The following is a 122,478-nucleotide window of genomic DNA, read 5'->3' as shown; positions in this document are numbered from 1 at the left end:
GGCTTCAGGAGATCCTGTCTTGACAAAACCAAACCAAACCAGACTACTACCACTAGTGAGAAATGACTCCCATTGGCTCATATATTTAGGTATATAAGATAGTCATCAACCTGATTACAGGGGAAGGCCAGTTCAGGTACCCTCTCCACTATTGCTTAGATTCTTAGCTGGGGTCATCCTTGTGGATTCCTGGGAATTTCCCCAGTGCCAGGCTTCTCACTGACCCCATAATGGCTCCCTCTATCAAGATATCTCTTTCCTTGTTCTCCCTCTCTATCCTTCCTCCAACTCAACCACCCCATTCTCTCATGTTCCCCCCCTTTCCTTATCCCCTCCCCCCTCCCCTTTCACCCTCCTCTCTTTCCCTCATGCTTCCAATTTACTGAGGAGATCTTGTCTTTTTCCCCTTCCCGGTGGGATCCATGTATGTCTCTCTTAGGGTCTTCCTTGTTACCTGGCTTCTCTGGGGTTATAGATTGTAGGTTTGTTCTCCTTTGCTTTATGTCTAATAGCCACTTGTCTCATATATTTTAATACTTGGTTTCCAGTTGATGGAGCTGCTTGGGAAGGTTTAGGAGGTGTGACTTTGGAGGATGTATACCACTGAGATGATCTTTGAAGTTACAAAGCAAACCTCATGGGATTCCACTGTTTCTCTCCTGGCTCCCTCTTTCCCTCTCTGCTTGGTGGTCTGGTGGTTGCAGATCAAGATGCTATCTCTCAACTGTTTCTTCCTTCCTACAGCATGGACTCTGGCCCTCTAAAACCATAAGCCAAATTAAACACCCCCCCCTTTTTTTTTTGTTCTTTGAGACAGGATTTGTCTGTAGTTTTAGAGCCTGTCCTGGAACTCTTGTAGACCAGGCTGGCCTTGAACTCACAGAGATCCACTTGCCTCTGCCTCCCCAGTGCTGGGATCAAAGGCGTGCGCCACCACCGCCTGGCAACACTTTCTCTTTCTATATTGCCTGAGTCGTGTGTTTCATTGCAGCAATAGAAAGGTAACTAAGACAAAAGTGGGTACCAGGAGCTTTGTCTGTGATAGGTCTGACCATGCATGATGTTTTTTGGAGGAAGGAGGAAGACTCTGAACTTTGGACTAGGAAAATAGTTAAATGCTATAAACAAGACTTAATGGGCGATCCTAGTTGGAGTTTGGAGGACAGCAATACTAAAAGCAACGTGGCTATGAAGGCCTAGCACGAGAGGCTTCAGAAAAGAGTGACATTAGAAACTGGGGAGACACTCTCTATGGGGGTGCCATACTCAGACTTAATGCAGAGAGGAGGGGCTTGGTCCTGCTCCAAATTAATGTACCAAACTATCGACTCCCCATGGGAGCCTTTACCTGTTGGGAGGAATGGATGGGGGTGAGCTAGGGAGGAGATGATGTGGAGGGGGAAAGGGGGAGAACCTTGGTTGGAATGTAAAATGAATATAAAAAAATGAATGTTTAAAAAAGAAACTGGCAGAGAACACAATGCAATATTTTGGCAAAGGATATGACATTTCCTCTTGTCCAAAGAATTTACCTGAGGCTGCCTGGCTTGTTGGAGATTTCAAGATGGCCTACTATTGACTCTGCTGTTTAGTTATAGTAATCAATCACTCTTATGCAGGTCTAGAATGAAAAAGAGCAAGTGGGACAAAATAAAATAAAATCCACCATCATGGACTCTGCCACTCTGAAATCACAAGTCAGATTAAACGCTTTAACAGTTGCCTGGGTCATGTTTCATCACAACAATAGAAAATAGGATAACCATCTTTGGAAAAACGCTTAGGGCCAATCAAATCCTTGCTTTCAAAGTGTAACCTCGCCTGCAGCAACAACACTGATTAGAGCTTGCAGGAATACCGAACCAGGGCTCAGCGAGGTCCCGGGTGGCCTTATGCTTGGCCACATTTGTGTAGCACTGGCTAACAGAAGGCACTGGGAGTGGCTCAGACCCCCATGAGGACTCAGACCTGGTGGCTCGTTTTAGTATCCCAATTTATTCAAGTATTAGAAAATTCCTTTAGGGAGCAGAACAAAAATAGAAAGTCTGTAAACATGGTGACTTCCTTCCTCCCCATCGTCTTATGAGGAGCTTCCTGTGACAGGATGCAGAATTCTAGTTGGCAGTCCAGCAATGAGGCTACATAAAAGGCGGTACACCGTGGCTGAGCCGGGGGTAAGTCTCTCTATTCTCCCCCTGCACGTGGCCCAGGAGAGTTGGCCACTCTTATGATTAGGCTACAGAATTTCATTTGCTAGTTGCCTCCTGGGAGTCTTTGGCAGTGGTGAGACCTCTGTGGGAGACAGGTCTCTGGGCAGCAGACACAGGCAGGCGGGGAAGCAGGTGCAGGCTCTCCAGAGCTCCGTATTGCTGGCGTGGCATGGGCCACAGCGTGGGGACATGGCCAGGCAAGGAGTGGAGCGTGCAGCATCCATGCCAGTGGCCTCACATCCTTCCCCATAAAACTGAGGAGCAGGGACGGCGTTATCTGGGGCATGCCATTGGCAGCCCAGGTCTCTGTCAGTCCTTGAAGGGGTTGCAGGTGTCTTCTATCTGTTCCTTCTCTGCAGCCGGCAGCTCCCCATTCATCTCCTGCAGCGGGTGGTACACATAGTCCCCGTGGAGGTGTCGGTTCCGCTCTGCCTTGGAGCCCAGGATCAAGTTCACATTGACCACAGTGCTGATCAGCAGCAGGACAACAAGGATGAGGGTAAGTACCAGCCACGTGGTCCTAGGACAGAAGGGACTTTTGAGAGAGTGGCTGAGGAGCATTCTCGGGGCAGTCAGAAACCACTCGGGGAATGTTGGCCCAGGGGCTTGGGTGGGAACCGGGGCATACTGCAGACACATGCAGGGAATAAGAGAGACATTCTCTGATGTTTTAAGATGTTAAAAACATTTCAGAAGTTGGGGAAATAGCTCGTGATTATCTTATAGACATAAAGAGCCAAGTTTGATCACTAGAAGGTATACTTTTAAAAGCCAGGATCAGGGGCTGGAGAGATGGCTCAGAGGTTAAGAGCATTGCCTGCTCTTCCAAAGGTTCTGAGTTCAATTCCCAGCAACCACATGGTGGCTCACAACTATCTGTAATGGGGTCTGGTGCCCTCTTCTGGCCTGCAGGCATACACACAGACAGAATATTGTATACATAATAAATAAATAAATAAATAAATAAATAAATAAATGTATTTTTAACAAAAAAAATTAAATAAATAAAATAAAAGCCAGGATCAATGGTACACACTGCCACTGCACTGCTTGGGAGGTGGAGCTCCTGGGCCAGCTAGTCTAACCTAACCTTTGAGTTTCAGGCCAATGAAAAACAAGGCAGACAGCTACAAAGAATGTGTGCACATGTGTGCGTGTGTGCACACACACACATTCACACACTTCTAATGTGATCTTTGCTGTGTTCAGATGTCACTAATGTATTTTTTGAAGTACTGTACTGGAAGTTGAACCTAGAGCCTTGTGTATGCTAGGCAAATGCTCTATCATTGAGCTACTACCTTAGCCCCCATTTTTATGTCTCATTAAGTCGCCAGGGTTGGTCTTGAACTTGATTTGCAGTTCAAGCTGGCCTTGAATTTACTGTCTTCCCACTGCAGCCTCCTGGAGTAGCTGGGATGACAGGCTTATGTCTGAAGGCCCAGCTCATGAATCTGTTTATTTATTTATGGTCTTATGCATCCCAGATTGGCCTTAGACTCCTGATGACCTTAAATTTCTGATTCTCCTGCTTCCACCTCCCAAGTGCTGGAATTAAAGGCATGTGCCAGCACACCTGGCCTATAAGGGTTGGGGATTAGACCCAGAGCTTCCAGCATGCTAGTCAAACAATCTGCCAATTGAGCCTCACAATCCTTCCCATGAGCCCTCTGGGGATGGAGCTGGAGATCCAGGAAGCAGCAAAAGGAAGCAACAGCTACACAAAGCCTGAACACATGGACTAATTCAAAAGTGAGGTGAATCCTATCTCTACAGCCTGGCTTCAGACTGAGTTGAGTCTGTATGTCCAGGGAGATCAAGCCCATAGTCTGGTCTGGGTCCTTCTCCCTTGCACTCACGGATGCCAGTTTCATCCATGTCTACCCTCGATCTCACAAAGTAGATGATGATCTACAACCTCCAGGCTTAGCTGGTGCCTGGACAGATGCCAAGCTTCATGGATGGGGTGTGGGGGCTCGCCTCTGCTGAAACACCTACCTGGTGAAAAAGGCCAGCTCTCCTGCCCTTGGTGTGGCCTCCGTTGATTGGAGACACTGCTTTGCTGTAAGACACCAGACAGAAGATGCAGGGTTTGGGGAAGGTTTGCCTACCCCAGACCTGCCCCAAGGACTCCAGGAGGCCCTGTACCTTGCGAGACGCTGCAGTTGCCAGTCTGGGGGTCGCAGGGACACTGGTGATCACACTGGCAGGGACTCTGGCAACCTGGCCCATACCAGCCCAGAGGACACTCTGTGGAGAGGAAATAGTGGCAGACAGGTTTCACCTTAGAGAGCAGAGTCTACTGTTATTGGACAGCCTGGCTCCTGGATGTGTGCAGGGCCATGCTGAAAGAGATGTCCCCTCACCCCTGAGGTCAGCTCTCAAAGGTCAAGGTTGTGGTTCAGTTTCTAGAGTGCTTGCCTGATATGCATGGGACCCTGGGTTTGATTCCCAGTACCCTATAAGCTGGGTATGGTGGGAGGTGGAAGCAGGAAGCATCTGTTCAGGGCCATCCTTGGCTACATAGAGAGTCAGAGGACAGCCTGGGCTGCATTAGGACCCCATTTCAAATAAAAAACAAGCATATCACCTGACTTTAAGGGGGGCTCTAGAGCTGATGACCATAAAAGAAGGAAGAGACAGGGAATGGAAGTGTGCTGAGGCTGACCCTGGAGTGACACCATCCAGGCCTAGGAATACCAGGGGCTGACTTCAAGGTGTGAGGGACTTTGGTGGAACTTCTTCAGGGCTGTGGCCTGCCCACACCTTGTTTTTTGCTTGTTGGTCCTTGGAATTGAGTGGACAGTGCTGAAATACAGCCTCCTACTTGGTGGGAATTTTTCAGCAAATTCAGGGAGGACGTAAAGAGATTTGCATGTGAAGTGAGAAGGGGGTCTGAAGGCGACTTCCAAGCCAGAAGGGAAGGCATTGTGACAGCTGCGTGTCGCAAGGCCACCCTCTCCAGGAGCTTTTGCAAGCCACTGGTAGCACTCACCCTCACTGCAGTTGGATCCCATCCATCCGGCATCACAGCGGCAGCCAGCTGCAAAAGACCATGGAGGCCAGGTGAGGGCAGAGGCAGGCCTGGCGTGAGAGAACTAGGGTCCCACCAGAGCGCCACCCTCCTCGTGGGCTCCCCACTCACTCTCTGTGCACAGCCCATGCTGGCTGCAGTTGGAGGGGCCACAGTCTAGCTCGTTGCAGGCGGCACCCCGCCAGAAGCGGCTGGTGCATTCACAGCGGCCATCCACACAGGTCCCGTGGCCACTGCAGTTGGGTGGCTGGCAGTGGGGTTCATGCACACATACCACGGTGGACACACGGCGGGGACAGCGCCACATGTTGTCCTGACTGTGGGGGAGTCATTGTGAGGAGAGGTCTTGGCCTTGGTGCTGGCCTCTTAAGTCTCTGCTGCAGCCTGTGAAGGCTGCTCCAGCTTGCATCCATCTCCATCCTGACACTTGTGCTCCTGCATGTGTACGTACGTTCACACACACACTAGGGGATGCACATGTGCGTGTGCAAACAGAGTCAGGACAACCTTAGGTACCCAGCACTTATTTTATTCATTTTGTTGGTATCTCTCTGGCCTGGACCTTGCTAAGCAGGCTAGGATGGCCGGCCTGAGTACCAGGGTCACCTGTCTCCTCCTCCAAACACCGGGACTGCAAGCATGTGCCGCTCACATCTGGCTTTTAAATGTGGGTTCTGGAGCTTGAACTCAGGTCCTCTGCTTGCAAGGCAAATCTTTTTCCTGCTGAGCAGCAGCTCCAGCCTCTTGTCGGGCCATTTACAGGCTCTCCACCTTGCATACACTGTGCCTTCTGGGGGAGGGCTCACTCAGTGCTGGCCAGCCATGGCCTCGGCTCCTACTTCACTATCCTGACCACTGTCCCAGGTTTCGGCAGCACACTGAGGAAAGAGATCTTGGCTCACAGCCAGGCGGTGGTGGCACACTCCTTTAATTCCAGTACTCGGGAGACAGAGGCAGGTGGATCTCTGTGAGTTCGAGGTCAGCCTGCTTTACGGAGTGAGCGCCAGGGCAGCCAGGACTGTTACACAGAGAAACCCTATCGCCTGGCATAGAGCAGGGTCTCAATATTGACTGACTGAGACAGGTGAAGGTGGGCCGGGGCTTCCACTCTCACCAAGGTGGCGGAGGTGCTCTTACCAGTGATCTGAGGGGTAACTGGCCAGGCTCCCGTTGAGCACAAAGGTGGCAGAACCACCTCCATCCAGGTTGATGGCATTGACCACATCTTGTTTCAGTAGGAACTCCGCCATCTCCCATAGGTTGATGCTGTGCAGAGGGGGTGTGTAGCTGAGGTCAGCAGGTAAATACTATCACTCCTATTGGGGCAGGTGAAACTTCTAGAATGGCTCAAGCTGCCTTGTCCCACCCACTGCCCAGAAACTATAGGAAGGTGGGATCAACTGAGCACAGACATCCCTGAGGATTCCTGGGACTCACCCACGCTGCTCCGTCTGTCCATCTGCATGGAAGAGTACGAGCTGCCCGTTACGGTCATGACCCACAGCTGTCCTGGCCGATATCACATTCACAAATTTGCTAAAAGAACCTGAAGGAGAAGGGGCCTGGCTGGTTACCCAGACCTCCTGGGGACCCTCTGTGCTCTTCAACTTTCTCTCTTTTGACGGAACCTAACACCTTATGTATGCAAGGCAAGTACTGGATCACTGAGGCACACCCCAGCTCCACCTTCCGTGAGCCTCCATGACATAGACAGAAGACTCTTGGAGTGACCTCATTCTCCAGTAGAAACCTCCGTGTTGGTAGAACAAAACCAACAGGACTTGCATGAAGCCCTGGCCCTGTTTCTGTGGTTCCCCCTCACCGAGCAGCTACTGTCTGCCTTAGGGCCTTGCACTCTGCACTCTGACTGGGAACTGTATGCCTCTGCCCTGAGTTCTTCTGACAGCTTGTTCTTTTGATCCGAGACAGCCTCCTCAGTCATCCCCCCCACCCTGAAACAGCCAGAGACTCTCAGGACCAAAGCATCCTCTCTCACCCCAGCACTCTGCACTCTGGATGTGTGCACGCATGTGCACACGCCTATGGGGGTCAGAGGACAACCTCGGGTGTTGCTCCTCGGATGCCTTCCACTTTCTGTTTGAGACAGGGTCTCACCATGTAGGTTAGGTTATCTGGTATTCAGAGACCCATCCATCTCCACCTCCTAGCTCACTGTCCTGGGGACTGCAAGCGTGCACCCCGACACTTGACTTTTTATGTGTTTTCTGGGACCTGAACTCAGGCTCTCATGCTTTCAAGGCAAACACTTTACTGCCCAAGCCAACTCACCAGCCCACACCCAAGTGGCTCTTAAACTTGAGCATCTATCGGAGTCACCAAGGAAGACCCTGCACACTTGGGCTGTCGGGACTTAACCAGTGGTTCCTGAGTGGGAGCTCTAAGGCTGTGGTCTCATGGTTCTGCCTTTATAACAAGCTGCACGGCTGTGCGGAGGCCACTATCCCACAGATCTGCAGCACTTTTCTCGCACCTGTGCATCTGTTCCCCACCCATCCCCTTCCTCCTTCTGTCTTTTTCGGCACTTACCAACTCTTTCCAGCTTATTGCCAAATATTTCCCTCCGAAGGAAGACTGAAGTCCCACGACTCCCGCCATAGCGCTAAACACTGCACAGCTGCTCAGTAAATGTTTGGGAACACTGAAGAGTAACCAACTCACACTGTTCCCGGGTCTCAAGACAGCTGCTGCGGGGACCAGGAAGGTGGCTCAGAGGGTAAAGGTGCCCCTCGTCACTCTTGACAGCCTAAGTTCAACACTCAGGACTCACAGATGGAAGGCGAGAACGAGTTGTCCTCTGACCTTCCCCCCCCCACTATGGCATGTGCCCCCCTCCTCTGCACACACAAAGCAAATAAATCAAAACATAACAACAATAAGAAAGAAAGCACTACAGCTGTCTCCCTTCCTGACCTGTCTCCTGCGTCTCATCACACTCGATGGCTTGGCTCTCGTTGATGTAGATGCTTCCGTTGCGGACGAGCCACACAACTCCACTCAGCAGCTGCACGAATGGATTCACGGTGTCCAGGACCTCCTCCTCAGATAGGTACCTGGAAGCAGGAAGGCAGGAGGCTCACTCACGGTCAGGAGCAACTCCAGGTTTTTCTGTAATTTTCTTAACTCATTCACTAATTAGCAGCTGTTAGACTCTGCTGTCCTGGCTGCTTAAGCAAAAGTCAAACAGCCAATCAGTCAGACAAGCCTTATATCAGCACCAATGGTCTAGAACACTCCATAGAGATTTCAAGGCAGTCACGCAAAGACCGCACCAATTGCTCGGGTTTCTGAAGGCCTCAGTCAGGGCTGTTTGAAACAGTTTGTGCCAAACTTTTCGCTGGGTGATCCTGTAACCATTCAAAGGGAGAGAGTACCCCTTGGTAGCCTAATGGGTGCCAAAGAGGCAAGGCTGTGATTGGTGCAAATGCAAGCCTTTATTTGCATGCTAGGTGTGCTGTGACTGGTGCAGATACTCTTCTCTGAATGCACAACAGGTGTTCAGTTGAGTTGGGGAGTGAGCTGAAGATGCTCTCTTGTGCTGCCTCCCTGTGTGTCTACATTAGACACAAAGAAAGAATCTTCTTCTCTTGTCATCTTTAGTAACATGTACTGACCTGATAATACAAAGAGGTAGCACTACCGGACGGTGGTGGTGGGAGCCTTTAATCCCAGTACTTGGGAGGCAGAGGCAGGCAGATCTCTGAGTTTGAGGCCAGCCTGGTCTACAAGAGCTAGTTCCAAAACAGGATTGTTACACAGAGAAACCCTGTCTTGAAAAACCAAACAAAAAAGGAAGAAGTAGCACTGTGCTACAAATGGACAGAAGAGGCAACTGCTTGGCAGCTAACAAGTAGGAGGATGGACTGGAAAGATAGCTCAATGGGTAAAAACCTTTTCACCCAAGCACGAGGACTCGAGTTTAAAGTGGGGTGAGGCAGGAGCATCTGTAATCCTAGGGCTGGGGATGGACTGGGGAAACAGGAGGCCAGCTGGGGTTTGCTGGCCAGCCAGGTTAACTGAATCAGTGAGCTCCAGATTCAGACAAATAAGACAAGAGAACAAGAGAAGCCACTTGAAATCAAACGCTGGCCTCCACACATTGGCCCACACAGATGCACACATTCAAAAAAAAAAAGGAGGTGAGTGGACCATTATAGAAAGAGCAGTAGGGGTAAGAGACCGTGGCCATGGCAATAATCTAGCTGAACAGTCTGAAAGGCGAGTCCAAGAGGTGAACAAGAGAGACAGTGGACGTGTGGAGAGGATCAAACACTGAGGTTGAAGGACTGAGTCAGGGAAGAGAAACTATAGGCGCTGGTCACTGGAAGAACTTTTAGGGTCTGTGACAACTGAAGACCAACAGTTGTGGCCCTGGCTGCTATTGAAGGATGAAGATCGAGAGGCCTGAGCAGGCCCAGAAACTGCAACCAGGGGCTGCTAAGAACCGGGGAAAGCCCACTTTCCAGCCTTGGCAAAAATTGTTCATCTCATAAGAGAGCTTGGACACTAAATGGTGCAATCTTCTACTCCTGCCTGCCTGCTGCCACTTCTGGTTGCTGTCAAATTTCAGTGGTACACAAACTGGCAAAGAGGTCACTCGACAAAGAGGTCACTCGACAAGCACCTTACCTACCCAGGATTTCTATCCGCGATAGCAAAAGGTCTCCAGCTAGTTAGCTGTCTGGGACTTCTCCATAAACTATATATTATTTCCAATTGGTTCCATGGCTTCGCTGAACATGAAATGTTTGTTTTCTCTATTCCTAGGGAAAGTTCACTAAGGCACAAACTGTAAGTTCAGGCTCATGGTCGCCTACCCAGAGTCCAATACACGGCCTGATCAGAAGAGCAAGCATTCAGTGACACACGAGTAAAACTTCAAAGAAGCTGTCGGCGTCCCCACTCTTAAGGTGAATAATGGAAGCTTGGTTAGGTAATCTGGGCACGGAGGGATGGCTCTAATGCACATCGGAGACCCTCTGCCCGCGACATCCCCGGGGCTCCCCACCTCCTCACCCGGTGACCAAAGTCCCGTCGCGGCGGATCCCGAACTGCGCGTTCTGCAGCCCCCCGGAACTGCTCACCAGCTGCCCGTCGCTCACCACGTTCCCCAAGCACTCGCCGGTGCCCATGCGGAAGAAGCCACCGTTCTGGGCGACGAGGCAACCGGCCGGGACGGCTGTGTCCTCCACGGTGGAGCGGCGCTTCTGGGCGCAGCCTCCGGGTCCCCCGGGCTCCAGCACCGAGAAAGTGCTCAGAGGCGCGGCGACCCGTGTCAGGTGGCCGGCCACCGCGCGGCCCCCGAAGTGCGACACAAAAGTGCGCACGGCCGCGCGGTGGCTCGCGCCAGGGGTCGCGGGCGGCGGAGGCCAGCTCTCGTGCTCGCGGCTGCCGGCGCGCACCCGGGCGCAGTCCCGCGAGGGACGTGTGCGCTTGAGTGGGTATGGCAGCAGCAGGTCATCGTCGCGGGAAACCCTGCGGGGGACGGGGCGATCGTGAGCTCGGGGGGGGGGCTGTGCCCGAGAGCACGCAGAATAGGGGGACCCCAGCAGGGCGGCCCCGGCAGCTGCACTCACCCCGAGCCCAGGCTGCACCACGCCACTCCGAGCAAGCAGAGCAGCGAGAACAGGAAGAGCAGCCCGCGCCTCCTGGGCGCCGCCATATTGGATCGGGGCTCCGGTCACGTGGGACCGCCCCACGTGACTCCAGGCTAGCTGGTGGGTGCTTCCAGATTCCAAAGGCCTACGTACCTTCCTGTTTTACTCCTCCAGATTTCATGAGGGAGGGTAAGGCTGGAAGGGGCGATAGGTAACTTTTAATATTTATTTGTTTATGGTTTCTTTCAAGAGAGGGGACAGCTCTGGCTGTCCTGAAACTCGCTCTCTAGACCAGGTTGGTCTCGAACTCACAGAGATCCTCCTGCCTCTGCCTCTGGAGTCACCACCACCCGGCAACTTTTTATTTTTATATGCTGTCAAACTCAGAAAAGAATCAAAAACTCAAGAATGGGGCCTGGGAATGTGTAAGTTGGTATAGTGCTTGCTTACTGTGCTCAAAGCTCTAGGTTCCAAAGCGGAAATGGTGGTTTATGCCGTAATCCCAGCATTCTGGAGAGGGAGGCAGGACAATCAGAAGTTCAGAGTCATCCTTGGCTACCTGGCCAGTTTGAGACCAGTCAGGACTACGTGAGAGTTTATCTTAGGAACAAGAAAACAACAACAACATTGTAAGAAAGAATCTTGGTTCGTGGAGCTAGAGAGATGGCTCAGTGGTTAAGAGTACTGACTGCTCTTCCAGAGGACTGGGATTCGACTCTCAGCAACCACATGGTTACTCACAACAGGCTGTAACTCCAGTTCCAGAGGATCTAACACCCACTTCAAGCCTCCACAGGCACCAGGCATGCATGTGGTGCTCAGATAGACATGTCAGCAAAACACCTATACATATGGAATTTTAAAAATTAAAAAAAAAGGTGAGATTTCTTTTAGATGTTGTAAGTTCCAAGTCCCAGTCTCTGGCCTCCATCTTTGGAGGCCCCGACCCTGCGCCTGCCAAGCCTTGACTCCTCCCCAGAAGAGTGTCAAAACAGCCTACCAAAATCTTGACCACTCCGCAGTCTATTTAAACTGCTTCCATTAAACCTGGATATTTTTTTAATTAGGCTTGTTGTGGTTTGGCTTGATTGGGATTTTTGCATCAGCAGAGAGCTCGTGTTAGGAAAATTCCTAACAGATGTGGTTTTTAAAAAGTACATTGTCGCCGGGCGGTGGTGGCGCACGCCTTTAATCCCAGCACTCGGGAGGCAGAGGCAGGTGGATCTCTGTGAGTTCGAGGCCAGCCTGGTCTACAAAGGGAGTTCCAGGACAGGCTCCAAAGCCACAGAGAAACCCTGTCTCGAAAAAACAAAACAAAAAACAACAACAAAAAAAAACAAAAAAACAACAACAACAAAAAAAGTACATTGTCTCATCAAAGAGGTAACATTGTGTCTCTTTAGTGCTGCATAGGTGAACAGGCCTTTCTAAGGTGGTCCTGCCTCCCAGAGGGGTAGCCGTTGCCAGGTGAGTGACCCATCTAACTGGATTATTATCTCTTTTGTGTTTTGAGTAGCTTGGCTTATTTTGGGTTTTGGTTTTGAGACAGGGTCTCTTTATTGTAGGCAGGCTGGCTTGAAATTCTATATAGACTGGTCTGTGTTCTGGTGAAAGCTCCAACCCCTGGCATCCATAATCCCAAAGAGTCTAGAATATTCTGGTGGGAGCTCCACCTCAATTCCCCCTTCCCCATCTCTCCTCAAACCCTGCCTCACCTCAGACAGCCTGCTGAACAAGGCTCCTCTCCAGAGATATTCAAGACCACTCCCATAGGGTATTTACCCCCCCTCCCTATTCGGTCTCTCTTCCCCGTCTTCTCTTTGGGGCCTGGAAAATCATCTGGGATTTTTTTTTACTCATTAAACCTGGGCTTTTTCTAATTCGGTTTGATTTGGTCTGATTTGGATTGCTGTGTCATCGGAGAGGCTTATTGGGGTGCAGAAACTTACTGGTCTAGATTCTCTTGCTTCTGCCTAATCCCCAAGTGATGAGATTAAAGGCACAGGTCACCAGGCCTGGCTCTGGACCTATCTCGACACGATAGGTCTCCACCCATACCAGAGATTTCTTCTTCTTGAAACCAGTTTTCCTTTAGCTGGCCTTTAGGATGTCGGAATGACTGGTGAGATGGCTCAGCAGGTAGAAAGAATTACTTGCTGTGTGACCTGAGTTAATGCCTGAACCCATGTAAGACAGGAAGGAAAGAATCTACTCCAGAAAGTTGACCTCCACATATGCACCATGGCTTACATACCCACCCACATCACACACACATAGTAATAACTAAGGATCTCTTGGTGTCAAGTGTAGTATGTTAAATCAAGTCCTGTGCCTGGGACCCTCCTGGCCAAGGCCATGATGTCACTTGGAAGCACGGTTTATTTTGTATTGCTGCCTTCACACTTTGTTTCAGAGGTTGCTTTTCTTGGGACTTCTTCTCCAGGGCAGTGACCAAGGCAAGGTCTGGTGCCTGACCTCAGGAGCATTGCAAGTCTAAGAGGTGCCACTGGGATTTGAGTAGTTCTAGCCCTTTCTGTCCATAGTGAGCAATGTGTGTGCTTGAACCCTAGCTTCCCTGAGCCATGCTTCTCAGGGCCGGTGTGGGATCATGCTCCCTCCCAAAATTCATGCTCTTTGCAGGACCTCAGAATGGGTTATTATTTGTGTGTCTGATGTTTTGTAGGCATACTTAGTCCACGTGAGGGCCTCCGAGAGCTGAGCTGGTGCATGGCACTCCTAGTCTGACTGCTGTGCCGAAAAGAGACAGGTAGTACACACGGAGGAAGCAAAGCTGGAGTGGGGCAGCCCCAAGCCAAGAGATGACTAAGATGCTCAACATCCCAAGGCACTCAGAGGCTTGCAGTAGTCCCTGGGCTGTGGTCTGTGCTCAGATGCTTCTCCCGAGATTTCAGAGAGAGCCTAGGTGGCTGACATGCTGATTCTTCAAAGCTCATACAGTCAGGGCGTGCGAATGGCTCTTCACAAGTGACTCTGAGGCCTGAAGTAGCCACTCCAGTGAGCACTGTTTGGAGAGACTGCTCTTCTGGGGGATGCGGTTTTAAATGGTCTGCTTGGAGGTGGAGGGACCATGTCTCTCTGTTCTTTAACTTTGGGCTGCCAAAGGTAGTTCGGCCACCAAGCCAGGCCTGCCAGCATTTCCCCTTCCTCCAAAAGTATTTGCTCCGACCGCCAGGAGTGGGCCACTGCCATGGCAGGTTCCGACTTTGGTATTATCTGTTTCAATGCCTGCTTCTCCCTTGAAGGTGCTGTTTAAGCTGGGCAGACAGCTGAGCCAGGGACGCGATAGCTCTGTCCATGTCCTTGTCTGAGTTCTGCCGTTGCTTGTGTATTCAGTAGTGTGCACAACTTTTCCTGGGGGAACGAGAATAAATATGTTTATCTCAGGCCACCAACAACCCACTGCAGGAACAGTTCCTTCCAGATCCAGCCTGGTGGAGCCAGCGAGTTTACTGGGGTTCCTTACAGAAGCGTGGGCGAGGGTTTGTGCAGAGGAGCATGGGTGTCTCAAAGATAGCTGTAGCAACTGAAAAGGCTTCCCCACCATGGGCGCTGACTCACAGAAGCTCACACAGAGAAACCCTGCACCCCCCCCCCAAAAAAAACCCGAAAAACCAAAATCAAAACAAAAAAGACCACGCTATACATTAGCAACAAGCACCATCTCAGCATTTTTGGAATGTCTTCCTTTGCTCATGACTTCAGCTGCTGCAGACTTATGGCGTGTTGGAGGCGGGGTGAGACCGACACTAAGTAAGGAAAGCATCAGGTTTTTTTGTTTTGGCTTTAGCTTTCTGGGGTTGAGTGAAGTCTGGCGCCTGCCTGCCGCTGTCAGGCACAGTTTCCACCTTGTACACACATTCTGCCTCAGCTTGGCAGGCCAGCGGGCCATGGGTGAGCCCAGGAACTACAGAGCTCCTCCTCTTGTGGAACAGCCTGGCCTTGTGGTTTAGTCTGGGCCCTCTGATAAAGCCGGGGGACGGTCAGCGTGTGAGCTGGTGAGAAAGCACAGGAAGGGGATAATAATATTTAATCTAGATTCCACCCATGGAAGAAGCAGGCAGTGTTTGTCTTTCTCAGTCTGGCTTATTTCTCTTAAGCGGTGATCTATTGTACTGTCCATTTTTCTACAAATGGCATAATTCTTCCTTCATGGCCGAAGAGAACTGTATATAGGCACCACGTTTCCTTCATTACTTGCTGGCGGGCATCTAGACCGATTCCTGTCTTGGCCGCTGAGAACAGTGCGGTGGTAACATGGGTAGTCAGATATCTCTGTGCTGTGCTGACTTAGTTCTTTGAGTAAGTACCCAGGAATGGTGAGTTATATGGTAGATCTACTTTTTGTTTTTTCTTTTAAATTTAATTTTACTTTATTGTATTTTGTTTTCAGAGACAGGGTGAAGGGCTCTAGCAGGCCAGAGGATGGCAAACACGACTGTGGCAGGCCTTGTCCTTTCCAGATTTCCTCTGCCTTGCTAAAAACCATTAGATTACATTCCTAAAGCCAGCCACCAAGGGTCTATTCTCTTGTTGGTCACCTCTTCTTCCTGAGGCTGACTACCAAGGTCTAGCTCTCAAAGTACTGAAGTCCCGCAATTAAAAGCCCCTGCTGGCTCACCTAATTCATGTGCCCAGTCAAAATCAACCAGCACATCCTAACACGAGGTTTCCCTCTTTTCCTTTATAAACTTCAGTTTGCCTACAGGCCAAATCTGTCTCCACTCTATCCAGAGGCAGTCCCTTGTCCCTCTGGGGCAAATACCTCTTCCCCTTCTCCCTTGTCCTTTTCCTTTCTGCCTCCTCCTCTATCTCCTATCTTTGTCTCCTATTCCCTGCCCGTTGTCCTTCTGGAGCAAATAAATCTCCTTTGTGCTGAGAAATTGGTCTTGGGGTGTCTTGTGATACTGGTTCTTTTACAGGAACTAGCTATGTAGCCCTGGCTAGCCTGTAAATCACTATGTAACCCAGGCTAGCCTTAAACCCATAGAGATCCTCCTGCTTCTGCCTTCCAAGTGGCTGGATTAAAGACATGCCTATTTTTAGTTTTTTAAAAATTATATTTGTTTTTTATGTGTGTGCATTTATGTGCATGTGTGCTCACATGTGTACCACACAGTATACATGTGAAGGTCAGAGGACATCTTTCAGGTGTCAGTTGTCTCCTTGCCCTATATGGGTCCTGGGAATAGAACTCTGGTCATCAGGCTTGGCAGAAAGCACCTTTGCCCACTGAGATGTGGGAATTTAGTTTCTGGAGGTTCTGTATGCTGATTTCCACCATGGCTGTGCTAGCTCACATCTCAGCCAGCAGAGAATATGGGTTCCTTTGTCTCACCTTCTTGCCAACATTTGTTGGAATTCCTGGATGACAGTCACTCTGACTCAGGTGAGACAGACTCTAGGTGTTTCTTGTCTCCTGTAACCTAGTCTACCCTTGAATTCCTGATCCTTTTCCAAAGTGCTGGGATCACAGGTATGTGTCACCATGCCTGCTCTTAACATGATGCTGGAGAGCGAACTCTGTTGAAGGAGCTGCGGGCTGTGTTCCTGCCACCCAGCTCCCAGCCGCCTGGCTAGCTTATGCCCCAAAATAACAACACACAAACTGTATTCTTTTAAACACTGCTTGGCCCATTAGTTCTAGCCTCTTAATGGCTAATTCTCACATCTTGCCTAGCCCATCTTTAGTAATCTGTGCAGCATCAGTCTTACCCGGAAAGATTCAGCATGTCTGACCTGGCAGCTTGCTTCATTGCATCTGCCTCAGAGAGCAGAGCTATGGCGTCTGTCTGAGGCGTCTTACCTCACTTCCTCTTCCTCCCAGCATTCTGTTCTGTTTACTCCACCCACCTATGCTCTAACCTATCAGGGCCAAGCAGTTTCTTTATTAATTAACCAATGACCTTCCTCCATCAGAACTCGGGGCCTCAGGCCCTATCAGCTGCTACATTCCCAGCCCTCAGTGCGGTACCAGTTGTGGCTTCCAAGAGGCACCCTAACCTGTCAGCACAGGCTCTCCTACCTTCTTCCAGCCCTGGTTTAGTAACTTAAGCTTTGGGACCACATTGTTGTCCAGCTCAGTCACTGACCTAGCTCAGATTCAGGAAGGATGAGGTGGGTGTAATTCTCCTCTAATCTATTTATGTGCAACCGACTTCTCCCAAACCTGAGAGCCTGTCTTGGTAACTTTGTGTTGATGAAGTGATGCAGAGGAAATCCCTCAAGGCCAATAGGGATTAAATTCTGGCTCCTGATTCCCTAAGAAGACAGTAGCCTCAGAAGCATGTCAAACTTGCCAGAAATTTCAGGCACCATTCCCGGGCCTGACAACTTAAGAGGGATTATGGTAAAATGTCCTGGAGACAGTGGGGAAAGATTAGGTGAAAAGAGATTTAAAAGATCCGTCCCACAACCCCACCACCGATTTACAGCTGAGCACAGGAACAAGGCGATTTGGTTATTTATTTAACTAAAAATGTTAATGACTTACCTCTTCTTTAAACTTTTTATTTAGCGTGTGCCTGTGTGTGCACTCTCGGACATGTGGAGGCTAAAGGGCACCTTTCAGGAGTTCCTTCTAGCTTCTTTCTTGTTGATGCACGGCCTTTTTCATTTCTGCTCCTGCCCTGTCTATAGTTGATGCGTGGCCTTTCTCATTTCTGCTCCTTGTGCTGTCGAGTCTAGTTGGCCAGTGGGCTTTTAGGAGAGTCTCCATCTCTGCCTCCTGTCTCCAGGAGTGCTGGAATTGCAGATATGCACCACCCCAGCTGTGTGTAGGGGTGTGTGGGTTCGTGTGCACGCCAAGGCACAGGTGTGAAGGTCAGATGACAGTTTGAGGGAATGGGCTCTCTCCTTCTACCGTAGGATGGTCCTCGGGACCAAATTCAGGCAAGTGTCTTTACCTGGTACGTCATCTTGTAGATCCCACATCTGTTTATTTTTGAGACAAGATCTAGCTAATAGGCTAGCCTGGAACTCGGCAATCAGCCTGCCTCTCTGCCTCCCAAGTGCTGGGACTAAAGACAGGCCCCATCAGGCCCCATCCGTATCTGTTGTTTGTTTGTTTGTTTTTAATGGAAGGATTGAAATTGGGTTGTCAGGCTTGCATAACTAGTTCCCTTTTGGCTTTTTGAGACATGGTCTCTAGTAGTACAGGCTAGTCTTGAACTCAGGGTGTAACCAAGGATGACCTAAGGCTCCTGATCCTCTTTCCTCCACCTCCCAAGAGCTGGGATTTCAGGTGTGTGCCACCATGCTTGGCTGACTAGACAAGGGACATGCTAATTCCCAGGCTCTGGTGTGGCTCAGCTGTCACCTAAGGATATTAGCAGCTTTTCCACTCATGGCAGAGCAGGGAAGTGGGGTCAAAGCACCTCTGGATTAAGACTGAGTTGGGAGCTTGTCTTCTGCTCTTGAACCTGGTGCAAGCAGTGCTTACAGTGTGCCGCCATCCCTACAGATGGTACTGAATCCTAAGAATGTCCTGGAAGATCTTCTCTGAAATGCTAAAACATTTAGATACCTTCCTGAGCCAGAAGAGAGGAAGAACTGAGACAGGAAGCTGCTCCTGAAAGCCAGCTGTCCAGCCGGGCGGTGGTGGCACACGCCTTTAATCCCAGCACTCGGGAGGCAGAGGCAGGCGGATCTCTGGGAGTTCGAGGCCAGCCTGGTCTACAAGAGCTAGTTCCGGGACAGGCACCAAAGCTACAGAGAAATCCTGTCTCGAAAAACCAAAAAAAAAAAAAAAAAAAAAGAAAAAAGAAAGCCTGCTGCCCCTGCCGATGCGTTGGGACCCTCCCCTCAGTCTGTGACGTTCTAACCTCATAACCCCAGACGACATGACACTTGTTTGACCCTTGTGCGACAGGCAGTTTTTGGCATCATCTTCATGCTGTGAACGTCATACTGAGATAGGTGATGTCATCATCCTGATGTTACAGGAGGGGAAACTGAGTCACAGAGAAGTCAGGGACTTTGTCCAATGACACAGAACACGGGAGCCTGTGCACAAAGCCACAGTGCTGACCACTGGGCAGTGTGCATTGCGTGTGTGCAGTGCTGTGGCTGCATCCACCATGCCCCCAGGCCGCCATGCCCTCAGGACGCCATGCCCCCAGGACATCATGCCCTCAGGCCGCCATGCCTTCAGGATACTTCAGAGTTCGTTGCACAGGATGTAGAAATCGCAATGAGCCACCTCTCCTGGTCACAGACTGTTCTCAGCCTCTCCTCCTCTTCTGGGAAAGATGCAGTGTTCACATCAGAACAGACAGGCATTCATAGTGGTGAAGGTGCCACAGTTTGAAGGTTTTCTATAGAACTCACCTTGCAGTTTATCTTTTATTAATTTTAACTATTTTATTTTTAATTTAAAAATTCTTTTTTTTCAAGATTTATTTATTTATTTATTTATTTATTTATTTATTTATTTATTTATTTGTGTGTGTATCTCTGGCTGTCCTGGAACCAGCTCTTGTAGACCAGGCTGGCCTCGAACTCACAGACATCCGCCTGCCTCTGCCTCCTGAGTGCTGGGATTAAAGGCGTGCGCCACCACCGCCTGGCCATGGTGTCTTTTCACAGCAATAAAAACGTACACTAAGACGGGGACTGTTAGAAGGAGATTCGGTTCTGGGTGCTTCTGATAGGATTCATGCCATGCTTGTCAGGAGTGTTTGTCATCATGGCATGGGTCCGGCTTACTGCAGTCTCTCTCCCCATCTCTGTCTCATGCATGCTATGAAGCAGCGCACGGGCCCTTGCATCTCACAGACTCCAGAACGGTAGGCCAAACAAGTCTCCATTGCCTGTAAGTCTCCCAGACTCAGGTTCTCTCACAGCTGCAGAGAACAGAGTAGGACCCTGGCACCATTCAGGATCTGAGCTGACTCCGAGTGGGGACTTGAAACAGAGACCCTGCAGTCATCTGAGACTGTCCTTAGGACTGAGAACCCAGACTCAACTCCCAACAGGGTGTGGCGGCACACTCCTGTGATCCTAGCACTCTGGAAGTGGAAGCAGGAGGATCGTGTGCCCAGTCTGAAGTACATGTCAAGATCTGATACACAGCTGGATGGGCACCTTTGATTTCAGCTCCTGGGAGGTAGAAGCAGACAGGGCTCTGAATTGCAGTCCAGCCAGGGATGCACAGGGAGATCCCATCTCAACAAACGAGCAAATGAACGATCCGATATGTATACAAAAAGACAGAAGACTGAGCTGTAGTTGTGCTGTGTGTATTCTGCTGACCTTGGGTCCACCCCGTTCTCCAGCCCTGTCTTTCCTGACCCCGCTCTCAAAAGACTTTTAAATACCCAGATGTGGCGATGGGATTATAGCTGCTCACTTTCCCCAGGTGCCCCCTCGGCATGTGACCGCTGACCCCAGGATCTAAGAAGACATGCCAGTCCTCTGGACCTAAGGTATGGGAGTGCCATCTTGATAGCTGCTCTCTGGTGACTGTGCGGGTGGATGGGGCTCTCCATTGTCTGGGTGGAATTCTGCCAGGATGTAGAGAAAGCCACCCAGGGCTGCGACTGCGGTGGCTGTGTTGTGGCAAGAGCAGCCGTCTGTGGAGGGGAGAGAAGTGCTCGGAGCAAACTTGGCTCTTTGTTCAACACACTATACCAGGAATACTTTATGGGTCTCCCCCAGACGATCTGCCCCTGCAGGTTAGGCTCAGGCCCTTTTCCACTGAGGGCGAACTGTCAGAAGGGGGCAAACAGAGGTGGGAAAGCTCAGTAGTAAAGCACTCAGTGTGATGCTCTAGACCCTTGGTCTTATCCTCTTGTACTGGGGAAAACGACAGCCACCAATCAGGTAAGAGCTTTGACTGCCTGGGTGATGGGTAAGTGAACCCCTGGGTGTTTGTTACCTGTGAACAATTTTTCCCGTCTCCGTACTCTTCTCAGAACGCCCTGCTGATGTGGCGTGTCTTCCGGAAGCTCCCCCTTTGCATCTGGAGAAGAGCCAAAGGCAAAGCTCTCAGGATAACTTCCACTCAATAAGCCTCTTCTCTTCCTGACCCAACCCTTAGGTCGCAAACCCTTTGGTAATTGTGTATCAGCCTACATAATGAATATTTACATTACGGTTTGTAACAGTAGCAAAATTACACTTAGGAAGTAGCAACGAAATGGTTTTATGGTTGGGGTCACCACAACATGAGGAACTGTAATAAAGGGTTGCAGCATTAGAAAGATTGAGAACCACTGTTCTAGAGGTTTCTTCCTGTGCCTGTCTGCAGGGTCCAACACAGAGCCATGCTTATCCTCTAAGCTCCACCCCCTAAATCAGAACCTCTAGATGGGCTCCTATCTGACACTCACTCTTAAAGTGTCCTAGGACTTTTCATTTTATGAACCATGGTAATTTTTTTTTTTTTTTTGGTTTGTTGAGACGCGTGTCTCACTATGTAGCTGACTCTTCTGGTACTCTATCTGTAGACCAGACTGGTCTTGAACTCACAGAGATCTACCTGCCTCTGCCTCCCTAGTGCTGGGATTAAAGGCGTGTGCCACCAGGCCAAGTTGTTGTTTTGAGATAGGTTCTCACTCTGTAGTATAAGCAGGCCTAGAATTTATAGCAATCCTCCTGCCTCAGCCTCCCAAGCATTGGTATTATAGATGTGAGAAAGCTGTTTTTGAAACTTCTTTTACTTAATTGTTTTGGTATTTATTTTTGTGGTTCTTGGGTTGAATCTGGAGTCTTGCACACGCTGGGCCTGCACTCTGCCACCTAGCCCTTTTTAAAATTATTATCGGGGCTGGAAAAACGGCTCAGCAGTCAAGAGCGCTTCCTACTCTCCCAGAGGACCCAGGTTTGATTCCCAGCACCAACATGGCAACTCACAACCCTCTGTAACCGCAGTCCTAGAGGACCTGAGTTCTCTTCAGGCCTCTATGCATACTGCATATGTATGGTATACAGACGTATACACAGGGAAAACACTCATACATACAAATAAATTAAAAATAGAATTACCATTACATTTAATTATTTAAGGGTGACATATGGCATGTGTTTAGAGGTCTGGAGACAACTTGTGGGAGTCAATTTTCTTCTACCATGTGGGACTAGCTCATCATACTTGGTGGCAAAGGTCTTTATATCCTAAGCCTACTTGAAGTCCTCCCCTCACTGTTACTTTGAGGCAGGGTCTCACTGAATTGCTCAGGCCAGGTAGGTCTTGGACTTCAGTTCCTCCAACCTCAGTCTCTTCAGTGGCTAGGATGGCAGAGCTGCACCACCATTGTTTTGGCATGTCACCACGCCTTAGCATGTCACCTCGCCTTACCACATCACCGTGTCTTAGCGCACCACCGTGCCTTAGCGCATCACCGTGTCTAACACCTTAGTGCATCACCACATCTTAGCTTTCTTCTTATCTCAAAGGCAGTTGCTGCTTTAAGGACCCCAAGCTTCTCATGGAGATACTGGCACTTCCCAGGAACCTGTCCTGTGGCGGGCACAATCTGGGGGTTCCTGGAGGTGGTGATGCTTATGCTTATGTATTTTCAGATGGGAAAATTGAAGATAACCTACTGTCACATGTCGCACAGTTGGAAGAGGCTCATCTCGGGCCTCTCAACTGTCACCCCGTCTGGGTGGTCTTCCCTGCTAACTCTATCTAAAGAGCCTTCCCCAGTGTTCTTTCCCAGCTCTTGGCAGAACTTGGCATGACCACATCTGTATGTGGAAGGGGTTTCTGTCTCATGTCTGGAGCATTCACAGATGCTCAGGAAACACTGAAGGAATGAATTTATCAACACACGTGCAGCGGGCCAAGCTTCCTCACAGGGCTGGCTGCCAAGCCCATCACCCATGTGTGTGCTTGCCTGTGCACACACACATATGTGTTCTACATCACAGTTAGTGCTCAGTGCCCATGCATTCGTTTTTTGAGTGATCCAAAACTGGAACCCCAACAACCCTGCTCCCAGGTGGGGCAGACAAGCAACTCACCAGGCTTCCCGAAGCATCCCAGCTGGGGCTTCTGCCAGCTGAGAATAGCCTCCAGCCAGCGTAGCTTGTAGAAGTCGGAGAAGCCGGCCATACCGCAGAACATGACTGCAAACACACACCAAGGTTCCTCTGTAGGCTTGTCTCCACCACCCACCCTGTGTCCCTGGGGCCACCACAGAAGGGGGTGCTTAAGGGACCTGCCCGCCTCTCTCTCTGCTCTAGGATTACAGGGCCTCGAAGGGTGTTTTGTCTTGGCCCCCAGGGGCTCCCAGGCCCTAGTCCTGTCCTTCCAGTCCTATCACAGGGCTGCTGGAGTCAGGCTTGGTGTTTAGAAAGAAGCAGTCACTCAGGGCTCCTTTTCTCTTTATCTCCAAGACCCTGGTGTGTGTGTGGGTGGGTGTCTGTTTGTCAGTTGGTCAGTCTGTCCAGAACTCCCTCAGTTGATTAGAGGTGGTAGACAAAGAGTAGTCACTGTGACAAACGGACAATGACTGGTTACATTTAAGCCCGTAACAAGCAATATGTGCACAAGCATATGTGGAGGTCAGAGGTTAACTACAGCATCACTTCTAAAAAGCTGTCCACCTTATTGTTTATTTTCTTATTGTGTGTGCCGTGGCATGTGTGTAGAGGTCAGAGGACAACCTGTGGGAGCTGATTCTCTTCTTCCACCATGTAGCTCTCGGGGACTGAATTTATGTCCTCCGGCTTAAGGTGGGCGCCTTTTTATCCCCTGAACCATCTAGCCAGCCCCATCTTGCTTTTCAAGACAGGATCTCTTGGTTTCTTGGACTTGCCCATTCACTAAAGCTGGGTGGTACCAAGTCTGGGGGATCCATCTGTCTCCTCAGTACCAGAGATTTGCCTGTCCCTGCCACCTCTGCCCTAGGCTTATCAGCATGTGTCACCTGTCACCATCTCTGACTTTTCCACAGGAGTCCTGGGGATCAAACGCAGGTCCTCATGCCTGCAAACCGTGCCTTTTATTAACTAAGCCGCATCCCCAGGCTTGTACCTTCTGTGCTTACTTGATTGACTCAGCAGTCTGGAGTGTGTGCATGCAGCCCCCTTGTCAGCAGCCCCCTCCTCTACCACGAGGCTAGGCTCACTGTTTTCCATGAAGAGGTCTCGGGTGCGGTAGGTATATCCGATGGCCTCAGCTCTCCGGTTCAGTTCCATCATGTTGGCACAGAAGATGTCTATGTAGTTCTGGCTCTGGTGGAACAGCCCCTCGGTGCATCCTTGCTGGGGGACAGACAGACAGCAGGAGACGAGGAAGTGGGTATGTGGGAGATACATGCTCAGTCAGGGAGAGCCTGCAGCTCTGAGCTGGTCTTGCTGGGGCTGTGTTTGGAAGAAGGTCTCTCCTCCTTCCCCAGCCACACTCCTGTCTTTGCAGATTAGTGGAGTCAGCTTGCGTTCTGGCTTGGTCAGTTAAAAACTGACCTTTCTGAGCCTCAAAGTCTTTTTCCAGAAATGGGATGGCCATGCAGGCATGTCCAACCTTTTGACCTTCTGATCTGATTTGCACAGTAGAGTTGTAAAGGAATCTCAGAAGACTTCGCAGTGTTTGAAGTGAGCTTACAGTTTTGTGCTGCCCCACATGTATAGGTTGGACACTATCCATAGAGGGGACTTTGGTTGGGTGGGCCACTGTAGGTAGTTAATGGTAGTGCCTGACAAGAGATCAGACACTAGGTGGCACTCTAAGGCAGCACCAAGTGCTGCTAGACGGCGTGGTCCAGGGAGCCTCTCAGGACCTCGCCAGGCTGTGGGAGGGGAAAACGAGTTGAGAACTGGCTTTCTCTGCACAGCACTTACCATTCTGGCCCAGAGAAAAAAGAGCAGCTGGTGGGACAGGCTGTAGTCTGAGCAGCCGGCCTTAGTCATAAGGGTTCTGCAGAAATTGGAGAGCCTGCAAGGCTGGCTGCTGTCTGTCCTGCAGAAAGACAAGCCAGGCTGATGAGGACAGTGCTCCCTCTTCTACCCTGAGTCTGCACACTCCGTGATTGTTAGGGTGAGGGTTCTGGGCTGGGCACTGGGTTGCCAATTAAAATACAAGTGTCCCAAGTCTTACTTTGTTTTGAGACAAAGTCTCATTCTGTAATTCAGTTCTGCTGTCTCAGCCATCTTGCATGCTGGGACTACCATGACTGGCTGTGTCTTGGTCTGGGTCTAGCTCAGAGGAGGCACTGTGAAACTGTCCTGGGCTTGGACAGCCACTAGTGTATGAGACTTCCTATCACTCTGTGGAGTCCCCAACTATCTTTCCCATCAGTCTCCTAAATAAAGGACTATTCAAACCCAGCAAACTAGGGAGTGTGATCTGGGCTCAGCGTACTTACTCATACCCTAACTGACAATAGAGGTCACCACCTAGAGTGCAGCCCCTCTGTGGGTCAGCTGTGGCTTGGCATTTCTCTGGAGGAGGCTAAGAAGACAATGCCCCCTCCATCCTGAACTAAAATGCCCTAGACCTTCCCGCAAGCAGCGGGGCGGAAGTGGGGAGTACGACTGTGCTCAGTACTGCCCCTAGAGGCCGAACGGGAGGTGCTGGGGCCCTGCAGGGCATGGCGGGGATTGAAGCCCTGTGTGGCGAGGGAGCGGAGGACGGAGGGGAGGACGAGGTGCGGCGGCGACACGGTGAGGGGGGTGACGACGACACGGGGGCGGGGGCATTTGGGGAGGAGTTCAAAAGCCAGGGAAAGTAAGGTCTGGATTGCATGGTGTAGGGCAGGAGAGGCCTGCTGATACCTGTGCACAGGCACCTGCGTTTACTCAAAGCTCTGGTTGTGGCTGAGAGGACACGATGGAGCTTTTAGGTACTGGGGAGACAGGGGACCCACCCTGTTCCTAGCAGTTGCACCAGGCACGCATCGCTGCTTTCCTCTGAGAACGAATCCACGGCCTCCAGCCAGGGGTAGACCAGGGAGGCATTGGTGCGCGTCCAGGCATGGGGCAGCTTCCAAAACCCAGGTTGAAGGCTTGGTTGGAACTCTGCAGAGGAGAGGAAGGAAGTGTGCCGAGTGGTCAGAAACCAATGTTGATGACTATTCCAAGCCCAGAAAGAGGATGCCGCTCTGTGGAGCATCCACTGCCGTGATAAAGCACTGTGACCGAAAGCAACTTGGGGAGGAAAAGGTTTATTTCACCTTACACCTCTCAGGCCCCACCCTGCCACTAAGGGGAGTCAGGACAGGGAACTTTAAACAGAGGCCAGCGAGGAGTGCTTGCTCAGCCTGCTTTCTTAGAACACCCAGGACCGGAGTGGTACCACTCACAGTGAGATGGGCCCTCCCACACCCATCAATCACCAACCACAGACTCTCCTCCAGGCAAATCTTTTTAATTTGTTATTTATTTTGGCTTTTCAAGACAGGGTTTCTCTGTGTAACGGCCCTGGATGTCCTGGAACTCACTCTGTAGATCAGGTTGTCCCCGAACTCACAGAGATCCGCCGGCCTCTGCTTCTCGAGTGCTGAGATTAAAGGCGTGTGCTGCCGTATTATGGATACATTTCTTAGTGTTGAGTTCTTCCTCCCAAATAAACGGCTCCAGCTTTTGTCAGATGGACACAAAACTGGCAGGACGCCCTCCTGGGACCTAAGCCCACAAGAGGTGGCAGAGCCTGAGCCTTGCCTGGTTGAGCATTTGAATCACACCAGTTTGCCTTTCTTCCGTCAGCTCGCACGTAGCTCAGGCTGACTCAGACTTACTGCACAGCTGAGGGTAGCTCAGGCTGGCTCAGACTTACACACAGCTGAGGGTAGCTCAGGTTGGCTCAGACTTACACACAGCTGAGGGTAGCTCAGACTGGCTCAGACTTACTGCACAGCTGAGGGTAGCCTAGGCTGGCTCAGAGTTACTGCACAGCTGAGGGTAGCTCAGGCTGGCTTCAGACTTATGCACAGCTGAGGGTAGCTCAGGCTGGCTCAGACTTACTGCACAGCTGAGGGTAGCCCAGGCTGGCTCAGACTTATGCATAGCTGAGGGTAGCTCAGGCTGGCTCAGACTTACTGCAAGCTGAGGGTAGTCCAGACTGGCTCAGACTTACTGCACAGCTGAGGGTAGCTCAGGCTGGCTCAGACTTACTGCACAGCTGAGGAGAACCTTGAGTCCCCAGTCTTCTTACCTCCACCTCAACAGGACCTGGGATGATGGGCTTGTATCTCCACAGCTGACTTATACAGTGCTGGGAGGGAACTCGGGACTTTGTCCGTGTTAGGCAAGCACACTACTAACTGAGCTATGTCCCCAGCCCTTGGTCCCCTTTCCTAAAACAGCAAAACTGGAACATTTCCCCTAATCACTAGAGGAAAGGATTTGCCTAAATACGCAGCCCGCGAACACCAGGCATGCACGTGGTACTCAGACACATATGCAGGTAAGACTAAACAACTTTAGAAACATCTAAAGGGAGGCTGCTGCAGCGCTTAAATTTACCAGATGCAGAAAGCCTCTCACTTATCAGGGAATGCATGGTTCCCCTAATCAATAGCAAGGATTTATGGACGGGCTTTGCCTAAATCCACCGCATCCCGTGGAAATGTGAAGTGGTGGTAGGAAGTCCTGGACCTCTTAGGTGGGGTGTCCAGTGGACATCATCGCCCAGCCAGGAAACCATTGCCCAGCCAGGGGTATCCAGCATGGCTGGGTGCAGTGTTAAAGGCCTGGTCTCTCTGCTACACAGTTTCATCTGTGTGGTAGGACTGTGGGGAGGGCTAAAACCATCCAAGTTGCCTGCAAGAGACTGTGGCCTGTCAAGCCGACTACAAGTCATGTGGAGAGCTGGTTGGTTCTGAGGAACCAGGAATTAGTCAGCTCTGACAGGCACAGGGAAAGGGCCACAGATGGATATATGAGGTGACAGCTTCTTCCTCATTCCTCTGACCTGAAACAAAGGCCTGGTGTTTTTTCTCCTGCCAGAAGAGCCTCCCTCCTGGTGCCTGGTGAAGTCTGGTCAGATGTGCTCAAGGCTGGACCAGGTTGTACGTGAAGCTAGGGGCCTCTCAGCTTCCCTTTCTTTATCTAAATTGACCAATCTTAAATTAAGGGAAGGGGACTCATTCCAGGTCACCAAGGACTCTTAAGACCCCCTAGTCCTCCAGGAGAGCACCCCCTGCCTTGCAAGGGAGCCCCCTGTGCCTTGCTGTGTGCATTCCTGTTCACTCTGTAGATTGTGCTGTCCAGGATTTTCCCAGCTGCTACCTGCTGTGTTCCAGAGTTTTCCTGCCTTTTAACTCTTTAGCTAGCAGAGAAAATGAACCTGACCTAGGTCTCTAGATGGTAATGGTTCCAGGCTTGTGTAAGTCAGCATCCATGCTGGGATGGGCTTTCAATGATGAAGCTGTCTGTGAGTCCTCTATACTCCTGTGAGTTCCCCCTTGCCCACACTCCTGCTTGTAATCCCAATAAACTCACTGGTTCACTAACACCGTTTTGGTCTGTCATCATTTCCTGTCTTGGGTGAGCAGACATTCATGTCTTCCCAGGAAAGTGCCACACAGCAAGCACTGGTGTCCCCATCCCCACCAGGAACTGCCGTGGAACAGTATCTATGCACTGTAAATATGTATTACTCTTATTAGTTAATAAAGAGCTGACTGGTCTATAGGAGAGTTTGGGCAGGAGTTTGGACTAGGAGAATTCTGGGAAGAAGAAGGGAGGAGCCAGAGGCGTTGCCAGAAGATGCAGAGGGAGCAAGACATACTGGAGGACAGGTAAAGCCACGAGCCACGTGGCTATACATAGATTAATAGAAATGGATTAATTTAAGTTGCAAGAGCTAGTTAGTAATAAGCCTGTGCTATTGGTTGAACATTTATAATTAATATTGCGTCTCCATGCCAGTTATTTGAGAACTGGCAGGTGGGAAAGAAAAGTCTGTCTACAAGAAACAGATGAATGAGGCTTATAGGATAGGAGCTTCTGTGGCAGCGGTTCTCAACCTGTGGGTCTCAATCCCCTTTTATAGGGGCCACTAAGACCATTGGAAAACACAGACATTTACATTATGATTCATAACAGTAGCAGATTACAGTTATGAAGTAACAATGAACATAGTTTTATGGTTGGGGGTCACCACGACATGGGGAACTGTATTAAAGGGCAGCAGCACTAGGAAGGTTGAGAACCACTGCTCTGTGGGATCCTTAAAAGGGGCAAGGTGATGAACTAATTTTTTTTTTTTTTTTTGATACAAAATACAGAATGGTAGGCACTAAGGTTCTCTGTGCAAAGAGACAGGCCATTTTAGATCTGCCTCTCTGGTCTAGGATGGGAAATCTGGATTAAAGCCAGGAAGTGGCTGGGTCCCCTGTGGCTTCCTGATGACTGGTATGGACTGCCCTGACCAGGCCTCGCTTCAGGAGATGCCCATACCTAGGTATTTCAAAGGATGCCACCTCTGATGCAATAGGCCCACCCTGCTCTTACCTCTTAGGTATGTGGGGTCACTCTTCTTGAGGTAGAAGATGGATTTTTGGAGCAGGACAGACAGCGTGTTGGCCAACTGTCCAGCACGCAGGCTGAGAGGCCGCAGCAGGGGGTCGGAAGCCCATTTTTTCTGGACTCCTTGGAGTTGCACTAGAAGGGGAGATGAGAAGTCAGCCATCCTAACATCTGACCACACGTGTGCAGGGAAACACCCAAGGCTACAGTCATGGACCTGAGCGGAAACAAGGCTCCTATAAGGCGGATCTGGCCTGTGGGTACAGCTCAACTTGAATTCTAGAATTGGGCTTGGGTTCAAATCTTGATTCTCTATGCTTTTTCATCAACTGGCCAGAAAAAGTCACTTAATCTCTTTACATTCATCATCAGAAAGTGTTACTTCTTGGAGGCTGTTTTAGGGATTAAGTGAGCTGATGCCTGGAGACAGCATTTTCTGTTGTACAGAGAAAGCATGTAATGAAGTTTTCTGTATTGACTTGGCAAATGCAGCCTGTGAGGGATAAGCAAGGAGGAGTCTAGACTGGTGGAGGCATCTGGAGACATGGATTTGTTCTTATGCCAATGTCTGCTCATCCACCATTTAAAATATCTTCACAGGTACCTAAAAATACGGGTGGAGGTGTGGTCGGCACTGTGCCTGCTATGCCTGACAGGAAAGACAGCCAGCCAGAGAAAAATCTCTCTCCCCCCCGCCTTCTTCTCCTCCTCCTCCTCTTTCCCTCCCTTATTTCTTTATTGGATTTTGTTTTGAGACAGGGTCTCTCTACGTAGCTTTGGCTATCCTAGAACTCACGAAGATCCACCTGACTCTGCCTCCTGAGTGCTAGGATTGCAAGCACAGATCACCACATCTACCTCATGCTTCTTTTCTAGAGGAATTTGGCGCTGCTGTGTATGTCTCTGTCTCACTTAATCTCAGCCTGGAGGGGATGGGAATCTCCAGAGATGTCCACTGCCCAAGCCTAGGCAGACACCAGGCATGGAATCTTTGTCACTTTAGGCAGGACCTCACTGCAACCCACATGTGTACTTGTATGCATGCACACCATTGTGTCTTGGCCAGGTTCCAGCCCACTCCTTCCAGATTGTATGCCTCCCAAAGCTAACAAACACTTGACTGTTTTCTCAGGACCTTTAGCTGCCTTTGGCAGAGGGGAGGAAACCAGGTAGGGGCAAGATCTCGGGGAGAGTTCCTGTTTTGTCTTCAGTCACCCTTAGGCAAGGGGAGTGACATTTCCTTACTGTTCCCAGCCTGTCAGGAAGGGCTGCCAAAGGAATCTTTTCCTTCTAAGCCTATAATTGCCAAATGTTTTCTCATACTACCTTTAAGTCCTTATTCTACAAAGTTTGGTAAGAGCTGGCTGAGAACTACACTCTCAGAAAGAGCCCCGGGTCTTCACCTTATCCGGGAGGAGGCCCTGGCGTCTCAGGTCCTGGGGGAACTGGCTTTCCTAGCGTCCATCTGGGAGCAAGGCTCACATACCTTCCAAGACTTGGAATCCCACTGCACCATCCAGGTTGATATTAGGCAGCCTGTCCTCCAGGAACAAGGTGGCTTTCTCTAGCGCAGTCAGGATCAGGCCTGCCATGGTGCCCTGTGCGGTGTCTGGCCATGGCAGTGAGGAGGAGGGCTGTGGTGGCAGGGCCAGCAGCAGAAGTAGAAACAGCCTCAATCTGGCCATGAATGACTTTCTCTTGGTGGATAGTCACACCCCGAAATGCCAGGAACCCTCCCAGATCCTTTAAAGACCTTGTTCCCGCCTCTTTCTCCACCTCTCTTCTCCAGGAAGACTTGGAGACAAGAGCCAGGGCAGGATTGCAGCCAGCCACAGGGCCATGGGCATGGTCAGGCCAGTTTGGCATATGGGGTTTGCTGGCTGTCTTTGTGTATAGGTGTATCTAGGCATGAGTTTGTGTGAGTACATGTACCTTAGGGATATGTGTGCTCGTATGTGCATATGTGTGCTGTGTGCATGTGTGTGTGGGGCACGCACACACATGTGGAGGCCAACGTCTGGTATCATTGCTTAGAAAAAACCATCCACCTTTGTAGTAATAAGAGCGGCAGGGCTGCGTCCCCGGCACCCGGCCGCCCACATGGCTAGCTTATGCCCCGAAATAATTACATGGAAACTGTATTCTTTTAATCACTGCCTGGCCCATTAGTTCCGGCCTCTTATTGGCTAGCTCTTACATATTGATCTAACCCATTTTTAATATTCTGTGTAGTATCACGAGCTGGCTTACCAGGGCAGATCTTAACCTGCGTCTGTCTGGAGTGGGAGAATCATGGCGACTCCTTACTCGGCTTCTTTCTCCCAGCATCCTGTCTGTTTACTCCACCCACCTAAGGGCTGGCCTATAAATGGGCCTAGGCAGTTTCTTTATTATTTAACCAATGACCTTCCTCCATCATTTCCCCTTTTTCTGTTTAAACAAAAAAAAGGCTTTCATTTTAACATAGTAAGATTACATATAGCAAAACAGTTATCAAGCAAGAATTACAGTTACAATATTTATATCTATTTTATCTTTTATCATAACTAAGGAAAACTATAACTATAACTAACCATTCTTCAACTCCATCAAAGACTCCAGAAGGATACAATATTACCTAAGTAAACAAGAAATAAGAAACTTCAAACTCTAGAAATGACAGAGACATTTCGCTGCCTGGACAGTCACCCAAAGTTTTTTTGTACCGTTGGGGCATCCATCTTCGACCTTCAGGCCCATAGTATCCAGCAGACATTTTCATCAAGCAGGAAATTCCAAAGACAGTTCAGTCACTTTTTGCTGTGTCCTGCAGAATGTCTCGCAGACTCTTTCATGAGTCAGGAACCCCGAAAGACCATCTCACCTTCAGGCAAGTTCAGCAGTCCTCTCTCTGCGGGTTCTTTGTATCCAGTTTATGCATCAGTCCAGGCAAGAGCAGTTTCTTGCCCAAATGGCTATCAAACTCCATAAGGAGCCTCTTCAATGCCCATCTTCCTCTTGAAGTAGATTGGTGCTGTCAGGAGCAGATGTGTCTCATTGTCATAAAAAGCCCTAAATTATTAAAACACTTAAATGCCATATTCTGCAGTCTTTGAAAGATATGAAGAATGCCTATCTAGCTGAAATATATCTATGCACATCCAGAAAATCTAACTAACATGACTAAAAGCTTGACAATTATTGATGATTATCCATTAACAACCTATATTTCCTAATTATACATTACATTTTTAAATGAACTATACAATCACAATACCTTAATCAAGATTAGAAATATGCATATACATATAACAAAATTGACCTTCAAATCCACACCAATGCAAATTATTCATATCTATATCATATCCCCCTTTAAATGTAAAAGAACATTTATAAACAATATTTGGGAACATGGGCGCAGTTTTTTTCTCTCCAAACTGCTTCCTGCTGAATGGGGGCGCTGTTATTCAGATCTTTCATGGTGTAACCTGTGTGTCAGGGTCATCTCAGTCGGCAGTTGAGTGAAGTAATTTTCTGAAGGTGTTCACAGTAACCTTTCAGGAGGGCGTGGTCTATCATACCATATTGGGATAGAAGAAATCCACAGAGTCTCATCCTCTGTGAAAACAAAAGAAGACCCTCTCCAAAGCATCATATCCTTAGACCCATATTCTGAAATCATAATACCCTTGTATCCATTCTGGTTTAGCTTGGCAGCCCATATAATGAAATGTCTCTCTGCACTTAGCTCCTTCACAGTCAAAAATTTTAAAGAAAACACAATAATACAAAGAATCCAGACTCTCTGTGAATTTTCCATTTTTACGTGGCTTATTTTTCTTTATTTCTTTTAATCTATAACTATCTGTACTCTGTCTCTTTAAAGACTTTACCCTTTTTTAAGACATTAACTTTATTCTTTATATATATTTTTTTCTCTCTCTCAAGCCTTCGTACATTCATCCAACAGTGTCTGAATCAGTTCTATTGTGAATCTGTAATTTTTTTAGTATCCAGGAGCACTTTGTTTTGCGCTTTTAAATCGCTAAGCACTTAAGAATCTAAGCTGTGACATTCCTAGGTCAAAAACAGGTACTGCCTGCTTGCCCCGCCCAGTCCAACATGGCGGAGCCGCTCGTGCCTCTGATCCTTGCACATTGCACCAGTAGCATGGTGGAGCTGTTTGTGCCTCTGAGCCGCAGCACAAAATGACTTCCTTTTAGGCACACAGTGAGTCTAGTTGCCATCAAACAAATCGTAGCACTTTACTCCAAATGCTCCGTTTAAAAGCTCTGTCTCCCGCAGGAGCCAGACAGAGATCGCAATGGCGGCACAGCCCAAAAAGCCGGCATTTTAAAACAGCCAGTTTTTTCCTGCTGCTGAGTCAGGACAATTTCTTTGCGGCACGCAACCCACAAACAGCAAAAAGCTTTCTTAAATTCTCTCTCTCTCCTTTTTAAGCCCTCTCAGGTTTTACGTGGAGTTCATTAGCACGTTGGGTGCCACTCTGTAGTAATAAGAGCGGCAGGGCTGCGTCCCCGGCACCCGGCCGCCCACATGGCTAGCTTATGCCCCGAAATAATTACACGGAAACTGTATTCTTTTAATCACTGCCTGGCCCATTAGTTCCGGCCTCTTATTGGCTAGCTCTTACATATTGATCTAACCCATTTTTAATATTCTGTGTAGTATCACGAGCTGGCTTACCAGGGCAGATCTTAACCTGCGTCTGTCTGGAGTGGGAGAATCATGGCGACTCCTTACTCGGCTTCTTTCTCCCAGCATCCTGTCTGTTTACTCCACCCACCTAAGGGCTGGCCTATAAATGGGCCTAGGCAGTTTCTTTATTATTTAACCAATGACCTTCCTCCATCACACCTTGATTGAGAAAGAGCCTCTCATTGACCTGGAACTTGCCAAGTAGTCTAGGTTGGTTGGCCAGCGAGCCCCAGGGATCCTACGGTCTCCCCCATCCTGGTGCTGGGATTGCAAGTATGTGTCATCATGCCTCATTTTTTATGTAGATTCCAAGGATTGAACTCAGGTCCTCGTGTTTGTTCAGCAAGCACGTCATTGCCTGACAGCTGTCTCTCCAGCTCCTGTATCTTTCCCACTGATGATCTAGCCATGGTGTAATTGAAGCCGAAAAATCCAGGTTTCTTCCTGATTCAGGACCTCACCATGCAGTCCTGGCTGTCCTGGAACTCACTTTGTAGACCAGGCTGGCCTCAAACTCAGAGATCCACCTGCTTCTGCCTCACAAGTGCTAGGATTAAGGGCATGTGCCACAGGCTAGATAACAAGGAGGGTCCAAAGAGGGATGTATGGATTTCCTTGGCAAGGGGAAATAGAAGAGATCTCCTGCGTAAACTGGGGTGAGGGTTGGGGATGTGGGGGGATGGGAGCTTGAGGGAGCAGGCTGGGTGGGTTGGGTGCAGGAGGTAGGTTGGGGGCCAGACAGAGTGGAAAAGTAAGGAAAAAGACATTTTGATAGGAAAGCCCATTTTGGGATTAGAGAGAAACCTGGTGCCAGGGTAACCCCCTAGGAACTCACAAGGATGACCCAGCTAAGACTCCTAGCAACGGTGGAGAGGGTGTCTGAACTGACCATCTATTGTAATCAGATTGGTGACTACCCTAATTGTCGTCAGAGAGCCTCATCCAGTAACTGATGGAAGCAGATGCAGAGATCTACATCTGCTGAGTTCTAGGAATCCTGCTGAAGAAGGGAGGAGGGATTGTACGAGCTGGGAGGGGGTGTTGCGGGGGGGGGGAGGGTCAAGGTCACACATGATGGGGGAACCCACAGAGACATCTGACCTAAGCTCATGGGAGCTCATGGACTCTGGACCAACAGTTAGGAAGACTGCATAGGATTGACCTAGGTCCTCTGCGTGTGTGTGTGTGTGTGTGTGTGTGTGTGTGTGTGTGTGACAACTGTGTAGCTTGGTCTCTTTGTAAGGCTCCTAGCAGTGAGATTAGGACCTGTCCCTTAGCTGACTTTTGGGAGCCTGTTCCCAATGCTGGGTTACCTTGCCCAGCCTTGATGCAGGGGGAAGAGCTTGGTCCTGCCTCAAGTTGATGTGCCAAGCTTTGTTCAAGCCCATGGGAGGCCTGCCCCTTTATGAATGAAGACAGAGGAAAAGTGAATGGGGAGGGAATAGGTGGGAGGTGGGGGAGGGGATGAGAAGAGAGGAGGGAATGGAAACTATGGTTGGTATGTAAAATAAACGAGAAAAATGTTAATTAAATAAAATTTAAAAATATAAATAAAGGTGTGTGCCGCTGCACTAAGAGGTTTGCTTGTGGAACTAACTCATTGGCAGGTACATTGTCTTCCCAAGCTTTCTCAGAGTGGCACTTGACCAGTGGGAACTGATTTCAAGTTAGGGAAGTAACCCACAAAGCTGGACGCGGTGGAGCGTGCTTGTAATCACAGGACTTGAGAGTGTGAGGAAGAAGGAGCCACTGCAAATTTGAGGACAGCTTGGAATTTACAGTGAGCTCAAAGCTAGCCAGAGCAACCTAATGATTCTGACTCAAAATTTAAAAGCATAAAAGGAGCGCTAAGATATAGATCAGTGGTACAGAGTGTAAGGAGTAAAATCTAATGGTTCATTTTCAACAGAAAAGTAGCATGGGTCAGTTTAGGTTCAATTATCGATAAACAGAAAATACTGGACTCCTGGGGGCAGTCTACTAACTATGAATAGGTTTTTTACCCACCAACCACCACCCCATAATAAGTTTCTTCACAGACTCAGTAAGCCAGATCAAGCTGAACTAAAAAACTACAAGAACAGATTTATTTGAGCAAAGCAACTCCCAGGCAGTTTCTCCAATCCCAGAGATTGAGGCTTGAGAGCCCTCCCCCCCCACAACTAATGCAGGAAGACTTTATAGATTGTAGACAAGGGGTGATGACGTGTCTCCCACAAACTGGGGTTGTGCACAAGTATGGTCAAAAGCTCAGCTCTGTAAGTGGGGTCTTGGGTGGCTGGCAACTTCAGGGGAGGAAGCTGCAGTAGCTGCCAAGAATGTGGAACTGGGCATTTATTAGCATTCAGAGACTCTCTGAGTGGGCAGGGTTTGGAGGCAGAGAAACAGCTCCCAGGTCTGCACCAGGGTTGCAGAAAGAATGCCTTCAGAGTGGCGGTCCTTAGAAAAATGTTCTATCTAGCTGAGAGAAAGACTCCCAGTCATGATCTGAGGTCATGCGCTTTATACTGCCAGCTCTCATTCTCCTTGGCTTCTTTGTTCACACAGCTTATATACACATTCAACAACAAACTTTAGGCAATAAAAAAGGTCACAAAAATTATTTCTCAAGGTCATAATGCATTCCCTGAGCAAACGATAAGGGACACACGAGAAATAAACCTGTCAGCTTTCTGATTAGTGGGCAGCTGTAAAGGGGAATTCAGCTGTAACGTTATCTTTAAGAAGATAGCCTACAAGGGGTTATGAAGGAAAAGGTTAAACTATTGAGAGGTCTAAGGAAGAAATATAGAAGTCGTGCACAGCCAATATCTGCTGGCACAGCCAAAACAGTACCTGAGCAGGGAGTGAGGATTGAGAAAAGACAGAGACAGAAGATAGATTCGGAAGGACTGTCAGTGAATACTACAGCGCGGAGTTTATTTCTCAGCATGCAACTCTGAGGCAGAAAAAGTGATACAAAAGTTGTATCCCAGACAACGCTGACACTACGCAGCATAGGCAGATGCTCTCTTAAGAGCTGGGCGGTGGTGATCCCAGCATTCAGGAGGCAGGCAGGTGTATTTCTGTGAGTTGGAGTCCAGCCTGTTATACAGAGTGAGTTCCAGGACAGGTTCCAAAGCTACAGTGAGAAACCTCTCGAAAGCACCCTCAAAAGCGTCACAGGTCTAATAATGCATTTTCTTATCTTGTGCACTACCCTACAGAGCACAAGGAGGGAAACTTGTAACTTTTCATTCAAGGTTGTGAGGCCAGACCATCCTCTGTAGTCCTGGCCATTTGTGAAGCCTTTTCCACGGTTATTTGAGCATAAGGCTGTTTCTCTCCGGACTTGGTTAACAAAGCAGACACTTGCAATTCTGTCCTTGTGTATTATCTGTGAAAAACATAACTTATGATCTATTCACAGAGACATTCAGTCTAGTTAATTATACTTGTCTTGTCAACCAGTTAATGATGGAAAACAGGCATCTAAGTTTCTCACCGTTTTGCGGAACAAAGGTTTAACTATAAAGGCATATTTTATTCACCAAAATCACACCGTACAGGAAAAAGTCATCCTCCAGTCAATTCACAGAAACAGCAGTGCCAGCAAATGGGGAACACACTGCCAGCCAGAAGTTATGGGAAGAATCCTATGGCCGTTTTAAGAGGAGGGGGTTTGTAGCACACAAGAGAATTACAGACAGAAGCAGTCTGTTATACACAGACAATAATCTCATAAACCTTGCTCAGGAGGCTCCTCCATCAGAGAGTGTAGTCATCTGTGGGTCAACCTTATGAATATCAGCTGTCTTCTACTGCATATTCTTATGGAGACTGACAAATGGGGTTTTCCAGACCATGCAGGGCAAGCTGGAGGTTCCGAATGAATAGTTACTACCATCTAAGCAGTTAGTCTAACTGTCGCTCCCAAAACCAGATGTTTAGAATGAAAAATTACTAATAGCCAAGGTGCCTAATGATCTGCAGACAGGATAAGATCATGTACTTGGTGCAGACCATAGCTGAACCCATGCATAGTTTTTGTTGAAGAAAACAATAAGACAAACTTATGAGGCACAGGGAAAGACAAGACCCAGATTGTACCCTTCTGATCATGCAGCCAATGAGGAAAGGGGGTGTCTTCGTGACTGTGAAGGGACTTCTTAGAAAAGGAAACATTTAACTGGGGGCTGGCATACGGTTCAGATGTTTAGTCTGTTATCCCATGACTCTGGCATCTCCAACATTTTGGGGTCTCCCACACAATCCATACTTCACCTTCACAGCTTCACACAATGGTCTCTGTGGGCTTCCACGCAGGGACACTCTTGATACAATGCCTGGTCTCAATGGCTTTCCTTGCTATGGAGGGAGATTTCACAGCCCCTTTCTTTCTACTTTTTCTCTAAATCCTGAGTTCTGGGATTAAAGGTATGTGCCGCCACCACCCAGCTATAATCCCTTTCTTATATCCTTGACTCTAAAGCCAAAACCACCTGGTCAAAGCTGCCAAGGTCTGCCGCTTGAAGGAGCTGGGACTTGGCCTCCTCATTCAATCACATCTTCACCAGCTGCCTCTTGCTGATGGTCTTCTTCACTGCCCATGCTTTTCTCTAATTCCTTTTCACAGTTTGGAATTTGCTTAGCTGGTTGGGTCTTGCCTGAAGCCGCCACTCCATTTGCTTAGCTGGTTGGGTCTTTTCCTGAAGCCGCTACTCCTTTATTTCATTTAGCACCAGGCTTTTCTTTAAACTGCTTATCTAGAATTGGCTCCAGCATCATACTTTCTGGTGCTCCTAATCTCTTCAAGCTGTACATTTTGTATTTTTCCTTTCTCAGTGTGGTGATTTGAAAGAAAATGGCCCCCAAAGGGAGTGGTACTATTGGGAGGTGTGGCCTTGTTGGAGGAAGTGTGTTATTGTAGGAGCAGGCTTACAGGTCTCATATATGCTCAGGTCACATCCAGTGTCTCAGACCACGTCCTGCTGCCTATGAGTCAAGATATAGGACTCTCAGCTGCTTCTCCAGCACCATGTCTGCCTGCATGCCACCATGTCACACCATGATGAGAATGGACTAAACCTCTGAAATGTAAGCCACCCCAATTAAATGTTTTTCCTTTATAAGAATTGCCATGCCGGGCGGTGGTGGCGCACGCCTTTAATCCCAGCACTTGGGAGGCAGAGGCAGGCGGATCTCTGTGAGTTCGAGACCAGCCTGGTCTACAAGAGCTAGTTCCAGGACAGGCTCCAAAACCACAGAGAAACCCTGTCTCGAAAAACCAAAAAAAAAAAAAAAAAAAAAAAAAAAGAATTGCCATGGTCATTGTGTCTCTTCACAGCAATAGAAACCCTAACTAAGACAGATGGACACAGTGGGAAATCATATGGAAGTCAACATGCAGGGCCTCAAACAACTAAAAAGAGAATTTCCATGTGATTCAGGCACACTGCTTCTAGAATCTATGTCAGCAAGCCGCAGAGATACCTGCACATCCTTGTTTATTGCACTATTTACGGTGGATAAGATATGGGACCAGCCTAGATGACCACCAGTAGAGGAGTGGATAAAGAAAACACGGGACTTGTGCATAGTGGAGAATTCTTCGGAGGAGGAGGACAGGTTTCAGAACTTGACATGTGACTGGACTTCGCCTGATCCTCCCGCCTCTACCTCTTGAGTACAGGTGTGGGCCACCATGCCTGTATACTGCAGTTTTATTCAACCATAAAGAACAGTGAAATTATATCATTTGTAAGAAATTAGAACGAACAGGGGATTATGTTAAGTAAAAACAATCTAGACTCAGAAAGATAAGTAGCATCTTTCTCTCCTGCTTGGAATCCAGGGGCAAGGGGATAAAAAAGTAAAATGGAGACTACTGAAAATGATGAGTATCCTGAATAGTGTCATCTTACTTTCTTTTATTGCTGTGAAGAGACACTGTGACCATGTCAACTCCTATAAAGGAAAGCATTTAATTGGGGTGCCTTACAGTTCAGGGGTTCAGTCCATTATCATCACGGTGGGAAGCATGGCAGTGTGCAGGCAGACATGGTGCTGGAGAAGGAGCTGAGAGTTCTCCATTTGCATCCACAGGCAGCGACTGCCATGCTGGTCGTGGCTTGAGCATCTGAGACCTCAAAGCTGGCCCCCTGTGAACACTTCCTCCAACAAGGATGCACCTGCTCCAACAAGGCCACACCTCCTAATAGTGACATTCCCTATGGCCTATAGGAGCCATTTTCATTCAAACCACCACAATGAATAAGATCAAATGTGCTAAGGCGTGCACAGAGCTGTCGCAATGAGCTGGAGAGATGCTCAGCTGTTAACCCAGGTTTGGTTCTCAGCCCCTGAATAGCAGTTCACAGGCACCCATCACTCCAGTTCCAGAGGATGCAGCACTCTCTTCTGACCTCCTCATGCACACAAGGTCTGTATGTTCATACAGGCAAACACATTCATACACACAAAATAAAAAGGAAATATAATAAAATGTGGTCTACCTCTGTCTTTGTATAGCCAATACATGCCAATAAAATCTATAGTTTTTACTATCTTCCTTATTTTATTTTATTTTTTGTTTTTCATTTCATTTATTTAGTTAAATTAAATTGATGTAGAGTAGACTCCTAGATGTCAGAGTCTGGGTCAGTCCCCTCCACCCAAGGCCTGGGATAGCACTCCACACAGGGACCAATAAGAGCTACTCCCACTTTCCCTTAAATGGACTCCCTAAATTCGCAGATGTGTCTAATTTGAGGTGCCCAGAATGTGTGCAAGGATAGCTAGGAATACGCCTGACATGCTGGTCGAGTGTCGAGTCTGAGGACTTTAGAGGGAGTTGGTTCTCTCCTTCTATTGTGTGGGCTCCCGAGATCAAACTCTATCATGGCAGCAAACACCTTTACCTGAGGAGACTTTTTTTTTTTTTTTTCACCAGCCTCTCATGCAAAGTTTTATCTCAATTGTTAGTGAGGCCGCTGTAGAGAGACAGAAGGCAGAAAGAAAGAGGCTTTGTCTGATCTTAGCCAGGACCTTGTTTATTCATGACGAGAGGGTATTTTTGTTACCCATGTGTACCGATGGTCAAGATGCCCACAGTAGCTGAGCTATGACTTCTTACAGTGGTGGAAATGACCTCGTAGTCCATAAAGGAAGATGGGAAGTGTATTCTTTCAGTAGGCAAGTTTGAAATTTATCTTAGCTCTCTGAAAAAGAAGTTCTTAGAGTCTAATAACGGAACAACTTTACTTTCATAGGGGCACAGCTCAGGGAACCTGACATGGCTAGGTCCTACTAATTCTTGGGCTCCTTAAGCAGTTTCTCCGAGGCCACAGATCCTTTCCAGGTCCCGCCCCTCCCTTCAGGGCCCGCCCCCAGCTTCCAGTTCCCGTTTCCTTTCCTTCCAGAGGCCCCGCCCCCGACACAGCAGGGCCTGCGTCTGCGGCTGCGCACAGCCAGACTTGCCCGGCGGGCCAAGATGGCAGCGTCCTGCGTGGCGGTGCTGGCTTTGGCGCTGCTGTTGCCGGTGCTGCTGCTGTGCGCGTGGAAGCGCGGGCGACAGGCGGGCGCGTCCGCGCACGTGGTCGTCGTGGTGCTGGGCGATGTGGGCCGCAGCCCTCGCATGCAGTACCACGCGCTGTCATTGGCCCAGAGCGGCTTCTCCGTGACGCTGCTGGGGTTCTACAGTGAGTGGCAGGGACCTGGGAGGGATGCTCAGCCGGGACCCTTGGCTCGCTCTGGTCTGGGCCTGAGGCAGGAACGGTTGTGCTCCTCTCCTGCCTGTTCTGGCCTGGACCGCTGCTTCCTGGTGTCTGCGAGCAGCCTGTGTCAGCCGCCCTTTACCATACGTGAGGACTACGAAGAGATCGGTTGCAAGGTCCCATCTAATTCGCCTAGGTAGTGCAGAGACTGGGGCTGAAACCCTGGTGTGTGAGACCTCAGTGCTGGTCACCACTTCCTTGTGCTGCCTTGTCAGTGAGTTAAGACACTGTGTTTCTTTACATCCCTTATCCAGCGCTGAGCCTCTCTTGCTGGGGATATTTCTCTTCTTCCCTAAGGTGCAGGCAGAGGTGTCCACTTCCTCTTCCTTATGCACCATGTTGATGATTTTGCAGGGGCCCAGTCTCACTAAGCAGCCACTAGCTGGCTTGGACCTCGGTGTGTAGACCACAGTGTCCTTGAACTCACAGAGATCAACCTGCCTTTAGGGTGCTGGAATTAAAGGTGTGCACTACCAAGCCCCCAATATGTCCGACCTTTTGACAGCGATATGAAATCTACCAGCATGTCAGGCGCATTCCTAGCTATCCTTGCACACATTCTGGGCACCTCAAATTGGACACATCTGCGAATTTAGGGGTCCATTTAAGAGAAAGTGGGAGTAGCTCTTATTGGTCCCTGTGTGGAGTGCTATCCCAAGCCTTGGATGGAGGGGACTGACCCAGACTCTGACATCTAGGAGTCTACATCAGTTTAACTGAGTTCCTATTGCTCGCCAGCCATTAAGTTAGAGAATGTGGGTATGATAAAGGACATTCTAATAGAAGAACACAGAGTGACTCCATTTTCTATTCTGGCTACTGGGGACCAGAGAGGGTTTTGATAAGTACTAGACTAGGATCCTCCCCCACCATTTATTTAAGACAGCGGCTTGCTTTGTAGCACATGCTAGCCTTGAACACCCTATCCTCTTTATCCTTTCAAGTACTGGGATTACAGGTGTGAAGGAACACACCCTGCTGCCTGTAACTACTTCTGATACCTTAAAGGGCACATTTATATTTGCAGACTCCAAACCTCGTGTTGAACTCTTGCAGAGTGATAGGATTCAGATTGTGAAGCTGACAGAGCTGCCAAATCTGGGAGGTAGGACCAGACAACTCCAGCTTCCTGACTAGGGGTAGGTGGTTTGGAGGGGTGGTTGTGTATTGGCGAGCTGAGGGGACTAGCAGATTGCCAAGAGCTCCGTTGTAGAGACAGATGTTTTCTGACTTGCAGCTGGACCCCGACTTCTCCAGTATGGAGTCAAGGTTATTTTTCAGGCAGTGTACTTGCTGTGGAAGTTGATGTGCACAGACCCTGCAGCCTACATCTTCCTTCAGGTATATGACAGCTGCTGCCTACCTGTGAGAGCCGCTGTTAGCAGTTCACTTGGGGGCCTTGGAAACATGCACAAATTGGGTTGTGGGTGTGGGTCAGTGAGATCCTGGATTTGATTTCCAGTCCACATACAAAATGTACAATTTATTAAATATATTGCATACTTCTGTGTGCATAAAGCATAAAAAACATGAGGAGGGCTGTTGCATTCATGGACTTGTGGCAGCTGTGGTCACCTGTACGACACCAGCACAGATCTAGCCTGCCAACATTTAGCATGGCTAGGGGAGGAATTCATGCGGTCCTGTCCCTAGCTGAGGAACTGTTGGCAGTTAGTGGTTGTTAAGGGAAGGGGAGTCCTTTTTCTTCCATAGTGAGTCCACTAGTTAAATGCCCATGCTCCAGGAAGTAACCCCATTCCTGTATTCATACGAGCAACTCTAATTAAACTCAGTCATTAAAAATAAAAGATCTGAAACTAGGAGGGGACTAGTTGGGTTATTGAAAGGTTGGGAGGAGGCTAGGAAAGGGTAAGGTGTGAGTGATCAAAATGATTATGTATACAGTAATGAAACTGTCAAATAATAAGTGCAATAATATTAAAAACCAAATAAGCTTGAGTGTGAGGGTTGCTGGAGAAATGGCTCAGCATTTAAGATTCCTTGTTCTTGCAGAGGACCTAGGCTTAGTTCCCAGCACCTACAATAGTGGCTTACAACTGTCTGTAACTCCAGTTCCAGGGGATCTAATGTCCCCTCCTGGCCTCTGCAGGCACTAGGCATGCATGTGGTATACACACATACATGTAGGCAACCACTTACATAAATAAAAATAAATATTAAAAACCAAAAACTTGAGTAGGAGTTTCTAGTGTCTGTTGTGTGTGTCGTACCCACTAGTATCTTGAGGTATTTAATTGATGTATTTTAATGCTCTCAAGAGAACCTGTGGCATAGGTTCTCACTATTTAGACCAGACTGGCCTCAAACTCTCAGAGATCTGTCTGCCTCTGTCTCTTGAATGTTGGGATTAAGGGTGTACGCCACCACACCTGGCCTTATTGGTTTTTTTTTTTTTTTTGATCTTTTATGTATGACTGAGATAAGTAAGAGTATAGGGTATATACGTCTGTAACTCATGTCCAGTTTCTTTCTTAGGAGAAATTCTTAGCAGTGGAATTGCTTTGTCAGAAATTCCTGTTTAAAATGTGTGTAACTTGATAGTCTCAGAGTGAACCTGGACCTTTGGGGTGTCTATGTTTTAGGTTCTGTGATTTCTGCTGCTGTTTGGCGTTTTTCAGAGCTTGCAAACAAACAAAAAAAAACCAAAACCAAACCAAAAAACATGTTTTTCCATTTTTGTATTCCAATTTTTACCTTTCCCTTAGTTTTTATTTTATCTTGGTGTGTGTGCATGTACATGCATGTTCATGTGGGCTTGAGTGTGTACATGCCATGGCATGTGTGTGGAGGGCAGAGGACAATCTTGGGGGTCCTTTCATTGTTTGAGATGGGGGGTCTCTGTCCCTCACCTCATATGTAGGCTAGCTTTCCTATGACCTTCCACGGTTATCTCCTGTCTTCCAGCTCCTATCTTGCTGGAGGAATCCTGGGGTTATTTTTGGGAGATGCCATGCCCAGCTCTATATGGAGTCTGGGATGAATGCAGGTCCTTATGTTTGGGTGGCAAATTCTTTACCTCTTGAACTGTGTCCTTAACCCAGGTGCTCTTGATTGTTCATGATTTGGGGGTTTCCAGATTGGTCAGTTTTGATAACTTCTTACTCTGTTTTCTTCTTGTGATGGCAGAGAGGGCCTTCCTTCTGCCCATTGCTGATGAGAATCTTTATAGGTCACGGCCTCGTCTTTGCTCTTTGCTGTGTGGTCACTCCTCTTCATTCGGGTACATGGGCCATGGTCTGTGCTTCCTCCACTGCCTCCAAGTGTCTCTTTCCTAGAACCCTCCGGGCCTGCCTGCCATTGCCGTCTGCTGGCTTGTGGGTTGTGTATGTGGGAGCAAACTGGTCATCGACTGGCACAACTATGGCTACTCCATCATGGGCTTGGTACACGGCCCCCGACACCCCATTGTGCTGCTGGCCAAGTGGTGAGAGGGTGTGGGCGGGAGAGAAGGGCCTGGGGAGCGGGCTGGATCTGCAGCAGGGTCCTTGGTTCTGCTTTGACCCTGGTTGTCCCATCTCATTGTTTGCTTCCAGCTCTAGGGGTCACCTAGCTGTGCCCTTTCCCTTTCCCTACTGGGACTGATGTTCCTTGTTGCCCAGGCAGTTCCTGACTGTCACACAATACCAGTTTCATGCCAGGTGCCAGGCCAGGCCAGGCCCGCGTGTCTCCCATCTGTCTCCATCACCCCAGCTATGGTACACTGAGTTAGGAGAGTGGGCTGAGAGTCATGTCTCTTGCCACCAGGAAGTAAGTCAGGAATCAGCCCCAGGGAGTTCCATTTCAGAGCCTTCTCCATATCTGGAGGGGGAAAAGGCTGCAGTAGGTATTATGGTGGTAGCTAAGGATCTTTCTCACTTGGTCCAGCCTGGCTTTGAATTCATGTCGGTCCTCTTGCCTCAGCTGCTTATGCTCTGGAATTATAGGCACACTCCTCCACACCCAGTTTATTACCCCCCACCTCCTCCACTGAGGCAGGGCTTCTGTGTAGCTCTGGCTGTCCTGGAACTCCCTTTGTAGACCAGGTTGGCCTCAAATGCAGAGATCTGCCTGCCTCTGCCTCCTGAGTGCTGAAGTTAAAGGCTTATGACACCACCCCCAGCTTTTAGATATTTTCTTTTTGTAATTTTTTGATTTATTTTTGTTTTTAAAAAATAATTTTATAAATGGATATTTTTCCTGAGTATTTTTTGGTGTACCTGTGGAGGCCGGAAGAGGGCATCAGATCTCCTGGGACTGGACTGTGAGCTGCCTGGTCCTCTAGAAGTGCTATCTGGTCCTTAAATTTGTTTTTTTGAGTCTCGCTTATTGCAGGTTGGCCTTGATCTACCTGAGGTTACAGGTATGCGCTGCCACGCTTATTTTATGATGTGCTGGAGATGGAATCCAGGACTCTGATGCATTATGGGCAAGCACTCTACCAGCTGAGCTACATCCTGCCTTTTTCCCTTGAGTGTTTGGATAGGCGCGCACCACCATGCCCCGTTTTTGTAGCACTCGAGATAGAACCAGGGCCTTAGCTTGCCAGGAAAACACTCTGCCAGCTGAGCCACATTCCCAGCCTGCAGTTTAGTAACCTTGACTTCCTCTTCCTCCCTCTCCTGGGACAAAGCCTCAAGTCCCTAAACTCCCTCATACCATAGTGAGAGAGCGGCAGCCCTGCTGGGCCAGGGTGGCTGAGACTTGCTTAAGTGGCCCTTCCTGGGTTTCTCTCTATTGTGTGCGAATGGATTTATGGAGACTGTTTCCTTTCGAAGTAACTGTGTAAGCTGAACAGGGAAGGAAGTGTGTGAAAAAGTAACTGTACGGGGAGCGCATGGCACATCCCGACAGGCTCAATGGCCCTAGTTCTGCAGCCTTTTCACTACCCATGGGTATCAAGTCATATGGAGAATGGGGTGGGATCTAGGCTCATCCCATGGCTACCTGCTGATCCCCAAGACATCTTTGTAGGTACGAGAAGTTCTTCGGGCGCCTATCCCATCTGAACCTGTGTGTGACCAATGCGATGCGGGAGGACCTGGCAGAGAACTGGCATATCAGGTATGCAGGCCTGGGATACCCATCAGCCCGCCATGTGTTCTGAGAGCTGGAGCACCTGCTGTGTTGCGTTGAAGCAGTCATGCCCTGGGAGATAGTTACGGGCTTGAGAAGCCAAGGGAGGAGGCAGTAGGCTGTCTTTCCCTCCCAGCTGTGTGGCCTAGGACTTTTTGGTCCTAAAGGTCTGCAGTATTCTAAGTGATCCTGGAGTTTCCTGTCTTTGGGATTCCCTAAACTCCCTTGCTTTTTGGAATCCTGCTGTGTCCTGTTGCTTAGATTTTTCTCTGCCCACTCCCATCTTACATCAGGGCTGTGACTGTCTACGACAAGCCAGCATCTTTCTTTAAGGAGACGCCCCTGGACCTGCAGCACGAGCTCTTCATGAAGCTGAGCCGCACGTACCCTCCTTTCCAAAGCTGGTATGTCTCCCTCTTTCTGCTGTCCTGGTCTCCTCAGGCTCATCCAGGTCCAGCGAGCTGATGCTGCGGCCTGCCACCTATTCCTGTAAACAAGCTTTTATTGGAACACAGTCCACCTGTTCACCTCTGTGTTGTCAGTGGCTGCTAGAAGCCTGCTGTGGCGCTGAGTCTCTGTAATCCCAGCACTGGGGAGGCTGAGGTTTAAGGCCAGCCTGGGCTACATGGCAAGCCCTTACCTTACCTTAAAAATAGTGGTTGCTCCCAAGCTGCAGCAGTGGAACTAGGTTTCACAAGAGTCTATGACCTACAAAGCCTGAAGCAGCTACTCTCAGGCCCTTTAAGGAACTGCCTGCTGAGCCTTGTGCTACCTTGCCCTGTGGCCAGCGGGTTCTTGTGGGGCAGGGGACCTGAGTGTCCTCTGGGCATCTCACTGGGGAGAGAAGGCACCTGTTTCAATTCTGCCCCTGTTCTCTGTGTGCTCCTGGGAACCAAGCATGGCTGCTGAGAGGCGGGTCAGTACCTTCTCACTGGGAGGCTGAGCAGGTAGAGGGAGAGCCTGTGGGGGTGGGTACTGTTCCTATAACCTCAGTCCCAGCAACCAGGATCAGTGAGGTCAGTAGGGTGCCAAATGGCTGGGAGCCTGTGGCTCCTCTTTTGTGCCACAATGTCTAGTATCTCACCTCTCTCCTCTGATTCTTCAGCTCCGTGCCCTCGGACCCCAGCGTGGAGAGGTCGGCCTTCACCGAGAAGGACTGTCAGAGCGGAGTGGTGAGGCGTCTGCGTGGGCGGCCAGCACTGCTTGTGAGCAGCACGAGCTGGACAGGTCTGCCTCCCTCAGCACCTGGGCTGTGCCCAGCTTGTCTCGGGGTCTGAACAGGTCTGCCTCCCTCAGTACCTGGGGTGTGCCCAGCTTGTCTCGGGGTCTGGACAGGTCTGCCTTCCTCAGTACCTGGGGTGTGTGCCCAGCTTGTCTCGGGGGTCTGGACAGGTCTGCCTCCCTCAGCACCTGGGGTGTGCGCCCAGCTTGTCTCAGGATCTGGACAGGTCTGCCTCCCTCAGTACCTGGGGTGTGTGCCCAGCTTGTCTTGAGATCTGGGGATGGGTGTACGAGTAGGGAGGGAGGTTTGGGAGGCAGTCTGTGACCCTTTTCCCTCTCTCCCTGCAGAGGACGAGGACTTCTCCATCCTGCTGGGAGCATTAGAAAGTAGGTGTGTGGTACATTAGCAGCTTGGAGCTTGTCAGGGGCCGCTGCTTGGCACTTACCTGACCTTTTGTGGCAGCCTGTCACATGGTGTGCCCCTGGTGTCATGGGTGGGCCAGCTTGGGACAGTAGGGGAGGGCACAGGAAGCTTACTGCCATTACACGGTCATTGAGTGGCTTTTCCCACAGTCTGAATGTATCTTGAGATTAGCAACCCCCCGAGAAGCAGCTTCCCTGCTACACTTACTTATTTTTTCCTGGTTGGTGTGTCTTTTTTAAAAACAGAGTTTGAGCAACTAACACTCAGTGGAGACAGCCTTCCTTCCCTAGTCTGTGTGATAACAGGTACGATGGGAACACCATGTCATACTTTTTAGAAGGGCAGAGGGTGGCAGAATGGGCACATGGCCTTTAGAGGACACCTCAGTAGGGCACTGTCTCAGTAGTCATCTCAGTTCTCCAGGGTAATTTCTCCCTGTCTCCTCAAGACCTTGCCCAAACTAGGCAAGTGCTCTACCGAGGAGCTACATCCCTATCTGTAGTTTATCTTGCTGTGTGGAGAGAGAGGGTCTTATAGGTTGTCCAGGCTGGCCTCGAACCCACTCTGTAGTCCTGGCAAGCTTTGATATGCTAACCTGCCTCAGACTCCCAAGTAGCTGGTACAGAACTGTGTCACCATGTCCCTGGGGGTATAGGTTCTACATCCACTTGATAAATAGGGAACCTGAGGCTCAGAAAGGACTCAAGAGTTCAGATTTCAATCTGGATGGCACTTAGACCAAACCCTCCTCCCCTTTCCCAGTGTACTCCCAGCCTCTAGTTGAGCAGTGTGTCCTCTGTCCAGTCACAGGGTTAGGCAGCTCCCTCCTCCTGCTCCCTCCCAGTCAGGTTCCTAGGGGACCCTGGTATGCTAAGGAAAGTCCCTGTATCACTTGGTGCAGGTGGAGATTTGGTGTCCGTCTTGTTGGCACCCTAGCATTTATCTTAGGCCCCTTTGCAACCTGCAGCCCTGTGCCAGCTGGCTGGGTGCGCTTAACGCCTTGGCCGTGGAATGTCAGGGCCTGATGGGGCCACTGGCGGGTGTGGTTTTGGGAGAGTTGTCAGGTGTCAGCTGGAGCGGCAGGACCTGCCCAGTGGTAGTGATGGGGAGCGACAGTGTTAGTGACTTTTCTTCTCTGTGAAGGGAAGGGACCTCTCAGGGAGCACTACCGCCACCTCATCAGCCAGAAGCACCTCCAGCACGTCCAGTTCTGCACCCCATGGCTGGAGGCCGAGGACTACCCCCTGCTTCTAGGTGAGACAGAGGGCAGTATGACACTATCCCACAAGGGCAGACTGAGCTCCTTTTTGCCCTGTAATCTTTGAGACAGGATCTTTGTACCCTAAGGTAGCCCTGAGTTTGCAGCACAGCCTCCTGCCTCAGCCCCAAGAGCTGGGGTCATAGGTGTGTACTGGCGTGTCTGGGTTTTGTTGTTTGTTTTTTGAGACAGGGTTTCCCTGTGTAGTCCTAGCTGTCCTAGAACTCACTCTGTAGGCCAGACTAGCCTTGAGCTCAGAGAACTACCTGCCTCCTTGCCTCCTAAGTGCTGGAATTAAAGGCATGTGCCACCATCGGCTTTTTTTTTACTTTGTTTTTTAACTACTTTGTTTTTTAACTTATGGAGTTGGCTCTCTCCCTCCATCCACTATGGGGTCCAGAGATGGAACTCAGTATCAGGCTTGGGAGCACTGTCACCTGCTAAGCCAAGGCAGCCACCTTTTGTTATTTTTAAGTGGTCACTGGGTAATATTCTTAACAAAGCTGAATGAACCACAGCCATAGCCAGAAACTGCTGATCACAGTGACTGCCTGGGAATTTCCTCTTTGAAAGTGAATTGTGGCTAAGTAGAAACAATAAATCAATACAAGTAAAAACAAAAAGCAGTTTTAATCATTAGGCAGTGGGAGACAGGACCCAGTGGTCAGCCATGTTTCTGCCTCTGGTCAGGCTGCCTGACTCCTTGGTCAGTTTATGCCATTTGTATTTGGGGACAGTGTCACAGGGACAGCTTCTGATTTCCCCTCCTTGTCTAGAGGTCATTAAATAGACCGGGGAGAATGTGCCCTAGTGTTTTGACTGTCTTTGCAGGGTCAGCGGACCTGGGTGTTTGTCTACACATGTCTTCCAGTGGTCTGGACCTGCCCATGAAGGTGGTGGACATGTTTGGGTGCTGCTTGCCTGTTTGTGCCGTGAACTTCAAGTGGTAGGAAAAAATACCAAGCTATACCTGGGGCATATTGTATCAGCAGCCGGGGGCCCTGTCCTATGGTTGGGCTGAGCCCTAGTGAAGGATAGTCAGTTTGGAGCATCCACACCATGCCAGTCACCCAGATACCAAATGTAGTTAGGATGTTGGAAATATTAGTACATGCCTATAGTCTGGAGGCAGAGGCAAGAGGATCCCTGAGCTTGAAGCCAGCCTGTGCTACATGATGAATTCCTGTCTTGGGAATGTAGTAGCAAGGAGCATGTTGATTGTGTCTGTATCAGCATGTAGCTTTCTTTTTTTTTTTTTTTTTGGTTTTTCGAGACAGAGTTTCTCTGTGGTTTTGTAGACCAGGCTGGTCTCGAACTCACAGAGATCCGCCTGCCTCTGCCTCCCAAGTGCTGGGATTAAAGGTGTGCGACACCACCACCCGGCAGCATGTAGCTTTCTTGTCCTTGTTCCTTGCTGGGATGTTGACGCCATCTAGAGAGGATGTGAAGCATAGAGTAGGGGTTCATGTGGCTCACATGCAGAGCAGTTTACACAAGGAACCACCTGCGGATATGAGAGGGGCTCCAGGAGTATGTCCTGCACAGATAGAGGGACGGGTGGGTGGCTGGAGTTTGTTCATGGTTAACATTCTACTCAGGCTCCTGCTGTGAGAAGGGAACGGTGACCAGAGCTGCCTGCAGTCGACTGGATTTACATCCCTCTGTTCTGTGGCTCGTCTCTCAATTGGATGGGAACCATCCACACCAGTGCAGTTCTGGGACTCCACTTTCCCTGCCAGGGTGGATATGGGCATGGAGGCTGCAGCTTGACAGCTGGAGACCAGCCACAGGATGGAGTTCAGGATGTGAAACTCTGTGTGAGCCAAGCTCAGGGTTTGTCGGGATCAAATCTCCCAGTGACTCTGAAAAGGTACCCTTAATGTGTAGAGCCAAATACAGGCTTGCTGGGACCCTAGTTCTCCGGCTGGAGTAGAGAAAAAGCACAGAAACCATCTTGACACAGAAAGGTCACCTTCCTTTCTCCTAGTCAGCCTGGTGTTTTGACATGTGCTCTTGTAGGCTTTTCTTTCCAAATACTCCATCTCAGAACACTGAGGCCAGCCTACCATTCTTGACGCTGGCTTCACCAGAGGGAGCAGTGGTGGCTCACCTGTGTTCCCATCCTTTCCCCTTGTTTTGTCTGCAGTTTGCATGAGCTCGTGAGACATGGAGAGAACGGACTGGTTTTCAAGGATGCGGAGGAGCTGGCAGCACAGCTGCAGGTAGTAGGCCGACTCCCTGGGGGGTGGGGGAGGTTGGTGGCTTTAACCCTGGCTTTGAGCCAGCTCTCTGATCTCTGCTCCTCCACAAGGACAGCTGTGGTGGGGACTCTGGGATGTAGACAGGTGGAGGAAGGAAGCAGAGGCCTCCAAGATAGTCTCTCACCCTGCTCTGTCATTCACGATGACAGGAGCTAGAAGAGCCAGGCACACACATACTCCTGCCTCCTGTTTGTAAAGATGGGAGCTGTGCTGCCCTCTGGGGAGAGTGGGGGACAAGGGAGTTTCTGCAGTATACTTGTGCTCTCATTTCTGACAAGGGACTTGTTTGTCCTTACGTCCTTGTGAGAACTCTGAAACTCCATCCTGGTGTGGATGGAAATACAGCTGTGGACATGTACAGGGAGACTGGGTTCCTTACTTACAAAAAATGCCAGGTGGGCTGGCTGGACTCAGCCTGAAGCCTGCAGTTTGCCAGCCCCTGATAGATACTTCAAAGGCAAAGCTGTTATGGCTTCCATCTTAACTGCACCTGCAGTTGTGTTAGGGGTGGTAGAGGGAAGGGAAGACAGCAGGTGGAGGCTCATGCCCCAGCGCAGGGCTGTGGGTAAGTAGATTGATTCCTCAGGTATCCAGTGAGGGGAGGGGCACTGCTAGGCATGAGCAAGAAGGACCTGACATGGGGCAGGGTACGCAGGGAGCTGAATTCCAGTCTTCCTTTTCTTGTAGATGCTTTTCTTAAGGTTTCCTGACCCTGATGGAAAGCTAAACCAGTTCCGGAAGGAACTCCGGGAGTCGGAACAACTGCGGTGGGATGAGAGCTGGCAGCAGACTGTACTCCCTTTGGTCTCTCACAGATGACCTCCAGGCCAGAGGCTAGGGCCCTGCCCTCAGGGTGTGGAGCTAGGTCCAGGCTCCATCCATCCTGTACCCGCCCTTCCAACCAGCACCCACTCCACTTGGTCTCTGGTGGGCTGTTGAGTGCCCCCTAGTGGTCAGAAGCCCAAGGACGGCAGTGGACAACTGGGAAGTGGATCATTTGGCAGCTGCTTCATCCGGTGTCACTGAGAAGCTCTTCTCTCTGGTGACCCTGTAAACCTCTCCGTCCCTGGATTTTTGTCTCCGGACTTTCACATTCCTTATGTTCTGGTTCTTTTGGGCTGCCATGAGCTCTGGGATATCATATGTTCACTGGGATTGGCTGAGCAAGGCCTGAGCTGTCTGGCAGGACAGTCATACTTGATAAATTCATGTTTTTATTAGTACAGTAGAAATGCTTGCTCTGAGCCCATGTCCACTCCAGATGAGCTGCTGAGGACAGGCACCACTCAGCCTGTGCTTACTGTCCATTTGTGCTTTGCTATTAACGTCCCTGCCCAACAGAAGCCTTCCCAGCTTTCCCACGGACTCTTCCCATGACAGCGATCTCACTTTTCCAGTCACCTTCAAATACTCTGATGATGGCTCAGCACGAGCTTCAGGATTACGATGGCTGAGTGCTCTTCATAGGGGAACAGTTTGCTGGCATGAGGAGGCACTTCTTCCCAGTAGATCCCTGCACGATCTAGACAGAGAACAGAGATCTCAGGAGGGCAGTGTTGGGGACAGGAAGTCAGTCTGTTAGTGCACGGCTGTTGACACAGATGTGCATTCAAGCTGATTTACTTGGGCCACAGGTTTCTAGGCCCATGCAGATGCCCTAAGGGTCTCTGTGTGGGCCTGCTCAGTCTACAGGAAAATGGCAGGGGTTCTGCTCTGCCATTTCCCACCGTATTCCCTTAAGGCCCTGCAAACCTCCTGTCTCTGTGCCCAGCAACACTAGAGTTACAGGTGCTGTGGCCACAACCCGACTTATTTTTTCTAAGACAGGGTTTCTCTATGTAGCCCTGGCTGTCCTGGAACTTGCTTTGTTGACCAGACTGGATTCAAACTCACAAAGATCTACCTGCCTCTGCCTCCCAAGTGCTGGGATTAAAGGTGTGCACCACCACCTCGCAGCTCACACCCAGCTTTTTGCGTGGGTGCTAAGGATTCAAACTCAGGTCTTTAGGTTTGTGCAGTGAGCACTTCTGCCTGCTGGTCTCTCTCCAGCCTGAAGGCGGTAAACAGGAACAGTGTGGCCCCTCTCCCACCACAGCCCCTGGGCTGCCTGGGTTCTTGGGACTTGCAAGGACCATAGGCCGATGTGGTCTTGTCTACACTTCTGTTATAAAAGAGTTACTGAAATCAGGAACAGGCTGACTGCTCTGTTTTTCTAGGGGAAAACAGATTGCAGGTATTTGTGTGTGCGTGCACACATGCACACAAGTACATTAGTGCTCCATCAGTGGGTTCTGGGAGCATTCACCTGCTTATTTGCTCTATACTGAAGGGGAGAGTCTGTCCACAGATGCTATGGCAGATGAGTGGACAGCTTTGATCTGAGCGCCTTAGTGTCTGAAGGGGACGCAGGATGATGGCAGGACAGCCTTTCAGGTGCTGACTGGAGCACAGACAAGGCTCGTAGTAGTGCCATCTGGGGGCTCTGCAGATGGCGGGGCCCTTATTCCTCTTCTAAATCACCTGTAGCTTCTCTCTAGTTGCAGAGTGCTCAAACAATGGCTTCCAACTGCTCATTGCCCCTGCAGGCCAGGCTGTGCCTCTCAGAACAGATAAGGATGGGTGCTGAGGAGCAAGGCCGAAGTCAGCCCGACTTCTAAACCCTCCTAGGGTCGGGAACTGACCCAGCTCTGTGATGAACAGCTTGCCCGTGTCTTGGCTGCGGACGGTATAGGCCACGTAGACATCAGGAGCATTCTTCCTCTGGCAGTCACTGAGCAGCTTCAGGACCCTGACCAGTGACAGTGTCACTTCCCCACAGTAAAGCACATCTGCAATGGAAAGGCTGTTATTGAAGGGTCTGTGCCCAGAGCGAGGGTGCAGGGCTGAGCGGACTTTGGCATGGGGTGAGGGCCCATGCATTAGTGGTGGTGTTGAGACTTAGGCTGTTCCATAGGAAGGTGCCGCAGGTGAAATGGAGGAAGTCTAAAAGCTCTACAGTTGAGCTCCCCCCTCCCCCGCAACATTGGTTCTATGCCCCTTGCTCATTTGCTTAGTGAGCAGGTCTTAGCCTGGCTCTGGGGTGAAGAGTGGGGGGACCTTATTGTGTTAGCTGCAGTGTGGGATGTCCTGTTCCTGGTGACCTCTTGTGCTAGGGGAGGAAGGATCATTGGTGGCCCAGGCAAACACTGCTTTTTTGCAAAGATTCCATGCTCTTTGTCATCTCTGAAAGACACAGTACAGGGACCTAGGACCCAGATGTACTGGTGGGGATAGACAAGGCCACATGGCACAGTGATGAAAACTCCTTGGCATATCTGCAAGGAGCCAGCACAGCCAGTGTGGCAGGGCCACTCAGCTCCTGTTCCCTGAGTTGGCCTCTGTCACTCCATTTAAACATGACCCAGGATGGTGCTATCAATAGATGGAGAAGTTGGATGTGGCCCTGAGAGGACCACAGGCTGTGTGGCCTCTGCCCCACCTAAAGATCCAGGGTGGCTGTTTATCACCGGCAATGGAAGGCACAGTCTTGGTGTGGTGGGTGACTTCCCTGGTGTTCACTCCAGGACCAGGGAGGGAAACAGGTGGCCTCAAGGGAAGGTCCTCTAGGCCAGGCTAGTGTGCTGCCCTGGCACCTGTCCTGCCCATCTTAAGTCTTCTGGGGACAGTTGGTGGTTCATGCCACAGAAGGGTCTGGGGCTCTGGAGTGTGTGCTGTGACTTGGTGGCCTAGGGTGTCACTCGGGGGCCCTGTCTGTCCCTGCCTGCAGCACCCATTGTGTCTTTATCTGCCCGGGTGAGCGCTGCCGGGGCATTACCTGCTGCAATGACGACATCTGCCTGGAAGGCGGAGAGCTGAGAGGCTGTCACCTCGTCCCAGTCCAGCTCGGCCACTGTCACCTTCGGGCTGCCTGGGTCCGTGGGAGTGTGGGGCTCTAGGGAGAAGCCGTTGAGGAGCACATTTCCACGGAGCTGCTCTAGCACCTGGCTGTGACAGTCACTGAAAATGAACGCTCTCGGGTGGCACGCCTTGCAAACGGCCAGGCCCGTGAGCCCAGCTCCACTGCCTAGCTCCAGGACAGTCCTGTGGGAGATGGGGACCTCTGCTCACAACTGCACCAGCCCCACCTGCCTTAGTGCCCCGCCTGTGCCCCAAGATTACCTGTCCGTGAAGACTGCTGGGTTCTTGATGGCCCACTCTGCCAGGCAGAGAGCAGCATCCCATGTCACCAAGCCTGTGGTGCCATGGGACACAATGGCTGTGCTCTCAGAGAGTGTGACCGAGTCTCCTGAAGGCTGCAGAGACAGGAAGAATGAACAGAGTTATCAGAGTATTATTGGTGGGTCCTAAACCACAGCAACTGAGCAGCTGAGCAGAATATGTCTATGCTGGAATATACTCAGCAGTGAAAAGAAACCAAGTTGCTACAGCCAGAAATATGGGTGATCTTGAGGCTACTGTGCTGAGTGAAAGGAGCCATGCCGTGTGATCCCCTTCATCTAAAACTTTTAAAACGACCCAGTCAATCACAGACAAGACTGTGGGGTGCGTGGGGGTAGAAACAACACAATCACATTCATATCATACCAGCAAATAGCTCCGGTGGCACTGGGTGGACTCTTCGGCCATCAAAACCTCTGCCAGCGCCTCGTACAGTGCATCCAAAGGCTCTGTGGGCACAGCCTCATGCTGGGAACAGACGGTGAGCTTTAACTGAGGGCCACACCGACCCTTGTAAATAACCATTCTGTCGCTCGCTTCTATCTGCTCTGAAAAGGACCTGCTGGCTTTTACAGCATTCATGGTGCTGGGGCTGGAACCCAGGACCTTGTGCAAACTAGGTTGGTATTCTGCTAAGCCATGCTCTAAGCTTGGCTTTTACCAGATTTAAAGGGGAAATTTTGGAGTGGGAGTTAAGATAGCATATTGTCAATTTAGAATTAAAATTAACAAAAGTGCACTGGTGGGTGCCTCAGGGAGAGGTGTAGAGAGTTAGGGCAGGCAAGGCCTAGGCCTGCAGGCAGAGTCCAGGAGAAAGCCACAGTGCCTAGGAGAGAGAGATGCCACTGTCCTTAGATGACAAGCACCTAGTGCAGCTTTTAAGCTGCCTTTCAGAGGCGTTGAGACACAGCTTCACGTGGCCTCAGAGCCCTGTCCCTCCTGGTGCTGCCTGGGCCTACAGAGGCACTGAGGTGGTATGGCCTGGAGCCAGGTCGTACAGAGATCACACCTGTGCTGAGGCTTACAGAGTCTTAAGGTGTCTTACAGAGATGGGGAAGACACTGTAAACTCCAGCAGGAGTGGGTGGGCCAGCCAGGAAATGGCTGGTGGTATGGGGGAGGAGGAGGCATCCTTCACTCAGTGGCAGGGATGTCTGGTAGGAGGGAGAACCCGAGTCCAGGAGATGAGAGCCCTGGCCTGTCTCCTACCCTGTCCCACCTTGCCCTCCCATGATACCCCACCAGCGTCCGCCTGCTCCAAGGCAGGGAGGTGGGCCTGCTGGAGACTGGCAGAGCTCTGGATCTCTGTGTTCCCCTATGTGGCCCAGCCCCGGCAGCCACTGCCCATCACTGACCTTTTTGATGAGCTTTGAGAGAAAGCAGCGCGCGTACTTCACAGATGGCAGGTGCTGCACACACACAGGGTGCTTCACAGTCTAGACAACAAAAGACAAGAAGGTGATTGCTACAGAGACATGCCTTTAGTGTCCAAGACGCTTCACATGACTGGAGGGAGCCTGATGTGCAGGGACAGTGGGGGTGTGTGCCCTGGGCATCTGCAAGGTGGAGTTTTTTCTTGAGATGATCTTACTATATAGCTCAGACTGACCTCAAATTTACAATCCTGCCTTAGGATTATGGGTATGTGCTGCCACTCCCAATGTAAGATTGAGCTTTAAGTTCTTTCTTTACAACGTTTCTACATAGTGGCACAGCCCTGGGCAGGAAGCTGAGTTCACAGGCCCTTTCCTGTCCACCCAGGGTGGCGGTGGGGACGACACTAGTCTATTGTGAGGACAAAAGTGGGGTTTCTGGCTTCATGAGGAGGTGAGGGCCCAGTGGCAGATCCCCCAGATACCTGTCCTGGCTATGAGGCCTAGGTAGTGGGGAAGGTTAGAGATGGAGCCGAGCAGGCAAATATGGAAGAGCGAAGGCTCTGCCTAGACAGGAACTAATGACTTAGTGGAAGCCTCGGGAGTCAGGAGCAGGACAGAGAGGGCCGTGTGGGGTAGCTCCCAGGTGAAAGGAGGTCAGAGGACCAGCAGGAAGCAGGAGATGGAAATGGGCCTGGAGGGAGGTGTAGCTTTCTACCTTGGGAGGATGGCAGGATCCCCTTATGTCTGCCAGAGCTTCCTACTGAAGGTTCATTGATGACAATCCCATGGGATCTTAAAGCAGTATGCTCTAATTTTTGTTGGGTCACCCATGGAAGGTTGTAAGACAAAGCCTGACTGCTTCCTCCTTCCTTTACCCCTTTATCTTCCTTTCTGATAACAGGGTCCCCCAGTATAGCTCAGGCTGACTTTGAGTTGGCCATGGCCTAGGCTCCTTGGGTGGGCTTGGTGGCTGGGGGCATTGATTCAGGAAACCTCTACCGAAAGGCATGTGCATTGCTTAGATCAAATCCCACTTCTGCCTCTGATACTGAGCAGACAAGATGAACTTTCTTATTTTTGTCTTAAATGTGAAGAACATTTCAAAGCGGCTAACAAATGCTGGAAGCAGTCACCTATCACCTGCTGTCCCTGTAGTTCAGGACTTCCTAGTGGGTGGTCTGGAGAGATGGCTCAGCGGTTGAGAGCACTGATTCCCAGCACCTACATGGTGGCTCATAACTGTAACTCCAGTTCCAGGGAATCTGACACCCTTTTCTGACATACACATAGGCAAACACCCCCACACATATTAAAAAATATCCAAAAGTTAAAGCCATATAGAAAAAAAATGGCATAGTAGCACTCCACAGAGATATAGTCTTAAAAAATAAAAAAGGCATCCCCTGGCTTCCCTCATCGTGTGCAGTTGTCTATCTGAATATCTTCTTCATCCATTAAAACCAAACAGCCAGAGCTGTCTGCGGTGCTGACATCCATGTGCATTGCCAACACAAGTGCTGTATCTTTGTTTTTTTTGGGCACGGCTTGGAAAGGATACAGGTGAGCCTTGGCTCCGCTATCTGGGTATGCTGGGGGCTCTTACCTTCTGCAGAATAGCCAGCAGCAGCTCGGAACCTGAGGGCTCCCTTAATTTCTCTTCTAGGCTCTGTTCCGAGGAGAGAGAGTGAGAGATAAATCCTAGGGGGATTTTCCACACATTACACTGCTGTGGAATATTCTGATAAAGAGCATCAGTAATCTTTACCCAGGGACCTGGAGCCAATCTGAAGTGGGAGCCACCAGAGGTGAACTCAGTCTGATGTCAGGGGCCATGGTGGCTGAGTATCAGTAGACTAACTTCCGATTCACATCAGCTGTGGTTGTCCTGCAATCACCGGGTTCCAGCAACTTTGAAGCTGAGCTGGTAAACTAAGAATCAGTTACAGCATAAAGGCCTGGAATCTGCCACTTAAGCTAGAATGGAGACTCATATGTGTGGTGTCAAGCCTGGCCATGCCATCTTTCTCACGGGGACTCAGCTCCAGTCAGGGCAGGTATGTGACACACTACAAGCCTTCATGTCTTCAGCGCATTTTACGATGTCCTAACAGGTCCTCTAAGACCCGCTTTGACGCTTTTCTAGCCTTGTCTACACTCAGTCTCATCCCTGTTCACCCCAGTACAGCTGCACCAGCTCCTTTGCTGTTCTTAATCACGGCAGCCATGTTTCTATCATAAGACCTTTGCTTCCGGTTCTCCAAGACTACCCTGTGGCTGGCTGTCTCAGGGCTTGGGTAGCAGTTCAAGAGCTGCCTCTTTTGGGAGGCCTTTGATGACTCTATTTCCCATTTCCTTGCTTATTCTTTTGAGACAGGGTCTCAGCCTGTAGCTGGGGTTGGTCCCTGACTCAGAGATTCTCCTGTGCCCCAAGCTGAGACTGGCTCCCTCACGTGGTTTCGCTTGGTGTTTTCTGGTTACTAACCGTGTCTTGTCTGAGTAGGGCTGGTCTCTATTGTGCCCTGCGTGCAGCTCACGGATGGCAGTCGGTAAGGATTTAGTGACCCACTGCTAGGCAACACTCGGTGTGCTTCCAGAGCCATGTGTGAGTGGGGTCCGTATTCAAGTGCTCCCACAAAGTGAGATGCAGGGGGGCTGCCTATCTTGGAGCAACCGTGCTAAAGTTGTTAAATCCACAGTTACTGTTCATGGTGAAGTCTTTAGGTTCTCGCTGTAAGCACTCTTATGTTCATTTTCCTATAAATAAGCAAAGACTGCGCGGGGGGGGGGGCAATGCGACTCCCTAATTTGGAGCTATTGGACTCTCCCTTCCTGCCTTGGCTGTCTTAAGCAAAGGGACTATCAGTCAGACAGCAGCAGGACTGCCCTTACGTCAGCCTTGGCTGTCTGATAACTCCATAACCACCTTGGACAACCATAGCTGATTTGCATGGTGCAGCCTCGTCCAGGGCTGTTTGAGGTACTCTGCAACAGACTTTTTGCTGTCATAAGCCTGGGTACACACTATATTACTCTGCATTCATTTTGACGTGCAGATGGGGAGCACGCCCCCTGGTGGCTTAGTGGAAGGATGGCTGGGATGGTACTAAGAGGCAAGGCTGTGATTGGTTCAGACAACTACATATCCTGCTGTGGTGGCTCAAGAAGGGAGTGGACTACGTTGGGCAGTGGTGGCACACCCCTTTAATCCCAGCACTACGAGAGGCAGGCGGATCTCTGTGAGTTCGAGGCCAGCCTGGTCTACAAGAGCTAGTTCCAGGTCAGGCTCTAAAGCTACAGAGAAACCCTGTCCTGGAAAACAAATAAACAAACAAAAGAAGGGAGTGGACTACAAAGAGCCCTCCTGGGAATGGTCTCTTCTTGGAGCAGGCTGAGCTGGTAACATGTCTCCATGTTACAGACACAGAGACAGCAGAGCAGCGGTGGCTGGGCGACTCAACAGTGGCTGGGCGACTCAACAGTGGCTGGCAGAATTGTAAAAGCAGCCAGGCAGCTGACCGTGGTCAAGAGCTAAGGAACCCCCACTCCCAAGGCCTGCACAAGAGCTGTATGTTTGTAAGGGCTGCTACCAAGGGCTGAGGAAACCCAGCACGTAGGCCTGCTGGGAAGCTGGCAGCCAAAATGCCTCAAGAACTCCGGAGGTCCATAAGGACCAAGGGCGCCCTATAAGCAAGAGACCTGCAATTGCTGCTCTTGTCTGCCTACAGCTGGCACAGGAAAACACAGCATGCCCTGAGCTTCTTGTCTGCCTATGATTTCTAGCTGGGGGAAAAAAAAAAGAAAAAGAAGCCCAACTGTTTGGTAGCAAGAGACATTGCATCCCCCACAGTGTTATTTAGATGGCACAAAGATGTAGCCACTTGTAAGGTCCCGCAGTATATAATTCATATAGCACATAGAGGTTTGAGTTAGGATTCTTCTTTTTGTAGACCAGGCGGGTCTCAGAGTTTGAGACCCAGAGTGCTAGGATAATTGGCGTGCCACCTCCCACGGTGCTCGAATTCTAAGCAGAAAGTTGGTCTCCCTGGCCAGAGTTTTGGCTCTCACCCTTTCGTACTTAAACGGAGTGACAACGGACCCCAGTACAGGGTGCACTGTGTGCGACCCTGTGCAAGTGCTTAGCACGGCTGATGAATTGACATAGAATTGGGGACCCATAAGCTACAGGGTTCCATTCTGTGTTAAGATCAGAAATACCACTCAAAGAAACCGGGCAGACTTTGGAGGAATACAATTTTACAGTGCCTCATGCCGGTGAGTTCCTTGCACACGAGTTATCAGCGAGGACTCTCCAAAGGAGCCTCGTGCCCGAGCCGCACGTCCCAGACCGCCAGGAAGTTCCCTTTTCAGTCTGAACTCCGAGGCGGTTCTGCCTGCAGCCAGCCCTTTGGATGGGAGCCTGGCCTCCCCTTCAGGAGAGCGCGGTTGAAGTTTTCAAAGCTGTTTTGCAGTTGCCAAGATGACCCATCACTGGCTTAAAAAGTCGCTAAAATAAGACAGCCCGGCCCGTGACCCTGGAAGTTCTGCCAGAGAAGGGCCCAGCCTGCCTCCTCAAGTCGGGCAGTGAGCGAAGGCGGCCCCAGATGCCCAGCCCGGCAGCCCCAGGTGCTCAACCCCAACACCCGCCGTAGGTCCGCCGCCCACCTGCCAGGGAAAGGAGGGAAGTGCGCGAGCCGCCAGGAAGCGGCGCTCGAAACTCTGCAGCAGAGACGTGGCCCCCTCGTGGTCCTCAGGCGCCATCGCGGGGCGGGGCCAATGTCGCCTGCAAAGGAGCGGAAGGAAGACCTGAGTCTGAGGAGGCGGGGCAAAGAGGCGGGAGCTGTGGGCGGGGCTAGTCAATACTCCGGCCCAGGAGGTGGGGCATGGGGGGTTCCCTGGGGGCGGGGAGTATGGTGGGGCGGGGCAAAGGCGGGTGTAAACTGCAGGGTTCGTGCGCTGCTGTGTCTTGAGAGGAGAAACTTAGGAAAAGGCTAACGCGGGTGGCGGGGCGCGTCCTAAACAGGTTCGTGGAGCTGGAGCGGGCAATCTGAAGGCGGGGCCTACACTGGCCTGGGGTGGGGCTCAGAAGGTGGTCCTTGACCACAGCAGGGGCGGAGCCTAGAGGTTGGAAGGCGGGCCCAAGGTGGGTATGGGGTGGGGCGGAGCTTAGAGGCGGTCCTTGACCGGAACTGGGGGCGGAGCCTAGAGGTTGGAAGGCGGGCCCAAGGTGGGCATGGGGCGGGTCCGAGACTGAGGTGGGGCGGGGCTTAGGGGCGTTTTTTTTTTTCCCAGAACTGGGGCGGAGACTAGCGGTTGGAAGGCGGGCTCAAGGTGGGCATGGGGCGGGTCCGAGACTGAGGTGGGGCGGAGCTTGGGGGCGGTCCTTAACCAGAACTGGGGCGAGTCTAGAGGCTGGAAGACGGGCCCAAGGTGGGTATGGGGCGGGGCCGAGACTGATGTGGGGCGGAGCTTAGAGGCGTTCCTTGACTAGAACTGGGGCGGAGTCTAGAGGTTCGAAGGCGGGCCCAAGGTAGGTATGGGGCGGGTCCGAGACGGATGTGGGGCGGAGCTTAGGGAGCGGTCCTTTGACCGATTAGGGTGCAGGCTCGCACCAGTCGAAGGCGGGGCTGAGGTGCTCGCCTAGTTGTGGAGGCGGATCTTGGAAGTGCTCCTGGCCGCCTGGGATCCTTCTGCTGAGCTCCCGGCCATCCTGTAGGCGGGGTTATGGTCTAGTGCGGGGCTGAGTGGTGCGCGGCCTTGCTTGCTCCTCTCTGGGCGGGTCTCACTTCTGGGTTTTGATCCCGGGGGCGGGGCGGGGTTCGTGCCCACCCAAGCCAGCTGCTGCAGGTCTCCGGATTCCTGCACACTAGTCTTGACCCACCGGCACGTGCTGTCGGTGGTGGGCGGGCTTATCAACACCCTCCCCATCAGCACCGCCCTCTGGGACCCGCCAGGAAGGCAACCTGAGTCTACTCTCCAGCATTTGTGTCTGCATCCTAACATCACCTAATTCTTACTAAGCATCTCCAGTGTGATTGGCAAGACCAGGGGTTGCAGCAGTGGGATAAAGCCTATTTGGTTTCTGCCCTCCAGGGCCTGGGGCCTCAAGCGGGAACGTGAAACAGTAGCAAGATCTGCGCTGAAGATGAGTGCACAGAATCGCAGGGGCATCCAGCAGGAGTTTCGTTTGATCTAGCAAGGAAAAAGAATCCCAACGAAGAGTGGGAGTTAGCTGCCGCGGGTGGCCGAGTTTTCAAAGTTAACGTGTCTTGCTAGAGTTGAAAGGCAGGACGCTGGCAAGCCACCCCTGCTGCCCCCTGATTCTGCACTGTCGTTCAAGGCAGAGCGGTTCACTTTAGCAAATGTTTTTTTTTTTTTTTTTTTTTTTTTAAAGCTCCATTTGGAAGCTTTCTGAGACAGCCTGTTCAATATGCTTGCAGAAGGTAGATGAGGGGGACATATTAAGTCCCATTACTTCTTTCAGATGAGAAACGCCTTAGGGGAACAACAAAGGGGAATTGATTGCAGTCAGGTCTGTGACCCTCCAAGGAGCCAGGCCAGCACAACCTTTAAAGAAGGGCTTGGTCTTTTATTCCCTGAGCTGGGTTGACCTAAACATAGTGAACTGTAGTTGTTTCTGTGGGATTTTGTCTTTTCATTTTTTTATGTTTATTACGTGTGTGTGTGTGTGTGTGTGTGTGTGTGATTCACCATATGTAAGGACAGCTTGCAGGAGTTGGTTCTCCTACGCGGACTGAACTCAAGACATTAGGCAAGTTATCTAACTTGTTATCTAACTATCGGAGTTATCTAACTAGCCTTATTGGTTTGTTTTACAGTCTTGCTATGTAGATCTGCCTAGGTTGGTATTCTCTTTGTAGCCCATTTTGGCCTTGAACTTGCAATGATACTCCTGCCTCAGCCTCCAAAGTGCCCAGGATTATAGGCATGTGCCACCATGCTGGACTGTTACTATGTTTCTTACATTGCATAATCCTGACTGCAGTCACCTGAGATTCTGAGGCCTCACAAGTAGGATGGGTCTGGGTGACTGAGGAAGGCTGACGTTAGAGGTGGCCTCAGGGACACTGGCTCACCTGTGCTGTTTTGATCAACTCTCTGCCTGCAGTTGGTGATGCAAAACATGGGAGGCAGAGAGATGCACATCATTCTTATTAATCGCTGTTGCTACAGGACAAAGGAGCAATAGCTGTCCTCATGATAATACTGCATGACGTGTTCCTAAGGTATAAGTAAGTCTCGGCTGGTCTAGCCTTCCTGATACCACAGACAAGAGCAGATTGAGAAAAGACCCTCCATGGGCTACAGAGTCATTGCACACTGAGTGTGACAAAAGCCGTGTTTCTTAATTAGATCTGAATGAAGGGGAACAAGTCACTGAGGATCTTGTGTATGTGTGTACACACACGTGTGCCTCCACTTTTGTTCCTTGGTTTTTTTGAGGCAGGGCTTCTCATTGGCTGGAGTCCACTGCTAGCTGGCCAATGAGCCCCAGGGATCTACCTGCTCCCAAACTTAGCACTGGTTCTACAAGTGCGGATGAGTCTGGGGGATCAATTCCGATCCTCGTGCTTGTAAGGCAAGCCCTTTACCAACTGAACTATTATTCAGCTCACTAAAGGACTTTTGAGGACCCAGGGACCTCACAGGGGTGATGGAAGGCTAAGGCCCCTCCTGTCAGACAGAGTGCTGATGTCTGGAGGAAGGCCTGGTGCACATCTAAGTGCTCCTGCCCCTTCCTTCATTGTAGGAGGCAGTAGGTGCATGAGCTATATTAAAGGCTCTCTGTTATCTAATAATAGCCTAATGCATTTTAGCTGTATGAAGCCATTGCCTTTTAGAAATTATGCTTTGGGTTTGGAGTTCAATCAGCATGAGGAAGTTTTTCCTTTATCTCTCCTCTGGCTAATGGCTTCTGTAAGAAAAAGGACCAATTGATTTCTTTCTAGAATGTTGCTTCAGGGTGCAGCGACCTTTTATAGGCCATGTTTCAACTTATAGAAGAGTTTTATAGTTCAAATATAAATTGCACCAAATGCAGACTCTATAATAGGATTTAAGGTTAAATAAAGTTTCAACCTTCCTCGGGCTGTTTCCAACATCCAAGAAGCCCCGCAGCTTTGGAGACAGGTGCTGCAGTAAAGTCTCAACAGGGTCAGGTGTAATCCACATAGGAAGCTCGGTGTAATGATCTCAGTCCCGGGACACGCAAAGAGAAACACAAGGATTATAGGATGGTTTTGTTGTTTTTGTTTGCGTTTTAGACAGGGTCTCGTGCAGTCCAAGCTGGCCTCTAACTTTGCCACATAGCTGAGGTGACCTTGAGCTCCTTATCCTTCTGTCTCCACCTCCAGGATTACAGTTGTGGACCAACACACCCCTTTTAAACCGTGCAAGATGCTGAACCCAAGGCTTCAGGCATGGTTGATAAGCACTCTACCAGCTGAGCTACAGTGTCAGCTCCAATTATATAATGTTTTGGTTTGCAATGGAGCCAGTATTAAGGATTGAATTGTATCCTCTGCAAAGGTAGGCTGGAATTCCTAACCCTTGATTCCTACGAGTGTGAATTTTTTTTTTTTTGGAAGTAGAGTGGCTGCAGATATAATCAACTTAACAGGAAAACATGCTAGAGGATATCCTGGGTACCAGTGGCTTTCCTTATAGGAGAGGAAAATGCCCCATAAAATCAAAGGCACAGAAGAAAATGGCCACATTGCTTTAGAGCTCAGAGTGATGCAGCTACAAGCCAAGAACCACTGAGGACTGCTGTAGCATCAAAGGCTAAAAGAAGCAAAGATGAAGGGAGCCTAGCATTGCCAGAACCTTTGTTCTGGACTTCCACCTTCCAGGTTTGTAAGACGCTGGGAATCTCTTGCTTTAAGTCACCCAGTGTGTTACTTGGCTACTGAAGCCCTAGAAATGAACAGAACTGGTCATATTACTTTGGGGAGTCCTTTGCAAAAACCAAACAAACAAAAAAACCCACCAAAAAACCAAGGGGCTTTGATAAAGAATCAAGGATTTCAAAGTGGTGCTGGGTGTGTGGTAGATACCTGTGATTCCAGAACTCAGAAACCTGGGGCTGAAGGATCTAAAGTTCAAGGCCAATTTAGGCTACACAGTGAGAATCCTTCTAAAAAACAATAGCAATGTTGCTCACTCAACAGAGTGTTGGTTCACACCTGTAATCCCAGCACTTGGGAGGTGGAGGCTAGGGATCGGGAGTTCAAGGACACTTTTGACTACAACAGGAGTTTGAGGTCAACCTTGGCTGTGTGAGACCCTGTCTCAAAATAAGAAAAAGTAAGTGCTGTCCTGGGCACCTTGGGTTGTGAGGTCAGATAGCTGGATCATGGGGTCTTCCATGACTGGACCCCCAGTGGAGCGTAGGATACTGTTGCAATGGCTTATAGCAATATGATGACTGACCACCCCAAACCCCAAGAGCATGCATTTTTTTCCCATCGAGAGGCTGCATGGGTCATCCTAACAACAAACAGAACCCTGAGACCTTTTGTCACTGCACCAAGCCTCAGAGCTGTGTTTCAGGAAGCCCAAAACACCCTGGATCTTTGAGCCTGTTTTTTTCCTTAATAAGACCATTTTTAGTAGTCTTAACAAGTCTGTTCTGGATGCTCCTGGGTCCCTGAGATGTTTCCCATCCATGCTCCAGTGAATATTAATTATGGAAATCAAATGGACATTTAGCACAAGAAAATGCTCACTGTAGCAAACTTTCAGAGGGCAAGTCATCGAAAGCCCATTCACTAAATGACCTCTTGGCTAAATGATGAATTTGCCTAATGACCATTCTGCATAAGGACTCATTTGCTAAAAGCCAATTTTCTGAAAAAAAAAATCAACTTATGGGATGTTCTGCTTATCAGAGATTGAGTCATATTTCTACAGTCAAAGTCAGTGGGGTGTTGGGGGCACCACGCTGGGTTGCCATATGTCGCGAGCCACATTTTGGGGGTTATCTTGCCACGACCCTATCTGCAGCGGGTTCATATGAACCAGGGTAGGAACACGAGGATTAGAAGTGTTAGGTAGGAAGAACAGAGATAAGAAAGAACTGCAGAGACGTGAGATAGTACCCGGAGGGCAACTCAGTCAATACTGGGTGCTGAATGAGTTCTCAGTTTGCCTGCGTTTAATTTTTTTTACACGTATACACTTTTATACCCCAATACAAAAGGATGGGGGAGGGAGAAGGCGAAAGACTGCTTTAATGTGATACAGAAGACAACCAGAAGAGTTACTTGCTCCAACACTCAGACATCAAGCTATTAATTTCAAAGTAAAGTGTTTGATGTTTGGGGCAGCAAACCCACTCTAGACCAAGTATCCTGTAGGCAGCCACTCCCTAAGTAAAACCTCAGGTTTCAAAGGAAAAAACAGAAGTGTACACTTGAATTCTCTGACCTTTGCTCAGGGTGGAGCCTCTATGGGCCCTCTTAAGGTCCAAAACCCTAGTAACCACACCCTAGGTCAGGATGTTTTGTTTTGTAGCCACACCTGTTTCTAACAACTTTGAAAGAGCAAAACTAAGCTCAAACTCTCTGACCTTCAGACAAGGTGAAATAGGCTCATGTCTGTGTGTGTCCCCACAGTGGGGCAGCCCAGGCCTGTAATACAGCACTCAGGAGACCAAGGAGGATTGAAAGTTCCAGGCTAGCCTGGGCTACAAAGCCAAATCCTGACTCAAAATAAGAAAATCACCTTAGGTGATAAATGGCTGCATTTTACTGAGCCTATCTCTGCCAACATTGAACACTGTTCTCACCCTTGTTAAATTCTGGCGTGGTGACAAGCCCAGAGGAAGAAGGCTGTCCAAGTAGTGACTGTGCACATCTCCTGCTCACAGCAAGTGTCCTTCACACCATACCGGGGCCACATCTGTTACACGGGACTTCTGACATCTAGATTTTCTTGTTGGTGAGAATTATCAGTACCAGAAAATGCAAACCACTTTGTTTTTTAATCTCACAATTAGTATCAACTTTTAGCATTTTCCTTTGGGAGCTTGTAATGATTGTTCTCTCTCTCTCTCTCTCTCTCTCTCTCTCTCTCTCTCTCTCTCTCTCTCTCTCTCTCTTCCCAATTCCAGCCTTTTGCTCCCCTCTGTGGCTTGTGGCATGACAGCTCAGCCACAGGGCGGATCACGCCTCTAGGTCTCCCTTATTAAGCTTAAAATCTCTGCAGCTCAAAAATTGTGACTTTTCCATACAACATGACTGTTGCCATTTTGGCTGAACTCAGGTGACTTCGCCACTATCTTGGCTAAGAGCCAGGTCAGGTGGCCAAGTTCTGTCATCTTTACTGAGGTGTTCTTTGCCTGGCTCCCCAGTGTTAACTCTGTTACATGGATGACCTTACCACCATTTTAACTGAGAGCCAGGTCGGGTGACCAAGTTCTCCCATTTTTACTGAAGTACATCCTGCCTTGTCTGCCAGTTTACTCATGTTTTTTTCTAAATTCCTCTTGCTGACTCTGTCATATGTGTGTTTTGTAGGGTCCACAAAGAGCATCCACTTTGCCCAATTCCTGTTCACTCTGTGTGTATGTTCATACATGTAACTTAATGCACCTATGTTTACTGTTAAATGTTATAATTGTCTGTTTATTGCATCTCATTTCAGACTACAAAACAACAAGTCTCATGTTTTAAATTGGTATGTATTTTTAAGTCTCTTACAAAAATACTTTATATTTAATCCAGCCCTCATTTAAAATATATTAAGATGTCCTCTACTGTAATGCTCTGTCTCTCTTTCTCTTTTTTTTTTTTTTTGCTTTTTTGAGACAGGGTTTTTCTGTGGTTTTGGAGCCTGTCCTGGAACTAGCTCTTGTAGACCAGGCTGGTCTCGAACTCACAGAGATCCGCCTGCCTCTGCCTCCCAAGTGCTGCGAATGCTCTGTCTCTTTAAGAGACAAGCCATGTCTACTCCTTTCCTGCTTGCAGCCTCAGCCCCACTCTCTCTCTTTTGGTCCTTCTCTTGAAGAGGCAGCTTCTGCCTCTTTCCCCTTCTCTGTCTCTGTCTCCTCTCCTCTCCTTTCCTCCCCTTTTCCCTTCCCCTCCATAACCCACCTAATAAATGTCCAATTTCATTCTGTATGGTATGCTTATCTCTATGCCTCCCACCCGCCACCTTCCCACACCACTCGCCGGGGACCAGCCAGCTGCCACGTGACTGGGGACCAGCCACCTTCGTTTGGGGACCTGCTGCATGGTCTCAACCCCACAGCAAGCAGCTGGAGACTCACAGTAAATCCATTTCAGTTATACCTGTTAAACAGCCCTCAACTGCTCAGAGATCTGGGGAATATGGCATTTAAATATTTAATTTTTAAAAAAACTTTGCATAACAAAAAGGAGACAGGTTGGTTCCTAGCAGCAGCACTCTACTTCCTCCAAAGAAGACAGAAGACAAATGGCACAGAACAATGCCCATTGGCAATTTGCTTCAACTGCTAAGCGCTGACCACTGAGAGAAACTGCCTTTCATCTAAACTGAAGATCTCCAGACATGGACAAAATTGCTGGAATCGACAGCCTAGCTGCTCAGGTCAAGGTAGGCTTGTCTTCCTACAGATTTCTTAGCCCACAGGATCTTCTGGAGCCTGGCAGGCCCTGTGCTAAACAGCAGAAGACAAATATGACCCTTAGTGACAATGGAGGGCCCTGAGGAGTAGCTCTGGGTGCCAACCAAGTAAGTTCTCTGTTGTTTTTTAAATCAATAACTCAAATAAAATTTTATCCTTCTCAAAGATTTCTGATGCAGTTTGACAACTGAGAGGTTTTGTCAGCTTAAAAGGACAATCTCACCAAACAATTTTCAGTAAAATACTGAAAGACCAGGATAAATCCAGACCCCCTAACAGGAAGAGTAGAGCCAAAAATCTAGGTTAGCCAGTTCAGTGACTTTGTTCCAAGAACTGGCTGACTACAAAGTTAGATTATAATCTTGAGAACAATCTTGAGAAACGGAGAGTTACCCCCTTGTGATTATCACTGGTATTTTTGGAATCTTCCAATGATGCCCTCCCTACCCCCTTTGGGTTGTGGTTTCTTGATGGAGGTGGGTCTTGTATTTATCTGTTGCTTTCATTGATTAATTAATTAATAAAGAAAACTGCTTGGCCCTGATAGGACAGAAAATTAGGTAGGCAGAGTAGACAGAACAGAATGCTGGGAGAAAGAAGCCGAGTCAGTGAGTTGCCATAATTCTCCCACTCCAGACAGACACAGGTTAAGATCTTTCCTGGTAAGCCAGCTTGTGGTGCTACACAAAATATTAGAAATGGGTTAGATCAATATGTAAGAGCTAACCAATAAGAGGCTAGAACTAATGGGCCAGGCAGTGATTAAAAGAATACAGTTTCCATGTAATTATTTCGAGTAAAGCTAACCAGGTGGTGGGATACAGCCCTGCCGCTCCATTAACAGTTTCTCTCCTTAAATACCCCTTCTCCCAGCTACTCAGGGTCGAACTCCTCTACCCCTGTGTGGGATATGAGTCTCGGCCCCACTGCTCTGGTTCCTGTCAATAAACCTCGTGTGATTACAGCAAGGACAGTCTCTCATGAGTTCTTGGGGGGTCGTGTTATCCCGAGACTTGAGTGAGAGTCTCCCAACTCCAGGGGTCTTTCAATACAAATACAAGATCTGCAAATTATAAAGGTGTGAGGACAAATACAAGTTATCAAACTTCTCTCTCATGCTGCCTTCCATAGTCTTAAAAATACTTTTCATTGTGCAAAAATATCTGTCATAGTCATTCTGACATAAATATGCTACTTTTTATGCAATGCATATTTCTAAAACTTCTGTTTTCACAAACCCAAAGAATTCTTGTGATTTCCAGAGAGCCGAATTAAAGGATCCACCTTAAACAGGTCAGATATATCCTCCTCAATTCCCTGCTCCTAAAATTTTTTCCTTAGCTTTGTCCTCTGTTTTGCCAATACCTTAAACAGGTATAAGAGACACCAGACATTTTCATACCACAAACACCAGACAGGAGCAAAGAGACCAGCTATGCCAGGATTTGACCAGCACCCAGCTTTCTCAGGTTCTCCTCAAAGATGATGCCCACAAATAAGCAGGAATAAGTCTTGAGAATCTGCCGCCCCAATTCCTTTAACCTGTGGTGCCTAACCTTCTGCCCTTTTATTATAAAATAAGAGATGGGAATGTAATGATTGTTCTGACTCTTTAAGAGACAAGCCCTGGCCACTCCCTCTCCCATCTGCTGAGACAGGCTGATCTTCAGCTTCCAGACTGAGTTCTCTCTCTTTTCTGTCTCCCTCTCAGAGAGGCAGTGTCTGTTTCTCCCTTCTCTCTTCTCTCTCTCCTCTTCTCCCCTCCCTTCCATAACCACTAAATAAATATCTAACCTCACTCTGCATGGCATGCTTATCTATGTCTGTCTCTTGCCTGCCTGCTGCCGCATGTCTCCCTGCCTGGAACTGGCTGCTCTCAGGGCCTGCTGCCTGCCGCCACATGGCTCGCTACCACCGTTTGGGGACCTGCAGTGTTTCTGCTGCCTGTCCGGGGATCCTGGAGCATATTTTTAATAATCTTTTTCAACTATGTTTACTTACTTGTGTGTATGTGTACACATGTATCAAATTGCTTTTCTCCTTCCATTATATGAGTATAATGGAAAAAGTAAAATGCTGTGGATCCCTAAGTGGCTGCAGCAGGCAGCGGGTCCCAAGACCATACCACAGTTCCCCGAAGTGATGTCAGGCAGTGGGCAGTGGGTCCCGAGAGCAGCCAGTCCCAGTCAGGGACAGCGCAGTTCCCACAAGGGACAGTGAGTCCCAGGAAGGGAGCTGCAGCCCCAGTGGGTGAGAGACAGAGACATATCCATGCACACCATGCAGAGTGAGGTTGGATATTTATTTAATGGGTTATGGAAAAGGAGAGAAGAGCAGAGAGAGGGAGAGAGAGAGACAGAGAGAGAGACAGAGACAGAGAGAGAGAAAGAAATGGGGGAAGGGGAGAAGTGGGGAGAAGGAAGAGAAAGAAGCTGCCTCTTCAAGAGAGAGACAGAAAAGAAGGGACTCAGGCTGGAAGCTGAAGATCAGTGGGCATGGCTTGTCTCTTAAAGGGACAGCAAAGACCATTACAATGAGAATCCTGGGATTTAACTCAGGTTGTCAGGCTTGGTGGCAAGCACCCTTACTATTGAGCTATCTTTCTAGGCTTATAATTTATTTTCATAACCTCTCCTTTCCTCTCCTCTTTTCTCTTCTCCTCTCCTCTTTTCTCCTTTCCTCTCCTCTCCGCCCCCCTTCTCTGTGCATGGAGGTCAGACCTTTAGGAGTCTGTTCTTTCCTTCCACCCACTATGGGTTCCTGTGACCAAACTCAAGTTATTAGGCTTGCAGGGCAAGCGTTCTTACTCACTGAACCTTCTTGCTGGCTCAACTGTACTTTTCCTTATTTTATCTCCTGGGGATTTAGGAACTCTATGACTCAGTCTAGCTCCTTGGTGGATGTACACACACTGTATGTAACTGCTCTGTTCAAGAGCCAAAATACTTCAAAGTACTGTTTTCAACAAATACTCCAGAGAAATAATCTGAGCTCTTATTTTATTTTTAAGACATTTATTTTTGTTATTTTTAATTAAGTGTGTGTGTGTGTGTGTGTGTGTATGTGTGTTAGTCAGGGTTCTCTAGAATAGCAGAATTTGTAGAATGAATCTCTCTCCCTCCATTTATCTATCTATCATCTGTCTGCCTGTCTGTCTATGGGATTTATTGGACTGACTTACAGACTGCAGTTTAATAATGACTGGTTGTGAACATAAAGTCCAAGAATCTGGTAGTTTCTCAATTCACAAGACTGGATGTCTCAGCTGGTCTTCAGTATATGCTGGAATCCTAAAGAAGTAGTTTCCAGTGCCAGTGAAGGCATGGATGTGCTATCAAGGTGAGGGTAAGCAGGCAATGAACAGGACCTTCCTCCTTCTGTGTTCTTATATAGACTTCGAGTAGAAGGTATGGCCCAGTTAAAATTGTGTATCCCCACTCAAGATCCAAATTAAAGGCATGTATCTTCCTATCTCAAAGGTCTGGACTAAGAATGGATTCACCCACTTCAAACCAAGCAAAAAGTCTCTCACATGTGTGCCCTTCATTTCTGGATTGTAGTTCATTACATATATAGCCAAGTTGACAACCAAGAATAGGTATCACAGTGTATGCTCGTGTAAGTACGTACATGCAGGTTTCCACAGAAGCTGTGGCATCTGGAGTTATTGTTATGATCTGCTGGCCTGGTCTGTCACCTGGGTAGCCTGTTCCTTTAAGAGAAAAACCCCACCCTCTCCCAACCCCTCCCCTTCTGTCGAGGGAAGCAAAAATCCTGCCTCCTTCAGCCTGCACTCTTTCTCTGTCTCTCTTCTGAAGAAGTAACTTCTGCTTTCTCTCTTCTCCCCCCTCTCTCCCCCTCTCTATGCCTCTCTTCTTCCCCCTTCTCCCCTCCCTCCTTACCCTTTCCCCTCCATAACTCACTAAATAAATTCTATACCCAAACTCTCTCTCTGCATGATGTATCTGTCAGTCTCTCACTGACTGAGGTTGGTCTCCTATCAGTCGAGGTGACCCACCAAAGCCTCAGGGGACTCGCCTGGGGGACCTACTGAGGCCTCAGGTCACCTGCTGCTACTCTTCATGGCACCACTCCCCCTTGTGGGACCACTGCCCCTCATGGGACTGATGCCCCTCATGGGACTGGCCTTCCCTCTTCCCCCATTATATCTTTAAAAAAAAAATAACAGTTACAGACTGTTGTTAGCTGCCTGATGTAGGTGTTGGGGATTGGCCTCTGGTCTGCAGCAATAACAGTATATTCTCTAAAATGATGAGCTATCTCTCCAGCCTATTTAATTTCAGTTTTTTTTCTTTTTTTTTATCACTTTAAAAAATATCAATACAAATTCACATTCCCTCCCCTCCTCCCACTCCCTCCACACACCCTTCCATCTCACCCCCCTCCAATCCTAAGAGAAGGCAAGGGACCCTACCTTGTGGAAAGTCCAAGGCCCTCCCTATTACATCTAGACTGAGCAAGGTATCTATCCAAAGAGAATAGGATCCCAAAAAGCCAGTACATGCAGTAGAGACAAATCCCAGTGCCACCATCAATGGTCCCTCAGTCTGCCCCAACTGTCAATCACATTCAGAGGGACTAGTTTGATCCCATGCTCATTCACTCCCAGTCCAGTTGGAGTTGGTGAGCACCCATTAGCTCAGGCAAACTGACTCAGTGGATGAACCCCTCACAGTCTTGACCTCCTTTCTCATACTCTCATTCCCTCCACTCTTCAACTGGACCTTGGGAGCTCAGTCCAGTACCCCTATGTGGGTCTCTGTCTCTGTTTCCATCTGTTGTTGAATGAAGGTTCTATGGTGATATTTAAGATAATCATCAGTCTCATTACAGGACAAGGCCAGTTTAGGCACCCTCTCCTCCATTGCTTAGCTGGGGTCATCCTTGTGGATTCCTGGGAATTTTTCTAGAGCCAGGTTTCTTGCTAACCCCATAATGGCTCCCTTAATCAAGATATCTCTTTCCTTACTCTCAAATCTGTCCTTCCTCCATCTTGACTATCCTGTTCCCTCAAGTTCTCCTCAACCTTTCCCTTCTCCCCTTCCTTCTATCCCCCATCCCCATGCCTCCAATTTTGTCAGGTGATCATGTTTCCAATTTCCAGGTGGGTCTATATATGTTTTTCTTTGGTTCACCTTATTACTTAGCTTCTCTAGGATCATGAACTTTAGGCTCAATGTCCTTTGTTTATGGCTAGTATCCCCTTATAAGTTAGTACATACCATATTCATTTTTTTTGGTCTGGGTTACCTCACTCAGGATAGTATTTTCTAATTCCATCCATTTGCATGCAAAATTCAAGATGTCACTTTTTTTCCCACTGAGTAGTACTCTAATGTGTAAATGTGCCATACGTTCTTTATCCATTCTTCAATTGAGGAGCATCTAGGTTGTTTCCAGGTCCTGGTTATTACAAATAAATAATGCTGCTATGAACATAGTTGAACAAATGCTTTTGTAGTATGATTGGGCATCTCTTAGGTATATTCCCAAGAGTGGTATTGCTGGATCCTGAAGTAGGTTGATTCCCAATTTTCTGAGAAACTTGTCATACTGATTTCCAAAGTGGTTGCACAAGTTTGCATACCCACTGGCAATGAATGAGTGTTCCCCTTACTCTACATCCTCTCCAGCATAAGCTATTGTTAGTGTTTTTAATCTTAGTCATTCTGATAGATGTAAGATGGTATCTCAGAGTTGTTTTAATTTCCCTGATAGCTAAGAAAGTTGAACATGTCCTTAAGTTTCTTTTGGCCATTTGAACTTCTTCTGTTGAGAATTCTCTATTTAGTTCAGTACTCCAGTTTTTAATTGGGTTATTTAGAATTTTACTGTCTAATTTCTTGAGTTCTTTTTATATTTTGGAGATCAGTCCTTTGTCTGATGTGGGGTTGGTGAAGATCTTTCCCCCTTCAGTAGGCTGCCTTTTTGTCTTATTTACTGTGTCCTTTGCTTTACAGAAGCTTCTCAGTTTCAAGAGGCTCTATTTACTTATTGTTGCTCTCAGTGTCTGTGCTACTGAGGTTGTATTTAGGAAGTGATCTCCTGTACCCATGCATTGAAGACTACTTCCCACTTTCTCTTCTATCAGGTTCAGTGTGGTCAGATTTATATTGAGGTCTTTAATCTATTTGGACTTGAGTTTTGTGCATGGCGATAGATATGGATCTATTTTCATTCTTCTACATGTTGACATCCAGTTATGCCAGTACCATTTGTTGAAGATGCCTTCTTTTTTCCATTGTATAATTTTAGCTTCTTTGTCAAAAATTAGGTGTTCATAGGTGTGTGGATTAATATCTGGGTCTTAAATTTAATTCCATTGGTCAATGTCTTTGTTTTTATGCCAATACCAAGCTGTTTTCATTATTGTAGCTCTGTAATAGAACTTGATGTCAGGGATGATAATGCCTCCAGAAGTTTCTTTATTGTATAGGATTGTTTTGGCTATCCTGGGGTTTTTGTTTTTCCATATGAAGTTGATTATTGTTCTTTCAAGGTCTGTGAAGAATTGTGTTGGGATTTTGATGGGGATTGCATTGAATCTATAGATTGCTTTTTGGTAGGATTGCCATTTTTACTATGTTGATCCTTCCTATCCAAGAGCACGGGAGATCTTTTCATTTTCTGGTATCTTCTTCACTTTCTTTCTTCAGAGACTTAAAGTTTTTGTCAAATAAGTCTTTCACTTCCTTGGTTAGTGTTACTCCAAGATATTTTATGTTATTTGTGGCTATTGTGAGAGGTGATGTTTCTCTGATTTCCCTCTTAGCTTCTTTATCTTTGTGTATAGGAGGGCTACTGATTTTTTGAGTTGATCTTGTATCCTGCCATATCACTGAAGGTATTTATCAGCCATAGGAGTTCTCTGGTAGAGTTTTTTTGGATCACTTATGTACGCTATCATATCATCTGCAAATAACGAAAGTTTGACTTCTTCCTTTCCAATTTGAATCCCCTTGATCTCCTTTTGTTGTCTTATTGCTATTGTTACAACTTCAAGAACTATGTTGAAGAGATATGGAGTGGACAGCCTTGTCTTGTTCCTGATTTTAGTGGAATTGCTTTGAATTTCTCTCCATTTAATTTGATGTTAGCTGTTGGTTTGCTGTATATTGCTTTTATTATATTTAGATATGATCCTTGTGTTCCTAATCTTCCCAAGACCTTTATCATGAAGGGGTGTTGAATTTTGTCAAGTGCTTTTTCAGCATCTAATGAAATGATCATATGTTTCTTTTTCTTTCAGTTTATTTATATGATGGATTACATTGATAGATTTTCATATATTGAACCAGCCCTGTATCTCTGAGATGAAGCCTACTTGATCATGATGAATAGTTTTTTTGGGTCCAATCAAGGAGGTCATGCTCTCCATCGTGAAGTAAATACTCCAGAGCGATGTTGCCTCAGCGTCTGTCAACCTCACCCTGTAGAATGGATGCCAGTGACTGTTTGCTTATCACTGTCCAGCAAGATACAGAAAGACTGACTGTTCCTTGGTAGCCTGGTGCAGTCAGACATTGCGCTACATTGCATGATGGAGATTTTTGGGATTCATTCCCAAAGGTGAGGGGTGGTTCTCTAATCTGCATTTGCAATGGTGCCAAGAACCCCAGGGATGGTGGTGATGGAGTGGGATAATGCTGAGGAGAATGAAAGCTTTGTCCTTCTAATGGAAAGGGACTGCTTGCAAGAGGAGCTAAAATCTACAGCCTACTAGCAACTGGAAAGAACCAGGAGTCATAGAGTTGTGACGAACTAACAACAGAGGAACAATGACCAAGAGGGGACTTTGTGGAGCTGTAGTTAGAGGCAAAGTCTCCTGACATGGGTTCTGGGAAGAAACCTATGACCTCTGCAAGAACAGCGAGTGTTCCTAATTGCTGAGCTATCTCTCCAGTCCCACTTCTTCTTTTCTTAAATAAAATTTAAGGTCAGCATGTAGAGTATTGGGTTTCAGCATGGCCTTTTCAAACATAGGTGTTAGTACACTTTGTGGTCATTCACCCCCTCTCCCTCAGTGCATCTGTCTTTTCTTATTCATTCCACAAACATTTGTGTACATATGATAGCTATATCCAAACATAGCTGGGTGTGCAAATAAAGTGGGGTACAAACATAGCCATTTTCTTCTTAGAGTTTATGTTCCATGGTGAAAGAGTGGTTTAAAAGGCTACCTGAGATAGAAAAAGACAGAGTTAGATCGATAGATAGATAGATAGATAGATAGATAGATAGATAGATAGACACACATAGATGCAAAGAGAGAGAAAATGAAGTTTGGTGGGTAGGAAGGTGGAGAGTGTAATGGTTTAGATAAAACCCTGTGCAGTTCCCTGAGGGGTGATTGGGCCACGAGGGGCAGCCAGGTTCCATGAGAAGCTGTGCTGGGTGAGAGACAGAGCCAGTTAGGCACACCATGCAAAGTGAGTTTGGATATAGTTTATTCAGTAAAAGGGAAGGGGGAGAGAGGGTGGGGGAGGGAGAGAGGAGGGTGGGATAGGAGAGGAGATAGCAGAGAGCACAGGCTGGAAGCCTGGAATCAGAAGGAAGATCTGCTTGCCTGGCCTTGATAGAAGGTTGGGGAGTGGGTGGGGCTTGTTTCTTAAAGGGACAGGACAGACCATTACAGAGAGGATCTAGGAGGATGGGGGGAGGGGAAACATGACCAAAATATATTGTATGAAATTTTTTTTAATTAAAAATTTAAAAAGGGCTAATTCAAAATATGGGGTGTAGGGGTTGGAGAGATGTCTTAGTAATTAAAAGCACTTGGTGCTTTTGCAGAGGATCTGAATTTGGCTCCCAGCACCCACATTGGGCAGTTCACATCTGCCTATAACCCTAACTCTAGGAATCTTACACCCTTATCTGGCCTCCATGGACACCTACCTACCTACACACACACACACACACACACACACACACACACACACACACACACACGTAAACCTTCAGAGTGTGGGGTGACACTTTGGAAAGACAAGAGTCCACTGGAAGCCTGCCTGCTTTTCCACTCGCACAGGCCTGCAGCTTTTGCTTCTTGTCTGCAAACACAATTCTTAGTGTTCCTGGACAAATTGGGTCCATCTGTGGAATCCACCTCAAGGCACCAAACTTGCATGGGCAGCACTTACTCAGCAGATACCACCAGCCTCATTAACCTCTGTTCTTTCTGGGGAGACAGTGTAGGGAGGGGCCTCTAGTGGTGCTAAAGCTTACGTAGTATTCTTTGCTGATTTCTTGAGTCTATTGGAGCAGAGTTACATATTTTGCTGAACAGAGGACTTTCTGAGCCCTGGTTTCTGGTATGGCTGACAGGTGTGTCCATGTGGCAGCCAGGATGAACAGGTATCTCTATGGTGTGCTGACTTAGATTCCTTTGAGTAAATACCTGGGAGGGGTAGATCTGGATCATGTGTGAGTTCTATTTTTAGTTTCTCCAGGGACGTTCACACAATTTCCACAATCGTTCCACAAGCTCTACATAATGGCTACATCCATACCGGCATTTATCAGTTTCTGTGCAACAGTCATGTTGACTCGGGTGAGCCGGAACCTCAGTGCAGTCTTGATTTGTGTTTCCCTGATATCCCAGCCTCCACTTTATGTGGCACTGTCTGTGGGTGAAGTGTTCTGTGGGCTAGGGTTGGTAAGCTCGTATCCCATTTTCCCCACCCCTCTGCTCCTCGCGGGAGGGACATGCATGGTACCTTTTTGTACTCTTAGAACACAGGATAAAAGGGGAGGACCCAGCCTCAGGAGTGACTGGACTCTTGTTGATTCAGAATGTACTCCCCAGGAGAGGCAAATGTGGGGGCTTGAGCTCAGAGTGGCAGAATGCGCTTCATCCCAGACAGAACTCCTTAGACGGCATCTCCTGCCCATCCCATCACCCTGGTCCTGGGTCCCAGTGCGGTGTCTTTTCTGACCAGCAATGGCAGCAGGCTGTCTGGGTGTCTGTGTAGATGGATCTCAAGCTCATCCCTTCAGGGCATAATTTTGACTTAATTTTTTTGAAATTTATTTTTATTTTATATATGGGTGTTTTCCCTGCATGAATGTCTGTGTACTATGTGTGTGCAGAACTGGTTGAGGCCAGCAGAGGGCATTGCATACTTTGGAACTGGCATTCCAGACATTTGTGAGACATTGTGTGGTGACTGGGACTTGGATCCAGGTCTTCTGCAAGAGCAATCAGTGCTCTTAACCACTGAACCATCTCTCTAGCTCCCAAACTTATTTTTACTATTTATTTATTTAGACAAGGTCTCCCTTTGTAGCTCTGGCTCATTAGTAACTCACTATGTAGTCCAGGATGGCCTTGAGCTCACGAAGATCCACCAGCTTCTGCTGCCCAACGACTGGGAATAAAAGTGTGTTCCACTAATGCCCAGAGATTTTTACTTTTGAATTTACATTGTGAGTGTGTGTGTGCGCGTGTGCGTGCATGTGTAGTTGCATGTGGCATGTGACATGTGACACAGTGCACATGTGATCAGACGATAACTCGTAGGACTGTTCTCTATGCTATGATACTATATGGTTCCTAGGGATTGGAAGCCAGGCCATCAGAGTTAGTGACAAATGCCTTTACCTGCTGCGCCATCACCTTGCCGATCCTAATGGTGAAATTTTGCACTTGTACTCACAGGTTATCCTCACAAGAATAGAATTTCTGCTTCAGGAAAATGAATACTAAATAACCATGGAATGATCTAACTCTGAGGCTCCCTCAGGCCTGGCTCTCTCACTTGTTTTCCTGAATTTGGGGAGTTCTCAGGCTCCCGAAGACAAACATACACTAACAATTTTAATTAATTAATTGGAGACTGGGTCTCACTATGTAGCCTTGGTTGGCACCATCACACTGGGCCCCAACAAATGTTTATTAAGTGGTAAGTGCACGTCAGCCTGTGGAAAAGAAGAGGCAAACATGGGAAGAGCTTTTCAGAAAGAATGCAGAACTAGAACTGGTGAGGTGTGGATGGGAGGATCAAGAGTTCAAGTTCAGCCTTGGCTACCTGTGTGTTCCAGGCTAGCCCATCTCAAAAACACAATGACATTCCTGCCACAAAAAAAAAAAAAAAAAGACCACAGTATCAAGAAGCCAACTCTTGGCCAGGTGGTGGCGGTGCACTCCTTTAATCCCAGCCCTCGGGAGGCAGAGGCAGGCGGATCTCTGTGAGTTTGAGGCCAGTCTGGTCTACAAGAGCTAGTTCCAGGACAGGCTCCAAAGTCACAGAGAAACCCTGTCTCGGAAAAAAAAAAAAGAGAAAAGAAAGGAAAGCAGATCTTCATGAAGAAAACTTCAACTAAATGCGAAGATAAGAGAATAAGTGCGGCGACTTTTCATCCAGCTTCAGCAGTGAGCAGCTTGTTCAACCCACCTCATGTCCACCCCTCTCCCCGTCTCTGCTTGCTCCCTGACCTTGACGTTGGAGAAAATCCCAAGCATGATATTATTCAACGTCTAAACATCTCAGAACGCTTCCCTCTCCCTCTCTTCTCCCAACTCCTCTTCTCTTTCCTGCCCTTCATCTTCTCTCTCCTCCAAGACTAACACTTCACCCCATCTCCAGATTATGTTCCCTTCTTTTCCTGTGATTGCCCTTTCTCATTTGTATTAGTTCTTTGAGAAATTCATACAATGTATTCTTATATTCAGTCCCCACCAACCTCCTTTCCTATACATCCAATGTCGTATATTATTTTTAAAAATATCAATCTACTCTAATTTGTGCTGCTCATATGTTCTTGAATGTATGACCTTCCACTGGAGCATAGTCAACCACCAGGGGCCATACCCTAAAAGAAAACTGGCTCTCTCTTGTCCCAGCTATCAATTGCCAATAGCTCCTTAGCGAGGAGCACCCACCTCCTCCCTTCATGCTGAGATTTCGTCTGACTTGAGCTTGTGCAGACTGTGCATGCTGTCTCAATGGCTGTAAGCTCATAGATGTCTGGGAAATGCTGTTTTCCTTGTGGCCATTCACTGCCTCAGGCGCTTACACTCTTTCTAGTCTCTCTTTTGCAATGATCCCTGAACCTTGGGAGGAAGGTGTGTGATGTACACATGATCTATTTAGGGCCACGTGTCCCAGAGTCTTTGTTCCCTGCACCATGATGAGTTGTGAGTCTCTGTGTTAATCACCATCTACTGCAAAAAGAAGCTCCTGAGATAAGGGCTGAGAGATGCACTGATCTACAGGTAGAGTGATGAATCATTGGGAGTCAGTATAATGCTGTACTCATTTAGCAGAGTAAGAGGGGTAGGTGCTCCCCTAAGGACTACACCTGTCTAGCTACAGGGTTTTGGTCTTGCTATGGGTGCCAACAATGGGTTTCAACTTGTGGAGTGGGACTTATATGAAACCAGAAAGTGGTTGGTTACTCCCACAACATTTGTGCCACTATTGCACCAATGAGCACGTCTTGCTAGGTGGGTTGCTATTGTGTACATCTTCAGGGCTGACAGATGGATGCTATTATGATGACTTTTCTCCTCTGGCAGCATGCACAGCACCTTCCAGCACTGTGAGAGCTGACTAGGTAGGGATGAAGCTTCCAGGTGAATACTGGATTGATTTCTCTGCTCTATGATTCAAATATGTGGAGTCTTACCTTCTGGAGGGCAACCAGATTATTGACAATTGTTGGGGAACATTGTTTTAAGGTGTCTTACTTTTATTAATGTTGCATTTGTTAAACTCTGTGAGGCTGTGATTCTTTCCCTGTCTAAAATACCTGAAGGTCTAATAAATTACTGGATGGTCAATAGTGAGGCAGGAGCAAGAATGGATGGGGCTGGCAGGCAGAGTATAAATAAAAGGAGAAGCAAGCAAGGAGGAGCAAGTGAACAAGGGGAGGAAGACACTGGGGGCCAGTCACACAGCCAGCCACGGAGTAAGAGTGAAAGTAAAATTACAGAAGTAAGAAAAGGAAAAATCCAGAGAAAAAGGTAGTTGGGATACTATAAGTTAAGAAAAACAGGTGAGAAACAATCTGGCATTCCTAAGAATAAGCCTCCATGTGTGTGATTTATTTGGGAGTTGAGTGGCTACCTGCCCCTACAAAGCCAAAAGAATAAAATATCACACAACAGGTCTATAATGTTTAGTGGTGGTGGTGTTGGGGTCTATGGTACATTACTTGCCAAGAACTTCAAAAGAAGTAACACATTCCTGGCACTGGGTGTTTTGTTTGTTAGCCTATGGTGCCTAGTGGAGGCTTTGTTGGCCCATTTTAGGATTGTGCATGTGTGTGTGTGTGTGTGTGTATGTGTGTGCATGTACATGCACGAGTGTGTGCGCGTGTTTGTGTGTGCATTCATGTGCATGTGTTTGTGTGTGTATATATGTGTGTTTTAGGAAGTTCCCACAGTAGCTGGCTTCCATTTGACTATTTCAAATGTCTCAGTGTTAGTTATCCCTCCCCACCTTCTCTCTTCTGCCTGTCGTCCTCTCTGTCCACCCCACCCCATTTCACCATTCCTGCATCCTTATATTTCCGTGTAAGCCCTATACCCCGTGTACTATCCCTGCCATGCCCTTACTAATTTCCTGACCTCTCCTATCTCTCCAGCTCTCACTCTGTGAGCCCTCATCATCATGTGTGCCATTCCAGACCCCACACATCTGCCAGTATCAGGAGCAACAATCTCATTAGGACCTGGAGGAACATTTTGGAGACCCCAGTCTACCCGAAGCTTCAGCCCCACCCTCACGTCTACACCCTGTCAAGCACAATGAGCATCCTCTTTGTGGATGTTTGCACAGAGGTGGCTGGTGAGTGTCAGGAGACTTCTGAGTGTGGGATTATCTTTCTGCACTTCATGTACAGGGGGGTTTCCATGGAGCTTTCTCAGGGTGGGGGAGATATCCTTCCTGCTCATCCTCAGGCCAATGACTACTTACATCTTCAGGAGAAACGAGGCTGTACCAGGCACTGGTGGGCACCTTCTCTCATCTTTGCTCTTTTAGTAGTATGGTTCTCTGAGGCTGCAGAATACGTTATTAGGCATCTTTTTCTGTCAACCATCATGGCAATCAGCTGGGATAGCAAACAGACCAATAAAAAGGAATGGATAATCAGCCTTTAACAATTCTTTCTAGTCAGTTTGGGCTGGGTGAAGGCATCCACAGGCCCCCCTGCTGTCACTCAGCCCAGGCAGGAGAAAAAATATGGGAAGGGGTAATGTGAAGTCAGCCTGGTCCTTACAGTCCAGGCTTGCTGAAGGTACCCACAGGCCTGCCTGTGGCACTGGGGGGTGGGTGCCATTATGTTGAGAAAATATATGGTGGAGAAATGGGAGAGAAAGTGAAGAAGAATGGTTCATGTGCTGTGGAAAGAGGTGGAGCTGAAGAAGCTAAGGCAGTGAGGAGTGGGCTGATGTGGGTGGGCTGCTTGCCTCCTAGAGCCAGGGTGATGTCCAGGCCCAGATTGCTGCCAAAGGCCATGTCTGGGTCTATGGTCATACCACAGTTAAGGTCTGTGTTGACATCCTAACCCTGTTTCTTAAAGAATTGAGGTGAGAGACTTGTATGGTAGAGTATATTCTTAAATATACAGTTTGATCTTTTGTGCTCTGGGGCATGGAACCCAGGGCCCCAAGCAGGCCAGCAAGTGCCCTCTTTATTGCTGAGCTGCAACCTTATTTGATCAGACAAACCAATGAATGAATGGATTGAAGGGTCGGCTCAGTGGTTAAGTGTGCTTACAGCTCTTTCAACATCCAAATTTGATTCCCAGCGACCTGTAACTCCAGCTCTAGGGATTTATCACATGATTAAAAAGACACACACACACATACACACACATACACACACACAGACAATGTTAGAGTGGTAGTTCACTTGGTAAAATACTTGCCTTGCAACACAAGGGCCAGAGTTCTATTACCAAAATGGATGTGATTGGACTCCAGGGTCCAACAGTTGGTGCACTGGCTGGGAAATGAGTTGCTCCCAGACCTACTCCAGACCCAGTTGGAGGTATAAACGAGCTTGCTTTTATGTCTGTCTGTTTCTGTTTGTCTGCTGTTTCTGTTTTTATGTAATTATGAGTCATTAATTTGGTAATTTAAAAATTGTACCTGCAAAGGGCTAGTATTGGAATGGGGCCAAGGGGGGAGGCAGACATGTCCCAAACCCCTGGCCCTAAGCCCTGAAGGATGCTTCACAGGCAAAGAAGAGCTAATACCAATACTCTTCAGATTGTTCCACACAATAGAAACAAAAGGAGCATTGCCAAACTCCTTTTACAAGGCTATAGTTACCCTGATATCCAAACCACACAAAGATACAACTAAGATAGAGAATTACAGACCAATCTACAGATTCAATGCAATACCCATTAAAATCCCAACAAAATTCTTTACAAACCTAGAAAAGGACAATGTTCAACCCTTCTGAAAACAAAAATCCCAGGATTGCAAAAACAATCCTGTACAATAAAGGAACTTTTAGAGGCATCACTATTCCTGACTTCAAACTCTATTATAGAGCTATTGTGTAGTTGGAGTCTGCTTGTTCATTCCTGGCTGCCCAAACCTGAAGAAAGCATACAGAAACTGTATTAATTAAAACACTCCTTGGCCTATAGCTTAGGTATATTTTTTAGCTATCTCTTAGGTCTTAAAATAACCCATTAACATTAATCTGTATATTGACACGTGGTTGTGGCCTACTGGAAAGGTTTTGGTAAGGTTCTGTCTGGCGTCTAGTGTCTGTCTCCTGTGATGGCTGCATAGCTTCTCCTGACTCCTCCTTCTTTCTCCCAGCATTCAGTTTAGTTTCCCCATCTAGCTCTATTCTGCCCTTCCACAGGCCAAAGCATCTTCTTTATTAACCAATTATAATAAAGCAAATTCACATAATGCAGAGGGGAATCTCACATCACCTCCCCTTTTTTTGTCTAAATAAAAAGGAAGGTTTTAACTTTAACATAGCAAGATGACATATAACAAAGCAGTTATCAAGCAAGAATTATAGTTACAATATTTGTATCTACTTTATCTTTTATATAAATAAGGAAAAGTATAACTATCTATTTTTTTAACTCCATCAAAGACCCTAGAATGATATAATATTACCTAAGTAAACAGAAGTGCATTATAAGCAACTTCCAAAACTCTAGTGTTGACCAAGGTTTTCTGTCCCACCCAGTCCTGCAACTGTTTAGCCCCAAAGAAATACACAGAGGTCTACATTAGTTATAAACTGACTGGCCCATTAGCTTAGGCTTCTTATTAACTATTTCTTATATCTTAAATTGGTCCATTATTTTTGTTTATGTTAACCACATGGTTTGGTACCTTTTTCAGCGAGGCAGTCACATGTTGCTCTGTGTTTGGATCATGACTGTAGACTGCAGAATCCTCTTCCCAGAATTCTCCTGTTCTCATTGCCCTGCTTACACTTCCTGACTAGCTACTGGCCAATCAGCATTGTATTAAAAATAATACAAGTGATAGGATAAAAGACCGTTGTCCCACAGCACTCTAGAATAGACAGAGACATCTTACTGCCTGGACAGTCACCCAAAGAATTGACAGAGACATATTATTGCCTGGACAGTCACCCAAAGTTCTTCTATAACATTTTAGCATCCATCTTCAGCCTACAGGCCCATAGTATCCAGCAGACTTTTCCATGAAGCAGGAAATTTCAAAGACAGTTCCGCCTATATTGGCAGTTTGTCAGTCACTTTTTTCTGTGTCTTGCAGAATGTCAGGCAAACTATTTCATGAAGCAGGAACCCTGAAGTACAGTCTCACCTTCTTTAGTCAACTTTAGCAATCATTTTTCTTTATGTCCTGCATATCAAGTTCATATAGCATATCACCAAGAAGTTCAGGCAAGAACATTTTTTTGCCCAAATGGCTAGCAAACTCCATAAGGAGCCTCTTTTATGCCCATCATCCTCTTGAAGTTGATTGGTGTTGCCAGGAGCAGATGTGTTTCATTGTCAAAAAAGTCCTTAGTTTTTAAAACATTTTAAATGTCATATTCTGTTAGTCTTTGAAAGGTTTGAAGAATAACTATCTATCTGAAACACATCTCTGTGCATCTAGAAAACCTAACTGACATGGCTACAAGATTTACTATTATAGATGACTATTTATTAATCTATATCTTTAACTATACATTACTTCTTTTTTCAGCCGACAGCGACAAAGATGGTTTATTGTACACGAGTTACAATTGGCCACAAGTGAGGACAGAACTAGTCCAGAACGCCACGGGTCCAGGGCAAATGGCCAGCGGGGATGTTGTCATGACGGCAGGAGGTCTCTCGGTGGTCTCTGCGAGCAGGTGGCGAGGTTGCGGGTCCGGAGACTTCTTCCGACTGTAGCTCAGTCCAACTTGTCCCAGCGTCCCTTACTGCTGCTCCTGCGGCCTTCGTGGGTGGACAGGCGAGTTTACTTGGACCTCTGCCTCATCTTTCTTCTCTTGCGCTTCAGTCTGCGCATTCTCTTCTTCCTCCACTTCGCTCCTTGCAGGTGTGTCAAGGAAGATGGCGCTAAGGCCGAGAGCTATGTATTACATTTTTTATATTTATTTATTTATTTATTTATTTATTTATTTATTTATTTATTATGTATACAATATTCTGTCTGTGTGTATGTCTGCAGGCCAGAAGAGGGCACCAGACTTCATTCCAGATGGTTGTGAGCCACCATGTGGTTGCTGGGAATTGAACTCAGGACCTTTGGAAGAGCAGGCAATGCTCTTAACCTCTGAGCCATCTCTCCAGCCCCTATGTATTACATTTTTAAATGAGCTGCTCAAACACAATACCTTAATCAAGAGCGGAAATATACATATAACAAAATTGACCTTAAATTTGTATCAATAAACCAAGATCCATACAAATACAAAGTATTCATCTCTATAGCATATCCCCCTTTAAATGTAAACAAACATTTATGAACAATATTTGGGAATTTGGGTATAGTTCTTGCCAAACTACTTTTTGCTTTTTGTTGGGTGAAGTAATTTGGGGGTTTATGGAGATCTTTCAGGGGGGTCCATCAAACCACATTAGTCTGGAAGGAATCCATAGGTTCTCATCTTCTGTGGAAACAAAAGCAGAACCTCTTTTCTAAAGCAATATATTCTTAGACCCAAATTTTGAAGTCAAGAAACCTTTGAAGTATATACGTTAGTTTAGCTTAGCAGCCCATACAATGAAATATCTCTCTGTACTTTGTTCATTCACAGTAAAAAAAATTCAAAGAAAACACAATAATATACATAATACAGATGCTCTATATTCCATCTTTATGTGGCTTATTTTTCTTACTCTATTACTTTTTCTACAAGTTTAACATTTATCTTATTATCTTTACTCATTATTACTATCTATACTCTTTTTCTTCTCTCTCTCAAGCCTACATACATTTATCTAACACTGTGACCCATTTAGAGGTCTTTTAAAAATCTGAATCTGCATTTATTGTGTATCTGTAATTATTTTTTGACCAGAAGTGCCTTTTTAAAAAACTGCTTAGTGGGTGTGGCTAGAACCAACTTCATTGTCTTGCCTGTTGGCTCTGCCCAGTCCAACATGGCAGAGGAATGTTCACTGCCTCTGAGAATCATGCATATTGCCCCAGCTCCAGGGTCGCAGCGGGTCTATGTCACCATTAAGCAATTTGTACCATGCTGCTCACAAACACCATTTAAGTGCAGGACCTCCTGAAAGAGCCAGAGGTTCTTCTGCCAGCACGAACTAGGAAGTCATGTTTTAAAGAAGCCATGCAATTTTTTGCCACTATAGCTGAATCAGGAAACCTCTTAAAGGAGCTGTGTCTCTGCCTGCCACCAACAAACAGACCCTTTCTAAAAATATGTGGCTACCAGCAAACTGCAATTGACTCCCATTTCTGTGGGTCTAGAAACCCTCTTTTTTATTCTTAAACTTTTTTAGGTTTTATGTGGATCTATGTCCCAGATGGTGGGTGCCATTCTGTAGTCTGAGGTTGCTTGTTTGTTTCTGGCTACCCAAACACAAAATAAACACACAGAAACTGTATTAATTTAAACACTGCTTGGCCTATTAGCTTATGCATATTTCTAGCTATCTTTTATATCTTAAATAAATCCATTTCCATTAATCTGTGTATCGCCATGTGGCTGTGGCCTACCGGTAAGATTTCAGTAAGGTATGGTCCAGTGTCTGTCTCTTGTGGTGGCAACATGGCTTCTCTTGACTCCTTCTTTTTCCCAGCATTCAGTTTAGTTTTCCAATTTAGCCTTATTCTTGCCTGCTACAGACCAAAGCATCTTCTTTATTAACCAATGATTATAAAACATATTCACAGCATACAGAGGCAAATCTCACATCATTACAGTAATGAAAACAGCTTAGTATTGGCACAAAAATGGACAGGTGGACCAAAGGAATGGAATAAAAGGCTCAGATATCATTCCATATACATCTGAATACCTGATTTCTGACAAAGAAGCTAACTATAAAGTAGAAAAAAGAAAGCATCTTCACCAAATGTTTTACTGGCATAACTGGAAGTTGACATGTAGAAAAACGCAAATAGATCTGTATCTATGCCCATACACAAAAATAAAGCCCAAATGGATCAAAGACCTCAACATAAAGTTAGTCACACTGAATCTTATAGAAGAGAAAGTGGGAAATATGCTTGAATACATTGGCACAGGCAACCATTTTTTGAATATAACACCAGTAACATAGACATTGAGAGCAACAATTAATAAATGGGACCTCTTGAAACTGAGAAGATTCTGTAAAGCAGAGGACATGGTCAATAATACAAAACAGCAACCTACAAAATGGGAAAAGATCTTCACCAACCACACATCTGACAGAGGACTGATCTCAAAATTATACAAAAAATTCAAGAAACTAGACATCAAAAGACCAAATAATCCAATAAAAAATGGGGTGCAAATCTAAACAGAAAACTCTCTAAACAGAGGAATCTCAAATGGCTGAAAGACACTTAAGGAAATGCTCAACATTCTTAATCAAAACAACTATGAGACACCATCTTACTTCTCATACAATGAGAAAAGTCTTGGAGACATTAGGGATACAAGGAACATACCTAAACATAATAAATGCAATATACAGCAAGCATATAGCCAATATCAAATGAAATGGAGAGAAACTCAAAGCAATTTCACTAAAATCAGGAATAAGACAAAATTGTCCACTTTCTCCGTATCTTTTCAATATAGCTTGATGCCTTAGCTAGAGCAATAAAAATACTGAAGGAGATTGAAGGGATACAAATTGGGAAGGAAGAAGTCAAAGTATTGCTATTTGCAGATGATATGATAGTACACATAAGTAACTCCAAAAATTCCACCAGGAAGTCCTATACCTGATAAACACTTTTAGCAAAGTGGCTGAATACAAGATTAACTAAAAGGAATTGGTAATCCTCCTACTTACAAATGACAATAATCCTCCTATTTACAAACAACAATAATCCTCCTATTTACAAATGACAAACAGACTGAGAAAAAAATCAGGGAAACAACACCTTTTACCATAACCTCAAATAATGTATCTTGAGGTAACTCTAACCAAGCAAGTCAAAGTCTTGTATGGCAAAAACTTCAAGTCTTTGAAGAAAAAAAATTGAAGAAGATATCAGAAAATGGAAAGATCTCCCATGCTCAGGGACTGGTAGGATTAACATTGTAAAAATGGCCATCCTTCCGAAAGCAATCTACAGATTCAATGCTCTCCTCATCAAAATTCCAACACAATTCTTTACAGACCTTGAAAGAACACATCTCAACTTCATTTGAAAACCCAAAATTGCCATGTGGTGGTGGCACACACCTTTAATCCCAGTTTGAGGTTATTCTGGTCTACAGAACAACAGGTTCCAAACCTACACAGAGAAACCCTGTCTCAAAAAACAAATCCAAAATAGTTAAAACAATCCTGAACAATAAAGGAACACAAAGTGGTATGAAAATTTGATAAGACAAGATATTAAAGTTCTGGTGGGTTGCAGAGAGGGTGCTGGCTTACTGATATTGTGTAGATACAGCAGGTTTGAATATATATAGGTATACTATAGCTCTGTAGTACAACTTGAAAGAAACTACTACAGAGCTATAGTAATAAAAACTGAATGGTATTGGCATAAAACAGATATATTGGTAAATGGAATTGGATTGAAGACCTAGCCATAAATCCAAGCCCATATGGACATCTAATTTTTTTAAAAAGAACTTTTTAAATTTAATTTTTGTTTTTTTTAAAAGATTTTTATTTATTATGAATACAGTGTTCTGTCTGTATATATGCCTACTTCCCAGAAGAGGGAACCAGATCTCATTACAGATGGTTGTGAGCCACCATGTGTCTGCTGGGAATTGAACTCAGGACCTCAGGAAGAGCAGTCAGTGCTCTTAACCTCTGCGCCATCTCTCCAGCCCTGGACATCTACATACATACTGGAAAAAAGACAGCATCTTCAACAAATTGTGCTGGCCAAACTGTATATCTGCATGTAGAAGAACACAAATAGATCCATGCTTATCACCCTGCACAAAATTCAAGTTCAGTTGTATCAAAGACCTCAACGTAAAACTAGATATACCGAACCTGATAGAAAAGAAAGTGGGGAGCAGCCTCGAATGAATTGGCACAGGAGACAACTTTCTGAACAGAACATCAGACAAATCAGACAAAATGAAAGTCTATAGAAGGGAAAAAGATTTTCACCAACTCTGCACACTATAGAGAACCAATATCCAAAGTCTGTAAACAACTTAAGAAACTAGAGGACAAAAACCAAATAATCAATTAAAAATAGGGTGTAGATGTAAACGGAGAATTCTCAATAGAGGAATCTCAAATGGCTGAGAAACACTTAAAGCAATGTTTAACATCCTTAGCCATCAGGAAAATGCAAATGAAACTACTTTGAGATTTCATCTTACACTTGTCAGAGTGGCTAAGATCAATAAATAACACAAGTGACAGGTCATGCTGGCGAGGATGTGGAGCAAGGGAAACAGTCCTCCATTGCTGGTGGGAGTGCAAACTTGTACAGTCACTGAGGAAGTCAATATGGCAGTTCTTCAGAGTATTGAGAATAGATTTCTCAGGACCCAGTTACACCACTCCTGGGCATAGACCTGAAGGACACTCCATCCTACCACAAGCACATGTTTCTCTCTCTCTCTCTCTCTCTCTCTCTCTCTCTGCATGTGTGCAAGCATGTCTACATGTAGACAAGACACTAGCATCAGCTGTATTCCTCTATCGTTCTTCATTTTAGCTTTTGAGGCAGTATTTCTCAGTGAACCTGGAACTCAGCAATTAGGCTCCAGAAATGACCCTGTTTCTACCTCCCCAGCACTTAAGTTATAAAGACATACCCCCATGCCACACATTTTTGCATAGGTGCTCGGGGATCCGATCTTAGATCTCCCCATCTCCCTAGCCTCATCTTGAAGTTGGACCTGCAGTCATCTGTGCATCCCCTGATCATCCGGAGTGTACCAACACATTCTGCAACTAAGTAAGCTGACAAGACTGGAGCAGTAAGAGCTAACTTCGGTGACTGTGATGGACAGTCCCAGGAAAGGGGTGTTCCGAATGTACCATCATAGATGCCATGGCTCGAAACCCATGGACCCTGTATCAAGAATGAACTCTGTATCAAGATGGGCAAAATCCTTTTCCTGAGACACTGCTTTCCTTCAGGCTCCTTTTTTTTTTTTTTTTTTTTTTTTTTTAAATTACTCTTAGCAAAGTGGTGTGAAAATTTGATAAGACAAAGTTCTGGCAGGTTGCAGAGAGGGTGCTGGCTTATGATAATATATAGATACAGCAGGTTTGAAAGTTCTTTGTTTTATTGCTTTGGGGCTCATGCTCCAAAGCAGCTGAGTCAGCCCATTGCTAACTACCCAACCTTCAAGAACATCATTTGCACAATTACAGTGTGAATGTGATATGTATATCTGGGCAATCCTCTGGGGAAAGAGAAGATGTCTGGAGTGGCAACTAACAAAGCCGCAGCAGTGTGTGTCTGTGCTTGTGTGTCTGTGCTTGTGTGTCTGTGCCTGTGTGTCTGTGCCTGTGTGTCTGTGCTTGTGTGTCTGCGTGTGTGTCTGTGCCTGTGTGTCTGCGTGTGTGTGTAGATCAGAAGTTGACTTCAGGTGTCTGCCTCAGTCCCTCTCCATATATTTTTTTTTGGGGGGGGGTAGGGTTTATCACTGAACCTGAAGCTCTCTGCTTTATCTAGATGCCCTGGCTGTGGAGCCCCAAGAATCCATTGTCTCCATCTCCTCAGAGCTGGAATTCCAGGTGTTATAACAAGTATATATATATATGTATATGTGTGTGTGTGTGTGCATGTATACATACACACACATATACAAGATGGATACATATATGTATATGTTCTAGAATGTATATGCCCCTAGAACATACACATACACTATATATATACACACACAGTATGATTCTGATTATATATATATAAATAATTTATCACTCTGATGTCATGAAGCCCATTTTGCTATATCTTTATTATTCCTGTATTGTGAGTTCTTGAGGTGCCAGAAAATCTCTTGTAGATTTCTTTCTTTTTCTTATAAAAAAAAAGCATTTAGCCGGGCGGTGGTGGCTCACGCCTTTAATCCCAGTACTCGGGAGGCAGAGGCAGGTGGATCTCTGTGAGTTCGAGACCAGCCTGGTCTACAAGAGCTAGTTCCAGGACAGGCTTCAAAGCCACAGAGAAACACTGTCTCAAAAAACCAAAAAAAAAAAGAAAAAAGAAAAAAGAAAAAAGAAAAAAAGAAAAGCATTTAATTGGGGTGGCTTAAAGTTCAGAGGTATGTATGTATATCTCTCTCTTTGTGTGTGTATATATATACATATTTTTTTTTAAATTTTATTTTTTAATTGATCTTATTGAGCTATATATTTTTCTCTGCTCCCCCTCATCCTCTCCCTTCCCCTTCAACACTCTCCCATGGTCCCCATACTCCTAATTTACTCAGGAGATCTTGTCTTTTTCTATGTCCCATATAGACTAGATCCATGTATGTCTCTCTTATGGTCCTCTTTGTTGTTTAGGTTCTCTGGGATTGTGAATTGTAGGCTGGTTTTCTTTGCTTTATGTCTAAAATCCACTTATGAGTGAATACACATGATATTTGCATTCCTGGGTCTGGTTTACCTCACTCAGTATGATGTTTTTCTAGATCCATCCATTTGCCTGCAAATTTCAAAATGTCATTATTTTTTTTCTGCTGTGTAGTACTCCGTTGTGTAAATGTACCACATTTTCTTTATCCATTCTTCAGTCGAAAGACATTTAGGTTGTTTCCAGGTTCTGGTTATAACGAACAATGCTGCTATGAACATAGTCGAGCATGTGTCCTTGTGGTACGATGGAGCATCCTTTGGGTATATACCCAAAAGTGGTATTACTGGGTTTTGAGGTAGATTGTTTTCTAATTTTCAGAGAAATCGCCATACTGATATCCAAAGGGGCTGTTTGCACTCCCATGAGCAATGCAGAAATGTTCTCTTTACCCCATACCTCTCCAGCATAAGCTGTCATCAGCGTTTTTGATCTTGGCCTTTCTTATAGGTGTAAGATGGAATCTCAGAGTTGTTTTGATTTGCATTTCTCTGATGGCTAAGGATGTTGAGCATTTCCTTAAGTGTTGTTCAGCCATTTTAGATTCCTCTGTCTCTGTCTCCCGAGTGCTGGGATTAAAGGAGTGTGCCACCACTGCCCGGCTCCCATAGTCACTCTTAATGGGGGCAGATAGAGGGCACTCAAACTCTTCAGGCAGAAAGGACACTGTCCTACTGATATTCATACACATGTGCACACACACATGCATACACACACACACACACACACACTGCCTTAGTTAGGGTTTCTATTATTTTGTCCTGAGGTCACCACTTTCTTTATTCCATTTCTTAATGTGTTTAGCTCCTTGAACATAGATAGGACTTAGCTCATTCCACTTCCTGGTGCTCCTTTTCTCCTCAAATTTTACATTTTCTTGCCTCCCTTTTTAAATCATAAATCTGTATAAGATTGGCCAGTAATAACCACACAACAGTCAATACTAAGCTGTTTTGAGGTTTTCTCTGTCAGCAGAATTAATCCAAATCTCTTCACTTTCACCTCAGGTAGACTCTTTGAACAATGGCAAAAAGCAGCCACTTGAGCTGTGGGCTAAATCAGCTTTCCCCCGTGCATGTCATTCCCAGAGAAAGGCCCCTCATCTCTCCGTTGTCTTCTAGGATATTCGAGATTGTCCTGGACCCTTAAGCAAGCTCACTGAACTGAATACTAAGGTGAAGGAAAAGTTTCAACAGCTACGACACAGGATATAGGAGCTTGAGCAATCTTCAAGGGAACAAGACAAGGAGTCGGAGAAGCAGCTTCTACTTCAGGTAGTGGAGAACCACAAAAAGCAGATGCTCAGCAACCAGACCTCATGGGGGAAAGCCAATCTCACCTGCAAAATTGCCATCGACAACCTGGAGAAAGCAGAACTTCTGCAAGGAGGAGACTCCTTAAGGCAAAGGAAAACTACCAAAGAGAGTTTGGTGCAGACATTCAGCACCATCACAGAGAGCCTCTTGGGGATCAGCAGGATGATGTCACAGCAGGTGCAGCAGAGTGAAGAGGCCATGCAGACTCTAGTCAGGTCTTCACGGACTCTCCTAGATGCAAATGAAGAGTTTAAATCCATGTCGGGGACCATCCAGCTGGGCCGGAAACTCATCACGAAATACAACCGCCGCGAACTGATGGACAAACTTCTCATCTTCCTTGCCCTGGCCCTGTTCCTTGCTACCGTGCTCTATATTTTGAAGAAGCGCCTCTTTCCATTTTTGTAAGGGAGGGATGCCAGCTATGGCCCTTTATACTCCTGATTGCAGGTCGGGGCTCTCTAGGACTGGCAGCCAAACTGGGCTGCTCCTTCCCTGCGGTTTTCCGCTGTGCTAAGTACACCCAGTGGAGGAAGCACAGCATTTTCCAGTTTCCTGCAAGAAGCTGCTTGGAAAGGGCGAATGCACTAGAGGAAAAGGAAGCCTTTGTGGGGAGGCACTCCATGTTACTCAGCTCCCAAGCACGGTGGCTGCCACAGGGAGCATCTCAACTCTGGGGTTTGATGCTCCTCCTCCCTCCGCGTCCTAAGGCATAAATGCCAGATCAGGTAGAGAGAAGAAAGAGGAGCCTGTGGGAGGGAAGGTGATGAGAGCTCATGGCTGTTTCCCGAATAAACCTCATTTATTTAAAAAAAAAAAATAAAAGCAGCCACTTTCTCCACCAAAATATTGCAAGAAAGATCTCTAGGCAGCATCCTAAAATTCTCCTCTAAACCTCCTGAGCCAGCCCCCCACAGTTCAAATCATTCTAAGCACACTGTCTTCCATGCTCCTACAGGTCTGGCCCATTAAGCAGTGGTTAAAGCATCCCACTGTTTTCCTAACCCAAACTCCCGAAGTTCGAATGCCTCCAAGGAAAAACATGATCAGGCCTATTATAGTAATATCTCCGTCTTTGGTACCAACTTCTGCCTTAGGGTTTCCATCGCTGTGAAGAGACACCATGGTCATGGCAAGTTTTATAAGGGAAATCATTTCAATGGGTGGCTTACATTTTCAGAGGTTTAGTCCATTATCCTCATTGTGTGACATGGTGGCATGCAGGCAGACATGGTGCTGGAGAAAGAGCTGAGAGTTCTACATCTTGATGGCAGGAAGCAGGAAGCAGTCTGAGACACTGGGTGTGGCTTGAGCATATATGTGACTTTAAAGCAAGTCTCCCCAGTGAAATACTTCCTCCAACAAAGCCACACCCCCTAACAGTGCCACTCCATTTAGGGGTCATTTTCTTTCTAACACACACACATACATGTATATACATGCAAACTAACACACACATACATGTATATACATACATACAAACACATTTTGTTGTCATTTTCTAATTTTGTCACACGATGGTAGGGAAGTGTGGTCTGCAGCTGCATGGAATACAGCTGGCCTGGGAAAACTCAAGTGCTTTGGCATTTCACTAGGTTCTTGTGTGGTCAGCTCTTTTGCAAATGAACCTTGAGTGCTTGGAAGGCATGCAGCGAATCTGAATGTCAGAGTTTTCCTATTTGTCACCAGGCTTAGCAGTTGTTGAGACATTTCCTGAGGGACATGGACAAATATCTGCTCACCCTGGATAGGACGCAGACAGCAGACCAAGGACAGATTCTACCAAAGCCTAACTTGGTGACTGCTCACCCTGGATAGGACGCTGACAGTCGACCGAGGACAGATTCTGCCAAAGCTGAACTTGGTGGAGCAGTGAGATTGCTGGGTTACTCATAGGAAGCCGTGTCATCAAAACCAGCTGCAGCCTAGTGGGACCCTGGGAACTCTGCACACTTGCAAGGAACTCGCTGGGTCAGAATGTCTACTCTCCTCAGTAGTCCTTACTGCTCGGATAGCCTTGGGGAAGGTGCGTGCGTGTGTGCGTGCATGTGAGTGTGTGTGTGTGTCTTTGAATATTGCCTTAGGGACTTTCTGAAGCTTGTAAAGAACCTTCCTCCAGGACAGAAAGCATGCACTCCGAGGAAAGACAGAGTGGTGGCACTGGAGCCTAACTTCTTGCAGAGCAGGTCCCCTGGAACCTTGTAGTGCAACCCTGGGCAGTGCCGCTATGACAGACCCTCAGGTCTTGGTGGCTTAATACCCGTGCCACAGTCTCTGCCGCAGTGCTTCTGAGGTCTCGGATATTCCTATCTTGTGTTTCTTCCATCTCAGGTTTTCACTGTGAGGTTCTCCATGAGAAGGGAAGAAGCATGGAGAACATGCCAGGAAGAGAAATGACTTCTTAACCTCCCTGTTGGTGGAATTGTGGTCATTGTCCCATCCTAGATGCAAAGGAGTCTGAGAATTAAAAGTTTTCCTGCATTTTCAGGCACCTGAATGGTGTGGTAGACAGCATGGCCTCTGTGAAATTTTTTTTCTCTTTTTTTTGGTATTTTTGAGACAGGGTCCTGGCTGTCCTGGAACTCACTTTGAAGACCAGACTGGCCTCAAATTCACTGAGATCTGAGAACAAACACTTCTTGTACTTTTTAAGTTGAAAAAAACATGTATGTGTGATATATGTAGGTGTTCATCCTGGTGTGAGTGTTTCTGTGGGGGCCGTAATGTTAATGTCTTTTCGGAGACAGAGTTACTCATTGAATCCAGAACTCGTCAATTAGGCTAGAATCTTTGATCGATGGACTCCAGGGGTCTAAGTTCTGCTTCCTCAGCACTCTGACTACAGATGTGTGTTGCTGGGTCTGGCTTTTACATGGGTGTTTGGGATCCAAAGTCAGGACTCTGTGCAGGCTTAGCAGGTCCCTACTGAGCCAGCCACTTTGCCGGTATCTTACTCTTGTTGAGGAGTTGTTCTTGCTGTGATACTTCTCAGGTTTTGCTTGTTTAGCTCCAGGTGATTCTATTTTCTGAATTCAGCTTTGAGGGTTCTCTCTTCTTCTTCACACCAGTCAGGATTCCTGTCGATAATGATGAAAAGTGTTTCCCCAATGGGGTTAGGGACGTGAATGCTTTCAAATGACTTGAGGTCCTTTTTATTCTTTTATTTGTCTTTGAGACAGGCTCTCACACTGTGGCCTCTGCTGGCTGAGCTCATGGCAATCCTCTGTTTTCGCCCCCTGAAGGGTGGGACTGCAGATGCGCTCACCATGCCCAGCGACTCCTCCTCCTCTTCTTTTGTATGTCTTTGTGTGTACATATGAATGCATGTGTGTATGTGTGCATGGGTATTTGGAAGCCAGTGGTAAATCTTAGGTGCAGTTCCTTCATAGCCAGGGGTTCCTTGTCTGCCTCCCTTTTGTTTTGGTGACCTGCCAGCCAGCATGAGGATCTGCCTTGTGTCTCTGCTTCCCCAGCACTGGGTCCACAGATATGTACCACTATATCTATTTAAAAAAAAAAAAAACCTTTTAAATATTGGTTGCTGGGATTGAGCTCTTCTGAGGCAAGCACTTTACCAAGTGAGTTCTCTTTTTAACTCTCTTCCTCCTTACAGACAAGAACAATCTAGTCTCTGGTGTACACTTTCAATCCCAGCACTGAGGAGGCAGAAACAGGGTTATGGATCTCTGTGAGTTCCAGGCCAGCCTGGTCTACATAGTAGCAAACCACAGGCCAGCAAGGTTACATAGTGAAACTTTGTCACAAAACAAAACAACAAAACCCCAACCAAACAGAAAACCCCAAGCAACAACAAAAACAAACCAATTGCCTTGTGAATAGGGGCATTAATTAAATCTGTGTGGGCAGGGTTGAACCCACTAATACAATAACTTTGCCTTTAAGCCTTCCATCCTGAAGTATTTAAGAGAATGATTAATCTCAAAAAAGTCCTTTTTGGGTAGGTAACGGGAGCAAGAATTCTCAGAGGCTCAACCATCCAACATCAGCACTTTGGCCTCTGGCTCCCCAGCCAGCCTGTTTTCCTTCTCTTTCAGTCTCCCAGGATGCATAGCGGCAGGGAAGGCCGTGGACCTGAGATGAAGCTCTCCACACATTTTCTGTTACTCTAATGAGCTTGAGAGAGGGGGAGAGAGGAGGGACGCTCTCTCTAGCTATTATGGCCGCCACCGGAGGGTTGACATACACAAGCTCATTATTGCGTTATGTTTTATTCAACAAAATAACTTTCATGTCGTAGCTTAAATTGAATTCGCTAAAACATCTTTATTTCCTGCATTATGTGCCTCAAGTGTCTTCCAGGGGCCTGCGTGCTCTCCAGAATGAAGCTGTGGAGATGGCACGACGAGAGAGTCAGTCTAGAGAACAGTGCAGCTATTCTGTGGTAATTGGCCTGCCGCATAATTAAAGGAGCCAAGTTCCTCATCGGAGACCCAGAGGCAGGAGCATAAAAATAATCCGCTTTCGAGAACCTTTATTGTTTGTGACCCATGGAGCTCTGGTTCTACAGACAGATTTGCTTAGTCAGTTCCATTTATAAAGCATCAGCAACATGACTGTAAAAAGGATTTATTTTTATTATATATACATATATTATATATACATATGTGTGTGTTGTGTATCCATGTGGGTACACACATGCACAGAGGCCAGATGACCTGTTACACTCTCTGACTCATTCCTTTAAGATATAGTCCTCACTGAGCCTGGAACTCACATTTTTGCTAGGCTGGCTAATCAGTGAACTCCCAGAATATACGTGTCTCTACCCCTAGTCATTACTGGGGTAACAGGCACTCTTGGTCATGCCTGGTTTTTAAATTTTTTTTTTTTATGTGAACACTGGAGATTCCACTCAGATCTACTGTGATTTGCAGAGCTTTGTCTTTTCCAGGCTAACTGGGGTGATGAGGGAATGAAGAAAGGACACACACACACACACACACACACACACAGAGAGAGAGAGAGAGAGAGAGAGAGAGAGAGAGAGAGAGAGAGAGAGAGAGAAAAGCTGGCATGGGGGGGGCATGCTCAATCTGGAGAAGCGGCATCTACAAGAACAGCCCAGATCCTCAGATGTTCATTTTGCTCAGTTCCTGGAGGGAGACTGGGGAGAGGAGCAGAGAAGTTACCTTGTCTCAACAGGCAGTCCCCGTAGGTGACAGTCTCAGGTTGCAGACATCTAGGAGGGGGAAGCTGAGTAGCTGGTTTTTGCACAAAATGTTACTTGGACCAAGAAGGCTTTGCCATTCACACGAACCTCACCTGGGGTAAGGCTTTGCCATTTCTGTGGATCTGAGACACTGGTTCTTGCCATGGCTGTGCCCATGTCAACAATACACATTCACCCAGGGCTTCCTCAGTTCCCCACACAGAGCCTCATGTTGGTAGCAAGTGATCTTACCTGTCTAGCAGACTCCCCAGTGCTTAAAATTTTCTTTTGAGACAGAGTCTCAGGTATTCCAGGATGGCCTTAAATTGCTACGTAGTCTAGAATGGCCTTGAACTTTTGATCCTCCTGTCTCAGAAGTGCTGAGATTATAGGCACGTGTGCCACTGCACTTGGTTTAATGCCGATCTTGGGGCTCAAATCCAAAATTTCCTGAAAGCTGACAGACACTTTTGAGTTGCCTAAGTTGGAGTCTTGGCCATCTTGCTTTTCTCCCCCTGTACTTAATATTCTGCTAGAGACTGAATGTAGCATCCATCCATGTTAGACAAGGACTCTACCAGTGAGCTTCACTTTAGCGCTAAACGTTTCCACAAAGGAGGCCTTTCCAGCAGTGGTTTTATTATGAATGTGATCTTTAAAGATGGCTCTGACAAGTCACGCCTATGGAAACCACCAGTCAGTATCTCCCTGAAGTTGACTTTAATACTGAGTCTTTTCTACCCATGTTCTATTGTTGTAATATGAGTGGCGTCAGGGCCCGCCACCCGGCTAGCTTTACCCGAAATAATTACACGGAAACTGTATTTTTTTGAACACTTTTTGGCCCATTAGTTTTAACCTCTTATTGGCTAGCTCTTACATATTGATCTAACCCATTTCTAATATTTTGTGTAGCACCACAAGCTGGCTTACCAGGAAAGATCTTAACCTGTGTCTGTCTGGAGTGGGAGAATCATGGCGACTCCTGACTCGGCTTCTTTCTCCCAGCATTTTCTTCTGTTTACTCCACCCACCTAAGGGTTGGTCTATCAAATGGGCCTAGGCAGTTTTTTTTATTAATTAACCAATGAAAGCAACAGATTAATACAAGACCCACCTCCATCATTCTATGTTCTGTTCCTCTGTGAGATCGCCAGGGGCTGTCCACCTATTGCCTCAAGCCCCTGCAGACTTCGTTTCTTTCTCAGAACTCTGTTCAGATGTATGTTGTCACTCACAGTTCACCCTGTGGTCCTCAGCCCACCCTTAATTCTCTACCTGGTTCTCTATGCTAGATTTACCACATCTACTAAACCTCCAGAACACCTGGGTGCCGCCTTGAATTTCTCCCTCTTCTCCAGCCAGGCGCCTTCCACCCATGATTCCAGCCAGCCTTCCTCTGCAGTTTCATCCACAGTCTCGGCTGACCACCTGCTCTCACTGGGCTTAGCATTGCCCCACCAGCCTCCTTGCTTTCCAGCCATCCTTGACCACGTGACTCTTCTTATAGTGTTCCCCACCTCTCCTTCCCTGTTGTAATAGGAGCGGCCGGCCGCTTCCCGCAGCACGGCTCCCACACGGCTAGCTTAGCCCCGGAAATAATAACACAGAAACTGTATTCATTTAAACACTGCCTAGCCCATTAGTTCTAGCCTCTTATTGGCTAACTTGCACATCTTGATTAACCCATTTCTAATAATCTGTGTAGCACCACGGAGTGGTAACTTACTGGAAAGATTCTAACCTACGTCCGTCTTGGGCTGGAGCTTCATGGCGTCTGCCTGACTCTGCTTTCTTTCTCCCAGCATCCTGTTCTGTCTGCTCTGCCTACCTAATTTTCTGTCCTATCAAAAGGCCAAGTCAGCTTCTTTATTTAACCAATGAAATCAACGCAAAACAGAAGACCCTCCTACATCACTTCCCTTTGGGTCTTGATCTGAGTCCTTCAGCTTGTTGCAGACAGGATGCTGTCAGCACCAACACCCCCCTTCCACTGAGACCATTAGCTGGTTCCGTCTTCCCCACGTGGAGTCAGTGGCTGCTCCTTGACCCCCACTAGTAGAATGGTTTCGGGAGGAGGAACACATTTTACCCAGGTTCTAGCACTCACTTCACTACTGGGCTTCTTTATCTAGAAAAATGTAAAGAAGCATCTGCTCACCCAGATAGATAGAACCCTAGCAGACTGAAGGAAGGATTCCACCTGAGTCCCACACGGTAGACCAATGAGTGTGCTCACGGGCAGCTATACTGTGTGTAAACACACCTCTAGTCAATTGCTCACCTCTTACATAATGCGGAGGAGGCTCATGAACCCCTCCTCCCCCTCCCTTTGTCCCGGGAAGATCTCCTGTGGGTCACTGTAGCTGCTCTGCTTCAAGATTGGAATGGCCATGCCCAGCTCAATGGTAACAGCTTCACCCCACTGGCTGGGTGAGCATGTGTTAGTGATTGAACCTCAGTGACATCAGCTTCTGTAAAGTGGGAAAGTGGACGCTCAGATGCTCTCCTCAAAGGGCTCTGAAGGAGGGGGGTTTCTAACTCCACCACTAGGCTGGATCACAACTCACACAGGTTTATCCCACAGCTGGGAAAAGAGCTCAGCTCTGTCCACAGACACTCCTGGTCACCCAAGGACTAAATCTACTCTGTAGTTATTTTTTCATGAAAGCTTAATGTCACCTGGAGGCTTGTGGGGACAGGGCTGGTGACCTTTTAGAGCACAGGGAAGCTTTGAATTGTCAGTGGAGAAGAGGGCAGATGGCAGGTGGCTTTTCAGAGTACAGAAAAGTTAGGAAAGAGAAACTCACCTCTAGGAAGAGACAGGAGTGCAAAGTCACGCTTGGACAGATGCTTTCCAGACCAATCTGTAAATGGAGGCAGTTGGGAGGATCCTAGCTGCATCCTGCCCCTGCAGCAAGATTTCCTTCCTGTTGTAGCGATTTCACACATTTCCAGAAGGCTTTGATGGGTGTGTGACAGCTGCGTAGATGCAGGTGTCCTGAACCCAGCACAGCAGCCGCTCTTTGGAGCTCTAAGGCAGTGTTTTAAAGAGAGAGAGAGAGAGAGGGAAGAGATGGCTCGGCAGTTAAGAGTATGCTTCTCTGGGAGAGATACACAGGTTTGACACCAGCACCCAGACAGCAGCTCACAAGTGTCTGCAACTCCAGTTCCAAGGATCTGACTACCTGTTCTGGCCTCCATGGATACTAGGCACACATGTGGTACACTGGCTTATATGCAGACAAAACACCCATATACATACAATAAAAATAAAAAAATGTGGGAAAACATTGCCCTGCTGTGGCTAGGATTTGTGTTGATGTCTGTGGCTCCTGTAACCTGGAGGGTTGTGCCATTGCCCAGGGTCTGGGACATCACTCTGGGGGGCCATGCTGCTGCGGTGGCCATGTAGCGTATCTGAGTAGTCTGTGCTACCACTTGGGGCCTTGGTGACATCTAGGCCCACCTGCTGCCGAGGACCATGTCTGGGTCCATGGTGCTGCTGCAGCCCGGGTCTGTGTAGAAGTTCATGGCCCATGTTGCCACGAAAGGCCACACGGATGCCCAGGGCCTGGGCTGCAACCTGTGGCCCTGTTGGTGTCTGAGGACCATGCCACTGGAGCCATGCTGATCTGAGTGGCCTGTGCTGTCACATGGGGCCACGGCATCATCTGTGCCTGAGCCGCTGCTGAGGGCCTTTCTGGTTCCATGTCCCTGCAGCAGTCAGGGCCTGGGTTGACCTCCATGACTACTGTTACCACCAAGGGTCATGACCAAGGGTCATGCAGATGCCTGGGGTCTGATCAGCCTACCCGAGACCATGTTGATGTCTCAGGGCCATGCTGCCACCGGGGTCTTACTGATCCGGGTGGCCTGTCCAATACCATGTAGCAGCCAGAGTCTGAATTTCTGTCTGTGGCACCTGTTGCCACCAAGGGCCATGCAGATGCCCAGGGTCTGGTCAGCCACCTGAGACCTTGGTGTACAAGAACCATGCTGCTGCCAGAGCCATGCTGATCTGGATGACCTGAGCTGCCTCAGCAGGTGCCATAGTGACATCTGGGCCTGAACTGCTGCTGAGGGCCATGTATGGGTCTGTGATCCTGCTGCATTTGGGGTCTATGTTGATGTCTGTGGCCTGTGTTACCATAGGGAGCCATGGAAACCATGCATGATGAAGTCTGAGGGCCATGCTGAGCTGGCCCTGCCCTTTGCTGGACACTGCAGCAAGAGTTGGTCCCTACCATCATAGGAGAGCTGGCCCCAATGACCTGGGCATGAGAGAACTGCCCCCACTCCGCACTCAGGAGAGACAACCCCACTCCAACATAATAGAACTGGCTTTGATAGCACTGGTGTAGGAGAGCAGGCTCTGCCCCTTGCCTAGGGGAATGACTCCAGTAGCCAGGACTGACGAGCTCTAATACCACCCAGGCCCATATCCAGGACCTAGGGTTGACCCGTCCTAACATCTATCCCATCATCTACCCCATCTCTGACCTGCTGGAGTTTGTGAAGGGACTGGACCCGCGATATCTCCATGACTGGGGGCAGCTGCAGGATATCTCAGAGTTTCGGTGAGGGCCCAGTGATGGTGGAGTAGCAGACTGGTGAGTCATGGCAGGGAACTTTTGCAAGGAAAGCCGATAGGACAAAAGGGTCTGCTGTGTGACACACGGCTCCCAATGCCACCAGGACGAGTGAGGAGGAGGACCCAAGGCCACTGAGACGAATAAAGAGGAGGATCCAAGCTTTTTTGTTGTTCTTGTTTGGCTTGGTTTTATTTTATTTTTAATTTTCCTTTTTGGGCATGGGGCGCTGCAATGGTGAAGGGCGGATGTGGAGGGACTGGGAAATGAGTGGAATTAGGGCGCATGATGTGACATTCCCAAAGAATCAATAAAGAAATGATGCTATGAAAAATGAGTGTGTGAGGGTGGGAAGGAGAAGAGAGAGAACAAACTTGTAAGTGGTCTTACCTAGCACGCTTCAAGCCTTGGGTTTGATCCCCAGCACTGCATAAAATCAGGTGTAAAACATGCCTATAATCCCAGCAGGGAGTGGAGACAGGAGAAACAGAAGTTCAAGACCGTCCTCCGCGAGTTCCAGACCAGCTTGGCTACAAGACACTAAGTCTAAATGAGGAGGGTGGGGTGGGGAGGAAAGAGCTGTATATGATTGGCTGTGACTATGGTGACCTCGGCACACTGTAGTCTGATCAGGGTGAGTCAAAGATCCGTACACTGTAACACTCCTGAGACTGAGACAGCCTTAGACCTCCCTCCTACAACCCCCTACAACCCTCCCTACAATCCCCCCCCCCCCAGCAGTGTTTCTCACCACAGCTCCCAGCGCTTCCCTATCCTCCCCTGCAGCAGCTCACAGCAAGGAGTCCTTGAAGGTCACTTACTGTTTGGAGGGCTCTGGCAGCCCCTCCCGGTATTTGCATTTTTAAAATTGGTAACGAGTTATCTCAAACGAGCTTCTAATTAGTAGAGCTCCAGGGCTGTAGGGAAAGGAAATGAAAATATGTAAATACTGCAGGGGACTGTTTGGTGCTGCCCTCTCCAAGTGGGCCTTCCACTTTTTCCTATTGTCTTTCCTTGGACCCCAGGGGCTTTCTCTCTAAACTCCCAAAGGGGCTCTCAGGGGCGGCTTGTGGGCACTGCATATTAAAAGCTGAGCTGTAAATTGGAGCAGCCTGGAGAAGTGATGGAAAATACCACGGCTGTCACAGGTTCTAGAAGTTTTTCTACCTCTACTGAGAGGCAGAATGTAAGCCCCTGTACCCAAGTGTGATGGAGATGGTTTCTCTGAACAGGGATCAGACTGGGGGCTCCATGTGACACTGGAGGTTTATTTAATTATTGTTATTATTTTAACGTTTATTTATGTGTGTGTCTGTGTAAGCGTATATGTCATGGTGTGAGTGTGACAGAGAACAATTGGTCCAAGTTGGTTCCTCTGTGTAGGACCTGGGGATCCAACACAGGCTATCAGGTGTCACAGCAAGCACTTTTACCTACTCAGCCATCTTGCCAGCCCCAAGGCTCACTTAGAAAAGCCTGAAGTCACAGCAGCTTCTCTTGGCTCTCTTTGGACTCAGTCATGCTCTTGGGGAATCCAAGAATCCTGTGGCAAGCCCTGTGTGGGCAGGGACACGCCTGTTGTCTCATAGCCCTCTCAGGCTGAACTCTTGCCTGGTACTGGTTGTCACTTTGTAGTTCCAGAGAAAGGAACCCTACTGATGCCCAGGATGGAAGTGCACACTTACTGCCCAGCCTGGTCCAGCTGGGGTTTTGTCATCAGCACAAATAATGAAATGTCTAAGTCACTGGAGTTTGGGGTGTGAAGTATGGCCCTCTGCAAAGCTATAGGTATTTAAGATATGTGTCGTGCCTGGAGCCCTTGCTCTGTGGAACAGTGTGGTGGAGACGGGTCAGGATGAGTGAGCGCCAATCCCTTTAGAGAGAGGCGAGGGGACTCAACCTTCCCTGGAGTTCTCAGGAGGTGTCTGAGACTGTTAAAGCACTGTTAGAATCTATCAAAATCACTCCCAACATTAATGATGAATTCTTTTTTTTTTTTTTTTTTTTTTTTTTTGGATTTTTCGAGACAGGGTTTCTCCGTAGCTTTTGGTTCCTGTCCTGGAACTACCTCTTGTAGACCAGGCTGGCCACAAACTCACAGAGATTCACCTGCCTCTGCCTCCCGAGTGCTGGAATTAAAGGCGTGCGCCACCACAGCCCAGCTAATTATGAATTCTTATTGTAATAACTTCTGATCCCCATTTTTTGTAAAGCAAAGACATTGTGAGTAAGTCAGTGTGATTTCCTCATTAGCTGTTGGACCCTTGCTGCCCTGGCTACACTGCACAAAAGGACAATCAGTCAGATAGCCAGCATGGCTTCCTTCATGTCAGCCTGGCGGTTCAGAACACTCCATGACCCCTTGACAAACACTGCACCACCACCACAGCTGAAGGCTGCAGCTCCTGGAGATGTAGCTCCAGCCAGGGCTGTCTGAAACAGTTCACACTGTGTTTGGTGCTGTCACAGCTTGAGTGCACTCCAGATGACTCCGAGGTCATTTCTACTTAGGCCAGAGAGTGAACTCCTCCACCCCCACCCCCCAACCCCAGACCTGGGGGCTGTGACTAGTCATAGTCAGAAACTGAGGCTTCTGGCACCTGGGCTCCCAGTTACCCCTAGAGGTTGGGAAGTCTCAGCTTCTTAGTCCAAGACCTACTCCACATCAAGAGCTGCGGATCCTGATACCACAGGTCTGCCAGACAGCTGCGAGACTTGCAGAGCGAAGAGTCCTAGGCTTGGGAGGTCGCTCTGTGGCTAGAGATCTTGCCCTGTAAGCATGGGACTCCAGTAAACTGGGTGCAGCAGCATGTGTTTGTAATCCTGTCACTCCTGTGGTGAGATGGAGGGTGGATACAAGGGATCCTCGGAAGCCCATGGGCCAGCCAGCTTCATCTATACAGCAGTAAGAGAGACTTTACCTCAAACAAGGTGGGAGGTGAGGACTGGTATCTAACATTGTATTTTGACCAAGGCACTTAGGCAGCCCCCCGACCCCTCTCTCTCTTTCTCTTCCTCTCCCTCCCTCCCTCCCTCCCTCCCTCCCTCTCTCTCTCTCTCTCTCTCTCTCTCACACACACACACACACACACACAATGTCAACAAAAAGACGGAGCTGGGGAGATGGCTCGGTGGTTAAGAGCACCTGCTGATCTTGCAGAAGGTCCAAGGTTGACTCCCAGCTTACAGTTGCCTGTAACTCCAACTCCACAGTGCTCTGGAGGCTGAGTTCTGACAGAAGGCCAAGGGAGAAGCACACACAAAGGCTCTGAGGTACAAGAGACATCTTGGAGCTCATGTCCAGGCCTCCCTTAGTGCTTGGTGCTTTTGTATCCTTCCCCAAGCAACTAAGTGGATTCTGTTTTGTGTGGTGGGTGTATATGCATGTTCGTTTGTGTGTATACATATTCAAGTGTGCACACACATTCATGTGCATGTATACATGCTCATGTGTGTGCACATGTTCGTGTGTGCATACTTGGTCATATGTGTATACACATTTGTACATGTGCGTGTTCATGTATGTATGCATGTTCATTTGTGCATACGTGTTCATGCGTATGTGTGTGTGTGAGATGTTAATGTTTGATGTCTTACTTCATTGCTCTACATCTTCCTATGATTATGTTTAGACTATTTTTAGTTATTTTTGATAATTTCACATACATACACAATATATCTTGGTTATAGCTAACCCAACTCCTCTCACAGAAACCCCCAATGCCTCACCCCCAAATACCCTCCTCCTACTTTGTGTATTACTCTCTGAGTCTTTATGCACACAGGCGTGGGGCCGTCCACTGTGGTATGGGCAACCCACCAGAGGAAAAATTCCTGTTGCTCCTCCAGCAACCAACAATGTAAATAGTTCCTCAGCTGAGGGTGGGGCTTGATGGTCCCTCTCGCACCCATGCTGGAGTGTTGCTGACTTGATCTGGTGCAGGTCCTGGGCAGGCGACTATAGATGCTGTGAGTTCCTGGGTGTGAAAAGAAGACAGTGTTGCACAGCAGTCTGCCCCTCCTCCAGCTCTCACACTCTTTTCGTCCTCGTGTAAGATCCTTGAGCCTTCTGGGCCATTTGATGGGGACAGCTCATTTAGGGATGAACACTCAAGAGTCACTTACTCTCTCTTAGTTTTTGAGACAGAATTTCATACTGAACCCGGAGCTCACTGATTTGGCCAGCCTGGCAGCCAGCCTGTGGTGATGCTCACAAGGTAATGTGATGGGGAAGTATAGACATACTGATCCCTGGGACTCACTGGCCAGTCAGCCTGTCAAGTTCCAGCCAGTGAGAGACCCTATCTCACAAAGCAAGATGAAGGGGCTGATGGTTGAGTTGGGCTCAGTGATTGAGTCTACCCTTCCTGCAAACACGGGGACCTGAGTTTAAATTCCCAGTACTCATAAAACAATCATGCAAAATCAAAGTCAGATATGGGCCTGCAACCCCAGCTCCAGGGGTGCAGAGGCGTGTGGATTATATGAGCTTATCTGAAACAGCAAGCTTCAGGTTCAGTGAGAGAGCCCATCTTGGGGCAATAAGATAGAAAGCAATATAGAAAGGCACTTGATTCTGGATTTGTCTTCTACGTATGTGTGCATGAATGCATGCACTTGTGCAACCACATGTATGTTGCCACACTCACAAATAATACCATAGATACAACACCACAGACACACATGAAAGAAAAAAAGCCCAAATGAACAATACTGGAGGAACTAGAGCCAGGGACGTCTTTGGTCTCTGTATGCAGCACATACATGTTAACATGCACATACACACAACATAGCAGAACACAGTACTAATAGGGCTGTCTTCCCATAGATGGGGTGGTGTCCCATCTTCAAGGGATGGCTTTTAGGTGGCCGTGTCCCTGGCTACCCTAGGCTCCTTGGGGGAAGTCCTGACTCGCAAATTAATTTTTGCCTTGCTCTCCATTTGGCAGGCCTGGGGAGGGCCAGAGGCCTCTGGTTGACTAGCAGATGAGCGGCAGCCCTGCTCCTGGCCGACAGCTTCACGGGAACATTCTCACATGACATCACTTCTTTGGACTGCATCCTAATTCACTTGTGGCTTTTACAGCCTGGCTTTCTGACATGAGCATGGTGCATTTGTCATTTTATGGGACAGGGAGTGGCCTCGGGGCTGGCTTTCCTTATTTCTCCTCTACTCTGCACTTTTATTTTATTGGGGTTAAGCTAAAGTCAGTGTTCCTGGGTGCCCTGCATGCAGATCTTGACTCTGAACTTGAGATGGTAATTGTGACCTTTGTTGGCAGCTTTGGCCATGAGGTACTCAGTTCTTCCTGGGTGGACTGATGTGGAAAAATCTGTTGGGAAAACTTAGTCAGGTTGGCCCCAGGATTCTGGGCCCAGAAACCCTCATTATGTGTTTAGGGGTGTAGAGTGTTTGGGCTGGTAGTACTTTCCAGTGTGGTCCAGGCATGAAGGTGGGACCCATAGCAACACTGTTGAAATGATGCTGATTTTGGGGGGTGATATAGAGCCTTGGTGTCTTCTAGGCAAGTATACCACCATCAAATTACTCTCAGCCCAATAGTGCTGAATTCTGATTCCATTTTGGCTGCCCGAGAATTGGGAAAGGCTTCCTTCTATCAGTGGCTGAGGGAGAGGATATAGATGAAAGAGTCCAGTGTGTCACGGGAAGCTAGGGGGCTCTGGACTGGGAACCTTCCTGGTTCCCATCATGCTGTTGACATCAGAAGGTGTAACAGAACCCCAGACCTTAGCACTACTAATGCCTTGTTAGAGGTACCTAGGCACCCTTCTGATCTAGGAGCCCAGCAGAAGCCCCCAAAATCTGCCCAAGGGAGAATAAAGTTAACATCACAGTCTGCAGCTCTGGCAATTTCCCTAAATGTACTAACCTTGTTCAAGAGTCTGTGTGTTCTCTGAAAGAGTTACCTTGTGACATTCTGGAGGTGCTAGCAAGATTCTCAAAGATGCTGGGGGTCTGGGATTCCCTGGAATAACAAGAGGAACAGGACAGTTCATAGGGGGTTTGCACCCTGAAATATTGCTGGGCCCCAGAAGCTTCTGCCTCTGCTCCTGTCAACCCAGAGGCTCCTGATGACTCCACCCTAAACAGAAGACTGAATCTGTTCTCTCTAGAGGTGAATCTATTTATACACCTTCTGCATAAGACATTAGGAAGGGCTGGATGCAGCCCTAATTCCAGTTGTCCCGGACACATGTGAGATGCCGTTGGTTCCCAGTTTTAGTCTGTGTGATGGAAACCCCTGTTTGTCTTTGCTCTTTGTTTCTCCATGTTTCTGTCAGTTCTGTCGGTTGGGGAAACAAATCTATCATGGGAAGGGGAATGAGCAAGATGGAGGCCACTGGTGCCATTGGTGTGACTGTGGCTGTGGCATCTGGCTGTTGCTGTTGCTATGGTGATGTTGGCAGTGACCCAAGGTGGATTTTGTGGACAAAGACAGATATGATGTCTGTTTTTTTTGCCCAGAAAATCCAGACCTTATAGGAAATTGGCTGGCCCAATGATGGCTCAGGCCATTTGGAACATGGTGAACAGGGGAGCCAGACATCCCAATCAGCTTCCTCGAATTGACCAGTGACTTCCCTTGGTATATGATGCCACCCAAGACCTATGCCCTCTTGTTGGGTACCCAAATCCTTTTGGTTCAGCCAGGCCACCCAGAGAAACCCCAAACCTCCACCGGTTCTCTCAGCCCCACTGGAGGAAACCCACCTTCCCCCTCCTGCTCCTGGAGTGCTCTGTCCCAGCTCGTGTGGAGTTGTTACTTTGGTCTCCATCCTTGTCCTTGCTCCACTCCGTGGGATGGCACCACTTGACTGGAGCACCTCCTCCAGTCCCGAGAGCGGGAGTGTCGCTGTTTGCTGTCTTCTCTTCGCTTCTTTCTCTCTACTTCCATAGTCCAGGTCCTATTTCCTGTGTAAAGGCAGGGAGGGGCTTGGCCTCTTGTCCATCTTGCCATCTGAGTGCTTCTAAGCAGAGGGCCTGCAGGGAGAAGGAAATAGCCTCTCCCTGTCCGTTCCAGCAGGAGGGCAGGCAAGGATAGCTCCCCCTGGCCAAGTTGGGGGTGGTGGTGAGGTAGCTTCACCTTCTAGCTCAGGCCCCTTCACCCTTCTACGCATGCAGAGTGGCTCTGGGGGCTCTGGGAAGAATTTTCTTGGGGGAGAGGCAGGCCCCATCTTCTCACTAAGGGAGTTGCCTCCAGCAGACCTAAGACCTGAAAGCTCCCTTCCTTCCCATTTCATGGTTTGTATCTCCTTTTCAACCAATGATCTCTATGAACTGGAAAACTCAGAACCCGTCATTCTCTGAAAAACCTCAGGCCCTCATTAATCTACCTGACTGGGACCCCAGACATTGAACAAGGTAGGGAGGCTTTGGACAATTTCCACCAGGCCTTTTTTAGGATGACTGAAGGCAACTGTTAGGAAATTTACCAATTTAGCTGGGTGGTAGTGGCGCACACTTTTAACTCCAGTAGAGCAGAGGCAATTCTCTGTCAATTCTAGAGTTTTGGAAGTTGCTTACAATGTATTTCCTGTTTACTTAGGTAATATCATATCCTTCTGGAGTCTTTGATGGAGTTGAAGAATTTATAGTTAGAGTTTTCCTTAGTTTTGATAAAAAATAAAGTATATATAAGAATTGTAACTGTAATTCTTCCTTGATACCTGTTTTGTTATATGTAATTTTATTATGTTAAAGTTAAAACCTTTCTTTTTATTTAAACAGAAAAGGGGAGGTGATGTGGGATTCCCCTCTGTGTGCTGTGATTACCATTAATGAATAAAGAAAACTGGCTTGGCCTGATAGGGTAGAACAGAGCTAGGTGGGGAAAACTAAACTGAATGCCGGGAGAAAGGAGGGCGGATTCAGAGAGAAGCCATGTAGCTTTGCCAAGACAGACGCCAGAATTTTATCTGATAAACCACAGCCTCATGGTGATACACAGATTAGTGGAGATGGGTTAAATTAATATGTAAGAGTTAGCCAATAAGAAGCTAGAGCTAATGGGTCAAGCAGCAATTTAAATAACATAGTTTCTGTGTGATTATTTCAGGTCTGAGCTGCCGGGCATCCAGGAAACAAACAAGAAGCCTCTTTACAACTGCAGAGGCAGATAGATATCTGTGAGTTCAAGGTCAGCCTGGTCTACAGAGAGAGTTCCAGAACAGACACAATTACAGAGAAATCCTGACTTGGAAAATTCAAAACCAACCACCCCCCATCTCCCCAAAAAAACCTGTCAATTGTCTAAGGTGAAGGTAATACAAGAGCCCCAAGAATCGCTGCCCAGGAGTGTTTCTGCGAGGCTTACTGAGCACCAGATGCCCCAGAAAACCAGTGAGCAATCAATATTGGTTTTGTTGTGCAGTAGCCTGAGATAGTGCAAATAAGCTTCGGAAGTTAGTAGGACATCTTATCCTATGTAAGTGATTGCAAAAGATGTCCTTAGCCAGCTGTTGGAATCCTGTTTCTGCCGGGTGGGGAATTGTCTGCTTGCAGTTGCCCCTTCAGTCATGCGAGCAAAGTAAGCTGACAAACGGACTTTGGGCTAGGAATTGTTCCTAACCACATCACACTCAGTAGCTGCTTCTTGAGGGGGACCCCAGAGAGGAGGCTATCCAGTGCTCCACACTGTCACACTCTTCTCCTGGACCAGACCAACATCTAATTCTGTATAATTTCAGTCCAGTCAGCCTGCTGCCAGACAATAACCCAACAGAGCCCCTCCGTGTTTGCCTGTGAATGACTGGAGAGGTCCAGTCCACCAGACCCAACCTAACGGATGTCCTGCTGCGAGAAGCAGAAGAGGTGCTGAGCTCCCCAAGTGAACCCAGGTACTTCACTGGGAGAGGGCAGAGCTGTCACCATGTACATGGACAGACAGATGGTGGGGGGAGGACAGAGCTATCACCATGTACACAGATGGTGGAGGAAGGACATAGCTGTCCCCATGTACACAGATGGTGGGGGGGGGACAGAGCTGTCACCATGTACACGGGCAGATGGTGGAGGAAGGACAGAGCTGTCCACATGTACACAGACAGATGGTGGGGGAGGACAGAGCTGTCACCATGTACACAGGCAGATGGTGGAGGAAGGACAGAGCTGTCACCATGTACATGGACAGACAGGTGGTGGTGGAGGGACAGCCCTGTCACCATGTATACAGACAGATGGTATACTTTTGCTATAGACTGCATCCACAGGGCTCTCCATAACAAGAGGATTTTCTCATCTCACCCAGAAGAGAAATCAAGAACAAGGAAGAAATCCTGGTCCTACTAGAAGCCCTCTGGTTTTCAAGTGAGGTGGCCATTGTCCACTGCAAAGGGCATCAGCAAGGGGAATTCCCGGAGGCCCAAGGGAATGAGGCAGCAAACTTGGCTGCCCAGAAGGCAGCCCCAGAACCACGGGGCTGGGTTACTCTGTCTAGGTCTGATTGGCTCCAGTGCCCAATCTGATCACAGGAAGAAACCAAGTGCACCTTAAACAGGAGGCAAATGGGTGGTGGTGCAGCCAGGCAGGACACATGTACTCTCTGCTGCTGTCAGAATACTGATGGTCACCAAACTCTGCAAGGCAACCCATCTTGGGGCAACCAAGACTGCTGAGTCACACAGGCCCAGATATTCCATCCCTCAACTAGACAATCCTGTTGAGAGCATTATATCCAGATGTGCCACTTGTATACAGGTGAAGCCCAGAGGAGGAAGGAAAGTCCCAGAAGGAATCCAGCCTGAGGAAGTACCCCCAGAAAACACTGGGAAGTGGACTTTACAGAGATCAAACCCATGGGTGTTGGTTCTCTGGACTCCAATAGCCACCTTCAAGAGTTAGCTCCTAGATTTGGGTTGCCCCTCTCCTGGGGTCCAACAATGTCCTGGCCTTCATGGACAAAGTTTCTCTAAACTTGGCAAAGGCCCCAAACGTTAGCAAGAAACTACACTGTGTCTATAACCCACCACACTCAGGACAAGTAGAGAGGATGAATAAGAAGGGGACCTTACATATGTCCTTGGCACTGGGGAAAACTGGGCCACCCTGTCTTTTGGCCTCCTAAGGGCCAAATGCGTGCCATATCAAGAAGCTCACAGTGCAGAAATTACTAACAATTTCCTTCTTATATCCTTACAGGTCCTGCAACAGAACCAGAGGATTGCTCATCAGACAGGTCAGGAGGCTGTGCCCTTGCTCATGTCTGAGCTTGCCCACAAGTTCCAGCCTTAGGTGGATCCTGACCTGAGGCTGGAGTCAATGTGGAAAGATCCATACTGAAGGAGACCCCTTGCACAGTGGGGCTTCCTTCCGGACTCCAGATTAGGCACAAACTACACCTAAGTATCTGTTTTCACAGAGAGATCCTTTTTTAATCAGGGAAGAAAAGTTAAAGTGGCTGCTTTCTGTCTCAGGCAGAAAAACTGCAGCAAATGACCTTGCTTTTTTTTTTTTTTTTTTTTTTTTTTTTTAGATAGGGTTTCCAGGCTGGGCTCCAACTCACAGAGATCCACCTGCCTCTGTCTCCTGAGTGCTGGGGTGAAAGGCGTGCACCACCACTGCCCAGACTGCAGGTGCAATTTTTAAGAGGAGGAAAAGGAGGGGTTATGTTAGGATGGGCTAGGATGCGCTGGTAGGGGAGATAGAAGATGACAAAGGGGAAGGGAACAAGGGAAAGGGGCAGGGATATTTGTCCCAGAGGGACAAAGGGTTGCCTCTGGACAGAGGGGAGACAGATGTGCCCATTGACAAATGGCAATTTATAAAGGTACAAGGGGAAACCCTGTGTTAGGATGAGGTGTTTAATTTTGATTGCATATGTTAATTAGGTGATCCAAAGGGGCTTTTAATTGCTGGACTTCAATACTTTGATAGCTGGACCATGGCCTCAGGAGGAGGAAGTAGTCAAATAAGGGAATAGACTTTGGTGGTTAACTTTAGGAATGTAATTTTTTTTTTTTTTTAGCAAGGTAGAAGGAATGGGAGAGAAGGGCATGGCCTGCCAGAGCCATGCTCATCATGCTTGAGCTGGCCAGGGTGCCTTCATATACCCCGTGGTCCTTACCTCCCCTATAGCTCTGCAGGTTTCCAGTGTCAACTCACGGATCCACCATACACAGTGAAGGAGCCTACAGCAGATATGGACAGATGGGCCATCACTGGGTCCTCTGACCCCCTAAAGATAAGGTTGACATGGGACCTATAATTGTGATTGTCCTATATTTTTTTATCTCCCCGTGGGAAAGGCCCCCCACCCCGAATAAGCCAGAACTTTGGGTATGGGAATTAAGAAAGACCAGAACTGGGGAGATGACAGCCAGTCTATCCACTGAGACCTGGCCCATCTTCCAGGGATATTTCTGGAATCCCGCCTCTGCCCTTGACTTGGGGAAAGAGTGAATCTCTTTGTGTCTTAGTCTCTTCTGGAGTGTGGAAACAGCCCATTCTTCCCGGGATCTTTGACAAAATGCTGTAAGGTTTGTTACTCTCTTGGCATCTAGGAAGAATTGTGAGCACTCTAGCTGGTGGCCTTCTTTTTCGAGACTGGACCTCTCGGTTGGAGCTCACACTGATTAGGCTCAGCTGACTGGCCAGTCAGCCTCAGGGATCTGCTATCTTCACCTCCCCAACTACTGCTGGAGTCAGAAGCACACAACACCATGTCTGGCTTTTTGTGTGGGTTCTGGGGATCAAATTCAGGTCCTCACGATTAATAAAAACTCAGGATCAGAAATTGGGGTTCAACCTGAAGATCCGAAAAGCAAAACAGCCAGCCACTGGATCTTATCTCGACCTCCCTCTGAAATGGTGATCCTGCCTCCAGGAGTCTCAGAAGGAGACCTGTGACTTGAGAGCTGTTTCCTCCCGTTTTGTAATCCTCTTTAGGACTGGGATTAAAGGTATGCACCACTGTGATTAAAGGCATGCACTGCCCAGTTTCTATGGCAACTACTGTGGCTACTGGGATTAAAGGTGTGGGTTACCATAACCTGGTCTGTAAGGCTTCTTATTAACTCTTATATCTTACATCTTAACCCATAATTCTTATCTATGTTAGCCACATGGCTTGGTACCTTTATCAGCAAGGCATTCTCATCTTGCTTCCTCTGTCTTTGGGTAACAACTGCAGACTCAGTCTTTCCTCTTCCCAGAATTCTCCTGTTGTGGTCACTCTGCCTTTACTTCCTGCCTGGTCACCCCGCCTATGCTTCCTGCCTGGCTACTGACCAATCAGCGTTTTATTAAAATACAAGTGACAAATCTTTACAAAGTGCAAGACTACTATCCACAGCACCTCTCTCCCTCCCATCTCCATATTGTCTGCTGTACATGAGGAACTTTGTGGAAGCCTCTCAGCCCTTTATTCTCTGGCTTTATCTCCAGGAAGGAAGTGATCCCTTTTTCCCAGCTGCAGTTTGACCCCTCCAGTCGAGTTGTGACTGGTCTCTTTGGGATTTCTGTTTCCGTCAGACCAAGCCCAGAGACCCGTAGTCTATGACTGATCTGACTTGGGTCTTTCCATTTCTACGGGTAGTCTGGGCTAGTTATGTGTTTCCATGAATGAGGGCTGGGAGCAGAGGATGAAGCTTTGACCGCTGACTTCACCACAGTTTAATTCTGGTCACACACCTTCCAGAACACCATTTCCTTACTTCAGATCCTCTCTGGAATAAGGCAGAGCACCAATACCATCCATTAGTGCAACATACAGCTTTGCTATGGCAGAAATGAGAGAGAAGTTAGAACAGAGAGACCCACGAAGTCTTTCTAGTTGCTGGAAAACCAGCGATGGATCAACCCCGCCTTACTTCTTCTCAACTATTTAGAGTTGTGAAGTCATGGCTGAACAGGGAATGAGAGTGTGGCTGGGTTCATAAGTTGTCTGGAGAAATGGAGAGAAAAGGAGGTTTATGTGTATGTGTGTGCGTGTGCGCACGCGTGTGCGTGTGTATACACATATGTGTGTTTATGTGTACTAAGGAACATATACATGGTTGTGCATTTATGTATAGAGGCCAGAGAACATCCCCAGCTGTCACTTCTTAGAGCTGCCTGCCTTTTCAGTTTTGAGACAGGATCTCTTACTTGCCTGAACCTGGTAGGCTAGGCAGGCTGGTCAGTGAGGCCCAGTGATCCTTCTGTCTGCATCTCCCCAGTGTTAGTATTCAAGCTTGCATTCCCACACACAGCTTTTTAAAAATCAGCTCTAGGGAATCTAACTCAGATCTTCAGGATTGAGCAAGCATTTTAGTAAACAGAGCCCTCCCTCTTCTCAGCTCATCACGAGACAGCCTGAAAATGGAGAACAAGTCAAGTCCCAATGGGAACATTTTCACAGACCTTGAACAAATGGGGGACAGAGATATTGAGCCCAAGACCTGGGAGGAGCTGGGGAGGCAGCCATGGGGCACCTTCAGTTCCAAGCACAGGTAAATACTACACTCGATGTCCTCATGTAGAAGACACAGTGTGTTTCATCTCTCTCTTGTCATCCTTCATGGTGGCCAGCAAGGCTTTTAGCATCATGTGTAAGATGAGGAATGCTTGCTGAGGGAGAAAGGTGACCAGCTCATAGGCAGGGCCACACTTTAAATTACTGACTTGTGGATTTTGACTTGTTTGAGGTTGATCAGGGACAAGAAGAAAAGATAACTTCGCCTGGCTGTTTATTTTTTTTGAAGGTTTATAATTATATTTATGTACAGGAAACCCAGCAGTACATTTAACCCAGTTTAGTGGCGAGTTCTTTGGCCTTTGCCTTTTCCAGCTTGGCAATTCGAGCCACAGATTTAGGACCCAGGACGTTGTCTCCCCAGTGGCGGCGGATCTCATTGTATCTGTCATTGTAATTGGTCCTAATAGCTTCCACCAGCTTGGCCAGAGCACCCTTGTCTTCCGAGTTAACCTGTGTGAAGGCAACAGTGGTGTACGTCTTCCTATGGACCAGCCGCCCCAGCCTGGCCTTTCCCTTGATGATGCAGTAGGGGACCCCCATCTTGCAACACAGAGCAGGCAGGAAGGCCACCAGCTCAATGGGGTCTACGTCGTGGGCAATCACCACCAGATGAGCCTTCTTGTTCTCTACCAAAGTGGTGACTGTATTGACGCCTGCTCAAAGCAGCTTTCTTCTCAGCACGGGCCAGCAGCCTTTGCTTCTTCTCCTGCTTTGTCTCTGGCCAGTACTTGTGGGCAAGTTTAAGCAATTGGGTAGCTGTTTTCCAGTCCAGGGCATGGGGGAACTGGTTAATGGCAGGAGGAACTTTGAGCCACTTATAGAGGATGGCCCTCTGCCGCTGCAGCCTGATGTAGCGGGGCCGTTTGACGACGCGTGTGAGATCTCTCTTGGGCTGGATATCCTGCCCATTGCCGAAGTTCTTAGGCCTCTTCTCAAATAAAGGATTCACCACCTTCTTAGCCTCCTGCTTCTTTATGACGGCGGGGGCTGGGGCCACCTTCTTCCCCTTGGCCTTCTTTCACTTGGGCATCTTGCTGGGCTGGAGGAGAGAGAGCCGCCTGGCTGCTTTTAAACTCAGGCAAATGAGTCTGACACGGGACAACTGCACTGGAAACAGAATTTCATTGCTTGTCTAGAAGTGATCAATGCAGGCTGGAAGCCAAGAAGGACAAATGCCATCGAGCCTCCTTTGACATGTGAGGACCTGTGTTTGATCTCCTTCTTGGATTATGGAGCAAAGGGGACATATTTCTCTTTCTTGGAAAAACCTCTCCGTGTGTGGCATCAGCCTTTGCTGCGGAGGGGACTGATGGCGGTATTTTCTCATCATGGAGTTGTCTTGCGTTCCTGGAGACAGAGCTGAATTGCTTGGATTTGTCAGTGAAGGAATATTGCTGAGCTTCCCACTAACTCAGGAGAGTCTTTGGGTTCTGTGGGAAGGTCTTTGGCAAGGCTGAGGAAAATATACCCAATGACAGTTCAGACTCACTGAAAGATGCCAGAAAGGCCTGAGAGGCCTGGCCAGGACTGCACTTGCTACAAGGGTAAAGTTTGCCCATGGTGGAGTGGGCTGGATGTGGGTGTCTGGAAGCTGCCCAAGGGACCCCAGAGTTCACATCATTTTCTCTCTTCTTTCTCCCTCCCTCCCTCCCTCCCTCCCTCCCTCCCTCCCTCCCTCCCTCCCCTCCCTCCCCTCCCTCCCTCCCTCCCTCCCTCCCTCCTTCTCTCCCTTCTTTCCTTTCTTTCCTTGTGTAGGTGTGTGAATGCATGTGTTTACAGAAGCCAGAGGTTGATGTCAGCTATCTTTCTCCACACCTCTCCATATTGTATTTTGAGACAGGGTCTCTCGTTGGCTAGGAACTCCCTGGATCTTCCTGTCTCTGCCTCTACCATGCTACGATTACAGACCCAGGCTTTCATGCCGGATTTTTATGTAGGTAGGTTCTGGGAAGCTGAACTTGGGGCCTCATGCTTGATCAGTGAGCATTTCATCCTCTAGCCCTCACATCTCTCCGACACTGCCTGGGACACTCTTGACTGGATCTATTGGCCAAGGCTGAATTTTAACCAAGACTGTCCTGATTTGCCTGACTCTGGTTTGCATGGCGCTGATTTGCATAACTCTGGTTTGCAGGCTCTGATTTTGCATGGTAGAGTCTGCACAGAGGCTCTTGCTGACCTCCCTAAATGGTACATCCAGTGGGTGTGCTGCAGGAAACTCACACAAGAAACCCACTGTAAGCCTGGAAGAACTTTTCTCAAGTGGAGATGCCCTCTCACTTCTAGCCCTGTACCCTATCCCACCTGCGCTATGCCAGTCACTGCCTAGCCCTTCAGTGTAGTCAACAAATATTCTAAATTCATTTGCTTCCAGGCCCTTCCCTGCTACTATGGTGACTAGTAAGTAGCTAGCCAGTTAGTTCACTACAGAAAATGACTGGTGTGTATGTGTGTGTGTTATTGTGTGTACATGTATGTGTTTGTTTGTTTGTGCATGATTCTATTTGAATATGTATGTGTATATGTGTTTATTTATGTATGCATCTCAAACACAGTCACTACATCCTGAAATTCTTTTTTTTTTCTAAATAGCATGGTTTGGAGACCTTCCTATGTTGGCATGTTAAAGTTTTCTGCTAATGACCCTCACTTGCAAATTCAACTGTCTAATTCAGTAATATTATTGTTTGTGTTCAGTGCATGTGCCCTCCACCCCAGAGATCTCACTCCTCAGGAAACACTCCAGAGACCAGACTGAAGTGGCCCTGGAGGAAATGTGTAGCAAAATCATCGAGAAGAGCCAGGACCGAAGACTGACGGCATGTCCACTGTGAGGGGAAAAGGTGACACGTGTTTGTCAAGAGCCAGAAAGTGACCAATCTAAGGAAACCCCTTGATGTCTGTGTAACACAGGCAAAGTAGGAGTGTGTTAGCTGTTTCCTTGTAGGAAAAAGTTTCCAACTTAGGATGGGACAGCATTTTTTTTTTTTTTTTGGTTCACAGTCAGAGGGTCCTGTCCATGGTCACTTGACTCTGAGGGTCCTGTCCATGTCACTTGGCTCTGAGGTTCCTGTCCATGGTCACTTGACTCTGAGGGCCTTGTCCATGGTCACTTGGCTCTATTACTTCCTGGCCTGTGGTGAGGCAGACATTATGGTGAGGAGTTGGGAGGGGGGTAAAGCTGCTCACTTTGTGACAGAGGGAGGAAGGATGAGAGAAAACGGAAGAGGAATGAAGGAAGAAAGAGGGGCATCAAGGACAAGATAGAAGCTTCAAAGGTACACTATAGTGACCTGCTTCCTCTTACAGGCCCTGCGTCCTTGGATCCCATCAGTTACGAAGGCCAGGCTCTCAGCTCAGGAGTCAGTGCTGTTCAGCAAAGGCAGTTTCTAGTCATGTGCTTCACTCTGGGGCTCTGGCCTCTCCTGGATGTCTGCTGAGCCAAGCTGGGGTGAAAACATTCCAGTCTTAAATTTTGCCGTAATTAAAAAGGTGAAAAAAAAATCAATGCCATTTGCCAGAGTCTGTTGGAAG

The 122,478-nt window shown here is 47.8% G+C and overlaps 6 protein-coding genes across 9 annotated transcripts; 2 read left to right on the top strand and 4 right to left on the bottom strand.

Annotated features, from left to right (window-relative positions):
* Positions 1-1,579: 1,579 nt before the first annotated feature.
* Positions 1,580-10,953, bottom strand: Nagpa (N-acetylglucosamine-1-phosphodiester alpha-N-acetylglucosaminidase). 2 transcript variants are annotated; one of them, XM_057775089.1, is made up of 10 exons: positions 10,839-10,953; positions 10,279-10,737; positions 8,176-8,315; positions 6,682-6,790; positions 6,382-6,510; positions 5,356-5,561; positions 5,206-5,253; positions 4,359-4,460; positions 4,209-4,272; positions 1,580-1,621 (listed from the first exon to the last, which is right to left on the bottom strand). In XM_057775089.1, the coding sequence occupies exons 1-10, from the start codon at positions 10,922-10,924 to the stop codon at positions 1,612-1,614; spliced, it is 1,353 nt and encodes a 450-aa protein (XP_057631072.1). In that variant the 5' UTR covers positions 10,925-10,953; the 3' UTR covers positions 1,580-1,611. The 2 variants fall into 2 exon arrangements, with proteins under 2 accessions (XP_057631072.1, XP_057631070.1); XM_057775087.1 differs by lacking the exon at positions 1,580-1,621 and adding an exon at positions 1,993-2,730.
* An 8,348-nt stretch (positions 10,954-19,301) lies between these two features.
* C7H16orf89 (chromosome 7 C16orf89 homolog) lies at positions 19,302-30,999 on the bottom strand. Its single transcript, XM_057775776.1, has 8 exons — positions 30,781-30,999; positions 29,280-29,429; positions 25,691-25,841; positions 24,666-24,783; positions 23,954-24,089; positions 22,845-22,949; positions 20,755-20,838; positions 19,302-20,449 (listed from the first exon to the last, which is right to left on the bottom strand). The coding sequence occupies exons 1-8, from the start codon at positions 30,977-30,979 to the stop codon at positions 20,298-20,300; spliced, it is 1,095 nt and encodes a 364-aa protein (XP_057631759.1). The 5' UTR covers positions 30,980-30,999; the 3' UTR covers positions 19,302-20,297.
* Positions 31,000-41,457: 10,458 nt separating this feature from the next.
* On the top strand, positions 41,458-53,203 carry Alg1 (ALG1 chitobiosyldiphosphodolichol beta-mannosyltransferase). Of its 2 annotated transcripts, none has more exons than XM_057775504.1 (13): positions 41,458-41,671; positions 42,774-42,851; positions 42,984-43,087; positions 45,043-45,191; positions 46,718-46,807; positions 47,113-47,223; positions 47,925-48,046; positions 48,389-48,427; positions 48,710-48,769; positions 49,608-49,718; positions 50,554-50,668; positions 51,869-51,944; positions 52,671-53,203. In XM_057775504.1, the coding sequence occupies exons 1-13, from the start codon at positions 41,464-41,466 to the stop codon at positions 52,800-52,802; spliced, it is 1,395 nt and encodes a 464-aa protein (XP_057631487.1). In that variant the 5' UTR covers positions 41,458-41,463; the 3' UTR covers positions 52,803-53,203. The 2 variants fall into 2 exon arrangements, with proteins under 2 accessions (XP_057631487.1, XP_057631488.1); XM_057775505.1 differs by having other exon boundaries at positions 41,600-41,671; positions 42,774-42,885.
* A 149-nt stretch (positions 53,204-53,352) lies between these two features.
* On the bottom strand, positions 53,353-62,335 carry Eef2kmt (eukaryotic elongation factor 2 lysine methyltransferase). 2 transcript variants are annotated; one of them, XM_057775506.1, is made up of 8 exons: positions 62,239-62,335; positions 59,180-59,242; positions 57,556-57,636; positions 56,568-56,669; positions 56,142-56,275; positions 55,798-56,063; positions 54,665-54,811; positions 53,353-53,505 (listed from the first exon to the last, which is right to left on the bottom strand). In XM_057775506.1, exons 1-8 carry the CDS (start codon positions 62,332-62,334, stop codon positions 53,387-53,389), a joined length of 1,008 nt encoding a protein of 335 aa, XP_057631489.1. In that variant the 5' UTR covers position 62,335; the 3' UTR covers positions 53,353-53,386. The 2 variants fall into 2 exon arrangements, with proteins under 2 accessions (XP_057631489.1, XP_057631490.1); XM_057775507.1 differs by having other exon boundaries at positions 55,798-55,967.
* A 33,188-nt stretch (positions 62,336-95,523) lies between these two features.
* LOC130878320 (vesicle transport protein SEC20-like) lies at positions 95,524-96,507 on the top strand. Its single transcript, XM_057776224.1, has one exon. It carries the CDS (start codon positions 95,690-95,692, stop codon positions 96,113-96,115), a length of 426 nt encoding a protein of 141 aa, XP_057632207.1. The 5' UTR covers positions 95,524-95,689; the 3' UTR covers positions 96,116-96,507.
* A 22,704-nt stretch (positions 96,508-119,211) lies between these two features.
* LOC130878742 (60S ribosomal protein L7a-like) lies at positions 119,212-120,864 on the bottom strand. Its single transcript, XM_057776835.1, has 3 exons — positions 120,853-120,864; positions 119,626-119,914; positions 119,212-119,570 (listed from the first exon to the last, which is right to left on the bottom strand). Exons 1-3 carry the CDS (start codon positions 120,862-120,864, stop codon positions 119,212-119,214), a joined length of 660 nt encoding a protein of 219 aa, XP_057632818.1.
* Between the last annotated feature and the right edge of the window lie 1,614 nt (positions 120,865-122,478).

The sequence above is a fragment of the Chionomys nivalis genome, chromosome 7 (assembly GCF_950005125.1).
Source record: "Chionomys nivalis chromosome 7, mChiNiv1.1, whole genome shotgun sequence".
Lineage (NCBI taxonomy): Eukaryota > Metazoa > Chordata > Mammalia > Rodentia > Cricetidae > Chionomys > Chionomys nivalis.
The sequence above is the reverse complement of the archived record's forward strand: the minus strand, read 5'-3'. Positions and strand labels throughout refer to the sequence as shown.

What these genes read in the sequence shown, in the direction of transcription:
- LOC130878320 (XM_057776224.1), top strand. Translation starts at nt 95,690, where the DNA reads ATGCTCAGCAACCAGACCTCATGGGGGAAAGCCAATCTCACCTGCAAA.
- C7H16orf89 (XM_057775776.1), bottom strand. Translation starts at nt 30,979, where the DNA reads ATGGCCAGATTGAGGCTGTTTCTACTTCTGCTGCTGGCCCTGCCACCA. An exon ending in GGGATTCCAAGTCTTGGAAG is followed by an intron (nt 29,430 to 30,780) that starts GTATGTGAGCCT and finishes CTCCCCTTCTAG; the next exon opens with TGCAACTCCAAGGAGTCCAG. An exon ending in TTTTTCTCTGGGCCAGAATG is followed by an intron (nt 24,090 to 24,665) that starts GTAAGTGCTGTG and finishes TCTGTCCCCCAG; the next exon opens with CAAGGATGCACCGAGGGGCT.
- Nagpa (XM_057775087.1), bottom strand. Translation starts at nt 10,924, where the DNA reads ATGGCGGCGCCCAGGAGGCGCGGGCTGCTCTTCCTGTTCTCGCTGCTC. An exon ending in TGGTGCAGCCTGGGCTCGGG is followed by an intron (nt 10,738 to 10,838) that starts GTGAGTGCAGCT and finishes CGTCCCCCGCAG; the next exon opens with GGTTTCCCGCGACGATGACC. An exon ending in AGTTACCCCTCAGATCACTG is followed by an intron (nt 5,562 to 6,381) that starts GTAAGAGCACCT and finishes ACTCCCCCACAG; the next exon opens with TCAGGACAACATGTGGCGCT.
- Alg1 (XM_057775504.1), top strand. Translation starts at nt 41,464, where the DNA reads ATGGCAGCGTCCTGCGTGGCGGTGCTGGCTTTGGCGCTGCTGTTGCCG. An exon ending in GAGCAGCACGAGCTGGACAG is followed by an intron (nt 48,047 to 48,388) that starts GTCTGCCTCCCT and finishes CTCTCCCTGCAG; the next exon opens with AGGACGAGGACTTCTCCATC. An exon ending in AGCTGGCAGCACAGCTGCAG is followed by an intron (nt 51,945 to 52,670) that starts GTAGTAGGCCGA and finishes CTTTTCTTGTAG; the next exon opens with ATGCTTTTCTTAAGGTTTCC.
- LOC130878742 (XM_057776835.1), bottom strand. An exon ending in GAAGCAAAGGCTGCTGGCCC is followed by an intron (nt 119,571 to 119,625) that starts GTGCTGAGAAGA and finishes CCACTTTGGTAG; the next exon opens with AGAACAAGAAGGCTCATCTG.
- Eef2kmt (XM_057775506.1), bottom strand. Translation starts at nt 62,334, where the DNA reads ATGGCGCCTGAGGACCACGAGGGGGCCACGTCTCTGCTGCAGAGTTTC. An exon ending in TCTCAAAGCTCATCAAAAAG is followed by an intron (nt 56,670 to 57,555) that starts GTCAGTGATGGG and finishes GTCTGTTCCCAG; the next exon opens with CATGAGGCTGTGCCCACAGA. An exon ending in GCTGTTCATCACAGAGCTGG is followed by an intron (nt 53,506 to 54,664) that starts GTCAGTTCCCGA and finishes TTCTCTGTCTAG; the next exon opens with ATCGTGCAGGGATCTACTGG.